This window comes from Notamacropus eugenii, chromosome X (assembly GCF_028372415.1).
Source record: "Notamacropus eugenii isolate mMacEug1 chromosome X, mMacEug1.pri_v2, whole genome shotgun sequence".
Lineage (NCBI taxonomy): Eukaryota > Metazoa > Chordata > Mammalia > Diprotodontia > Macropodidae > Notamacropus > Notamacropus eugenii.
Genome location: NC_092879.1, coordinates 67021666 through 67165844, shown reverse-complemented (window position 1 = coordinate 67165844; position 144179 = coordinate 67021666). Strand labels below are relative to the sequence as shown.

The window sequence follows — 144179 nt, the reverse complement described above, 5'->3', positions numbered from 1 at the left end:
AATGGCAGTGTTAAACAGGAGCCTGGCAGCATGACACTTGAAGTACTCCCCAGGTTAGAAGAACCAGATTAAAATGTAATTGGCAAATATTTAACAAAGTAAGTAAAACTCCAATAGAACATAGATAATGTTAGTATGATAATGTTAGATTTTCTAAGTCAATATGCAGTCCACAGGAATCCTTTTGTATAATTTAGTGGCCCCTCATTCTACTTGAGTTTGACACCACTACTCTAGAAGATGATTGCCAAGTTTCTCTGAAGTCAAGATCCTATTTCACATACACACACACACATATATGTATATACATGCACAGACATACATGTGTGTATCTATCTGTGTATGCATATATGTGTATATATGTATGTTGTATGTATGTATTTCTACTTTATGACCCTGACGTCTTAGTTAACACTGTGAAAGATGGTAAACTACATTCAGCTTTCAAGACTTTCTGTAGAGGATAAACATAGATATCAACTCACCATTTTTATGTGTAAGATGAACTTCCTTCTTCAATGCTTTAAGAATCTGTGATTTCATTAGCATGGACCTATCCTTGGGTGTGGCGTTTTGACTGAGTCTGAGTTTTATAGAAAAAATCCTTTTATGAAGGGGGGTTGTTCTGTGAAGTTTGGATTCAGTCAAAGGGCCACACTGGAGGACCTAGCGGGCCACATGTGGCCTTGAGGCCAAAGGTTCCCCACCCCTGCCTAGCCCAATGACAGACACGTGGTCAGCACTTAATACATGTTTGTAGAACTGAATCGAATTGGCAGCAGTTCAGAGCTTTAAATGTGTTGACAAATGAATGTTTGCAACCCCAGTCTCTTCTTCCTTCTTCTCTACAAACTCCCCATCCAAATGTGCACACACACATATGTATATATTATGGATATATACATATATGTATATCCATGTTTTTGTATACACACATGTATGTGTTTGTGTGCATAGGCTGATGGTACCAAAGAGAGAAAAGAATCCAATGGTATCTTCTCAGTGACAGGATCAAGGTCTTTCACACTTCTCCTGGCCAACTCCTAGTTTTCTACTTGTTTTGATATCTGTGACTAGTGCATTCATCACAAGTAACCTTAATCTTGGAAATTTTTAAAAGAACACATAAGAGGTGAGGATATAGTATTTTCTACAATTAGAAAATTTGTAAACAGGAAAATTTACTTATGGGTACTGTATTTGTAAAAATCTCTTCCCCCTCCTCCCCCCCGCCAATTTTGCAAGCCTGCAACTAGGGGTTATCCAGGAACTTCCTAAGTAAATGATGATAAATTATCAGTCACTTTCTTCCCAGGTGACTGCTTTGCCGGGGAGGCAAAGGAATGATCTCATTAGCATCAGGCAACAGGGATTTGGTGACACTTAATATAGCTCACTACCCTTCTTCCCACCACTTTGTTCCCTTCTCCCTCCTCCCTCACATATACACTCAGACCTGAGGTTGTTCTGCTGAAGGTCAAAGCCAAAACCTAGTAGAATACAGTGGAATTTTGTTAGTTATCAGTATTCATTACAGGGACTCACTCACATACATAAAGAATTGATTTCATTTACTCTGTGCAATGGTAATTCCCTCCCAATTTCTTCTCTGTTAGGTTTTTCGGACTTAAAGTGACATACAGGACAAAATCTTTGATGCAAATCTACATAAAAACAATGTTTGCACTAGCCAAAATATCTGGTATGTTTGGCCAATTATCCTGATGCTTTGTTAACAAGATACCAAAACAATTGTATTGCTTTTATAGAACTGACAACATTTTGCATCCTTGTTGACAAAATATACTCCCAGCTGTAATGTTTCATTATATGATGATATATCATTTCAGTGTCTTCAATCCAATGCTACTTTTGCAAACACATCTGTAAAATGGCATTTTTAAGATTATGACACACATAGCAATAATTCAGGTGGAAAGGGGAACAGTATGTTGGAATTTGGGGAATAAACAAAAATACCAACCCAAAGCAGTGGTCTATTTTTGGTCAGTTTCTGTTAGAGCAATTTTGTATGTAAAGAAGTACCTGTAATGTATTAGAATAAAATCAAATAAATATAAAATAGAGGAAGAAAAGTATAGCCCAATGTCATTAGTGAATAATCATGTGAATATTTTAAATAAAATACTTGAAATTATAGTAGTACAACTACCATTCTTTGTTTTGTTAGTTTTACATCAGAAAGGCAAGGACGATTTAATATTTGGAAAATATTTAACACACTAAACCATGCCAGTAATAAAAAACACTAAACCTTATGATTCTATTAATAGATGTAGAAAAAGTCTCTGATAAGATATATAATTCACATTAAAATACCAGTGGAAGAAATGGAAAGCTTATTTCTTAACAAAATGCAAAACATTTACCTGACTCTAAGAGTTAGCATTGTAATCTTTCTAAAGCAAAGATCTAAGGATATCACTCACTTGCTCAAGATTCTTCAGTGGCTCCCTATTGCCTCTGGGATAAACTACAAACTCCTGAATTTGGTATTTAATGCCCTGCATAATCTGGCTCCATCCTACCTTTACAAACCATACTTCTTTTCAAAGACCATCATTTATTAGTATAATGGAGATCATGTGTCTTGATTACAAGCTTTGATTGGTAAAAAGAAAAAAAAATCTGAGGCTTGGTCACTTCTACAAAATTAAAGACATAGAAAATTAAAATATGCTTGGGGAAATTCAAATAAATTGCCACTTACTTATGGGCATCGTTGATGGATGCTAACAAAAGGAGAAAGGTTTCGTTAAAATAATTGTTTTTGAAGTTGACCATAAAAGTCTATATAAGATTATAATTGGTGAATCTATCCATCTGTTCCTCCTAGATCTTTCATTATTAGCCTGACATGAGTTTTTAGTTATACTTTGCGAGCACAGTCTCAGTTGGCATATTTAAAGGTATTTGGAGGGAAACAAATAAAATGACATCTGTGTGGATTTAAAAGACCAGACTCATGCACATGTCTTGAGAACTTCAGACATTGTACAACAGCAGGACTAAAAATTTTTAGCTCAAGGGATTTGTCACAGAGAGAAAAAAAATGCCAGAAAAGTCAGGCATTCTACCTGAATGTTCATTATCTTCCGTGTATCCTAAACCCAAGTACCTGTTCTTAGTCTAGAAACAGATTTAAGATAGCTCTTTTCCTTCCTGCAAAATTTGCATTATTTCTACAACCTTGTTGCATTAAGTGCCTATCCGGTGCTGCTGCAGTTTAAGAGAACAGTCATGGATAACTTAAAAACTTTTGGACTATCAATCTGGATGCAAATGTGGCAACATGTTTTTTTCCACTTTCTTGGTATACCTCCAAGATGGGGCTTTATTGACGGAATGATAATAGAAGAACAAGAGATACTTTCTAGTTCTCTTTTCTTAACATCACAGTAAAAATATCACTTAATGTCTTGTCTTCATTGTAGATGGGATGACAATGGCCATGGTGGGAAAAGCTGATGACTTTAAAAGCTCCTTGGCTTATTCAATCATTTGCAGGTATGTTTAACATGGTGCTGTGGGCGTGACATTAGGTAAATAGAAAGGTTATTACAGTATATAGAACAATGGAAAAAATATATATCTCCCTACATGGGGGTGGGGTAAGAGTGCTACTTGATGGCATCTCAAAATAATTTCGTAGTAAGTAGATGAGAAGGTATCTCTGAATCCTTACTATTGATTTTTATTTCATGGACTCCTAAAAAGAAGCCACATGCATTCTGCTGAGATGGCCAGTTATTATACCTTTGCAAAGACTCTTTGAAGTCTATGGTATTTTGTGTGGAGAAGGGAATACTGAGCTACTCCTCTCAAGGCATACAAATAACTAATTAAAGTATTGTTATTTTATAGTATTATCCGTGCATAAAAATCATATGAATCTCACACTTAGGGTTATTTTTCATAGAGTTTAAGTGAAATTTGAGAAATCCCTTTACTTGATTCCATTTTTATAAAAGCATTATACCTTTCATTAAAGTGCAGAGTTCAGGTTAGTAAGATCCATAAGAGAAGAGTTTACAAAGAAGATGTCCCTTCTTTCATGAACCTTTAGTAGAACTTTCTAGTTTTTTTTGAAGGGAGTTTTATTGCACAGTAGTTTGCCTCTGAGACAGGAGATTTGGGCTCAAATCCTGCCTTTGGAACACATTCAATACATATTTGTTGAATCAACACAATCAAGTATAAGTTAGCTCTGATTTTTTCTATTCCTTGAATTTGTCTAGCCTAAAGGAAGGTTAAAATTCTTGGGCTTTGGATGAAAAACATCTTGCCAAGATACATGGAGCAACAAGTAGGCCTAGGCAATCTTTGAAAGAAGTTACAAAGTTGTAAGGAAAACCAAACTGATATGGGTTTCTGAGTGTAAACCTATGTCACATTTCAAAATTCATTTCACAAAAGAATGCCTAAGCATTATCCATTTAACTGATATAATTAACTATTTCTGATGTTCTATTGGAGTGGATACCAGTTAAATTATCCCTAAGCATCTTTTGGACTTCTTTCTGATACATGGGATACAATGAGATAATGATTGGGGGAAGTTCTCTTAAGCGTAGGCTCTCTGCGTATTAGGTAACAGGTGTGGAGAAAATTCAGATAGAGCTTTGCTGGCTAGGGGTATATAAATATTACTATCTACCTTCAGTCATGGCATGGAACATAGTTTGAAAACATGTTGTCAAAGACTTAGGTGAGCTTGAGAAGTTCCACCTAAGTGGTGCCAATAATAAGTTTTTAATCAAGACCCAGTAGAATCACAGAACCTCATTGTTAGAAGGAACTTCTGAAGACATCCAATGTATACCTGATCATGAATTGCCTCAATAAAATCCCTGACATGTGGTCAGCTATCCTTTATGTAATGACCCACAATGAGGTCTTCCAGGCATCTCATTTCAGCTAGAGACAGCTCCAATCATTAGAAAGGTTGTCCTTACATAGAACCAAAGTCTTTTATCTGGGGCCAAGAATAACATCTTTTATCCTTCTTCCACATGACAGGTTTTCAGAAACCAGAAGATGTTTATCATTTTGCACCCTACCCCCAATTCTCCTTTTTCTCAAGAATATATATTTTCTTTTTTTTCTCACTCTTTTTTAAAATTTATTTTTAGTTTTCAACATTCATTTCCACAAGATTTTGAGTTCCAAATTTTCTCCCCATCTCTCCCCTCCCCCACCTGAAGACATCATACCTTCTGATTACCCCTTCCCCCAATCTGCCCTCCCTTCTATCACATGCCTCCCTTCCCTTATCCCCATCTTCTCTCTTTCCTTGTAGGGCAAGACAGATTTCCATACCCCATTACCTATATTTCTTATTTCCCAGTTACATTCAAAAACAATTCTTGACATTTGTTCCTACAACTTTGAGTTGCAGATTCTCTCCCTTTCTCCCTCCACCCATCTCCACTGTGAAGGCAAGCAATTCAATATAGGTTATACATGTGTAGTTACGCAAAAGACTTCCATAATAATCATGTTGTGAAAGACTAACTACGTTTCCCTCCATCTTATCCTGCCACTCATTTATTTAATTTTCTCTTTTGACCTTGTCCCTCCCCAAAAGTGTTTACTTCTAATTACTTCCTCCTCCCATTTGCCCTCCCTTCAATCATCCTCCCCATACCCCACTTATACCTGTCTCCCCTACTTTTCTGTAGTGTAAGATAGATTTTCATATCAAATTGAGTGTGCGTGTTATTCCCTCCTGAAGTCAAATGTGATGAGAGTATGCTTCACTTTTTCCCTCTTACCTCCTCCCTTTTCCCCTCCTTTGAAAAAGCTTTTTCTTGCCTCATTCATGAGAGATAATTCGTCCCATTCCATTTCTCCCTTTCTTCTCCCAATATATTTCTCTCTCACCCCTTAATTTTATTTTTTTGGATATTATCCCTTCATATTCAACTCATCCTGTGCCCTCTGTCTACAAGTATATAATTCCTCTAACTACCCAAATACTGAGAAAAGTCTCAAGAGTTGCAAATATTTTCTTTCCATGTAGGAATATAAACAGTTCAACTTTAGAAAGTCCCTTATGATTTTTCTTTCCTGCTTCCCTTTTCATGCTTCTCTTGATTCTTATGTTTGGAAGTCAAATTTTCTATTCAGCTCTGGTTTTTTCCTCAAGAATGCTTGAAAGTCCTCTATTTTATTGAGCAACAATTTTTTCCCCTGAAGTATTATACTCAGTTTTTCTGGGTAGGTGATTCTTGGTTTTAATCCTAGTTCCTTTGACTTCTGGAATATCATATGCCAAGTCCTTCAATCCCTTAATGCAGAAGCTGCTAGATCTTGTGTTATCCTGCTTGTATTTCCACGATACTCAAATTGTTTCTTTCTGGGTGCTTGCAATATTTTCTCCTTGACCTGAGAACTCTGGAATTGGCTAAAATATTCCTAGGAGTTTTTCTTTTTGGATCTCTTTCAGCATGTGATAGGTGGATTCTTTCAATATTTATTTTACCCTCTTGTTCTAGAATATCAGGGCAGTTTTCCTTGACAATTTCGTGAAAGATGATGTCTAGGCTCTCCTTTTGATCATGGCTTTCCAGTAGTCCCATAATTTTTAAATTGTCTCTCCTGGATCTATTTTCCAAGTCAGTTGTTTTTCCAATGAGATATTTCACATTGTCTTCTATTTTTTTCATTCATTTGGTTTGGTTTTGTAATTTCTTGGTTTCTCATAAAGTCATTAACTTCCAAGTGCTCCATTCTGATTTTTAAAGAACTATTTCTTTCAGTGAACTTTTTTGAACCTCCTTTTCTATTTGGCTAATTCTGCTTTTTAAAGCATACTTCTCCTCATTGGCTTTTTGACCATCTTTTGTCATTTGGGTTATTCTATTTTTAAAAGTGTTATTTTTTTTCAGCATTTTTGGGGGTCTCCTTTAGCAAGCTGTTGACTCACTTTTCATGATTTTCTTGCATCACTCTCATTTCTCTTCCCAATTTTTCCTCCACCTCTCTTACTTGATTTCCAAAATCCTTTTTGAGTTCTTCCATGGCGTGAGACCATTGCATATTTTTGGAGGTTTTGGATGCAGAAGCCTTGACTTTTATGTCTTCCTCTGATGGTATGCATTGTTCTTCCTCATCTGAAAGGATGGAAGAAAACACCTGTTCACCAAGAAAGTAACCTTCTATAGTCTTATTTTTCCCCCTTTTTTGGGCATATTCCCAGCCCAAAAACTTGACTTTTGAATCTTTTGTCAAGTGGAGGGTATGCTCTGGGGACCTGTAAGTTCTCAGTTCCTCCAACATGGCACAATCAAGGGAGAGAAGTTTACTCCCCTCCTGGCCTGCGTTCTACTCTGGGAGCAACCACAAGCTTTTCTGCCCAGTATCTGCTAGTAGAATTCCCTCTCCAGAGCCTCTACCAGCTGCTGCCCATGATTCCATGCCCTGAAGCCTGCTCCACTCCTGTCTGAGCCACACTGTGTGGCCAAGGCTGGACTGCACTCCTTTCCAAGCCCAGTGTGATAGATCTTTCCTGTCATCCTTCCAGGCTTTCTTTGGCTGGAAATCTCTTTCACTGTTGTTTTGTAGCTTCTGCTGCTCTAGAATTTGTTTAGAGTCATTTTTACAGGTATTTTATGGGCTATGGGAGGAGAACTACAGCCAATGCATCCTTCTACTCTGCCATCTTGGCTCCACCCCCAAGAATATACATTTTCTTTTCCTCCAGCCAATTCTCATATGACTCAGATCCCTACACTTTGCTGATCACCAACAATTAGAACATGTTCTAATTTGCCAGCATCTTTCCTAAAATAGGGCACCCACAATTAAACACAATACTCCACATATGGTCTGACCAAGCCAGAGTATGGCATTATGATCACCTCCTCATTCTGAATACATCATCTCTATTAATGTTGCATAAAACCTCATTAGCTTTTTTGGTTATCTCATCACACTGTCAGTCATAGTGAACTTGCAGTTACTAAAACTTCCATATCTCTTTCACATGAACTGTTATCTAGCCACACTTCCCTCATTTTGTACTTATGCAATTGATTTTTTGAACCATGGTACAGCACTTTACATTTATTGCTATGACTTTGCATCTTATTTCATTCAGCCTGACTCTGTCATCCTAAGTTTTTGCCATCTTTCCCAATTTGATATTATTTCAAAACTTGATTAGTATGTCATCTCTGTCTGCATCCAAGCAGGAGCTGACATTTTCTTACTTTGTTTGATTTTATTTTACATAATCTGAGACTTTAATTGGGTTGGCAGATTTTATTTGTGTGGAGTACAAGTGATTTGAGGTGAAGATAAAATCTCTCCATCATACATTTAAATTCTTTGCCAGATTATTTGAATAATTTTCTCAGCTGCAAATATACATACATACACATGCACATTACACTGGTCATAACATGTTACATGGCACTTCATCAATAGCAGGGTATTTGGGTAATTGCTATTTATGTCACTGCTTATCCTTGTAAATCTTTAACTTTGAAATGAAACACACATCTCTTCAATAATGGCAGAAGTATGATAATGTTGATGTTAAAAGGCTTGATTTATCAAGAGGTTGTTTGTAATAGTATTTAGCAAGCGCAAATTAGCACCCCTGTTGCAATTGTAAACGCTAATTTGCAATTTGCTAAAGAATTAGTACTTTTGCTAGCAGGTGTTAATTTGTAACTAAAATGAAAATTCATGAGGCCCCTGTGTTCACCAGAGTCAGTGTAATTTCTTTATCTTGTAGTATGGTACCTTTAATGAAATTGGTGTTCATATAGGCAAGCGGGTCAGTCTTGGAGATGGAGTTCCTCTACTTCTAAAACTTTGAGACTGTCATCTTCTGCCACCTTCTTAACTCATTACCACAACGCCAATGTACATGGTGAGGAAGGAACATGTAACAGAAAGTGAGAGGAGAGATTAGTATAAGCTGTATGGAGGAGCTGTTGCTTGGTACCAATGGATGCCATCAGTGATGGTGACTGTCCTTCCCAGTCTACTTGTCCATTTGCTATTAATATTAATTCATGCTAATTAATATTTGCATATTAACAATATTGTCTTATATGAGATTTGTTACCTCCAGTCGTAGATTATTCCCAACATCTGCCAGCTTTTCTCTCCTATCTAATGTGCTGCTGTTCAGAGCACCAGGTCTCCTGCTACCCAGACTGATACTCTTCTACTATATTGTACTACCTTTTAAGAATGCTGGGTGGAGGGGGATTAAGGAAAGAGTGAAAGATTGGTTTCCCATCCTAGACCTTTGAAGTCTTTTGAATATCTTGAGAGGACACGTCAATTTGTAGAAGCTTTAGAAAGCTATTTTGAGTTGACCAATGTGGTAGAAAACCACCTTAAGAGTTTAATAGCTAAACTTACTTTAAGTATAGGAAGTTCTCTTTTAATTCTCCTCCTTCATTTCACCTGTGCCTATATGTTAACTGGTCATGAAAGGGTTCAAGTGAGTACAGATAGAAAGATGTCTTTATTTTCAGTAAAGGAAAAAGTATTTTCTCAGCTTGTTTTAGTTGTTGAGATATACATCATAAAGAGACTGCAGTTAATAAAACCAAGCTATATTGTGTATCCCCCATGGCTGATCAGTGGTACGTGAACACTGTCTGATATGCTTATCCAAGAGGTTATGGATGGGGTAAATCAAACATTGGAATCCTAGAGAGTTACCTCATAAACACAGAATGACTTATACTTTTGTGCCTAAATCCAAGAAATAAAAGCAACAACCCTGCACCAGTCTGAAGAAATTTGGGTACATAACATTGGATACAAATGGAAGACAAGTTGGAAATTCTACTAGAGAAAACTGAGGTACTTATTAAGGTAATTGAGACTCAGGACTTTTGCAATGGTGGAACTTTCTTTTAGACCTGATTTAAGCACTTTCTTTTTTTTTCTTTTTGAGTTATATTGATTTCTTTTGTTTTTGTATCACAGTATCACAGTATATGGGGTATTCAGGGGGGACTAGCACCCCTGGAGTGAGGGCTTGCCAAGTCCTTTCCAAGGCTACTCACTGACCTTTGGTGTCCACCTTTTCACTCAACTATCCCCTGTGATTCCAAGAAGCTGTAGCATATGCAGTGGCCATACCCTGGTAAAATATCTTGGCAGATGGGCTAAACCAGGTTGGGGATAACCACTAGGCCTCAAATCCATTGGTGAGTTATGGGAATATCTACCCTAAGTGTGTGAAGACATCCCCCAGTGGAGTGGATGGATGAGAACAAGTTGTTACAACAGCCATGAAGGAGGCTGAAGCAGGAGCTGTGACCTACTTAGAGTTTGATCAGACATTGAAGATGCCAAGGTTATCCACTGCATCCCAGACCATCCCTAGCCATCTTGACTTTTTTTTGCCACTAACTTTGTACAGATCTGACTCACTGAAATCTAATTCGTGGTGAGTCAAGACATCATCTTGTGATGTCATTGGTTCCCTTCAAAACAAAGGACAAACACCATCATAGTTATTTTTATATACTCTTCTGTAGCCCACTCCCTCACTGTACCAATGATGAGCATTCGATTTTTAACAAAGAGAATATGCAACATTTTGCACCCATAGTCCCATCCGTACCCATCTGATGGAAAGTTGGTACATTTCCTCTTCGGAGTCAAGACTGTTCACTATCCTGTTGAGGCATGCACAGTGATGAGTTGGCCATCTTTCTATTTTCATCTTGCTTTCATGACCCACGTGAAACTGAATCTTATAAAATATTGTCAACATCACACCTTCCAAAACTTAGAAAAACTTCTTTTGCCTGATTATTCGTAATTTGCTGCAGAGGTTTTCTTTTCTTTTTTTCCTCCAGTGCGGGGCAGCTGGGAGAGAGAGAAAATAAATTTTTGTTCATTAAATGTATAATCAAAAATTTAAAATAATTAAATATCATCTTTCTTCAAAGGAACTTGTAGTTAAAATTCTTTTCCAGCCTTTTTGCCATTGGTTAGGAATCTGTACATAAGCAATGCATTTAAGGGAGCTACTATAGAATTTTAGTGAGATTCAGGTACAATTTCTACTACTAGAGAGATTTTGTCAAATAAAGGAGGCATTGTCTTTGATCAGCCAATATGGACGGAAGAGTATTGTTGTGGGAAAAATCCCAGATTTGAGATGACTCTTTGAGACCAGTAAGGCTCACTGTGACAGATTCCAGATCTACATCATTCTCCTGTTCTCCTACTCAGTCACAGCCCACAGCACCCTCTGTCAGAGACTCATATTTTTCTTCTGACTGAAGCATCCCGTGTTTGATAATTGACATCACAGGGTTATCTCTTGCTCTTTGCCCAGTGGTTTCCTGAGAAGCTAATCAGAAAGGCCTGAGGGCAGCCCTGTAACTTCCTCCATGAACTGGGAGCTCCTTGTAAAACCAGCAGCCCTCTTTTGCATTGCTGAAGTGCCCTGATGTATCTAATTTGAAACACCCCAGTGTTCCCACTCTGCACTAGGGGGAATATTATAGCCAGACTAGTCCAGGCATAGAAGGCAACGTCTTTCAGGGGTACCATGGCCTTCTTCCTTCTGTCATGGACTTCAGATTCTTGCAGGGAAGGCCCAGTAAATCCAGCCTGTCAACTGAGAAGTAGCTGGATACTTATTTCTCTGAGTCTTGTCCCACTGACCCACTGAAAACCATCTCCCTGCTGACTGTGGTTTAAAAGCCTGCTTTGACTTCATCTCTTTTAGCCTTTGCCCATCCTTTCACCATGACTCTGGGTGTGGCTGATTTGGCCTTATGACTTTATTTGTTAGACCACTAATAATGGTCTGTTGCTTGAGCATCACTGGATAGTCTGCTTCTTCCATCCAGAGTCTCCAAACTAGCTAGAATAGCCCACTCCAGTGAGTGGTGCTAGGAAGTCTGTGGGTGTGGGTCAAACTCCACTCCACTTTTCCACAACCCCCTGGCTGAGTTCCGTAGCTGTGCTAATGGTGGAAGGGGGAGGACATTGGGAGATTCCAACATCAAGGGCTGTTTCAGTCCCTACTATTCACCGAAATCACAAAGCAGTGAAGAGCTTAAAGTTTAGGAGAGGTCTTTTCCTAGCTGTTTTTTTTCCAAAGAGAAACTAGGTTCTTGAAACTGTGTATGATTATTCAGATGTAATTTATAAAGTCTGTCACTATACTGTACAGTAGTGGCTATGGGGGAAACTGAAAGAGGGTCTGCCCTGACATTTTCTGGGACATCTAGTTTCCAAATATCAGGACTGGCCAAGGCAAAACAGCATATATTTGGTCATTTTAATCATACAAAGGGATTAACATAATGACAATTGGAATTGGTTTATTTTGCAGGACAGGGGGGTAGGGAATGAGGGGGGTTCCATTTCTATTCACAAACATTTATTCAAGAGTTTTCTTACAGTGGTTCTAAACGCTAGAGAAAGGAAGTTAAAAATTCATAAAAATGTAGTCCAAGTTTCCATAGATACCCTCATAAGAAGCCCAGTGGACCAGGTCTTATTGTGTATTCTCAGCCTTGACATTCATATATAAATTCCTTTTTGATTTGGCTAACTTGAAAATGAAAATTCTGCGGCAGATGTTGGTTGGTACCTAAACAGTGTTATGTAGGATTAAAAATATGTATTATTTGATTCTTTTTAAAAATGGTCCATTCACAGGATCACACTTAGTTCTAGAGGGACCTCAGGAGGTAACAGATCCAGAGAGTTTGAGTGACCTGTAATTAAGTGGTAGTGCTGGGATTTGAGAACCAGGTGTTCTGACTCTAAATCCAAGGCTCTTTGTACAGCACCATGGCCATTGGATAAGAATTACTTCTGATTAGAGACAGTATGCAGAGGTCACAGTCCTCACTGATAAGCACCTGAGAATCTCACAGGTAAGAAGAATCCAAAATAGTAAATATTTTTGTCATTGAAAAAAAATCATTACAGTAACAAATCACTGAAATCATAATGGTGACCTAATATGTGTTTTTGTCTTAGTGAGGGAAAGGGAAGCTGAGGTTCCTTTCTTTTGTTAAGATTACTCAAAGAAAAGCATAACTGCAGTCTTTCTGAAAGTTCATACAATATAGGGTGGGATGTCCTGTTAGGATTTTTCAGTCAGTACTGCTTTATCTTAGGGCAGCTAGGTGGTACAATAGATAGAGTGCTGGACCAGGAGTCAGGAAGATCTGAGTTCAAATCTGCCCACAGACACTAAGTAGCTGTGTGACCCTGGGCAAGTCACTCTACCCTGTTTGCCTCAGTTTCCTTATCTGTTTAATGAGCTGGAGAAGGAAATAGCAAACCACTCCAGGATATTTGCCAAGGAAACCCCAAATGGGGTCATGGAGAGTTAGACATTACTTAACAACAACTGCTTTCTCTTGAGCTTTTCTCTATGCCAAAGGCTCTTTTTCACTCTTTCAAAAGGAACATAAAAAGGAAAGAATCCCAAAAAATTTGGACCCTAAATGGTTATGAAAATAATGACATATTTGGTATAAGTGGAAAGAGGAAGCACACTCCAGATTGACCTTCATTACTCATAATCATCCATTCAATGAATAGTATAGTGTTTGCGTATTTGTGCACATTTTCATATTGTGTCTGAAATGGCATTATCGATTACCACAACGTTGATTCTCCAGAACACACATACAACGTGTGATGATGTTATGTATGCCTTTCCAATATTGGCAGAGTTCATGGAGTACCTGCACTTTCTGGTCCAATGCTTTGCTGCTCTCTACATCTTGAAGTCAAGGGATATCTTAAAGGAATGTTAGTGCTGAAACTTAGACCCAAATCCTTTTTGATTGGTCACCAAGTGTTAAGCTCCTTTTCGTACGTGGCAATCTTCGTGAAACAGGTCTGACAATTATATTAGGTCCACCAGTTATTTTTATTGCTAAAAAAAAATTGTTTTTAATTCAATTTTATTTTCAGTTTCAAATTCTCCTCCTTCCCTACTGGCAGAGAAAGGTAGGAAACAGAGGACAAATACATGTAGTCAGAAAAAATCCAGTTATTTTTATAGAGGATGGCCCCAGGGAAACACCTTGCCCAGAGCGATACCTACTATGTAAAAAGTTGAAAAGGCAGTTGAATAGAGAGGAGGTATTTGAATCCAGATCTTCCCGCCTCCTGGGCTGCATAATAAAGGCGGGAAGTAACAGTTGATGGGATTGGACCTAAAAGCCCAGCCTAGAAGCTCATCTTTTGATTCTAACCAATAGCCTCCTTGTGACAGTGACCCAAGCAGCCAATCACAGCCCAGATTCTCTTTAGCCGCCCAACGAGGTGGTATGAACCCACACCAGGGGGTTCATCTTGTCCATCCACCTCTAATTACTGAGAGGAAGACAGGCGAAGATAATGAGCAAACTCAGAGGACCCTAGGGGCAGAGGACAGAGAGAGGCTCGTGAAGCTGAGGACTTCTCTTAGGGCAAGCATTTTCCAGGGGAAAAATGGAGCCCTGAAACAGTTGTGAATCTGAACTGTCCTTCCCTCCCACCAGCCCCACATCTGGACCTCATGCAGAAAGGCTCTCAGAGGACAACGCCCCAGAAGCAGCGTAGTTTACTCATTTAGTGGATTCATTTGCCTTTTAAATACTTAAATACTAATTAAGGTATTATTAATAACTAATACGGAAAGAAGCTTAATACTTAATTTAAAATAAATAATAAATGTTTTTAAAATAAAAAATTAAAATTAAAAAACAAATTTGTACTTGATTTTATGTTATATGTATATGTCTGTCATATTCCTGCCTGAACATAAATATGACTACTTGGTGACTAAAATATGCCCTCTCCTTCATGTGACTAATAATGGTCTAGGATCCTCACCTTTTCCTTATTCAGCCTATTGATCCCATAGAATGGGTTCCATAGAAAACTACATACTCAGTCCTGGAATTTGATGTTCTTCCTTAACATCCAAGATTGTAGCAAAACTTAAAATGTCATTGATCAGTTTTTCAGCTTCCTCTTAAAAGTACTTTATGGTATCTCAGATAGGAAAATACAGTGAGACAAGTGACTTAGGGCTTATGTAAATGGAGGCAGAGGAATTAGAAGGTTCCAGGCAACAATCTTAACCAAATTTCAAGCAGTAACAGTAAAAATTTGCATCTTGTGAGTTTAATACCTCATGTAGTTCAAAATTCAAAGTTCAAAATATTATGCATGTTCTAAGTCAGCTTGAGTTTTGATTGCATAAATTGTGCTTTGGAATTTGTTTCACCCACAAATTGTGTAATATTGAGCAGGCCAAATACTTGCAATAAAGGGAGAAATCATGAAGTCTAACTGACTTCAAGATGGGAGAGGCTGGGTAACTGCCAGATGGGTTCCAGCAATGCCTTAGAAGTGTTCTTAGTTGTGGTGCATTTAAAACCAGTGTTTGGTCCAGACCAATTTTGGGTCTCACCCTACATGTTATCATCATTTTCATCCATCTTTTTTCTCAAAATGTTAAAATTTTGTCATACTCTTGGCAGCTGTTTTTTTTCAATAAATTTTTGTATTTCTGATTCATTGTAATGAAGAAGAAAGCATTCTCAGCTTTTTTTAAAAAAGTCAAATAAAAGACATCATTGATTAAATGTATGCTAGAAAAAGATAACGTGCTAACAATGCAATGAGCACAGGGGATGAGGATGGGATGAACAATGTTAGTCCAGGATTGATTTCCAAAGAATGCTTCAAGATCTAGAAGAAGGCCTCCAGCACAGTGGGTTGGAGACCATAGTGGAGGATTGATAGGCAAGAGTGGGCAAGAATCTCCAGGCTAACAAAGTGTAGCTAGGTTGAGATCTATGTGGATAGAGGGAGTGTTCACATTGACACATACTGCATCTATCCAAATGCTGAAATAAGTTGTTGAAGTAAAGGACACACCCATCAGTGACTGAACTGCCATTTTCATTGGAGTATTTTTGGTGAATATTTGTATTCTGGGTATCCTCTTAAGTTGTTTGTATAAGCTCTACTTGGGGGGATAGCAGCAGCTCCTTCTAGTTATAAAGACAATTAGTGTAAAGGGAAGTTCCCTCCTAGGGAAAATGGGATAGAATTCAAAATGTGCTGTGTCACAAACCTTAGTTTCTGAGGAGTGCTGAAATAAGGAGGCTAAGATGGGAAGCTAGAAACCAGAGAGCCTCAGGGTTATAAACCAAGGTGATCCATCTGGACATCAGTAATCCTACTTAACCTAAAGTATTGACAAACTGACTGAGGCAATCTGCCTTCTCACAGTTCCACCTTTTTAAATCACCAAACATGGTGATGAATATACTAGGACCTTTGTTTGCCACTGTTCATAAACTAGGAATGTTATATCATCCTTACCACCAGAATGCCTCCATGGACTTTCAATAACGTTAATAAAGGTCTATACTAACTCTGGGACATATACAATATGTATTTTCTCCTGTGTCCCTTCCTTATACCCATACACCTACCAAAACACTTCATTGTTTTTGTGCGTCTGGGGGTTCCTAACCTTTTTAAGTTATGGACCTCTTCTCAGAATAATGCTTTTAATGCAGAAGATTTTGAAATAAATAGATCCTGTTTAAATGAGGTTTTCAAATTATTTTTGATAATCAAGTTCTCAAACCACACTTTAAGAATGTCTGGACTACGTGAAATGGTGTTCTTGCCCCTCTCTCCATAGGCAATAGTGACAAGCAAGATGTTGGGGGGAGGGGTTAAAGTGCATTGATATGAGCCTGTCTTTGCAAGGAACGTTGGAATATGAAATAAATCTTTGCTGGTAGCATGGAGGACAAAAGCAGTCTCTTCTTTGCCATTTTGGTTAAAGAATTTTGTTGAAAACCATTCTGTACTTGTTTTTAAGACTTACTTACTTTATCCTCATCCCATGTAGTTTAAATTTTCAACCAACCAAATATATTCATAAAACCTTAACCTCAGGTCTCGTGAGAAAAGTTAAGAAAGGATCTTTCCCTTATACCATGAACTCTTTGAGATAACAGACTGTCTTTTTTTGTCTCTGTGTCCTTAGTGTTTAGCACAGTACATGACATGTAATAATAAATGCTTATTGGTAGATCTAACTTGAGAATACTGCCAACCCTGAACAAACTATTTCTTTGATGACGATATTTTTTTTCTTCAGCAAACTCCAGTATTGGAGCATAGCAATGTAAGAGGCATGCAGGAACTTCCTCTGAAAGGGGCAGCAAGGGTTTGTGGGATGCCCTCAGTGTCTACCTCAGGGAAAGATGAACTCTGTTGTCCCTTCACTGTACACAAACTGGGATTGAGCTTTGCCACACTGAGTCTGAACAGAGCAAATGTTTAACCACTGCCAAGTAATCCAGAGAAAGTTGAGATAGGCCTAAATGTCTTGTTTTGGGTTACGGGTTCCTTCCCTGAGAAGAAAGATCTCCGTAAGAGAACAAGGCAGTTTTCTCCTTGAATATGTGCTGTGAAGGTTCCAACTTCAACTCTCTAGTAAAGGTGCTGATATAAGTATCCCTCCATTTTGTTGTTCAGATGAGAGCTAGCCATATACCTTAATCAAATGCCTTTATTAGCATTTTCATGAATTTACCTATTTTTGGAAATTCATGTCTTGTAATTTCACAAAATTGTGTAATACATTTGCCACCAGAGGTTAATCTGAGAATTGGAAGGTGGTTTAGTAAACCCTGAGATGATCAGCTTTTCTTTGATGTAGTTTGTATGGTAGCATTAGTTGAAGCATGTACTGTAATTGACTAAGTATATCTGATATTGATTAGTTGAGGCATGTACTGTAATTGACTAAGTATATCTGATATTGATTAGTTGAAGCATGTACTGTAATTGACTAAGTATATCTGATATTGAAATGTGTTAGGAGGAGAACTGACTTATCTTTGAGTGAATTGTGACATGGTCACAACATGGTTACTTGAATCCTCCACCCCACATTAACAATTGGTTTTCCTGAGTCCTTAATGGATGCCACACAGTTATGGTGCTGAAAATTACCATATCATCCCATCAGTGTACACAACTAATTTCCATTGTGTTGGGGGAAAAATGAAGTTTGTGGAAACACATATTGAACATTTGATGAGAATTGCTTATGGTTTATACTAATAGCTTTTTAAAAAAAACTTCTCTGTGCCTGGTCCTCAGGCCCTACTTTTTTATTCTGTTGTGAGTGAATAAGACAAACTGGATTTTAGTTTGGAGAATCATGGTGAGAGTGGAGGAAAAAAATCAGAATTCCAGGTTGAGAACCTAACTAATCTTTTCTATTTATGTCACTATGGAACTCAGTAAGACACTTTCAGGTTCTGTTTCTGTGAAAGTAAAAAGGGAGTTTGGACTAAATGAGTTAGCTCAAAGCTTTTTTTTCTTCCTTTTTTTCTCCCCCTTTTCTTTTTTCTTCCCTTCTTTCCTTCCATCTTTTGTTTCTTCTTCTTTATAAGCAAATATTTATTATTTCTCCTCACTGTCCCCCCAAATGATCAACAAGAAAGAAAGAAAAAAGAAACCTTCGTAATAAACAGATAACAAATTCCAGCAAAACCAAATCCTTCGTTGTCTGTATGCAAAAATGAATGTCATTATTTTCATTTTAAGTCAATTAACTTTCTAGCTAGACCTAGCTGATGTATTTTATCTTTAGCCCTCTGGACCATTGACTTACCCCTGCATTGATAAGAGCTCTGAACTCTTAAAGTTCTTTTATCTATAATGTAACAGAATGTCGTCCTCCCAGTTTTGCTCATTCAGCTGTATATCAGTCCATAGAGCCCTTGCCAGTTTCCACATAAACTCTTGTGTTCATCATTTCTTATAGTACAGTGGTTTGCCATCTAATACGTATGCCATTATTTTTTTAGCCATTCCCCAATAGGTGGGCGTGCCCTTAATTTGGAAGCCAGGAAAATGGTTGCTATAAGTGTTTTTGCATACATGGGTCCCTTTTCTCTTTATTTTTTTTAAAGTATAAACTCAGTAACTAGTATTTACATAGCACTTAGGTAGTAGTACAGCTGGGTCCAAGAGCATGTACAGCTTAGTAACTTTGGAGCACAGTTCCAAATTGCTTTCCAGAATGCCTGAACTAGTTCATAGTTCCACCATAATTTGTCATTTCCCTCTTTTGTCGTCTTTACCAGTCTGATAGGTGTGGTGGGCAACCTCACATTTGATTGAATTTACGTTTCTCTAATTACTAGTGATTTGGAGAATTTTTTCCTATGGTTGTTGATAGCTCAGATTATTTTTCCTTTGAAAAACTACCTGTTCATATCCTTTGACCATGTTTCTGTGGGGGAATGGCTCTTAGTTTTGTAATTATTTTGAATTATTTTAAAACTATTTCCTTATATATCTTGAATATGAGACCTTTATCAAAGGATTTTGGTGTAAAAATTTTTCCCCAGTTCCCTGTTTCCTGATTTTAACTACATTAGATTTGTTTGTGTAAAACTTTAAATTTTTTTCTTGTGTTATTCTGCTTATTTAGTCATGAACTCTTCCTTTATCCGTGGACCTGAAAGATAATTTCATTCTTGTTCTAATTTTTTATGATGTGATATTTTATATCTTGATCATATATTCCTTTGATGTTTATCTTGATAAACAGTGTGATTTACTGATATGTACCTAAATTTTTTTAAACTGTTTTTTGAGTTTTCTTAGCGGTCAAGTCCACTTATATTAAAATTGTCTCTCCTCAGCCTTTTTTCTAGATCAATTGTTTTTTTAAATCAAATATCTTACAGTTATTTTTTCTATTTCTATTTTTAAATTTTCTTTTACTTTTCTTCTAATGTTTCTTGTTATCTTTTAGAAACATTGATTTCTGTTTCGTGTTCTGTGCTAGTTTTCCACTTGGTCTTCTGATCTATTTTCCTTCCAATTCTTTCCTCCAGAGCTTTTATTTATTTATTTATTTTTGTTTCTTGCTTTATTTCTTTTAGGTATTCATATAGTCCTTGTGGAATTTTTTTCTTCATGTTATTGTTTGCATTTGTAACAGAGCTATCCCTTCTTTTGAGGGATCTCTAGATTTACAGTAATTTTTGATATTTGTTTTTGTTTTCCCTGATTTATTCAACTCTCCAGTTTGAGTTCCTGAATTAGGGCTTTATTTGTCAGGCTCTGCCCTCACAATATTCTTTTGGGCTTGAGTAGTAAGCCCCACTTGTTCTTGCTAGCTTCCTTCACTTTTCATGCTGAATACCTCCTTCTAGGGCTAGATACCCCTGAATTTTTGAGATTCAGAGTTCTGGCTCTTCAGGACCCTCTCCTGCCATCTCAGGACTTCAGAAGCCTTATTTTTCAGGGATATTCCTACATTTCCCTGTCTGAGTTTTGCCATGCTGCTTTGGTCAGTGCTGTTTCCTAGATCCTCAATATGGGGCTGTATGACCTCCCTGAGGTTCCCTTTGGGGGGCCTCTGCCCTTTCTAACCATGGGTACAGAACTTCAAAAGCTACATGTGTGTCTCACCTATTACTGGCTGTACTGACTTGTTTGCCTAAACTAGTTCTGGCTTTCCTGGTCAATCTTCTTTTCCATTACCTGTGGGCATTCTGTTTGACTTTTTTACAATTCTGGAAGAAAAAAAATATCACTTATTATAGTTTCTCATTGGATATCCTGATCATGTTTGATCTGGTGTGAATTTCAGGTCTGTGCTGGAATAGATACGTGGGAAATGGTTGGTCCATATGGAAACTTACAGCCTATCTAGCCACTTCTATGAAGCCTCATCCACCACTTTGGTTGTCTCTGGGATCTTTCTCTGGGAACGTGAGTGAGAAAGATCAAGGCTGTTAAAAAACCAACCAACCAACCAAAAGACTCTAGGAACAGTTTTTCAAAGGAACAAAAAGAATTTAGGAATGAAACCCAGAGCATAAATTATAAAAAAAGAAAATAAGTTATCCTCTAAACACCCTCATGGAAGTATGTTACATTGGATAAGACATTGAGCTGGACTTCCCATCCTTGATGTCTACCTCTACTTCCTGGTCAAGTCACTTCAGCTTCTGAAGCTCTAAGATGAGACAATAACATTGGATGACTTTTATACAGTCCTTGAAGGATGTAGGTGAAAGGCTCTGGAAATATTAAAGTGTAACTGTTATTAGTTATTATTATTTTATTATTTTTATCTTTATGCTCATCGTCCTGAGACAAGTTGCTCTTCTGCCTAGTCTTGCATGTTTAGTGGCTAGTAGTAGAGTTAGGCTGATGGGAGGAAGACGCTATCATAGACATCCTCAGGACAAATCCATAGATGACATGATGGGGATCATGTTCCCACATAGTTTTCTTAAATATATATATATATAACTTTTGTTTTTTTAGTCATTTCTTTTTTCATTTTATTTTATTATGTAGCCTATATGTCTTAGAAACAGTAATTTAAAAATACAAATTATATCTTCTTTAAACCCTGTGCATTTAATACATTACTTTTTTTCAGGTAGTATTCCTCATTTATTCCCCATAACAATCATATCAATAGCAGTCCTATCCCTTTGCTCTTTTAGTGGTAAAAAGATGCGATGTGTTTCCACCATTCCTTTTCAGCAGTGTGGCTCAGTTTCTGTTTCAGAGCAACTGCACTGAACAGTAATAACTCATATTGAAAATAATGAGGTATATTGTAACATAAATATATTTTGTTGTATTTTTCTTTCTCTTTCTGTTTATTAATCTGTTCCTCCCACTACCACCTGACCCCCACTGAGCAAATAAAACCCTCACTATATAGCTACATAGTCAGACAAAATAAATTCTTATGTCATTGATGGCCAAAAATAGTCTCTTTCTGCCTCTTTAAGTTCATCACCTTCATCTCAGGTGGTGAGTGACATATCTCATTATCCTTCATTTGGGCTCATGGTTTGTGATGTCATCAATCAGAGTTCTAAGTCTTTCAAAGTTGTTGTTCTCTGTGGTGTTGTTATCTTTGTTTATATTTGTCTCCTAGTTCTTCTCACCTGGTTCTGCGCCAGTTCATAGAGCTCTTCTGAGTGTCTTCATAACTGTACATTTCATCATTCCATGACTCTATTACATTCATATTCTGAAATTTGTTTTGCCATTGCCCAAATGGAAGACGCATCCTCAGTGTTTAACTAATAACAATGAATGACAATGGTTAGCTACCACATAAAGGGCTGCTATAACTGTTTTGTATATATGGCTTCTTTTCTTCTCTCTTTGATCCCTTTGGGGTTTAAGCCTAGTAGTGGTATAGCTGGGTCAAAAGGAATACATAGCTTAGTAACTTTGAGGGCATACTGTAGTTCCAAACTGCTTTATAGAATGGTTGGACCACTTGACAACTCCACCAAAAATATGTGTATCTGTTTTTCCTACAGTCCCTTCAGCATTCATCATTTTCTTCTTTTATCATCTTTGCTAGTCTGATGGGTGTGATGTAGAACCTCAGAGTCATTTGAATTTGCATTTCTCTTTAGTTATTTGGAAGATTTTTATCCTGTTATTGATAGCTTGGATTTCTTCTCCTGAAAACTCCCTTTTAGTATCCATTGATCTTGATCCTTTAGTATCCTTTGATCTTGAGATCTCTTAGTCTTACAAATTTGAATCAGTTCCTTATATGTCTTGAATATGAGTCATTTATCAGAGGTTTTCCTTCTAGCTACCTGTTTCTTTTTAAATTTTAACTACATACAGATTCCTTTCTTATCTGTCCTTCCCTCTATCCTCCCTGAACCTGGCTATAGTTGAGGAATGTAAAGGTAAAGGAAGAACCTTTTATTAAAACTTAATGACCTTTCCAAAGTGATTTACCTTCTTTTTTCCAGGAAAAGGTTAGTTAAGAAGATACGTGGTGATAGATTTGCTGGCAGAGTTTTCTTCTATGCTCTGTGCACACAATTGCAGACATACAAACTGTGAGAGACACACAAACACAGGCACAGAAAAACACACAAAGAGTGACCCAAATATTCCTTTACTAGTGACACTTTCAGTTACTAGTCTTTTGAATATTTACTCCATGCCTGATCATAGGCACAAGTCACAAACATGCTGCTATTCTGTTGGGTCCTTACTAGATGTCTCCAGAGGCCACATTATCTTATGTACACACCAATACACACAGCTCAAGGAATTAATTATTTCCTTTCCGATCTGCACCTGTCTTGTTTCCTCCATACCCAGATTCTAATACTTCCTTTACCAATCAGATTCAATTCTTGTATGAATGTTTTCTTTCTGCCTCTCTCCTCTCTGCCCTCTGACATGTCTGGAATGGGGGGAGAGAGAGACAGAGACAAAAAACACCAAAAGAAAACATTCCTAGTCACCTCTGTCTTTTACCTCAAGGTTATTCTTTATCCTGTGACAACAAGCACAACTGCCATTTCAAAATCCTTCTTAACAGCAACTGAAAGTCTCATGTTTGCCCAGGAGGCTATAAATTTTCCATCAAGTGGTACAAACCAATTGGTGTTTATCCAGGCATCCCTGAACTCACGCAGCTGGCCATGCCCAGAATTACCCCTGGCTGATGGACCACCCTTCCTCCTAGGATGAGGGTGACTGCCTTAAAGATTTTCCCCCATGGAAACCTGTCTGCTGGGCCCAGAGCAGACCTCTAGAATGTAGGCTACCCCTTCCTCCAGTGATGTGGGTGACCAGCCAAGAATTGCCCCCAAGGAAGGCCTCTTTCCCCAAGCCCATTTCCTTGTTATCCTGCTGACTATGCCAATTGTAAGGATAAAAGCCATGCAAAGGAAGAGTCCAAAGGTAATGGGAAGGTACTGAGATACCAAAGAAAAAAGCAGACCATGTTAGCATGGTTATGAATGTATAGATTTATTGGGGTTGATTGGGCTAATTGGGGGAGTTTACTCATAATATTCATCCTTGGCAGCAGCAGGACAGTGAGAGATATTTGTACCACCCTTAGGCCAGGTTAGATATTATATAGATACAGATCAAAAAAGGCATAGTACCAGGGATGGCCCGTGGGATAGTTAGGGCTTCATTTGCAGTTTACATTAAAGGTAGTTTGCATTATCTGTAGAATCACTCTCACATCATTTCCAGCAGGCAGGACAGGAGAATGTTGTATGGCCTGCCACAACGTTGTGACCGCAGTGGGGGGATATACATTGCCAGTTGAGGTAGGGTAGATTGTGATTATGCCCAGCTGAACTGATTCATCATTCATCATTTCACCCCTATGAAACTGATGTTGAAATTGATCCACACCAGAAGGAGTAATCCAAATCCTGATTTACGTTGCAGTCAAGGGGGGTTCATGCATGCACTGAACAAGAGTTTGAATTAAGATGATATCTAAGATCTCTTCCAGATTCTAAGATTCTAGCCTAATTAGTTCAGTATTTGTTTATAAATTAAAAGTCTTTGGTCTTTGATTTGGATTTTTCTCTGTGTGTCTAATCATTCCTACATCTTGGATTTGCTGTTGCTCAGACACAAGTACCCAAACACTTGGGGCAGCTTTCAGCACAGTAAATCTTAGGGCTGAAGAAAAATCTCAATCCACTATAGTTCCAAAGTCTCTCTCTATAAGTCAACTCCAGTTTAAACTCCAGCCCGATAAAGCTTCTGTTTACTTCATTGCTTTCTTCTCATGATACCTACAGTGACTTTTCTGAATCTTTGCCATGCTTGTCAAACCCCTTAGTACTTTACTTTGCTTGGTCTCCTACCTTATTGACTTAGGCTCCTATTTAACAAGGAGACTGAGGCCATTTGTAGCACAAATGACCTCTCAAGTTCCATTTGTTCCTATTCAGAAATATTTGGTTGTCACATCCACCCCTGTTCTGGCACACCTCTACTAAGAAGTCACTGTGTGAGCTCAGCTTCCTCATCTGTACAATGGTTTGGGGGAGGACGGGGACGAGGAGACCATACCGGATCATATTTTAAATTTCTTCCTGTTCTAAAGTTTTACAAAAATTTGATTCTATAATCTTCGTCCATTCACTCCCCTTTTTCTTTCTTTTTTAATTAGATCTCCATTTATTCACCCAAATGCTGGACTTCATTAACAAAAATGTTCTCACTCATTTGCCTTCCTTCACAGTGACGCTCTTGCCTAGAAAATATTTGCATTGGGAGTAATATTTTTTTTCTTACATTTCTTTTTTTGTAGTGATCCTAAATTTTTTTTATTTATTTTAAGTTTTCAACATTCATTTCCACACAATTTTGAGTTCCAAATTTTCTCCCCATCTCTCCCCTGCCCCCCACCCCAAAACATCTTGCATTCTGATTGCCCCTTCCACCAGTCCAGCCTCCCTTCTAACACTCCTCCCTTCCCTTATCCCCATCTTCTCTCTTGTCCTATAGGCAAGATAGATTTCTATACCCCTTTACCTGTATTTCTTCTCTCCCTTTTTCTATATCAAAATGATATATATCTTCCCTTTTCAAAGCAAACCTTCCACCTGTGCTTTTGGTACCTTCCCAAATGTTAAGTGCCATTTATGACTCTCTCAATGAGTGAAAATGATTTCAAGGCATTAGATCGTTTGGGTTTCACTCAATTCACCAGTATATGGATAATCAGTACCTTTCACTTTTCCAAATCCCAAGCCTTTATCTCTAAATGCAATACCTATTGTGGCATTTCACATGCTTTAACATCCTGTTGCCTCTTTGACATGCACACCCAATGAAACTGGTATATCATGTTGCCATAAAATCATTTCCCAGCAGCTTGTGGCATTGTGGCTGTGGCAGTGACTAAAACTGTCACTTTTCCTCCAGATGTTTTGGTATCATATAGACCACCCTGAAGAAATGATCCAGCAGCTCTGGGAAAATTGGCTCACTAGATTTGCACTCTGCTTTTGCCATGTGAAATCTGCATCATCCTTACCCTACTTTTTATCTGTCCTTCCCTTTTATCACTCTTCATGTGAGATATTTCTAAAGCACATAGCACAGTGCCTGGCACATAGGAGGCCCTTAACAAAAACTTGTTCCCTTTCTTCCTTATGACACTAGTCTATTAGGATCTAGCCCTCTGTCTGTCGTAGGTATGTTCTGCTATGTATACAGATTCAAAGGGAGATCTCAGATTTCTTGGGGGAATCTTATCCCCTCTTCAATCTAAGCAGATACTCATCTAACATATCAGATGCTGTATATCCACTGTAGGGAAATTGCTATTTGCCTATCTCAAAGGTCCTTTGTTGGATCATAAATATAGAGCTAGAAGGGACCTCTAAAGCCAATCCACTCATTTTACAATGAAGAAAGTGAGGCCTGAAGATATTCAATGACTTGCTCAGGAGTCATGCAGGCAGTAAGCCTCAGAGGCCAGATTTGAACCCAGCACCTCTGACCTCAGAGACAGTGCCCATTCCATCATACCATGCTGCCTCCATTCTGTGCCTTTATTTAAAAGAAAAAAAATTCGAATAAGTTTGACCTTTTTAAAGAGCAAGTTCATTCATCAAGAGAAGCTATGGTGGGATTCAATGGGAAAGCTGTCCCCATTTTCCTGTACTTATCTTTCAGGGGTGGGAGGAACAGGAAAAAGAAGGGACAAGGGGATCAGCTACTAATGGAATTTAGGGGAGTCACTTGGATCAGAAACAGGAGCTTCTAAATGTACGAAAAACTCAAAGAGAGAGGAAGCTGTATCCTCCAGATGGTGACAAAATAAAGAAAGGAGACTTCGTGCTTCTTTGAATTTCAAGTGTATTTCAGTAAACCAACATTTATTAAGTATTTGTCATCTATACGTCTTCACATACAGAGGCAAATTTCAGAAACAATCTTTTCCACCAAAGGGTTCACAATCCCTTGGCGAAATCGCATGTAAACACAGAAGTTATAACAAGGTAACTTGAACAAACAGCAAACACTAATATCTTTTGGGTTTGGAAGAGTTAAAACTTGGGAGATTGGGAAAAGAATCTGACAAGTTGAGGTTAAGGAGGGAGGACCTCTCAGGCATAAGCGATAGTCTGGGTTGAAAGGAAGGAGAGACCTGAAGCAAGAAACTCAATTAAGACACTGTTGCAACATCTGTAGAGAGATGAAGCCATGAACTAGGATGGTATTCTTCTGATTGGAGAGAAAAGGGCCCATATAAGGGGTTGGAGGCCCACCAAAGTTGACAAATAATTACATATGGGGTGGGAGGTGGGGAGCTGGAAGGAAGAGTGAGCTTGAACTACTACAACAGTAGTGGGGCACTTAGTAGAGATTGAGGATTTGGAGGTGGAAGACAAAGTAGAAATCAGAGCGAAAGACAATGATTTCTCTTGGATAAGGTGAACCTACAGAACCATGTGGATGGGAGTTGATTTAGAAAAATTCTTTTCTATAAATGTTACAATAAAGAGAACCTGTGTTTCTTTCTGATCTTATGCTTATGAACAAAAGCACCTTCTTTCTTTATCGTTTTACTTCTTTTTTTTTGACTTCCCATGGGTCAGGATATGAGATTTCAGGTTGGTTGACTGGGCAAACATCTTGGTGCAGCCATCAAAGGAGCACGCATAGGGGCGATCGCCAGTGTGGATCCTCATGTGGGTGCGTAAGTTGAAGTCCAGTGAAAAGCGCTTCCCACAACCTTTGTATGTGCACTGAAAGGGCTTCTCTCCAGTATGGACTAATTTATGGCGCTTCAGTTTGGAACTCTCGACGAAGGCCTTTCCACATTCTGAACAGATGTGACCCTTCGGACCGTGGGTATGCATATGCTTCCGCAGGGCAGCGTTATCTCTGAACAGCTTGAGGCATTTTTCATTAGGGCAAGGCAGCTTCTTATCAACTTCTTTTGCTGGTTTCTTCTGACTGGTGGATTCAGTCAGTTTTTTGGGATCAGACAGATTGACCAGAGGCGGTCCTCCAGGAGAGTGCTTCTTTTTGGCTGACTTCTTAGGCACCTCCACAGTTAGAACTTCTTCTGGGAGCTCTTGGCTTTTTATCTCGGACTCAGACATCATCTTGTTTTCCTCATCTGGGGCCCACATTGGGATGTCAAATTCTCTCTCCAGGACGCTGAGTTCTTCGTGCTTCTGCTCCCAGTTCTGAGAGCTTCCCATTGAACCCTCATCAGAGCTTTGATTTCCACCTCCTCCATTGTTGCCACTCCCTTCATCTACAGTGGGTTCACATAAGGAAAAGGAAGCAAGGATATAGATTAGAGATCCAAATAACCATATGATTCTCGGCCTAACTTAGACCAGATTCTTGACTTAAAGGTTGATGGGAATTTTGTCTTACCTACAATAGTGGTTTCTGAAGAAGAAAGCCACTCTGAGCTCTGCAGATAGGGATGCACATTACTACCCTAAATTAACCCAATTCAATAGGCATTTATTAGGCACTACAGTGTGCCCAGGGACTGGAGATTGGCACACAGGCAGCAAGTTGAGAGGATATATTTGGGACCTCCTCCCTGTCCCCATAGTGACTGTACCCCAGTGATGCTTTCTTCTGATTTAGCCAGTTACAGATCTGGGGCTAGGCACTGTGCTGGGGGCTGGGATAAAAAAAAAACCCAAAATGAAAACAGTCCTTACCCTCAAGCACAATGTAAATCAAAGGAAAACAAACAAAAACAATCCTCAGTTGTTTGGAAAGTTTTTAAGTCTCCTTTCTGGTGGCAGCAGAATAAGCCAAATATGGTGGACAGAAAGCCTTGGAGATAGGCCTGGGTTTCAACTTTGCCCTACTAGCTGGGAAGTCACTCATTCTAATAAGCTACTGAAAAGTACCAGATATTTGGTTTTGGACATGTTGAGTTTGAAACGTCTACTAGACATTTAGTTTGAAATGTGAGCCTGGAGGTCAGCAGAGAGTTTGAGGCAGAAAAGTTTGATTTGAGAATCATCAGTATAAAGGAGATGGGAGCTGATAAGATCACCAAGTGAAGAATCCAGCAAGGAGACAGAGAATATATTGACTTCTCTGGTTTCCTTTACTTCCCACCTTCTACAAGAAGCCCTTCCTACTCTTCTTATTCTAGTGTCTTCCTTTTGTTAATTACTTCCTATTTAGTTTCCTGTCTATAGTTTCTTTATAAATATTTGTTTGCTTGTTGTAAGCTCCCTGAAGGCAGGTACCATTTTTTCCCTCTTTTTGTACCCCCAACACTTGGCACAGTGCCCAGCTCACAAAAGACACCTAATACACCCTTATTATCCTTACCAGCAAATACTTAATGCTTTATCTTTTTGAGAATAAAATATAAGATTACAAAGGAAACCATTTATATTAATATAGTTGTCAAAATATTAAAAAAGCAAGTTCACAAACCCTAGGTTAAGAACTGCTGTTCTAGGACATATCTCTCATCATCCTCAGAAGAAGCTTTAGGTTTGGAAGGAACTTTAGAAAACCTTTAGTCCACCCCTCCTCCCATTTTACAGATCAAGCAACTGAGGTCCAGAGGGAAAGCAAGGTCCAATGGACAGGAAGTAGCAGGTTCTAATACAGGTCCTCTGACTCTAAATCCAGAGCTAATTCATTACAAAAGAAAGTGAACAATGATCAATGTCACTTTGGAAGAAAGTTTCCAATGGAGCATCAGAGGGCTAGATTGAATTAAATATTGATATACATGTGTGTATACATATATGTTATATATGGGATGGATGTGGGTGTGTATGTATATTTGTGTGGTATGTGTATATAATGTATGTATATGTATGTATTTGCATGCATATATGTGTGTATACATGAGAGAGAGAAACATTCTAGGTGTAGCATAATGGAAAGAGCTCTGGGTCTAGAATTATGAAGACCCAGGTTAAAATTCAGCCTCAGGTACTCATTAGCTATGTGACCCTGGGCAAATCATTTAACCTCTGGTTGTCTCAGTTTCCTCACCTGTAAAATACTGCTGATACTTCCTAGGCATGTGAATATGGGCAAGTACCTTCACTACTCTGAGCCTCAGCCTTATCTCCCTTAAAATGGGGACAATAGCTATGGTGAGATTCAAATGAGATCCTGTCTGTAAAGTGTCTTGTAAACTTTTAACACATTCTATAAATGAGCTATAATTAAGGATATAGGGAATCATAACAAGGGAAACGAAAAAAAGAGCAAAATTCAGCTTTTGAGATTTCTCATGCCTCAGAGTGACTGACATAATTATAATTCCTGCTTTGTTGATCAGGAAGAACTGTTGTTTGGAATAATCGCTTTCCTTTGTATCCCCAGTACTTAATGCAGTTCCTGGCACCTAACAAGTCCTTAATAACTGCTTCTTAACTGTTGCTGACCTACAAAACAAATCTTGCAGTGAGGCTTTCTAGAAATCTGTTATTTCACCTTCAGGAGAAGATGCCCAGCCAGCACAAGAGGTCAGCTGCTCCACAAACCTACTCAGCATGGGCCCCAGGCCCTTCTGACAAAGCATTAGTTGGTACCTTGGAGAGTTCTAAGCACAATTGAGGTGAACTGCGTGCACAGCGTGCTGGGCTGGAACAGTATCCTGGGCTTGTGGTTAAGTGAATAAGGAAAGCCAAACTGATAAAACATAAGGGTGAGAGGAAATTCATATCTTTTGGTTTTAAGTAAATGGTGCTTTTTCCCCTTTAATTATATAAATCAGGCCCATCATGCCAATGTGAAAATTAATTAAGAAAAAAACACATTAGGTCAGGGAATGGAAGGGAAATCAATTCATGTGTATCCCTGCTTCCTTGTTACTTAAAACACTAAAAATTAAAAGGGATATTATGTTCATTCCAGGCAGCACTCAGAATTCACCTCAGGAACTAAAGGCAGAGAGGTCAGACATTTGTCTTTTCTGAAGCATCAAATTGCTACTGGTTTCATACCAAGTAACTATAACATGAGGAAAAAAAACAGTTTAGAAGTGGGCAATTCCTCCCAAAAGCCTAAATGAGGGAAAAACAGTCCCTATCTTCTACAAAACTATTGGGATTCAAATAAGTGTCACATAATTGTAGACACGTATGAAATGGATCTTGGCAAACCAATCAATTCAGTAAACATTTACTAATTGCCTACCATGTGCTAGGCACTGTGCTAAGTGCTGGGGATACGAAAAAGGCAAGACAGTCCCTGCCTTCAAAGAGCTTGTCATCTAATGGGCAAGATAGCATGCAAACTAATATAAACAAAGCATGCTCCATACGGATAAATAGGAAATAATTAAAAGAGGGAAAACATTGAATTAAGAGGGGTTAGACAAGGTTTCCTGTACTTCCTTGTTTTGTAGGTGAGGAAAAACTGACACCCAGGGACAGTGACTTGCTCAAGGTCATATGGATAGTAAGTGGCAGTGGTAAGAGTCAAACCCAAGTCACTTGACTCCAAATCCAGGGTGTTCACCATTGTACTATGCTGCCTCCATTGTAATACAATGGGTCAGAGAAATTCACAAACTGCCCCCATTTTAGCTGTGAACCTCTCCCAGCCTCAGTTTCTTCATCTGTATAATGGAGATATCAATAGAAATAACAATATTTTCCTCTCTGGGTTATTATGAGGCTCTGAGTGAATGGATGGAAATTACTCAGCTAAGATGTCAGCTAATACCGAAGATTGAGAGCTGGAAGGGACCATTTAGTCCAGCCGCTCCATTTGCTATAGATGAGGGCACTGAAGCCCAGCAAGAGTGACTCCCCCAGGGTCACCTAGTCAGTAATGGTCCAATTAGAATTCTAATCCAGGTCTTCCGATTCCAGATTCAGCGTTCTATCCACTCTATCCTGAAGTCAGGAGGAGCCAAGTTCCAATTTGGCAATTACAGGGTGCATGAAGATGAGCAAGTTATTTAATCTCTGTTTGCCTCAGATTTCCCAACTGTAAAATAGGGCAGCTGGGTGATACAGTGGATAAAGTGCTGGACCTGAAATCAGCAAGACTCCTCTTCTTGAGTTCCAATCCAACCTCAGACACTTCCTAGCTGTGTGACCCTGGGCAAGTCACTTCACCCTCTATGCCTCAGTTTCCTCATCTGTAAAATGGGCTGAAGAAGGAAATGGCAAACCACTCCAGGATCTCTGCCAAGAAAACTCCAAAAGGGGTCATGAAGAGCTGGATATGGCTGAAAAACAACTCAACACAATAACAAACGACAATGACAGCCCCAAAATACAGATAACAATAGAACCTTCTTCTCAGGGTGATTGTGAAAATCAATAATATTTGGACAGCACCTGGCTTGTAGTAGGCAGATACTGCCTCTTCCTTCTTCTCTTCTGTGCGTTTCCCTCCATAGGCGTCCATATGACTACTCAGGTATACTGTAGGGAAAATTCATTTTGGGTATGCGTCAGACTCAAATTCTGTGATTCATCACACCTGCTGGGCCAATCGGCAGCTTTGCCCCTGGTGTGTGCTACAGTAGGCGTTGTAGTAAATGATAATCACGATCCACAATATGTATACACACACACATATACATATACATGCACATGTGTGAGTGTGTGCACGGGTTGAAGCGTCACCCACTGCTTTCCATACATTATCTCATTTTAGCCTCAGGGGAGTAAGCAGAGGCCTCAACAACCATTTTTACCTGCATTGTTTTCAGGGTAATCTGAAAGTTAGATTACTTCCAGATGCTTTGGCGAAGCTATCACCTGGGGGTGAGGAAGTAAACTTGTTTTTCCTAGCCAGCACAAAGGACCAGAAGAGCCTGGGGTGGGGAAGCAGAGAACTGGCCCAGAAGTCCACACAGTTAGTTACTTACTACCCATAAGACTGTCGGCAAGTCATGTCCTTCCCTGTTCAAATAAAGGATTAGACAAGATGGTGGTGAAAACCAAGCCAGAGGCCCAAAAGACCAAGTCATGAGGGCAGGTAAGAAGTGAGTTCACTGGAAATGAAGGATCCAAGATGGCCTTTAACTTCTGTCATTTGTAGTGGCTTGGCCTGACTGGGTCCTGGCTTGTAACCTTGGGTTTTTCTTGGACTCTTCTTCCTCACCTCTCATGTCTATTTAGGTACCAGATCCTTCTGGGTTCACTTCTCAGCCCCTCTCACGTCAGCTGTAACTCCTCTGCAACTACTCTCATTCATTTGAGCCTCATTTTCACCAATCCAGGATGTTAATAATACATGAACAGTTGTCCCTGACTCTTTCACCAATCCAGCCTTAAGAGACACACTTTCCAGACATGTCTCCTTTATATATTATAGATCGGGTCGTGTCACCCCTGCGCTCAAAAATCTTCAGTGGCTTCCTGTTGCCTAATCAGTAAAATTCCAATGACTTTGGCTTATATTGAAGACCATCTGGCACCATTCTACTGTTCTAATCTGGTATCTCTCTAATCAGTTTAGGTATACTGTACATTATAGCTACTTACAAATTTGTCTTGTCCCTATACTATATCCTACTGGCTATATGAAATCAGAGTTTGTCTAAGCTAAACTTTTTATCTCTTCCAAAGTCTAACACAGTACCTCTGTACACAGTAGTTGTTTAATAAAGGTAAGAGGACATATGTTTATAGCTGGAAGGGACCTTTGAGACACCAAGTCTGGCCCGTTCATTTTTCACATGAGGTAACCAGGATTACTGGGGCATAGGGAGGTGGGATGATTTGCCCAAGGTCACACAGGTGAGAATTGGCAAAATAGGGATTTGAACTTGGGGGGTGGGGAAGGCTAATCTAGTGCTCCTCATGCTTGCTGTCCAACTGGAAAATAAGAAATGGACTGGGAGTGAAAACCTCTTTGATTTGGTCATTGATTATTAGACCCAAACAAATCTTTTCTTTCCCTACTTGTGAAGTGGGAGGAGCCCATATCCCACCAACCCATCCTCACTTATACAACCCATGGCTGTGGATTGCTTTCAAAGGTGATTTTGAAAATAAAAAAAAAGAATTATTACGTAACTGATCGTAGTGCATGTCTAGATCATGTCTCATTGGGGGCCGTTTTTCTGCATGGGTTGGCAGATCGATATTCTAAGTGTCTGGCTCATTTTTATTCACTATTTTATTCTCTACAATACATTTTTTATCAGGGCATTTACTTAAAAGGAACTGACTGCCCTGGAGAGAAAGTTGCAGTTCTGAAGCAGGAGAACTCCCAGGAGGAGACATGCAGCCAGAACTCTCCTTCTAGAGGCACATGGGGGAAAAGAGGGCCAATCAAGAAATAATTGGCCCCAATTAGCACTCCCATGAACTGCTTAATTTCTTTACCTGCAATTGAGTGACACTGGGGAAAGGTGGAAGAAAAATTTTTGCTGTTATTAAAAACACCAAAGGAAACCAGATAAATCGTTCCCTGCCCTGGCAGAATAAGTATCACCCCCCCCCCCCCCCCCCCCGCGGTCTACTGGAAGTCAGAATAAACATAGTGGCCCCAGTGGCATGGGGCGTTTGAAAATCACTGACTTAGGAGATCAGAAGACTTGGCTTTGGGAGGCCACAGAAGGCAGGGAGGTGCATCTTAATTCACTTTTGTTGGCAAGGTTGCAAGTTTGGCTTTCAGACAGGATTGGTGATAATTTGATCAAAAGTTTTCCTCTATTTCCAGCATATGTTTTAAGGTTAGCTCCCAAGTAGTGAGGCAGGTTTTTTCCCCTGACACAACAATACATAAAGACTGTCAGATTATTCAAAATGACCAGAAAGATGTGTCCAACCTCTGGGCTTTCTAGGAACAGATGTAGCAGTGCTAAGCGGAGAAAGAGGGCTTTGGAGTCAGCTCCAGCAGGCTCCTGAGAGCCACGTTTCAGTGTGAGCATTTTCATGTCAGGAACTGGTAAATGCCACAGATCAGGGCTTGATTGATTATTTTGTGGATTATCACTCCGAGACTTAAAAAGTAACGGAGAAGATGTTAATGGAAAGTTAGCTTAGAAATGTGCTGTGTGGGATAGCTGGGTAGCAATGCCACCTACATAGAGCACCAGTCCTGGAGTCAGGAGCATCTGAATTCAAATCCAGCCTCAGAAACTTGGCATTTACCAGGTATGTGATGTGGGCCAAGTCACTTAATCCTGATTGCCTCAAAAAGAAAAAAAAAAGTGTTGTATGTAACAAGCCCCTCCCTCCAACACACACACACACACACACACACACACACACACACACACACACACACACAGACCTTCACTCAGGTAAGGTTGTCAAAATTTTACCAGCACACCCCTGGAAGTATGCCTGCTAATGACAGTATCAGATTACTGATCAAGGCCCTAAAGTGAGTGCTCAATTTTCTTCCCTTATTTGCTTCCAGGATCCTCATTTGTTTCCCACACTAATGACTGTACTCTCCTCCAGGCCCCAGATCCTGCTCATTCACTCCCATTTTCAGAAGACCTTACCTCTTATTTGTTCTGTAAAGATCAAAGCTATTTGGTGTTGTTTACTTTTATCTAGTTTTGTCTTGAGCTCTACATGTCCCTGTTCATCTTTCATACTGGCTTGATTTGGTAAGCTCCCTCTTTCTTGTCAAAGCCTCGGCTTTGACATCCATAACCTCCCTTCCTGCCTTGACTCCCAAAACACAGCTCTTCCATTTATCTCATCTCCCATTCCTATCAAGCCTTCAGTGTCCTCTTATTAAAAGGGATTAGGAAGGTGGGGTTTCAGTTAAGATCTAAAGCCAGGAGGTGAGAGTGAGGAGGAAGAAGATTCCAGGCATGAGGGATGGCCATTGAAAATTCCCAGAGTTGGGAGATGGAGTGTCTTGGTTGAGCAACATCTAGGAGGCCAGTGTCACTGGATCATAGAAGACATGAAAGGGAGAAAAGGAAGTAGAAGGAAACTGGAAAGGGAGGAAGGTTCCAGGTTTTGAGGGGATTTTGAAGCCAAACAGATTTGATTCTGGAAATAACAGGGAGTCCCTTTAATTTGAAGAATGGCAGGGAGATGTGGGACATGATCAGATAGATCTGAATTTTGGGAAGAGCACTTTGATAAGCAAGTGGATGATGGACTGGAATGGAGAGAGACATTAGACAAGGAGACCAACCAGCAGGCTACTGCAAGAGTCCAGGTGTGAGGACTCGTATCGGGATGGTGGCAGTGTCAGAGGAAATAAGGGGGCATTGATGACAGATGTTAGGACTCAACAACAGATTGGATATGGGGGTGAGAGAGAGAAAGGAGTTGAGGATGACATTGAGTTTGTGAGCCCCTGGCTCTGGGAGAAAGAGGGGAAGGTGGGGGAAAATAATGAGTTCAGTTTGGGTATGTTGACTTTAAGATAATAATCACAATTCCAGCTAATATTTATGTAGTGCTTTCTATGTGCCTGGAACTGTGTGAAACATTTTATTATCTCATTTGATCCTCACAATAGCCCTAGGAGGTAGGTGCTATTATTATCATCCCCATTTTACAGATGAGGAAACTGAAGCGCAGTGACTTGCCCAGGGTCACACAGCTGGTATCTGAGATGGGATTTCAACTAAGGTCTTCCTGACTCCAGGCCAGGAGCTCTGTCTAGTATGTCTACAGAATATTCATTGTGAGATGTTCAGGAGGCACCTGGAGATGTGATACTAGAGTATTGGAGAGGGATTAAGGCTACGTATTTAGATCAGAGAATCATTTCCCTAGAGATGCTAATTGAATCCATGGGAGCTTTTAGGACCAGCAAGTGAAACAATATGAAGGGAGAAGAAAAGAAGACCCAGGGTGGAGCCTGGGGGACTTAGAGACTTTCACTGAGCATTCTTTTCTTTTTTTGGGAGGGGGGAGGCAAACAGAGGTGAAGTGAGTTACTCAGGGTCACACAACTAGTAAATGCCTGAGGTTGGATTTGAACTCAGGTCCTGTGCTCTATCCACTGTACCCCAAGCTGCACATTCTTACAATGCTACATTTAGAGAGTTGCCTGTATTTATGGTTACTAAATAATCCCGAACAAGAGTTTCCAGTGTGCACTGGGGAAAGGAGTTTGCTCTCTGAATGTTCACTACATAAAGGAAATCATGGATCTGGACAGAAAGAAACTTATGCAAGAAGGCTTTCAAAATGATTGGTTTTTTCATTATTATAGTAAACATTGCTTTCTGGAATAACTAAGGCTTGTTATCCAGGCTAATGAAAATCCGGCTATAGTGACAAAGACTGGGGATATGTTACGATCTACTTAGCAAGCCCTTTCTCCTCCCTGCCCCATTCCTCTCCTCTTTCCTGTATTCCCACTGCCCAGCCCTACTGTCACAGTCTCTATGCCCTCTATTTCATTCTCTCATAGAGACAATGTTATTCTCTAGCGAAGAATTTAAAAAAAAAAAATCAGACACCTCGAAATTGAGCTTAAAATCTTTCATTGTACTCGGATGTTCACATGCCCTGAGGCCAAATAGCACAGAATGTAATTATGAAAACTTATTAAATAAAACTAATGTCATCTCTATTAGTAATTGGGAACCAGAGGGCCCTAGTCCCTGGAGGACTTTACCAAAAAAAATACTCTAGAGCCCACAGACCTTTATTTTTAGGTTAAGTAAAAAATGACGGGAGCAGCTGGCCTAGATGGGTTTCTAGGAGCCTTACAAATCCCTATTATTAATCTATGCCTGTCTTTCCTCCTTACAAAAAGAAACACTTTTTAATAAGTGAGATGGCATTTGAAAGAAAAAAGACATAGATTAAGTATTTCTTTGTAAGGGACAATGAATATGTTTCTCAGAATGTCATGTCACAGAGCAATCCCAGCCTTGCTCAGCTACTACAATTTCTTGGTGTTAATTGGTGTCTGTAGAGCTAGACTGGTAATCTCATTTTCATTAATGACACTAATGCCATCTGTCAGGACCCCAATAACTGTAACTCTGGGTAATGGATATGGATCATGGTAACTGGTAAAGACTTTGCATGAACTAATTAAATGGCGCTTATTGCACTTTCCTTTATATGCAATTTTCCCCTTTTGACCCAAATACTGTAAGGGGACTTTCTGAACTAGAAACATGAACTGAGAATGAAGAGTGACTAGTTTACTTATTTTCACGACAGTAGGGTATGGGAGAAGGTGTTTGTCCATTTGGCATCACCTCAACCATCATTTACAATTGGTCCTTCACTATTCAGACTCTGACTGAGAACTGAGGATCTCACATAATTAGGAAGAAAGCAGAACCCGTTTCCTGTGCCCAGGTCTCAGGCAGGGCACTTGCATTTCCTATAGGGACAGGGCACAGGGGGCCAAAATTTAGAGAGTCTTGGAAGTCCTTGAGAAGCACTGTAGTACAGAGGAAAGAATACTAGCTTTGGGCCTGCATTCAAAGCCCATCTCTACTGCTCACTACTTGTGTGACCTTGGGCATATCACTTAACCTCTCTTGGCCTCAGTTTTCTCATCTGTAAAATGAGAGGTCCTTTCAACTGTAAGGCTATGTATGATATTGTACTGGTATTTTGCTTTGATTGTATGAACTGACCATAGCACTCAGTTAACAAGACGAATTAGATATAAAGATGCCCCCAAATGGCTCCTTTCCCTAGCCAGATTTCAGTTGATCTCTTTCCCTGTCTGACTCTTCATTGATCCCTCTTCTACCTTGAAGTACCTTGGGATCAATTTCTACACCTCTCCCTTTCCCCAGGTCAGGTCATTGTCCCAAGTTCTTTGCACATTCCCCTCAACTGTCTTTGTCTCAAAGTTGATTTCAGGTCTGCTTTATGCTACTTACTTCAGGCATGCCTTGTGCTACCCAACCACCCAAGTTCCTAGGTATGGCTTTGCTTCTGTGTCTCTAAGTACCACAAAGAGTGAAGAGGCAGTGGCTCCCCTTAGAGTTATATAGCCTGAAGTATGGCAAAAGCCAGGGGCTGGAGTTTGTCCCTCGAGAAGCTTTGTAGGGATTAGGAAATTGTCAGTCAAAGTACAAAACCACTTTGGAACCGGAACCAAAGGGCCCATTGGAGCCAAGAGCTCAAACCATTGGGAGGTACAAAGGGGACACTATTTGTCCAAGATCCTTTAGAGGCATTATGAACTAATTAGTACCTTATTTCCATCTTATTCAGTTTACATTTGCATTATGACCCCTGAGGCTTTACTCTAAGTAAAGACTGTAACTCACAGTGGGCAGTTGATAGATTTGTAGATGCTTTGGTCTAGAGAATGGAAAGAGATTTGCCAAAGGACAGGGGATGAGGGAACACAGAATATTCAAACCGGAAAGACCCTGAGAAGTCATCTACAAATTAAGTCTCCTCTCTACTAGGTGGGCTTATTGACTTTCATAACAATGCTAATAAGAAAAGATGTTTATATAAAGAATACTTAGCCTTAAAGCTGGACATTTTAAAGAGCAAGAGTCATCAGTTGTCTGTTCAGGCAGGTTCAATTCAGTTTACATGGAAGCTAGGTGGCTCAGTGGATAGAACTGTAGACTTAGAATCAAGAAGACTTGACTGCAGACGTTCGGACACTTCCTAGCTATGTGACTCTGGGCAAGTCACTTCACTTGTCTGCCTAGGTTTCATCCTGCAAAATGGGGATAATAGTAGTACCTATCCCCCAGGATTGATGTGAGGAAAAAATGAGATAATATCCATAAAGTGCTTAACACAGTGCCTTTGGCTTAGTCTCTGCCAGTTTTTTAGTACTGAGAAATAATGGGAGGTGAGAGGGAAGGAAACAGGAAGGGGGAAGAGGAAAGAAGTATGGAGGAAAGCAGAAGAGGAGAGATAAGAAGAATAGAGGAAGGAGGAGGGGAGAGTGAAGGATGAAGGAAGAAGAAAGATGGAAGGAGGGGAGGGGGAAGAGGCAAGAAGAAAAATGGAGGCAGGGAGGAGAGAAGAGGACAGATAGAGAGGAATGAGAGGGATTGAGGAGAATATGGAGGGAGAGTTAGGGAAGCTAGGTGGCACAGTGAATAGAGCACTGGGCTTGGAACCAGGAAGACTAATTGTCAGGAGTTTAAATCCAGCCTCAGACACTTCCTAGCTGTGTGACCCTGGGCAAATCACTTCCCCATTTGCCTCAGTTTCCTCATCTATAAAATAAGCTGGAGAAGGAAATGGCAAACCATTCCAGGATCTTTGCCAAGAAAACCCCACATGGGGTCACAAAGAATTGGACACAGTTGAAATGACTCAACAGCAATAAAGAAAGAAAAAGAAAGAAAGAAAGAAAGAAAGAAAGAAAGAAAGAAAGAAAGAAAGAAAGAAAGAAAGAAAGAAAGAAAGAAAGAAAGAAAGAAAGAAGAGAGGAAGAGAAAGAGGTGAGAGAAGAAGAGGTAGGACAAAGACTGGGTAAAGGATTAAGGGGGAGGGCAAAGAGGGAGGGGGAAAAGAGAGAGGGAAGGCAGAGAAGGGGATGGGGGGAGAGCTAAACTAGAATGCATGCTTTTGAGTGGTGTTCTCTGTGCCTTGCCCACCCCCTTTCTCTTTCCCTTTCGCTAGGTGAGTTGGCCTTATCAGTGGGAACATCCCCAGGAGCCCTCCTATGGGTCCCATTATTTTTACTGCAAGTGATTAGCCCTGGACGAAGGAATTTTGTGATCCACAGCAAAAATAGCAAGTCTAATTCTCTTTTTGTGGTTGACAAACTTGTCCTCAAACTCACAGGCTCACTTTTTGTTTTTTTCGGAGCTAAAGCCAAAATTCAACTTTAACCTTCTCCCCAGAGACTGTTCTCAAATCTGGCTTATCTTGGATGTACTTGGTACTGGAAACTTATTAGCACCATCCTTTCCAGACTCTTCTCTCTTTTCCAGCTTATGAACCTTTAGCATATATAATTGGAGGAAAAATACTGTTCAGTTCTACCAATGGAGAGCAAAGTTGCTGTCTACTTCATTTGTTTTAGCCCCATTTTGTTTGGGGATTACCACTTATTACAAAGAAATTGTCCTTTTTTTCTTGTCTCCTATTTCTTTTCTCTTTTTTCCTTTTCTTTTTCTTTTTTTTTGTGAGCTTTTTTTTGTCATCTTGGCTGGGCTAAGTGGAGCAGCTTGCTTCGGCAGGCAGCCTGGGTCCCTGGAGAAATCCCGAAAAGTGGCCTGCCTTGAATATATTCTGTCTCTCAGGTAGTAAGGGAAATCTTGGAGAATGGTTCTCATGCTTTTTTCTGCTAGGAAATTTTCAGCTGTTTTTGTTTCACATAGTAGGCAAGCACGTGATTTAGTAAATCTGTAAAGTAACTAATGAGAGGAATGATGATGATCAGGTTTTAGGAAAGAAAATACTTTCCCCTTAAGGATTTTGCAAGAAGTCTTAATATCATTTTGATACAGAAACTCTGAACATCATGGTCAACCTAAGCCATTCACCAACATCCCCACTTCACACCTGAGATTTTACTAACGTGTTGTTTGTGTGTCAACAGGGCAGAATTAAAGCATTTGTTTGGACTGTGATGGGGGATTGCTGTACATTTATGGGCAGTACTAGATTGGTGGTGCCTATCTTCGAATTTTTTTGATCATGCAACCCTGTGAGTAAAATATTTTAAGCATGCATCCCATATATATATATATATATATATATACATATATACATATATATAAATTATATTCATATGCAATTATGCACATCCTTAGAATGTACAAAAATAGAAAAATTAAAAAGGATGGCATGAAAAAATAAGATTTTTAATCTTATTAGCAATATGAAAACCTTGTTCTCACAAAAGCATAATGAATAACTTTTTATGCTAACAGTGCACCTGAATCAGCTTCATTATTTTTGAAAATCTTGGCTGAATGCCTTCTGATAGAATCATTCAAAGGTCTGGTTCTAGCTTCACTTGATTACAATTATTTGATTTTAATATGGGTCATAGTTTATAAAGATAAATCAACAGAGATGTGGAGATTCCAAAGGAAAAAGTGCATCCTGGTATATGGTTACTAAATCACGATGTTTATTTTTCAGTTCCATCTACCAAGTATGCAAAGGTCATGTTGAAATTCAGCTAGCAAAAAAGAAAAAAAAAGAAATTTGGCCAGCAATATTTTCATCTGGCAGTTGTTCTTGCAAACTGATCAGAAATTTTGATATTTTTGACATATTGGTCTGAAACTCACTAAGCTTCTGGGTTGGAAAAAAACTGCTTTCAAGTTTGTCTGCAAGTATGAGAGTTTTTGTAGGAGACTCATATTGCTTGATCAACAATCATTCAGTTTTTTGAAGGCTTACTAATAGCTTTATTGGCCAATCAACAAGTGTTAATTAATTAACTAATACTATTTAAGTGTTTAGTATTTAAGTATTTAAGAGATTCAAAGAAAAAGTGAAAACCATTCCTGTCCTCCTGTCCTTAAGTGGTTTATATTCTAATGGAAGAGACAACATTTACATAAATAAGCATATACAAGATAGATATGGAACAGGTAGTCAACTGTAGAGGGGAAGGCAGATGGAGAGTTTGTGATAGACCTCATTCAGAACTTGTGTTTGAGTAAATCCTGGGAGGACGTTAAGGGTCAAAGGTGAGGAAGGAGAGGAGAGTATCCCAGGGAATGAGTGACAGTCAATGCAAAAATGGGGAGATGGGAGATGAAATATCATGTGTGAGGAATGGCAAGCAGATCATAGAGAATATGGAGGGAAGGAGTGAATAAGAAGATTGGAGAGATAAGAAGGGGGCCAGGTTGTAAAGATCTCTAGAGGACAGATGCTGAAGTTTGAACATGGTTAGACTTGCATGTTGGTAAACTCACTTTGGCAGCTGAATGAGAAAATGGATTATAGAGAGGAGAGACTTGGAAGGAGGAAAATAGGAAGCTAGTGCAGTAACCTAGGCAGGAGTTGATAAGGTTATGAACTAAGATGATGGATCTGTGAGTAGAGAGAAATGGAAGATGTTGTAGAGATAGAAATGACAAGATCTGGCAACTATCAATCATCATTGTTTTAATCTCACAATATGGCCAATGAGTGGTTTATACTAGGCGTAGAAAGGTCAACTCTGATTTTTTTTTCTTTTTGCACATCTTATTATTAGTATTGTATTATTGGAATTATCTTCAATCTATGTCTTCTATGCAGGCACATATGGAATGAGAGAGTGAAGATCTGAGGATGAAGCTGACGTTGGGAAGCTGTGGGGATGGAGGAATGTCGGTACCCTTGACAGTAACTGAAAGGTATGGAAGAGGGGTGAGCCTGAGGAGAAAGTTAGTATTTTCTGTTTGGAACCTTTGACATTTGAGATACCTATGGGATATCCAAGTTAAAATATCTAATAGGTATTATAGGACTGGAGTTCAAGATGAGAGACTAGAGGTGTATAGTCTACATATACATCTGAGATACATCTCCATGAGCAGCTCACCAAGTGCTGTCTACCTCATTTGTTTTAGCTGTAGTACAGAGGAAAGAATACTAGCTTTGGGCCTGCATTCACCAAGTGAGAGACTATAGCATGTAGAAGAACAAGGATGGAGCATTGGGGGTACAAGCACAGTTAGTGGTTAGCTAACATTGATAAAGATTCCGCAAATGGGACTGAGATGGAGCAGACAGGGAGGAGGAGAACAAGGAAAGAGAGGGGTCATGAAATCTCAGGATTGAGAGTGACCAGGAGGAGAAGGTGATTAGCTGTTTCAGATGTTGCAAATGGATCAAGGATGAGGAATGAGAAAAGGCCATTAGATCCTGTAATCAAGAGATTGTTGGTAACGTTGGAGAGAACAGTTTCAATTGAACGATGACACAGAAAATCAGTCTGCAAAAGGGTTTATAGAAGAGAGTGAGAGAAAAAATGGATACTATCAATTAGCTAAGCTCTCCAAATACAATGTGCCAATAAGACAAGGTTCACTGTAACCAAGAGTGGAAGTCAGTCCCATCTTGATAATTTGGAGTATTTTTTTGCCAACTTCTTGCTGAATCTTTTTATCATCATCGTTTTAATCTCACAATGTAGCCAATGAATGGCTTTGTTTCTTAGACTGTGGGAGGCAACCCCATATGGGGTCATGAGCCACAGTTCACGAAGTGCTGAAGAGGTTCTAAGTGTTAGAGAAGGGTCAACTCTGATTTAGTCTTTTTGCCAGTATTACCTTCAATCTATGGTTTCTTTACAGGAATATTTTAAAGGTACTTGTCCCTTTTGTGATGGTTAATTTAGGATTATTTTTAGAATACATTTTTACTGATATCTTTTGTTTTTACATCACCTATGTCCCCCACTGTATCTCTGTCAGAGAGTCATCCCTAATAACAAAGGCTAAAAAAGAGAGAAAACGAGATTTCAACAAAATTAGCCAACACCTTGACTAAGTCTCGGCATTGTGAGTAGTGTTTCAAGTCCGTACTCTCCCACCTCTCTGAAGGATGCCTTTTATATTTCTTTTCTGGGGTCAAGACTGGTGATTATAATATAACAGCATGCAGTTAAAATTTGTATTTCCATTGACATTGGTGTAGTCATTGTTTATATGGTGTCCCTGGTTCTGTCTTTTTCACTTTCTATAAGTTCATATAGGTCTTCCCATGCTTCTCTCTACTCATCTTGTCAGGAACTTTCTTGGGGTACATGCCTAGCAAAGGAATTTTTGATAATAATGGCAACGTGAGAATAATGTTGAATAATGTCTTTCTACAGCCTCCTCAATATTGATTATTTTCAATTTTTTGTTCCCTTCGCTGACTTGCTGGGTGTGAGGTGAAACCTCATAGTTGTTTTGATTTGCAGTTCTGTCATTTTTAGTGATTTGGAACATTCTTTCTTATGGTTGGTAATGGCTTGTAATTCTTTTGAAAAAAATGATTTTTTACATTCAGGTACCATTTGGCTCCTGGTGATAGTTGAGCTAAAACTACCTACTCTTGTCCATAGATCCACTGTCAATCCCTGGCATTGTGGAATGTCCATTCTTCCCCCTGTGACATGTGACAGACACTACCACTTTTTGGTAGTGAAAACGTCAATGTCAATTTGGTAAATACCAAAGTGTAATTTTACTTATTTTTAAGAAAAATAGAAATAAAAGTTCTAGTATTTTCTTCCCACACTCCCTGATATGTAATATATCCACCTTAGAGTCCATTAGATCAAGTGACTTGCAGAGTTCCTTCCAACTCTCTGATTTTTGTGGCTTCTGACCATAACACTAGGAAGAGTTGAAAATGACAAACGCTCCCAACAAATGATTTATAAAAGGACAAAACAACCTCATTACTCTTCCCTGGAGTCTTAATTCCTGACTGTTGTTTTGACATTTGGGAGACATTGGCAAGTTTAGCATATCCATTGATGAGACTGATGTTGGTAGCTAGGTTAGGTCATCTGTTGTTCAGAACATAGCAGATGTGGCATTATCAAAAGCATAAAGTACACTAAACATTGAATTTAATCATTCCTTAAGCACCTACTCTACACAAGACACCATGCTAGGCACCAGGCATACAAAGACAAAAATAAACCTCTCTCTTCAAGGCACTTATTCTATTGGGCAATCCAAGATTTAGAGAAATAAGTAAATGAAAGGTAATTCAAGGATGGAGAGTGCTAACTGGGGGTAGGAGGTGGGGAAAGGTCACTGAAGTCTTATGGAGGAAGTAGCATGTGTATTATTGGAGTACTGGAGGGAATGAGGAGCTGAGGATATTTCACCAAAGAAAGAAAATTCTTAGGAGGCAAATAAAAGTAATTGCTGTTAAGTATTTGAAGAGGGAATAGGTTTGTCTGTATGGCCTTGAAGGGTAGAATTAGGCACAGTGGTAGCAGTTGTAGAGAGGCAAACAGACTCACTTTAAAGTAAAACATCCTGATCGTTAGAGCCAAGTGTACCAGCTGACTGAGGAGGCCTTGGGTTCCCCATCACTAGAGAGTTCCAAGCAAAGACTAGATGCCCACTGGTTAGGATTGTTGTAGAGAGGATGCCCCCTCATGTATGGGTCAATTAGCTGCCCTCTGACATCCCTTTTCCAACTCTAAGATTCTATTGTGTTGGATTGAAATACGGAGTACCCATGGCCCAAAATGCTCTCTGCTACTGGCTTACATAAACTGAGGACATTATAAGAAAAATAGCAGCAAAAAATGTATTTTGCAATGACTCTCATTCTTTGCAATGTGTGCTTGGAGTTTATAAATTAATTATTCCACACCTGAACTTTTGCTCTGGAGCTTCTGTTAGGAAAGATAAGGAGCCCACTTTTCCTTCCTTTCTCTCTTCCCCCCTCCCTCCCACCACTCCTAGACCTAGACTGAGGACAGCATCACAGCATAGGAGAATACTCAATGCATACTTGAACTAGGGGTCAGAAAGTATATTACAGCCACATTGCATGTGAAAAGGCTAGAGAATGTTCTGTACCTAGTCTTGAACATAAGACCCATGTCCAGCCATGCTAATACATAGCTCTTTGAGTAACTAGCTCATTCTTCCTACCTCAGTAGTAGAGGAGAATGCAAAAGGAAGAAGAGTAGGAGGGAGATAAAATTATCATCCATCATCATCACCATCACCACCACCACCACCACCGCCCTCACCCTCATCCTCATCCTCATCATCCTCATCATCACCTTCATCATTATCACCATCATCATCACCAGTTGTTTCTATAGCACTTTAAGGTTTCCAGTGTTTTATAAGTATTATCTCATCTCAGCTTCACAATCCTATCAGAGAGGGACCCCCAGGTAGTGGTTTCAATGATGTGGAAATTGAGGCTTGGAGATTTTGTGACTTTGCTTATAGTCCCATAGCTAGGATGTGTCTCGGTGGCACTGGAAGCTAGATCTTCCTAACTGCTACCATGTCATAGTGATCTCTCCCTTAAAGGGATGAGCATTCGGTCATACTTCCCAGGGAGTGGCTGCCCAAATAATTTGGATGACTTCCACAAGGTACTAGACTGAATCAAAACACTCAAAAATTCCAGGGGCTTAATGAAGAAATACTCACTTGCACACAGGTTCTCAGCATCTTGTTCATCAAGTAATTGTAATGGTTCAGTAGAGAAGGGACTGAAGTCAACTGGAGAAAGAAAAAGCATAAGAGAACATCAGTGGATGAAATGGTGTTCCTTGTCTCAAATCTCGCCCCACTCCACCACATCTTCCTCCATGCAGCTGCCCAAGTGATGGTCCTATAGTGCAGGTCTGCTCATGTTCCTCCTCAGTAAACTCCTGGGCTTCCCTATTGCTTCTAGGAATAAATATAAAGTCTACAATTTGGCATTTCAAATCTTTTACCATCTCCTGACCTACCTATCTAGCTTTTACTATGTACTACTGCCCCTCACATATTATGTGGTCCAGGCAATCTAACCTTCTTATTCTGCCTCACACGTGGCCTTCAGTTTCGTCTCTCTGTGCCTTTGTATCAGCTGGCCTCCATGCCTGAAAACACACCCTTCCTCTCATCTCTAGCTGTTAGATTCAGCCTGAGCACCAAGGAGCCTTTCTTGATCCTGCTGGCTGCTAGCTCTGCCCTCCCCCCCTGCCCCTCCTCTCTATCACTTGGTATCCATTTTGTATGTATTTGTATATCACCATTTGGGGCGTGTTTTTTCCCCCAGTTACAATTTAAGCTCCTTGAGGGCAAAGACTGCCTTACTTTTTGTCTCTGTGTCTCCTGCACCTGGCATAGTACCTGGCACAGAGGAGGTGCCTTATTACATTCTTATTGATTGACTAATAGATCACTGGAAGTGCCCGTACTGAGCTACTTGCGCTTTGTATTTGGCAACAAATATATGTTTCTTCCTCGTAGAACTAGGAAAAGTGTGGGGTTGTAGGCTCAGTATAGTTAGGAGGGAAGGGGAAGATAAGGAGGAGAGTTACTGGAAAAATTGTAGCAGACAAGAGTACAAACTCTGACTGCTGAGGGTAGGGATTCAGAAGATATGAGTTCAAGGCCTTGGGCTTTGGGTCAAGTGCTTCTGTGTATACTCCAGGGGCTAGAAGGGCTTTTAAGTTAGCAATGAATATCAAGTATGGCACCTCGTTTGAGTCTTACAGCATGCTCAGGCAATAGCTACTTGCACACTTTATCCCCATTTTACAGATGAGGAAACTGAAATGGAGAGAGGGAAGGTAATTTTTGTTATCACATGGCTGGTAAGTGTCAAAGGCCTCATTTCACCCCAGAGAAACGTCTCCTTGCCTTCTAAATCTGGGCTGATAGTCACCCTATCTCCCTCCAAAACTTTTCTCCCTCTATGGTAAAACTTGTTCAGTGGACTCATTCTTCTGGGCAGATGTAGTCATGTCTCCCATCTACATGGTTTGTCTCATAGTAACTGAGGATGGCAAGTGCCAACCTTGACCCATGACATAAAAGTTAGAAATCTGGGCTTCATAGGCTGTCTGCTTTAAGAATAATAATATTGTATGTCATCTGAGCTTGACAGCATGCTCAGCAAGGTGCTTCAAATACTATCTGCATTTTATAGATGAGGAAACTGGGGCTCGGGTTATGACTTGCTCATGGTCACAAAGCTAGAGAATGTCAGAGGTCCACTTTGTACCCAAGTCTTTCCAACTCCATCCCAAGTATTCTGTCCATTTTAGACTAGGAAAAGGGAACCTTTGGCCTTGAGGTCCCATGTGACCTAGATCCTTAAGTATGGTCTTTTGGATTTGAATTCAGGTTCCCCACCCCTGATTTAGGCTATCTTGCTACCATGTTTGGGTCACTTCACATGCAGTGATCACGGATGCCATTCAGATGACTCCCACATACAATGAGGTTATGAAGCAAAACCAAGAGAGAGAGAAAGTCAAAAGACTCAATGAAAAAATGTTCACATACTGTCTTGGTAGTCGTTACTGGCTTCCAAAGATTGTACTGGTTCAAGAGCGTATAATGGTGTGCAGGTTTCTGCCAGAAGAAGAGAAAAAAAGGGGATCATCACATATGGACCACTGACACAGTCTTAAACAATAGCTTTGTCTCCTGGCAGGAGCAGTGGTCATGTGGGGGTCATACCTTCTGCGTAGTTTTCAGTGGTATAATCTTGACACTCATGCAATGCGATTTCAGAAACAGACTGGCTTACTGAATCGAGCGGGGCTGGGGTATCAGAAGACAGAGAAAAAGAACCTTAGACAAATACAAACACTCTGCCTACTCAAATAAAAGCTAATGAAAGGCATTCATTGCTTTCCATGAGATGGCATGAGAACAGTGGAAAGTAAGTGAGCTACCCTCGAGATGTCTAGAGCTAAAGGAGCATCAGTGAATGAGAGATTAGAATGGACTTCTGTCAGAGGTCATCGAGCCAACATTAGAAAGGGCCTCATCCTTCTCACCTGAATGATTGCAGTGGCCTCTCCACCTACTCACTCCCCTTTCCAAGCCATCTTCTTCACAGCTGCCAAACTGACATTTTGAAAACCTAAATCTGACCTTTGGAGTTGTTTCCAACTCAAGAACTTTTAGTGGTTCCCTACTAGGTGCCTCCAGGATAAAATATTTGGCATTAGCCCTCCAAGATCTGCTTGGAGCAGCTAACTGGCACTGTAAGGGATAGAGCGCTGGACCTGAGTCAAGAAGACCTGAATTCAAATCCAGCCTCAGACACTTTACTGGCTGTGACCCTGGGCAAGGCACTTCACTCTGTTTGCCTCAGTTTCCTCATCTGTCAAATGAGCCAGAGAAGGAAATGGCAAACCTCTCCACTATCTTTGCCAAGAAAACTCTAGATGGGGTCATGAAGAGTTGGACATGACTTAATGACAACATCAACAATCAGAGCCACAACAACAACATTCTGGTTCCAACCTACATTTCTTGTCTCATTTTTTTTCTCCTTCATGTCTTATATTCCTTCCCACAGTCCAAGCGACCTGCCAGCTATTCCCTGACATATCACGTACTGTCTCAGTACCTGTGTACCTCAGGAACACTTTTGCCATGCATTCTAACACCTGATCCAATCCCTAGTTTCCTTTCAAGGATAGCTTGGGTACATTAAATAATATTATTATGGATATTGAGTTGGAAATGGACTTCAGAAACCATCTAGTTCAACTCCTTTATTTTACAAAGGAGGAAACTGAGACCCAGGGAAGTGAAGTGGCTTGCCCAACGTCACACATAGGATCCTAGACCTATTACTTGGAAGGGACTTGAGGGTCCAACTAGTCCAACCCCCTCAACTTTCCCCTGTTTGCAAAAAACACTGGATTCTTTTCACTACTATCTTCTAATAATAGTCAATATTTTTACTGATGATTTTTCAGAAACCATTGTTCCCATCCTCTCCCATCCCATCTGCCTCTTTCCCCCTCCCCAGTTAAATAAGGCAGATAGTGAGACTCCGCTGGATGAAGTTACTTGCCCAAGGACCCACAGCACATAACGATTAGAGGTAGAAGTTGAACCCAGGTTCTGGGATTGCATTTGGTGCTCTTTCCATTGCATCATGCTGCCCTCCACACTCTTTTGCAAATCTCTTTAAGTCCCTCTCCAGTTTCAGCCCATGAGCCTACTTTTTATGATGGTTTCATACATGTACAACAATTCCTTTCTTGCATCAAACACCCAGGAGAGAAACATCTGGGAGACTTAGGAGTAAAATGCTCACCTTGAGGAAGTTCTTGCAAGAAATGTGCTTGCACTGTGCCAAGAGAATATATGGGTATATATGAGGCTGTCAGAAGACAAGGGACAAGAAGCGTGAGCAGCGAAACAAAGAGCATTTGTTAAAGCCCCTACTATGTGCCAGGCATCACGTGTGAAAAAAGAGGCCCTAAATGAGGAACTTTGTCATACAGGAGGCATCACAAACGTTGGAGCTCATGACCTTGACATCAATTTTTATTGATACCTTTTGTTTCCTGCAGCACTTGCCAAAAGTCTTAGTGCAGTTTTAGGCTTCAATGGCTTAAAACTACCCTAAGATTTGGGTAACATCCTGTTTTACTTGGTTCCAGATATTTCCTTTACCTCCTACCTTGGCCTGGAAATTGGACCCTGTTGTAACAAAGAAATGCAGAGAAGTGAAGAGTCCTAGAGTTCAAGCACTGTTGGGTTTGTTTGGGTTTTTTTTTTTTTGTCTTAATGGTCCCAGAGCATAATACATGGTTGTCAATTAAGCAAAAAAAAAAAAAAACAACAACAACAACAACAACAAAGCCCCAACAGATAAAGTTAACCACATACAGCACTGGTCCCTCCCTCTCTGCGAAGAGGGGAGAGAGGGGATTTTTCATTATCTGTTCTTTAGACCATTACTGCTGTTGGAAATACTTAGAATCCAGTGCGTGTCATTCAGGGATATTTTCATGTATCTTACTGTAGTTTTTTTTTTTTTTTAAACCACCCTAAATTCCTATGCTTCTTTCACTGTGTCTCTTTCAGTTCCTAGAAATGTTCCTATGCTGATCTACATGTAATTTCTACAAGCTGCTTTCTCCTTTTCCCAGTAGTTCTTGTCAAAAAGAGAGGCCTTGCCCGAGGAATTTTCTGGTTTTGGCTTTATCAGACACTAAGCTGCCATTTTCACTTGGTTCTGCTTTGTGAAGGTCTGTGATCTACTTAGGTGTTTTGTTTAAATAATTACCAAATGGTTTTGATTTCATGAATTCATAAGATAGTCTGATGTCTGTTAATGCCACACCCCCTTTATTCCCCTACCTTTTTTTTTCTGATTTCTAGATTCTAGAGCTTTTGCTTCTCTGAAAATATTGTTGTTATTTTGTCCAGTTCTAAAAAGTATTTCCTTGGTCATTTGATCACTATGTTATTAAATGTATAAATTAATTTGAATGGTATTTTTATTATGTTTGCATAGTCTAACCATGGTCACTAGTTGTTCATCTGCCTTTATTTCGGTAGCGTTTTGTAGCTACTAATGGAGAATGTGTGTGTCCTTAAATAGAGCTTTAAGTTCCTTGAGGGTAGAGACTTTCCTATTTGTGTTGGTATCTCTGGTGTCTGGTATACAGTAGATACTTCATAAATGCTTGTTAATTTATGCTTGTAGGAGGTTAACTCTCAGATAATTTATACACTCTGTAGTCACTCTGAACGTGATTTCTTTCATTGTTTGCTCTTTGGTTTCGTTAGCACTACATCAAAATGTTCATGATTTTTACAGATTTAAGTTAAATTTTGCAACCATACTAAGGCTATTAACTGACTCAATTAGTTCCCTTTTTTTGATTCTCTGAGATTTTCTAAGTACATTCTCATCCTCAAATACTGATACTTTTGTCTCTTGGCCAACATTCATGCCTTTGTTTTCATTTCTAGAATTAGGACATAGGAGTGAAGATGAGGATATTTTCTTGTTTTTCTGCAGTACAAATTAATGCCACCTCTGGGTTTTAGAGATGCTTTAGATTGCATTAAAGAAGGTTTATCCATTTTGCAGTTTTGTGAATTTATGTTCCCTTGTTGGGAGACCAGGATCATTTGTCCTTAGTGCGTTTCTGGGACAGGGGAAGAAGTGAATTTAGAGAAGGAAGGTGAGAATGGAGAAGCAGTCATTGTTAAACTTATTAACAAAAATATAAAATTTCCTCCTGAGGTAGATAAGGGTATCAACCCAATGATGGTCACCGTGGGTCAACATCCTAAGCAAGTAGTTAGTCACATAGAAGGGGAAGAGATTAAGAAGAATGCTTGGAAGTCCATAAAGAGCCTTGGACACAACATTTCACCAGGAAGATAAATATTATAGACATTATTGTCTTCATTTTACAAATGAGGAAACTGAGGTTTAGTGAATGTTACTGGTGAGATTTGAAACCACATCTTCCTAACTTTGCCTGTCCCCCATTACCTTCCCACTTCAAACATGATTGAACCATCTTCCACATGCAATTCAGACAATTTCCATACACTTTGAGGTCATGAATCAAAACTCTTTGAGAGCAGATCTAGTGAGTGAATAAAATACTCACCAACAAGCTGATTCTCCTTATCTTGAAAAGGATTTGTTTCCATCGTCTCAAATGAGTAAAAGGGTGTGTAGGAGTCTGTTAGAGAAAGAAGAAGAATCGCTTTGGATACATAGATAGATCTTGGCTCAACCTCCCTCTGTCTTTGCTTGAATCAAGAGCTTTGGCCTACAGCAAGAGATGCAGGCATTTGTGCCCATCCTTTTTGGAGGACTTGGAAGACTTGGTATTTTTGCATAAGGTTTAGGTTCAGTCATGAACCCAGAAACATTTGGGCTTCTTGTACCGTGGGATATGTAAAGTGAGTGTAATGACAGTGTAAGATGGGAGAGCCATATCAGCAAACACAGTCATAGTAATGAACAGAGACTACAACCACCAGGGTAGAGAATGAAGATGATGCAATATCAGTGCTTATAATCATTGGTAACATCTTCTGCTTGTACTCCATGGGTTGTCATGGTAGGACGATAATAACTGGCATTCACAGAGGACTTTAAAATCTGCAAATTAAGCAGCTTTATATACATTGTCTCATTTGAGCTTCATAATAGCCCTATGAGGTAGGGTCATATGGGTCATATTATCCCCATTCCAAAGATGGGATAGCAACCTGCTCATGGTCATAGCTAGAAAGTGTCAGAGACAGACCCTTACCCAGGTCTTTCTACTCCACGCCCAGCATTTTATCTAAAATATGTTTCCAATTAGGACACCTTTCAAAAATGATTGGAGAATGTTGAGAATGGTCGACATGCAGTGGTCATACTGTGCTTCAATGATTTCTATGCACTGAGAGTCCATTAAACCATAGTGAAGGGAATCCTTACCTTCTTGCAGAATTTCTTTATCCGGCAAACTATATGTTTGTATTGGTTCAGTGGTATATACAGGGACATATGTGGCTGTAAACAAAGAAAGAAAAGCACATGGAAAAGAGGTTTACATTGCACAGGGGCCTGGCCCAGTCTTTCTTCTTGGACTAGTAGCTTTATCACCCAGAAGAAGGTGAGGCTGCATCAGCCTTTAGTTTTTCATCAACTTGATAGTCACTCATTTGGGGCACAAGAGCAAATCTGCCTCCCTGCATCGTGGGGAGGAGGAGTTGGAGAATGCACTACAGGACCACACTAGAGGAGAAAGTTAGAAGATAGAGTCTGCAAAGTCTAACTCAGAAGCTTGACTTTGATTGCCAGAAAGCTCTAAACCATGTCATTAAAGAGATGGTTAGTGAATCTCTAGAAAAGAAAGCAGTGATCACTAAAAACAAACCATTAAGACTTCAAGGACAGGTCATGGCTGACTAAACTTATTTACTAGACATTATTACTAAGATGGTAAACTAAGGGGAAAGTTCCATAACATCGTTTGTCTAGATTTGAGCAAAGTGTCTGAAACTATATATCATGTTATTCTGGTGGAGAAGATGGTGAGATGTGGGCTTGTCTAGCACAGTTAGATTCAGACTGATTGCCTGGAGTAGTCATTAATGTTTCAATGTCAACGTGGAAGAACTTCAGTAGTGTGTCCCAGTGATCAGTGCTCAGCCCTATGGTATTATGTATTTTTATGAGTGACTTATTTAAAGGTACATCTTCAGATGACCCAAAGCTAAAAGGCATATGTCTAGCATAATGGATGGCAGACTCAGGACATAGCCTGTCAAAATTTGTCTGTGGGCTAGCAGAGTGAATGAATCATAGTAACTGACAGTTCAGTGGTACTTGAGAGCCTGTGAAAAGCTGTCATTCATCTGAAGATCCTAGTTTGATGGTGGTCCTATGGATCATTACTATCCTCATTTACATATGAGGACACTAAGGTGACCTGTCCATGGTCAAAGCTAGGAAGTATCAGAGGACAGATTGGTACCCAGGTATCCCTGGCTCAGGATCCAGCATTCTCTTTGCCACCTCCCCTTTTGGGACATCTTCCTATCATGATTGAACCACCATGTACATGTAATGGCCACAGATATAATTCATGTCTTCCACACATTGCTAAGATTTGAATCAAAATGCTTAGAGCTTAGGATTTTCACTTAGTTTCTATGAACTTGCTTTTAAAAAGCATTTCAAAAACATTTTAATACACTTGGTTTCCTTTGTGATTACATAGACTTTATTTTATGCAGTTAACATAATTCTGAGAAAGGGTCCCTAAGCTTCAAAGGTGAAGACCCCTTGCCTCAGATAGAAAAATTTTAGTCAATCGATGAAATCCTTACCTGTTTCTAGATCTTCCTTGTCTTGAATAGTAAGTGCTTGTAATGAGTCAGTAGTAAATAAAGGTGCGTATATGGCTATAAAAAGAGATAGAGAAGGAAAAGCACATGAGAAAGACAGTCACACTGTAGGGGGTTGAAACAGTCTCTTGTTTTACATGGAACAAAGGCTTCAGCCCCCAGTAGAAATGGGGAGCTGTAGCCTTTGGATTTGGTACCACTTCAGTGGTCACTCGGAGCAGTCTGGCTCATTATTCTGTGGGGTAGAGGCCTCAGAGGAGAAAGATGGGCTGGCAGAAACATCTGCTCTGAAACAGGACTCCCCAGACAAAAACAGAAACTCCAACTTCCAGGTTTGAGATTCAGATGATGCAAACACTTGGATGCCGGGGACCAGGAAGATAAACCCTGATAGTTCTCATTCACCTGGTGCTTGAAAGGTTGCCAAGGCTTTGCCCATGGTCACAATTTCCGACCCATGAGTTCTTGGGTATAAAGCTTCCACACTTTGTGTGTGGTGCCTTCCTACCACCAAGTAAGGTAAGCAGCACAGGTTTTATCACCTCCATTACAGAGTGAGGGAACTGAGACTCAGAGCTGAAGTGACTTGTCCAGGGTCACACCCCAGGCTATGTTCCAAAACATAGTCCTTCTGACTCCAATCCCAGTAGTCCATCTATTGTATTTGACTCCTCCAATCAGCCCTGGCCAGCACAGGGAAATCTGGCCAGTGAATACCTTGTTCTTGGTCAGGTCCTCTGTACAGTGAAGTGCATCTTTCTGTTTCACTTAGATAAGGCCTTTCTGGCTCCATGGCACTGCTGTCCATAACAGGTACTTTGTGTGCTAGAAGGGGGTGAGAATAAGTGATAATGACTGTGCTTTCTCAGGGATAAAGAGCTTGCCTTAGGGTTACATCCTCCCTCTGACCCATCCTGGCACTGTTAGCTGGGGCAAGTCACTAAAACTCTCAGCACTCTAGGCAACCCTGAATGAGTTTAAAGGTGACTAGTGAGGTCACAGGTTCCATTTCTCTCCCTCATAACTCTGAGGTCCCCTATTTTCCCAAAGAGGAAAGTAGGGTCCAGAGAAGCCCAGTGATCACTTTCTTGGGGGTTTTAGATCTCATGCATTCCACAAGCATCTCAGATGGCTCCCAGGAGCTGGCATATCTGGCATTCATCTCTATCACCAGTGTCTGCTGGATCCTTTCACCTAGCTATTTTACAAATACGAAATGCAGCAGGTTCAAATCAGAACTCGTCTTGTCTCCTAAACTTCACCCACCCTTCTCCTAACTTTCCTTTATGTTTTTCAAAGAAACCACCACCCTTTTGGTCATACAGGCTTCTCACATTGAAGACATCCTCAGCTCTCAGTCCTCCACTCCCCGGTTCCAGTCAGCTGGCATCAGTTCTACCTCCACAGCTTTTCTCTTATTTGTTACATCTTTATGCAAATGGACAGCCCCTCCCTGCATCCAAGCTGTCATCACCTCTCTCCAGATCTATTGCAATAACTTCCTACCAGGTCTCTCTGTCTGTAGCCTCTTCCCCTCTCCAAACCACCCTTTACACACCTGCCCAACTGATATTTGTAAAGTATGCATCTATCCATTTCTCAAGGAACTTCAGGATCTCTTTACTGCCTTGTGGAAAAAATACAAATTCCTCAGTTTGGCATCAGAAGCTCTTCCAAATCTGGCTCTAGAGTCTCTTTCCACACAGATTTCACATTATGGTCAGTTCTCGCTTAACATCAATGGACAATTCTTGCACATCACCCCTTCCCGTCCAAGGCCTCCTTCCTGGAGGCCCAATCCCTCCATGATTTTAGTGCTTCTGGGAACCAGAGCAGAAGTCAAATTTGCATAATCCATACTCTCCATCCTGCACTCTGTTTTAGCCAAAGCAGCCTGCTTGGTGCTTACCATACATAGCCTTCTGTCTTTCATCTCCATGCCTTTGCATAGGCTGGCCGTCATGGCTGAAATAAATGATGCTGCTTATAAAAGGCCTTCCCTGATCGCATCCTGAAATTTCTTTGCGTTTATTTTGCATATGCTCTGTATGTTTCTATGTTTCCATTTATGCACATGGGGCATAGTACATAGCAGGCACTAAAACCATTACAGAACTGAATGTGACTATTTTCCCTGGGGTTACACAGCTAATAAATGGTAGAGCTGCGACTGGAAGCCAAGTTTCCCAGAATCCAGGTCCAGTTCTCTAGCCATGACAACATTTTGCCTCCCCACTAAGAAGGGGGAATCTGGTGAACAGCCTCTGTGGTCACTGGGCTGTATGGTACAGGCAGTGGCTGCCAGTGTGATGCAGATGAGTCCCAGATGCTGCTGGACCATGAAGCAAAAACCCTTAGAGAGCAGAAAACAAACAGTTGCATTCTAAAGATAAACTCACCTGTATTCTGATTGTCTTTGCCTTGATAAGGTTGCTTTTCCATTGTGCGCTGAAGGAATTTACAGGCACTTCCTTACCTGTGCCTAGGGAAAAGAGAGAGACTCGTAAGCCAAAGAACATCTGGATGGATCACTGGCAGACTCTCCTCCTCTCACCCATCAGGAGTGATAGACATTTAGGGGCAAGTCCTTTCGCAGATGATAGGAACTTGGAACTTTTCACCGTGGGTCTACTTCTAAGCATATTTTCCAGGGGCTCGAAGGGTCTGGCAATAACAGCTGGTTTTTCTATACATAGTACTTTAAAGATTACACGGGTCAGGAAGTTGAATACTTGAACAACCTCATCTCAGAAAAAGAAATTGAACAAGCCATCAATGAACTCCCTAAGAAAAAATCTCCAGGGCCAGATGGATTTACAAGTGAATTCTATCAAACACTTAGAGAACAGTTAATTCCAATACTACATACACTATTTTTGAAAATTGGGGAAGGAGTCCTCCCAAATTCTTTCAATGATATAAATATGGTTTTGATACCCAAACCAGGAAGAGACAAAACAGAGAAAGAAAATTATAGACCAATTTCCCTAATGAATATAGATGCAAAAATTTTAAATAAACTTTTAGCAAAACGAATACAGCATCTTATCACGAGATTAATACATTATGATCAGGTAGGATTCATACCAGGACTACAGGGCTGGTTCAATATTAGGAAAACTATTAGCATTATCGATCACATCAACAACAACGCTAACAAAAACCACATGATTATCTCAATAGATGCAGAAAAAGCTTTTGACAAAATACAACATCCATTCCTACTAAAAACATTGGAGAACGTAGGAATAAAGGGAACTTTCCATAAAATAATAAGCAGTATCTATCTAAAACTTTCAGCAAGCATTATATGCAGTGGGGATAAGCTAGATGCATTCCCAATAAGATCAGGGGTGAAACAAGGATGTCCATTATCACCACTATTATTCAATATGGTACTAGAAATGTTAGCTGTAGCAATTAGACAAGATAAAGATATTGAAGGAATAAGAATAGCCAAAGAAGAAACTAAGTTATCACTCTTTGTAGATGATATGATGACATACTTAGAGAATCCCAGAGAGTCAAGTAAAAAATTACTTGAAATAATAAACAACTTTGTGAAAGTTGCAGGTTACAAAATAAACCCACGCAAATGTTCCACATTCTTATATATTAGCAACAAAGTCCAACAGCAAGAGATAGAAAGAGAAATCCCATTTAAAGCTAGGGTAGACACTACAAAATACTTAGGAGTTTACTTGCCAAAACAAACCCAGGGGTCATATGAACACAACTACAAGACACGTTTTGCACAAATAAAGTCAGATTTAAGTAAGTGGAAAAACATCACTTGTTCATGGGTAGGCCGTGCTAATATAATAAAAATGACAGTTCTACCTAAATTAATTTACTTATTTAGTGCCATACCAATTAAACTATCAGATAATTATTTTCTAGAGCTGGATAAAATAATATCAAAATTCATTTGGAAGAACAAAAGGTCCAGAATATCAAAGGGACTAATGAAAAGAAACGCTTGGGAAGGTGGCCTAGTGCTACAAGACCTCAAATTGTACTACAAAGCAGCAATTATCAAAACCACTTGGTATTGGCTAAGAAACAGAGAGGTAGCCAAGTGGAATAGACTTGGCACTCAAGACACAGTAGGCAAGGAATATAGCAACCTCCTGTTTGATAAACCCAAGGACCCAGCTTCTGGGATAAGAACTCACTGTTTGACAAAAATTGCTGGGAAAACTGGATAACAGTGTGGTGGAAATTAGGCATAGACCCATACCTGACACCGTACACAAGAATAAAGTCCAAAAGGGTACATGATTTAGGTATAAAGATTGATACCATGAATAAACTGGAGAAGCAAGGAATAGTGTATTTATCAGATTTATGGAGAAGGGAAGAATTTTTTACTAAAGAAGAGATAGAAAGCATTATGAAATGCAAGATGGATAATTTTGATTACATTAAACTGAGAAGTTTTTGCACAACCAAACCCAATGCAACCAAAATTCAGAGGGATGTAGTAAATTGGGAAATAATTTTTACAGCTAAGCTCAGGGATAAAGGCCTCTTTTGTAGAATATATAGAGAACTGACTCAAATGTATAACCATACAAGTCTTTCCCCAGTTGATAAATGGTCAAAGGATATGAACAGGCAATTTTCAGAGGAAGAAATTAAAGATATCTATAATCATATGAAAAAATGCTCTAAATCACTTTTGATTAGAGAGATGGAAATCAAAACAACTCTGAGGTACCACATCACAGCTATCAGACTGGCTAACATGACAGAACAAGAAAGTGATAAATGCTGGAGAAGATGGGAAATAAGACGTACAGGAATTGGGGTATAGAAATCTATCTAGCCCTACAAGAAAAGAGGGAAAAGGGATGAGAGAAGGGAGGGATGTATTAGAAGGGAGGGCAGATTATGGGAAGGGATAATGGGAATGCACAATCTCTTGGGGTGGGTGGAGGGGAGAGATGGGGAGAAAATTTGGAACTCCAAATCTTGTGGAAGCAACTTTTGAAAACTAAAAATAAATGACCCTGGGCAAAAATCCCCTCTGAAAAATAGGGATAATCATAATTTTAGTATTACATGTGGCTTGGCATAAAGCTTTCAAAGCAAATGACAGGGGGACTGGGGCAAGGCCTAGCCTTGGTACATTCTCTGTGCCTCATGGGCCTCCTGGAGACTCCGAGGTGAGGTGTGTAACAAGTACTCATCAGCATTGGTGCATTAAGGTTCCTCACAAGGACTTTATTATATCCATTACATTAGCAAAAAAAAAAAGAAAAAGAGCAACCTGATATCCAAAGGACATCACAAGGCTCAGGCTTGCAAACTCTAAAACATTTTACACAATTCATATATTGTATATGTATATATGTATACTTATGTGTTATATACAAATTTATGTGTGTATAGATGTGCATTTATGTGTGTTACATATTTATATGTATATTTATATGTGTACATATATATTTATGTGTTATATGTGTATGTATGCATATTTGTGTGTATATATTTATATGCATATACATATTTGGCTGTATAGGTATGTATATATTTGTGTGTATAGCTATGTGTATGTACACATATTTATGTGTACAGATGTTATATATACATATTTATGAGTATGCACATGTATATGTTTATGTAAAGATTTATACATGTGCACACATGTTTGTGTGTGTGGATACACATGTTACACATGTTTATATGCGTGTATATGCACTCGTGTTTTTGCATGCATGTATATGTGTGTGTACATATACCTGTTTGTGTGTGTGTGTTTACATACCCATGGCCACACTTACACTGAATGTCAGGTATGGCATCTCCCTGCTTTCTTAGGGGGGCTCAGCCAATAGGGCAGGCTTGAGGGAGGGGGATGCTAGAACCAGCTCAAACAGTAAGAGAGAAGACTGTTAACCTTTCACTGTGAGCATTTACATCTGGAAAACTGGCAAACATTATAGATCAAGGCTTGATTTCTTGTTTTGTTGATTGTCTAGACAAGAAAGTGATGGAGAAAATGCCCATAATGCAGACTGCTGTTCCCCCCCTTCCTCTTAGAGCCCTTTGTTAGCCATTTTCCAGCATGCCCCTGTTTAGAGGGATGTGGGGGTGGGGTGTGGGAAAATCCAGGCATAGTATCCCAGTTAGCCCCACTACACTAATATGAAAATAACAGAGGGAAAGTGACAGAGGGAGCCTTGGAAGTGACCTAGCTCAACCCTTTAATTTTATAGGGGAGAAAACTGAAAACCAGAGCAAAAGTGACTTGCCCAAGGTCACACAGCTAGTCCTAAATTTGGGAGCTGTGATTCCAGGCCACTCTCCATCCTATTACACTGTGCCACCTCCCTCCTAGGAACTTAGGAGCTGCAGTCAGGGTGGGGCAGCCAGCTGGAAGCCTGGGCACTTTAGGAGGAGTGTTTACTTCCCACTTGGTGAGCTCTTCCCTGAGTCAGGCCCAGTGATGGTTCAAATCCTGAGGCCCCAAAACAGCTTTACCTCATTCAAGGGACAGTGGCCTTGTTGTGCCAGATTAAAGAACAGGGCTTGACTTGGTTTTCTGTTTAACTCTCCTGTGTTCCTAGTAATTGTTCAGAAATGCTTTGTTTAAAGAAAAAAAACCAAACCAAGGCCTGGGCTGCAGTAATCACAGCTGTATTTCACTCTAAGCAGTCTACCAGGATCCCACATCCAGACCGGAAAGGGATCTTAGATGCTCTCTAATCCAAGCCTCTCACTTTTTGGAAGCCCAGAGAGATTAAGGGTCTTGCCAGGGTCACATAGCAAGTTAAGGACAGAACTGGAATTTGAACCCAGGTTCTTCAAATTTACCATACCATACTTTGTCTTTTATGGAAGGGGAATAACAAAACAGTGATCAACTCCTACAACCATGGAAGGGATTAATCCAAAATGGAAGACTGGTTTGACAAGCCCAAAAGATGTCTTATAAAGAGACCCTGTTACAGAGGAGGATCTCCCTTCAACATATGGACTTTATTGGGGCAAAGAAATACAGAAGGTGTTGCAAAGGGATCAACAGGCTCAGCCTGGTCCTATTGGCCACTCCCAAACCCTCACTTCACTCAGCAGCAGTTTGTGTAGGGTTTTTCCAGGTTTCCCTGAAATTTGCCTACTCATTGTTTCTTATAGCACAATAGTATTCCATTATATTCATATACCACAACTTTTCAGCCATTCCCCAATGGATTGGTATCCCCTCAATTTCCAATTCTTTGCCATCACAAAAAGAGCTGCTAGAAATATTTTTGTACATTTGGGTCCTTTTCCCTTTTTATGATCTCTTTGGGATACAGACATAGTAGTGGCATTGCTGGATCAAAGGGTATGCACAGTTTTATAGCTCTTTGGGCAAAGTTCCAAATTGCTCTCCAGAATTGTTGAATCAGTTCACAATTCCACCAACAATGCATTAGTGTTCCAATTTTCTCATATCTTCTCCAACTTCATTTTTCTTTTCCTTTCCTAATCTGCCAGGTGTAAGGTGGTACCTCAGAGTTGTTTTAATTTGCATTTCTCTAACAGATACTGATTTTGAGCATTTTTTTATATACCTATAGATAGCTTTAATTTCTTCATTTGAAAACTGCCTATTCATATCCTTTGACTATTTATCAATTGGGGAATGACTCATATTCTTATACATTTGATTCAGTTCTCTATGTATTTGAGAAATGAGGCTTTTACTAGAAACACTAAAAATAAAAAAATTGTTTCCCAGCTTTCTGATTTCCTTCTGATCTTGGTTGCATTGGCTTTGTGCAAAACCTTTTTTTTATCTAATGTAATCAAAACTACCTATTTTGCATTTAATAATGTTCTCTCTCTCTCTCTCTCTTTCTCTCTCTCTCTCTCTCTCTCTCTCTCTCTCTCTCTCTCTCTCTCTCTCTCTCTCTCTCTTGTTTAATCATAAACTCTTCCATTCTCCAAGGATCTGACAGGTAAACTATTCCTTGCTCTCCTAATTTGCTTATGGAATCAGCCTTTATGTCTAAATCATGAACTCATTTTGACTTTATGTTGGTATACAGTGTAAGATGCTGGCCTATGCTTAGTTTCTGCCATACTATTTTCCAGTGTTCCCAGCAGTTTTTGTGAAACTGTGAGTTCTTATCCCAAAAACTGGAGTCTTTGGGTTTATCAAACAGTGGATTATTATAGTTATTGACTACTGTGTCTTGTGTATCTAACATATTCCATTAATCTACCCCTGTTTCTTAGCCAATATCAATTGGTTTTTTTGACTGTTGCTTTACAATATAGTTTCAGTTCTGGTAAAGCTAGGTCACCTTCCTCTGTATTTTTTTTATTAATTTATTTGATATCCATGACCTTCTGTTCTTTCAGATAATTTTGTTAATACTTTTTCTAGCTCTGTAAAATAATTTTTGGTAGTTTGGCTTGGCACTGAATAAGTAAATTAACTTGGATAGAATTGTCACTTTTTTTGTATTAGCTTGTCCTACCCATGAGCAATTGATATTTTTCCATTTGTTTAGATATGACTTTGTGTGAAAAGTGTTTTCACATCATCATAATATTGAGTGCCAGGGTTCTATCCCTATCAGGCTCCCAAAGTTTTTGTGCCAAATAACTTTTCTAGCAAAGGTGTAAGTCTTCTGAGGCCTCAAAGGCTGTTCAATCTAGATTCAGAGATAGGATTTGCATTGCTACAATGTCAGGTTTAGTATGAGGAATGGGTCAGGTGCATACATCAGCATTAAGGTTTGCAGCTGCTGACTTGAACTCACAGAAGACGTTTAGGCAACTTTGTGAAGCCTCAAAATTTCTCTGGTTTCTAATATTGACCCTGAGCAGGGATGGGGGAGGAAGGGAAAAGAAAAAGCCACAGGATAGGCCAGAAACTATCTGTGATCTTTGAAAATGCTCACTTTAGCCAATGTAACATATTTTTGTCAGGTTTTTTTTTTCCCCACACCCACATGGAAATTGGTAAGCCTCTTCTCATGTAAAAGTATACACTGTGGTTTTTGAAAATCACAGCATGGTGGATACTTTTATAGGCATGGTCAGACAGAATGGCTGTTAAATTAAGAGAGGGGGTTAACACCAACATGGCAACTAACCACAATATGGAAAGCATTAGACAAAGATCCAAGATGTCCAAGTCCTTGACCTAGCTGGACTCTGGCTCTGTCCTTTGGCCCCTGCACCTCAGTTTTCTAATCTCTGAAATGGCTAAATCATCTTTAAGAGACCAAAGGTGTTAAACACACTGCCTGCAAAACACACTCCCAAGTATGGAAGAATCAGATTAAAAGGTAATTGGGAAATATTTAACAAAATTAAAATACAAGATTTTCTAAGTAAATATGTAGGCTTCTGGGATTTTTCTGTATCATTTTGACCCACCTTTCTGTTTAAATGCAATGCCATTGTGTAGACTAGACCTCCAGAGACCATGCTCCCCTTTTAGAATACTGCCCTGGAGCTGAGCTCTCCTGACCCACCTCCTGTGGCTATCCCCAGACCTTGAATCCCATCTCTCCACCCCAGGCATGTTGTTAGGCACCCTGTTGTTAGGATGGAGCAGACAGCCTTACTCTGGCCTTCTTTTCCCACCCCCCCTCCCATTCCAACATAAATCCTTCTTATGTGATAGGGAACCCTGCAAGCACTTACCTGAAAAGTAAGCCAGCTCAGGGAGTTTTCTTCCTAGCTGCTCCTTCAGACGGCTGTGGGCTCTGAAAAGATTAAGGCAGAGGGCAGAGAATATGAGCCTCGAAGGAAACATAGTAACAAATATTGCACTACCCCCCGCCCCCACGCCTGGCCAAGTTGTTCCAGGTGAGGAAACTGTTTTCACCAGTGCCAATTACACACTTTCTCTCCAGGTCACACAAGGACTAAGTAGCAGAACTGGCACTTGAACCCTGGCCTTCTGATGCCAAGCTCATAGTGCTACACTAATTCCTGATAATTCCTGCAAAGGGAACTCTTATGGGGAGCACATTATCACAGATGGAAGGTTAGAAGGTACTCCCTCATTTTAGAAATAAAGAAACTGAAGCCTAGAGACATTAAAGGACTTAAATAAGTCAGAGAAGTATTAAGTAATAGACCTGGGAATCAAACTTAGGGCTTCTGGTTCCAAGCAAACTTTCTGCTGTACCAGAAGTCTTTCCCACCAAAGCAATAAAAAAGCAGATAGTGGTAGAGAGTCAGGGGATAGACCTAAGATGGGGAAGGGAAGGCAGATTCAAAAAAAACTCCTCAAAAAAACTGAGTTTCCTGGCACTAGGTCTGAAGGCAGAGGGTGCCCTAGAGTTTACCTTCCACAGCAGGAAAAGTTCAACTGAAAAGGGATCTCAGGCCTGGGAGCCCCCAACCACACTGAGGGTAAGAGACTGCAGAATTACACAGCATTTCTCTACACGTTTTTTTTTTTGTTTGTTTGTTTTGGTTTTTGTTGTTTTTTTTTTTCCCCACACAGTGCAGAGGACACCCTGTCAGTTATGGAGAGCTTGGCCCCCACACGGCTCTGGAGAGGCTGGCTTTGTAGGGGGAGGGAATTAAGCAGTTATTTATCACTGATTATGTAGCAGGCACTGTGTTAAGTGTTTTTTGTTTTGTTTTGTTTTGTTTTTTAACAAATATCATGTCATTTAACCCTTCCAACAACCCTGGGAAGTAGGTGCTATTGTTATTCTCATTTTACAGTTGAGGAAACTGAGACAAATGGAAATTACGTGACTTGTCTAGGGTCATACAGCTATAAAGTGTTTGAAGTGAGATTTGAATTCAAATTGTCCTGACTTTAGGCCCAGAGTTCTTCCCACTTCCTCCAAGTTGCTTCCTTATGACCCAAGACAAATTATTTAACCTCTTAATATACCCAGACAATTCTGAGATAGAAATCACTGTAGAAGACCCTCAGTCACCTACCCACATTCGTGGAGTGGGTTTGCTGGAGTTTGCTAGATGGATGAAATCACAGCTTTGTTTTTTTTTTTTTTAATAGATTCTACATATACTTTCCTATTGAGTATATTTTCACTATAGTCATGCTATGTAGTCAGACTAAGATAAATGAAAGAAATCATATAACAAATCAGAACATGATACACAAACAGATACACATACACAAACATGATCTGCTACATTATGTGAGTGACTTCCATATTTCTCTCTCTGAGTGTGGAAGGCATTTTGCCTTGAGGTCCACCATTGGGATTTTTTTTTTTTCAGAAGTTCTTGTGTTATTACAAAAATCTAAGTCTACCAGAAAAAACTCTCACACACTGTGGTTGTTGCTGTGCATAAAGTTCTCCTGGTTCTGCTCCTTTCACTCAGCATCAGGTCATGTAAGTCCTTCCAGGCCTCTCTGAAGTCTTCTTGTTCATCATTTCTTATGGCACAATAGTACTCCATTACATTCATATACCATAATTTATTCAGCCATTCCCCAATTGATGGACATCCCCTTGACTTCCAGTTTTTGGCAACTACATAGAGTGCTGCTATAAATATTTTTGTACATGTGGGACCCTTTCCCATTTTTATGATCTCTTGGGGATATAGTCCTAGTAGCGATATTGCTGGGTCAAAGGGTATGCACATTTTTGTAGCCCTTTGGGCATAGTTCCAAATTGCTCTCCAGAATGGTTGGATGCGCTCATAGCTCGAAATCACAGCTTTGGATAAAATTAAAAAAAAAAAAAGGAACAAGCTCTCCTGGGTCTTGACACCAAGGGGGCCATATACTGTCTGGACTAGTTTAATGGATATGTCTTGAAATATGGAGTAGGTGGAGACTTGTGAAATTAATCAATTGAAAGCAGTTGGAGCATCTTCCCCTGATGACCTTTTAGCAGGTTATAATTCAGACTTTCAGGTAGACGAACTGTGGAAAACCCTTTCCAAGACCCCTTATATCTTGGTTAAATGATGACAAAACATAAGCACGGCAGCCATTGCAATGAGGGGCTTTGCTTTGCTTTTTTTTTTTATCTAGATCCCAGGCATCTTAATTTAGTGCCTATGAACTTTCTAAAAATTTTGCAAAAAAAAATTATATTTTTCAGTATAGTTGGTTTCTTTTATAATACCATATATTTTATTTTATGCCCTTAAAAGCATTGTTCTGAGAAGGAATTCACAGGTTTTACTAGAAAGCAAAGCAGGGCTAGGGGTGCAAGACACACAAAAATGGTTCAGAAGACCTGAGCTAAACAAGTCACATCCTCTCCAACTAGTGAGCTATGATTCTCTAACACTCTTTTAAAAGTAAAAATTCTTTGTGTTGGCATTCAAGGCCCTTCACAATTTAGCTCCAAAGTACTGACCTGTCCTATGTAAGTACTCGCCCGTCCTATGTAAGTACTCACTTGTCCTGTGTGTTCTACCAATGTTCTCAATCACCTAAACTGCAATTCTGGCTGGGCTGGAGTATTCATTCCTCATTCTTGTCTGGCTGTCTCCCAGCTATACTTTGACTCATTCATTTGCTTATTTACTCAGCCCAGCAGTGGCATAGTCCCAGAGCCCCCTCTTTGTGCCAGGCAACAAGCTAGATGCTTAGTCTTTGCTTTCTAGGAGCTTACCTTCTGCTGAGGGGGAGAAAGGGATAGATATGTGAATGGATGAGTAGATCCAAGCTAATTTTAGAAGACAGGGAATGCTAGCTAGGGGCAATCAGGGAAGGCTTCCTGTAGGAGGTGTCACCTGAGCTGAAACTTAAAGGAAGCTAAGGATTCTAAGAAGCTGAAGTGGAAATATGTGGTGGGGGTGGGAGACCGGATGTCCTGATGTGGATATGGCAAGTGGGCCAACTAACTGGAATATGAAGTGGGTTGGGGGAAGGAATTTCATTCTTTTGCCTGGAATATATTTCTTCACTCCCTGTGTTTGTCTGTTAGAATCTCTCTCTCAGTCTCTCTCTGTTTCTCTCTTTGTCTCTCTCTGTGTGTCTGTCTGTCTCTGCCTCTCTGTCTCTGTGTATCTGTCTCTGTCTCAGTCTCTCAGTTTTTCTCTCAGTCTCTGAGTCTCTCTCTCTCTCTCTCTCTCTCTGTCTCTCTCTCTGCCTCTGTCACTCTGTCTCTCTTCTGTATCTCTTTCTCTCTATCTCTCTTTCTTTCTGTCTCTGTCTCTCTCTCTGTCTCTGGATCTCACTTTCTGTCTCTCTGTCTCTCTCTTTGTCTCTCTGCCTCTCTGTCACTTTGTCTTTCTGTCTCTCTGTCTCTGTCTCTGCCTCTCTCTCTCTTTCTCTGTCTCTCTCTGTCACTCTCTTTCTCTATGTCTGCCTCTCTCTCTGTCTCTCTCTCTCTCTCTTTCTGTCTCTGTGTAAAAAAAATCAAAACCAAATCACCCCCTACCTGCAAGAGAGTTTCTGACTTCTACATGAAGGTTTTCTTATCCCTATCCCTATAGGAACTATTTTCCAGTCAAATTTTTCCTATGTCATTTGGCCTGGACATCTTTATCACATTTGTGTTTCTGTCTTTCATCAAAGTTGTTCGCGCACTCATCTCTCCCACCTGCCCATCCCCCAATCAGATTGTAAGGCAATTTGTTTTTGCCTGGATCATTTCTGTGCCAACATTTATCCTCAACATCTATGAGCAAGTGTTGGCTCCATGGGCCACCCTTTAAGATGAAAAACTGACCTCCAATGGCAGAGGAATTTTTCCTTTTGAGGAAATTCCTTCCAGTTTTTGTTCCCAGCCCTCAACTGAAGTAAAAATGACATTTGCTGAGTCTTGGTAACAGGGACTCTGTGGCCTTGTAAGCAGTTAGAGCCCCTTAAAATGAAGAAACATTCAAACCTAAACCAAGAATTAATGAAGGAAGAAGGCCGCAAGAGAGAAAGCACTTACCTAAGCAGTCTCCACAGTGTCTCCTTCAGCTGCAAAATGGTTCCTTCTGGCTCCAGACGTGTGCCCTGTGAAAAGTTCACTTCAGAGAAACCAATACAAGGTAACAATCTTGGAAAGAGACAAGGTCTTCTTGTGGTGAAGAACAGCTGATGCAAACGCTCCAATGATTGTTGAGGAAGGGAAGAGCAGGACAGGGCGGGGGAGGGGAAGAGATGGAAAGGCCAACAGTAAAGTCAAAGGGTTTTCAGAGGTCAAGTGTGGAACCACCTTCACTTCCTTATTCTTGGGGGTGGGGATGGGGCCTGAGGGACCATGTCATACCATTCCCTGCCTCTAGGAGGGGCTGCTTGGTTTTCTGGCCCTTCCCTGACTGGAGCAACCAGGGAGAGCGGTGCTGCTGCCTGGGACCCATCTCCCCCTCTCCTTCCCCCTGCAGTACCTGGGTTCCATCTGGAGTTCTATGGAAAGGACCTGAGGTAATCTGAAGTGTATCAGAATTATTAACGATTATAACTAACACCTACTGTGGGCCTGGAGCCGTAGGAGTAGGTATTTTAGAAATATTATGTCAATTTTATCCTCAGAGTAACTCAGGGAGGCGGGCAATATAGTTCAGTGATTGGTCCTATTCCCCTCTGTAATCTGGATGCAGGAAAACAAAGCCAAAGAGAAGGGGCTTCTATAAAACCACCAGCTAATGGCCCAGCCAGGATTAGAAACCAAGGCCTCCTGAAATCCGATCCAGCACACTACCATGCTGTCCCTGATAAGAATTTACAAAGTTTGCAAAGCATATTTCCTCATCTCATCCTTGCCATAAGTCTGCAAAATAAGCACCATTCTCTCCCCATTTTACAAATAAAGAGACTGAGACCCAGGAAGGGGTAAATGAGTTGCAAAGGCAGACATCAAATGACTGGCAAATCACAAAACCTTTCAGCCTCAGTTTCTTCATCTCTGAAATGAGAATTAAAAGTACTGCCTAGTTTGCACAGTTACTGCAAGGACAAAATGACCAAATAAACGCAATGTGCTTTTGAAACTTGAAAACACCATATTATGAGCTTCCATTATCCCTTAAGGTTGCCCAGAACCAAGATTTGAACCGAAGTCCACCAAATTCAAATTCAACACACTTATCATTTATGTGTTATTAGCATGAAATAATCAAGAGCTATCTCCTTAACAAGGATACAATGGGCTACCCATTCTCTCTTTGGCCAACTCCCCCCTTGCCCATGAAAACACATGGATCTGTGCAAAGACTGTGTATGCTCATTTACATTCTTGTATACCATTTTATCACCTTGCCTTCACACCTGGCTGTATTGTTTCATGAATTCCAGTAAGACAAAACATGGTAGTGCATTGGACTGAATTTCAAGACTCCCTTTATTCAAATCCTAGTTCTGCCCTTAGCAAATGATCTTCTAGAAATGCCCCCTTTCTGTGAATTAAGGAAGTCGAGCTTCCAGACTGCACAAAGGATGGGATCAAGCATGTGTCATCATCATTTCTTTGCACACCTCACCAAAATATGAGATACCAGAGCTTGACCCAAACAAAGAATCCCAATCCAGAAAGTGAGGCTGGAAATAGAATTAGACAGAAGAAAACACCAAATACAAGAAAGAAATACTATGCCTGGGAAGTAAATCCAGAAGAAGTTTGTAACTCCCCAACACATTCAAGTATAACTTCACATAAAAAAATGGCTTGGCCCCAAGGGATTCCAAGAGTATCTAGAAAAAAATGAAGCAAGATATTTAAAAAATAAAATGTGTTCTTGAAGGAAAAAATGAAAAGAAAATGACAGAATAAAAGATGGAAAACCTTATAAAATACTGAACACCCTGAAAAATTAGATAGAATCAATTAGAATTCAATAACTCCATTAAACCACAAAAATACTAAAATGATGTCAAAAGGTCAAAAAATTTTAAAGAAAATTATAAGGTGCTTTCTGTCAAAAACAACTGACCTAGAAAACAAATCCAGGAGACATCATCTAAGCATCCCTGCTTACCTAAAACACATGACAAAAAAGATCTTTTCCATATTTCAAAGAATCATAGATTAAAAACTGCCCAGGCCTATTAGAACCAGAGGGCAAAGTGAAAACATATAGCGTGCACTGCTTACCTCCTGGAAGAACCCAAATTGAAAAGAATCAGGAATTTTATAGCCCAAAAGCCAGAGGTTCCACTTTAAAACAAAGCAAAACAAAACAAAGAATTCAATATCATAAGCAGCCAGGAAGACAGAGTTCAGGTACCATAGTCACAATCAGAAAGACTATGCAACAACTACCATGAATGAAGGTGAAGGCGTAAAGCCAAGAGGAACTTGGCTTGCAAAGCTGAGTTTAATCCAACAGAGAAAGAAAAATAGATCACTAACAGAAGGGAGGACTTTCAAGCATTTCTGATGAGAATATCAGGGGTGGATAGGCTTCATAAATGTAAACCCAGGAGGCAATAGAAACCTGGAAAGTAAATTGGTTTGGCTTAATTATACTAATCTGATACAAGGGTTACCTTTTATTGGAAGAGGAGGGAATTGGGGAGCTGAGAATAAGAAATAGTGATAATGATGCAAAAAAAAGAAATGAAAGAAAAGTGTCCACGAAACAGAAAAAAATCACACAGAAGAAAGCCAAAAGATATTTAGAAGAGGACACAGAGAAGATTAGCATTGGCACTATCTTGTTAAAGTTGATGTTTATTCAAAACAAGTTATCTATAATAAATTCGTGATTTCATATGCAATTCCATTTTTTCTGTCCTACTTTGTATATGGAAATGTTCCTGTTTGTGAATGATTGTCAAGTTCATAATAAAAAATATAAAATTGCAGGGTTGGACATAAGATTCCCTGAAGTCTCTGCGAGCTCCAGAAATTCAGCGCTATCACATACAGACAAAAATTATTCATGTGGCTCCCTAGATATCTCAGAGGTCTAAACAGGATTGTCCATTCTACCTATAACCACAGAGGCAAAAATTACCTCAAAATCATCTAAAATTAAAAAGGAAAAACATAACTGGGAAAATTGTTTACAGCAAGTTTCTCAGCAAAGGGTCTTACAACCAATATGTATAAGAAAGTGATTCAAATTTATAAAACTAATAGCTACTGCTCGGTAGAAATTTGGATAAAGGACATGAACAATTTTTAAATGAAGAGATCTAAGCTATCCACACTGAGAAAAAAGTTCCAAATCAGTAATAATCAGGGAAATGCAAGTTCAAACAACTCAAGTTCCACCTCACATCCATCAGATTGGCAAAGATGACCAAAAAAGGAAAATGACTAATATTGGAGAGATTTTTGATAATGGGTAAATTCATGCACTGTTGGTAGATCTAGAAATTGGTCCAGACATTCTGGAAAGCAGTTTGGAATTATGCCCCCAAATGTTATGCCCCATACTTTTGGACTGAGCAATATCACTTGTTGTCCTATACTCTAAAGAGAGCAAAGAAATAACAGAACTCATATATACAAAAAAAAAATTATAGCAGTTCATTTCCAGTGGTAACTGGAAACTGAGGACATGCCTTTCAATTGGAGAATGTCTGAACAAATGGTTTATGTGCATTTACCAGAGTACTACTGTGCTATATGAAATGATGAAGGGGGCAGTTTCAGAGAAAACTGGGAAAACTTGCATGAACTGATATGGAGTGAAGCAAACAGAACAACGAGGGTCATTTATGTAATAACTATTGTAAAGACAAACAGTTTTGAAACACTTAAGAACGTTAAGGCTTTGTGTTTTTTCTTTTTTTTTTCCAATGGGAGGAGGTGAGAGGGAAAGGAGGTAGATAACAAAAATATGATATGAAAGGACAGGAAATTGCTGAGTTTTCCTTGGTTTGGGGTGGCCTTTTGTACTTATTGCCAACTAATCAACTCCTTCACTGGTATGAGGCTTCCCTCCATTCATACTGATGCCAGCCAAGCTCTGAAAGCTCTTACACCTGTAAAAGGCATCACCAGTGGCTCAGCTGGGTTGTTTGTAGACCAGGAGCAATCAACCTTCAGTGACTCTATATCAGGGGTGGGGAACCCCTGTGGCCCCAAGACCACATATGGTCCTCTAGGTCCTGGGGTGTGGCCTTTTGGCTGAGTCCAAGTTATACAAAACAAATCCTTTTATTAAGGGGATTTGTTCTGTGAAGTTTAGATTCAGTCAAAGGGCTGCACTTGAGGGCCTAGAGGGCCATGTGTGGCCTCAAGGCCACAGGTTCCCCACCTGTGCTCTAGACAATGCTCTTCCAGCTTAATAGAACCTGCCACAGTTTGCATGCCATTGACATAGCCTTTGGGATAAACTCCATGTCCTTATGGGGCATCAGAGGAGGATATAAGTAACTCATAGACTTTTCAGTCATCCTCAATTTGCTAGGACAAATAATACTTAAGTGACTCCTCATAATGGGACAAATTGCTTCTATGGGCATCAGGAGGAATTTCTCACTCTCTACAGGGAGATAATTCCCAGTTCACAAGGGGAGGTCTTCAGGGGGAAAAAGGGCTCTCAGGAACTTTTCACATAACCAGTTCAATTTTCTCATTGACTAACTGACAGATTAACTAAGATTAAAGGATCTAGGAATGAGAAAATATGGAGGGGTCCCTAGTTTAATTTAAAAGACTAGTTATTAGATATATTGCCCTGAACTTTCCTCACAGAACCTTCATCTGCCCCTAGGAAATAGCGAGATTACCCAATATTCTCGATCTTTTATCTGTAAAAAAAAAAAAAAAAAAAAAAAAAAAGAATATTCAAGAAAGGGAGTGCCCTCCTTTTTTTCTCCAGAAAGTATCTCAATGAAAATGAGAAAGCACATAGACTTTGGGGAAGAAAACCTATTAAAGACAGAAGGGTGGATATTTAATAAATTCTATACCTGTACTTAGGCTGTTACCACAACAGACCCTAACACCATGAACCTGCTAAAATGCCAGAACCCTCTCCAATGAGGGACCAATTGGTGCACATCCTGTTTAATGGATTGCATATGTTGCCTTTAAGCATGGTATACTTCTGTTTATCTTATACTGTGCCTTTTCATCTTTTTATAGCATGATTATATCTCTTGCTTTTTGGAATAATCTGTTGTTGAGTAAATTTTGCTCCAGCTTCTCATTTGTCTTATGTGCATTTCTTTTTGTTTTTAAAATAAAATTGGATTAATATCATTTGTTTTTTACACCTTCTACATTTTCCTCCAAACACCCCAACCCTTGCTAGGGAGCCATCCTTATATAAATAATAATTATTATAAAATAATAATGATATTATAATTATAATAAATGTATATTTATTATATTATGATAAATATATATTTATTGTATTATAATAAATATGATACATATATGACATTTATTATAATAAATATGATAAATATATATTTATTATATTATGATAAATGTAATGATAAATACATGATATTTATTATATTATGATAAATATAATAATAATTACAAATAATAAATATATAATTGTAATAAAATCATATTGTAATAAAAAATACAAAAGGGAACAAAGTTCAGCAAAACTGATCAACATATCAAAAAAGTTGAATGTTATATAGTGTGCCATACCCTTCTTCTCATCTCTCTCTCCTGACTTCCTTCAAGTTCTAGCTAAAAGGCTGCCTTCCATAGGAAGCCTTTTCTGATTCCCCCTTAATTGTAATACCTTCCCTTCTCCTGATTATCTCCACCATACCCTATATTTATATTGTTTTACATAATTGTTTGCATGTTGTCTCCAATATTAGACCGTGAGATCTTTCAGAGGAGGGACTGTATCCCCAGTACCTAGCACAGGTTCTTGACACTCAGGCACTTACTGGTGCAGTAGGAGCTTAATAAATGTTTATTGTCTAAATTGGAGAGAGGTATCTTTTCATACCTCTTCTCTGGGGGTCAAGCGTAGTCACGATCTTTTTTTGCAGCTTCTACTCTCTATTATTTCTATTTTTTTGCTCTTTCCCCTTCTGTTATAATGATCTTGTATGTAATTTTCCCGCTTCTGCTTACTTTCCTTTGCATCAGATAAGTCTTTCCATGTATCTCTGTATTCATCTCATTTACCATAGGAGGCACTTAATACGTATTCTCTTCTTTTCATCACTACATACAGTAATGTTTAATATATAATATTAATATATATTATATGTATTACACATAATATATAATACTCCATTTTATCTGTGTGCCACAATTTGCTTAGTCATTCCCCCATCGCTGGTCATCTACTTTGTTTCCAGTTCTCGGTTACTACAAAAAGTGCTGCTATAAATATTTTGATGCATATGAACTATGAGATCAGATGCTTTGACCACTTCTCTCTTAGGAAAGGTTTTTTGTCTTTGTATATTTTGAATATCGAGCTGTTATCAGAGATGCTTAATACAAAAATTATTTTCCTAGTTAACCCTTTCCCCTCTTATCCTAATTCGATTACTCTGGAAGATTTTTCATTTTGTGAAATTATAATTGGCTCTTGCAATCACTCCTATTCCCTGTTTAGTTAAGAAGTCACCCCCGACTAATATATATGAGACACATAGAGTCTGAGTCCCTTCTGATTTTTAATGGTCCATTTTGAATTTATTCTGCTATATGATCTAAAATGTTAGTCTAAATCTAATTAATCTCGGATTGCTTCTCACTCTTTCCTTAAAGAGCTTGTCAAATCTGGAATCCTTTCCTGGGTAATTTATGTATTTGGATGCATTGAACATTGTGTTATTGAATTAATTTATTACTAGCTCATCCTTGTGTAATCAGTCCCATTGATCTATTTTATCAACCATTACCAAATGGTGTTATTGACTAATGCTTTATAATATAAACTCAGTTTTGAAAGTGTCATTTCCTCTTCATTCCTACTGTTTTTTCATTATTTCCTTTGCTAATATAGATCTTTTTTCCAAATGAATTTTGGTATTATTTTATTTAGCTGTGTCTTATTTTTATCTAGCTCTTTGGTACTGTGATTGGTGCAGAACTACGCAAGTAAAATTAGTTTTGGTAGTATTATTACATTTATGATATTTTAATTGCCCAGCCATGATCAGGGAATATTTTTCCTATTATTTGTTTTGTTATTTCTTTAAGGAGAGTTTTATAATTGTATCTCATACAGGTATTGAGTATGATTTCATAGATTGACTCCCAGATATTTTATGCATTTTTTCATTATTTTGAATGGGACTAGCCTTTCTGTTACTGGCTCCTGTGTTTTGTTACTGCTATCTCAACATGCTGTGCATGGTTTGGGGAGAGGGACTATTTTATAGCCTGGGATCTTACTTCAATTAGCTTCATTGCTGATTCCCTGAAATTTTCTAAGTAAGCTGTCATAACAGCAACAGGTAGGGATAGCTCTGTCTATTCTTTGCCTAACTTTACACATTGAATTTTTCTTTTTCTTTTTCTAGAACTATGTCAGAGAAAGAGGGCATTTTTGCTTTACTCTTGTATTTAGTGGAAAAGCTTCTGGTGTTTCCCTATTGATCTTGGATTCTTTTAACATACCAAAAAGAGATTCCTTTCTGTCTATATCTTTTTTTTTCCATATGCATAAGGGTAATACTTTCCAAAGACTTTTTTTCTGTACCAGGGTTGCAACTATTGGCAGCTAAGTAGTGCAATGCATAGAATGCTGGACCTGGAGTCAAGAAGACCTGATTTCAAATGTGACCTCAGACACTGTGTGTGTCTCTCTGGGCAAGTCACTTAACCTTTCTCAGCCTTAGTTTCCTCATCTGTAAAATGTGGATAATTATAGAACCTACTTCCAGGGTTATCGCGAGGATCAAATGAGAACTTATACAAAGCATTTTGTAAACCTTACAATAGTCATATAAATTCTAAATATTATTATTTCCTATTGATAATAGATAATAACATTCTAGAGTTAGAGCTGGAAGGAATCTTAGAAATTATTAAATGCAACCTCATCTTTTTTTGAGTAAAGTTCAGGCACAGAAGGATTAAGGATCCCACAGCAGCTAACAAGTGCCTGCAGTGGGATTTGAACCCAGGTCTTTGAATCACGTCCACTGCCTTAACCTCTAATGCTATGTGGTTTGGGATATTCTCTGTTAAAATATGGTTATATTCCTTTTCTTAATGTTGAAACATCCTTATGTTCAAATTTATTATAGTGAATGATTTTTGTATCATTTGCCATCACTTCTTTGTCAGAATTTTATGTAAAATTCTTGAATGAGTATTCATTAATGATTTTGTTCTATAATTCTCATTCTTTGCTTTATCCTTGCTTGGTTTAGGTAACAGGACCATATTTATTTCATAAAAAAGGAACTTCGCAAGGATCTTTCCTTTTCCATTTTGAGAATAATTTGAATAGTGTATTAATTGTTTCTTTAAAAGTCTGATGGAATTTTTCTGTAAATCAATCTGTACCTGAGATTTTTTTCCTCCTCCTTTTATTCTCCCCTTATGATTGGTAACTTTTCTTTTCTAAGACTGGATTTTTTAAGATTCCTTTCTAATATTGTTAATTTGGGTATTTTATATTTTTGTAAACTATTATCTCTTTTGCATTCTTAGTTTTGTAGGCATATGACTGTAGATCATAGGTTCTAATAATTGTTTTTAGTTTTACTGGATTTGTGGGAATTTCACTGCCTTCAGTTTTTATGTTATTAATTGTATTTTATTATTTTAATCAGGTTTGCTAAAGGTTTATATCAATTCCCTTAATAATTTCAAAAAAGCTTTGTTTTGTTTTTTAGTTTTATAGTCCACTTGAATACCAATTTATCTTTTTAATTATTCAAGATTTCCTCTTTTATGCCTATCTTAGTTTTCCTGATTTAATATGTATTTTTACTATTAATTTTTTCTGTGCTTTTTTTCTCAGGAGCATTTCTTTCTTGTGTTCTCTTCATTTTCTGTCTTTTCTCAAATTTTATTTTCTGAGTCACAGTCTATATAGCTTTAGTCTGTCTTTAATCTCTGTGTTCCTCATGGACTCCTAACCAGTTTCAGTTCAGGTTTTCATCGATCCTGTCCCATTGCCCCCTTAATTACCCTTACATGTATTATTGCATAAGAGAATTTGGACAGGAAAAATTCCCTGTGATCAAGTCACGTAATCCAATTCTCCCCACCCTGCCAGCCTCAATGGTGTTTTTTTCCTCTAATGAATCAACTCCCTCCATGTTAAACCCATGATGTGATCCCCATCTCCCATTGTAGGTACATACCTATCCCCTGCTGAGAGGGACAGGCCCCTGCATTGGGTTGAAATCTCTTTTTTGGTTCTCTCATTTGAAACTTCTCCTGCCTTCTGCTACTTCTCCCATTCTCCTGCATATTCTATCTTTTTGCTGAAATTAATCTTGAATCATCACAATTTTTATGATATTCTGTGAGACCTCTGATTTTCATTTTTTCCTGCATATCCTGCCTTTGATGTCAATCACTTTGGCTCATATAGAGATCATATCATCTTTTAACCTCGTTACCTTTTGATTTTCTTGTGCCAACTCTCCTTCCACTTCGCTATTTACATGTTCTACATCTGTTAATCTTTCTTTCACCTTTTTGGAGAAACTCTCTACTGGGTATTTAATTTTTTTTTTAAGTCTGTCAAGTGGCTTTTTAAATTGCTGCACTGAGGGCTATTATTTAACACATATATTCATTCGTAATTTCTTCTCTTATGGATTTTGTTTCTCTTCTGAACCATTTTAATGTTTCTCTATGTTTTGTTCCATGTTCGATTCTACAGGATTCTGTGTTTCACCAGGCATTCCTTTTCTACTTTCCTTTGCTTTGTAATCTCTTCAAGAGCCTAACAGTCAATCTTTTCCCTAGTTTTAGGAGCCTTACTCTTGATTTATCTGAGTTTTTTTTTGTTGTTTTCTTCTAGAATTTTTTTTTGTTTTAGCCTTTTTCCCTTAATGTTCCCCCATCACTCACTTTTTGGCTCCTATCTTGGTGCTGATGTGTGTGCATGCCCTTGTTTCCTCAGCCTTTTCTCCTACTAGAGGACTACATTCTCACTGGCCTTGGTCATGACAGTATTATCCTCTGCAAAGACAGGATGAGCCCCAGCTGGGGTTCATTCCTCTTTCCTCGAGGTCTAGTAGAGCCGCTAATGCTTGCTCTCTGCTCCAGGTGTCCCTCTGGCTCTCCTATTTTCCCCATCTGGCTGGATTGAACCTCCATCTCTTATGTTTCCAGGTCTTTCCTTCCATGAGTGTATGCCACCTTGTCTCATTTCACTCCTGGATTTGTCCCTAGCTGCCTTTCTCCCTTCTTCAATCTGTCGTTCCTTCTTTCCCTTGATCTGACCATCCGTGAATGCGTGTAACCTTGCCTTTCTCTGGGTCTGTCCATTTGTGCCTATTTCCGTCCCTTTGTCCTTTGGATTGTTTGCTTGTCCTTTTCTCCATTTACCTGTAGCACCTTCTTTGACAGACTTCCTTAACTTGCAAAATTAGGGTTAGGGTCCAACAGTGTGCCTACTACCTCAGATCAGGGAGTAACACTGTACATGGCTGCTCTTATTACTATAGCTGAGTCCCCACTAGTGTAATTCTCATTAACTGTGAGCTAATAGATTGATTTATTTCTTACCCCAGGCATTCACTGTGATGGAGAGTAAGAACAGTAGGTTTTAAAAAATATCCAAAAATACCAAATAAACCTTGGGCATACTCTCCTACAATACTTACAATATCTATTAGGATGAGAACTTATAAAATACTATGTGATACTCACAAGTACTTACAATATCCATCGGGTTAGTGGATTTAAACAGAGACACACATGGAGAATCTGTGTGGCAAACATAACTCACAATTCCTCCACAAGGCCTTAGAATTCTTTCCCCACTTCAAGGAGTACTTACAAAGATCTACTTGAGTACAGAATCTCTACTGTTCAACTGTGTCTCTAGATTATATCTCTGTAGACTATCTCTCTAGATCGTGTCTCTGCTTTCCCCTGGATTCAGATCTCCCTCTAGTCCCATAGTTAGAATGATATGCACCTTCTGGTACAAGCATAAGGGATTTCCTTCCATAACTGCCTCCAACATTCAAACTTTGAACTGTGCAGCTGCTGGGTGGCTTGTTTTTTAAATTTTTATTGATTTAACTAATCATAACTAGTCTTGAGGTGTTTCCTATATGATTTCACCTGCCCTCATTACATGACCCAGCTTTTATAATCCCCTTAGGTTCATTAGAAAACTTATTCACCCATCATTGTAGGTTGGTGGGAAAACTCCCTAACAATTCTTTTATACCTTCTAGTTACATTCTACTGGGGCAGCTAGGTGGCACAGCAGATAGAGCAACGGGCCTGGAGTTAGGAAGACTTAAGTTCAAATCAGGCCTCAGACATGTACTAGCTGTGTGACCCTGGACAAGTCATTTCACCTTGTTTGCCTCAGTTTCCTCATCTGTAGACTCAACAACAACACAAGTTACATTCTAGGACTTTTGTGACTATACCAACTGAGAGAGAGAAGGGAATTAACCTCCTAATAAATCCCTTACCTTCCTCATTTCTCTCCCAAGGCTGCCCTCTGATTCTGCACCACATTTACTCTCATTGTGTTTGTTCACTCCCACATAGCTGAGTTTTGGCCACATTCACAGGAGCAATGACCTTCCAGCCTCCTCTTGTCCCCACCCTGACCTAAGACATGAGGCAACATTCCATATTCATGCTTTGCTATTTCTCTGCCCCTTCCATCCCTAGACCTGTCTGTGGGCCTCTCACTGCCTCTATCTCTGGATCCAGCTGACCCTTCTTAGACCTTTTTATAAGGTGTTAATGCTCCCCCCTTTCACTGAGGTGTTATGTTTTGTTCAGTCATCTCAGTTGTATCTGCCTCTTTGTGACCCCATTTGAGATTTCCTTGGTAGAGATACTGGAGGGATTTGTCATTTCTTTCTCCAGCTCCCTGTAAAGATGGGGAAACTGAGGCAAACAGGGTTCAGTGACTTGCTCTGGGCCATCTAACTAGTAAGCATCTGAGGTCAGTTTTGAACTCAGGAAGATGAATGAGTCTTCCTGATTTCAGGCCCTGCACTCCGTCCACTGCAGCACTACCCAGCTGACCCTTGGTATTATGGCACTAGAACAATACAGCTCTGTGCAGCTCTCACCAACCAGAGAAGTTGTTGTCCTTCCTCATTATCCCTTCCTTCCCTGCTTCTGTGTATCCCTTACCCCCTCCTTCTATCTCTGGAATTGTCTTCTATCCTTTTTTCCTGGTTCCGTACATCTGTCTATCCATTCCACGGTTTAAACTTTGCTTCTTCCTTCCCTTCATCTATCCCTGGGCCTGTCTATATATCTCTCCTTCCCTCCCATCCTTTCTTCCTTGCATCTCTCTTTACTTCCTAGTTATTGTCTATCAGTCTCTCTCTCCTTGTGCCTCTCTGTCCTGCCCTTCATTCCTTCCACCATGACCCTCTTTCTCTCTCTCTATTTCCTAGTTCTGTCCATACTTAGATTTTTATATCTCTCCTTTCTTTTTTCCCCTTGACCTGGCTGGATATCACATCTTCCAACCCTGGATGAAAAATCTGACAGTGCTCCCCTCCTTCCTTCCTTCTGTACATCTTTCAGTCTTTTCTTCTGTCCTTATTTTAGTCTGTTCATGGATCTCTGACACCTTTCCTCTATTTCTGGCCTTGGCTGACCATCTCTGTGTATGTGTCTGTCTTTTTTTTCCTTCTAGTCCTGCCTGTGTTGGTCTCTCCCTTTCCACAGTTGTCCATCTTTGACTCTTCCACTTTGTCTCTCTGAGAATCATTCTGTCACTACTGCCTTCCCTGAGCCTTTTCATCCATCTCTTTGTCTTTCCATGGGTCTAAATTTTTTTTCCCTTTCTTCTTTTTAACCCTTCTTGGCTATGTCTGTCAATCTGACTTTTTCTCCTCCCCTGGGGTTGTCTATCTGTTTAGTGCCTAGTATCTACTAGGTGTTCCTCTGTCTTTCAGCTGTTCTGATATTTCCCCATCTATCTCTCTTGACTAACTTCCCCGGAGCTGTTTCTCAGTCCTTCCATCTAGCCTTTCTCCTCTCAGTGAGTGCCAATTTACTTAGTTCCCTCAGTGTAACTATTCCCTCCCAGCCCTCCTATCTATCCTCTTCCCTATATTTTTGGCCATTTTAACTGTCCCACTTTATTCTTGGGTTTGCCTATCTTTTAGTTGTCCATTTTGTGGACTTGTCTCTTCCTTCTCATCTCCCTCCGTTTGTCAGTTGTGAATCTATCCCTGAATCCCTTCTTGGGTCCATCTTCCTTGTTATCTCCTTGCCTGCTATGCTGGTCCTTAGTAAACTGACAGTTTGCCCCTGGGCTCCTACTCTACGCTGTTTCCACTTGATAGGAACTGTCCAAGCTTGTATTCTATTAGCATAGCCATCGAAAGCCTGCCTGGACGACATGGTGAGGAGTCACAAGACCTGGAAGGAAGCAGAGACTGTAAATGATTAATTCTTTAGGAGGAAATTGATACGGTAGAAGAGATGGGTCTAGGAACCATGAAATGTTCAAGTCAGAAAGTGGCCTAGTCCAACACAGCCATTGTATAGATGGAGCAACTGAGGCCCAGAGAAGGGAAAATGTCTCACCCAAAGCCATTTAACTTATCGGCAGCTTACTATTCATGTGACGCATCTCCATGTTTGAAATTCAGAGTTGCTACTCTCTTACAGGCAAAGATCATGACAAATTGCTAATTAGTATGCATTCTTTAGTCAGAATGTTCAGTTCCAGAGAAATCGAATTAGAGACTGACATTTGGCCAAGATTTGGGGGCACAAATTCTGCTCATTATTCGTATAGTAAGGGGCTGTTTTGTGGCTTCTGGATTGTGACCTGCTCTTTCCATTTTATTAAATACTCTCTATGTGCCAGGTACTGTGCTTGGTGCTGGGAATCCAAGGCCAAAACTGCTTCCTGCCATCTTGTTCTGGATACTTGGGTGAGGAGGAGTGGACATCAGGAAAGGCCTAGGGTGGCATCTGAATTGAAGCCTGACCCAAGGTTTGACAAAAGGGAAAAGATAGCACATGACAGCCTATGTAAAGACAGAAAGGTAAAAAGCAGAAAGTGGTCTGGGAGGATAACAGGTAAGGCAGTGTGGCTGGAATGCCACTCATGAAGGTGAGTAATGTGAGGTCAGTCTGGACCCCGGACTGTGTAGGACTTGGAATGTCTGGTATGGGCCAGATTCTCTCCGAGATGCAATATCGAGCTATGACAGATCCCTGAGAACATTCGGCTTAAGTAGATGCTTTGGAAAGCTGTGTAGACTACAGGGCCTCTTAAACTTTATCCACTTCAGACCCCTTCAGCGCTTCTTAAACTGTGGGACACCACCCCATCAGTTTAAGAAGCCCTGAGAGGATGCACTGGAGAGGGTAAGAGACAAGAAGCAAGAAGACCAACTAGGAGACTGTTGGTATTGTCCAGGTGAGATAGGAGGCCAGAGGGGAGAGAAGGTGATGGATCCAAGAGATATTCTGAAGGTAGCATTGATATGACTTGGCAGCTGCTTGGCTCTTGGGAATTTCTTCATCATTAATCTGAACTCTCACACCTTGCCTGCAGGATCCAATCACTGCCTATCCCCAGGAACAATCAGTCAAATCATGGTGCTTTGGAAGTTCATATCCCACTTGTCACTTTAGAACCAATAGACTTTTGCAATCAGTCTCTTCCTACCCTACACCTTTATGGGTACTTATCTCTTCACTTAGTTGCCATCAAGGAATCCTAATAAAAAGCTTTTTACTGTAGGACTGATTCTTGCATCAGAGTTCTCTTCAGAGGGAAATCAACAGACCATTTTAAATGGTCAAATTTTTCAGTAATGTTACTATTCTTTGAACATCTAAAATCAGGATTTGAATTTTTTAAAATGCTGAGTCATCCAACCCTCCCCCCCGCCACGCACACTTAAGTGGTCATCAAGTCTACTTTTTGGGGAAGGGCAGTGCTGGCATCTTCCTGGGGAAAAGGCATACCACTTGTGTTGATGTGTGTGTTTAGTTGGGAAGGGCCTCCAGTCCAAGCAGGATCTGAAAATGCATCTGACCTATTTGTTTCTTGTACCACCCCCTCAGTGACATCCAGTTTGCATGATGTCCTTTCAGAAGCTGTACCTTAGTGCTGAACTGGCTTGGCTTGAGCAGAAGAGGTGACCCAGAACAACAGGGCCAGGATGGGAGCATACCAGTGATTTAGGTCAGTCAAAAGTTTTTAGCATGTAACCCCAACAAAATGTGTATTTATTTACTTGAACAAAATTTAATTTACTGTATGAGAATATTTAATATTATTGAATATTTAATTTAAATATTTAATATTTAAATATTAATATTTAATATTTAAGTGAGAATATTTTTAAAGCATTGCATAAACGCACACTGTTATTACAGCGGCAGTGGTGTGGCTAAATGAATAAAGCTCTGGAATTGGAGTGAGGAAGACCCACGCTTAAATCCAGCTTCCAATGCTTACTAGGTCTGTGACCCTGGGCAAATCACTTAACCTTGGTTTTCCCATCCATAAGATGGAGATGATAGCACCTACTTCCCCAGGTTGTTAAGAGGATAAGAAGTGATAACATTTTTAAAACACTTTGTAAGGCTTAAAGTGTTATTATATAAATGCTGGTTATTATTCTTACTTACCACAAATGTGTATTATAGTACTAATAATTACATGTATTGTAAAGTACACAAAACATAAAAATTAAAAAAGGGTTAGATGAAGATAAAATAATGACATTTGCCCCTATTGTCAATAGGGAGCCACTGGAGTTTATTGAGTATGGGAGTGACATGGTCAGACCTATGTTTTAGGGAAATCACTTCGGCAGCTGTGTAGAAAATGAAGGGGACAGATGTTACAAATGCTGTGGAGATAGAAATGACAAGGTTTGGCAACTGATTAGATATTCAAGATGAGGAAGAATGAGGACTAATAGATAATACTAAGGTTGGGAACCCCTAGTGGCATGGCAGGAAGAACGATGAGGGTGGGTTGAGGGGGAGGGCAGGGATAATGTGATGAGACCTGCAGTGCATAGCCCATCCAGGCCTTATTATTTTGTCTAAGTCGTTCTGTTCTACCCCAAGGCAAAAAGGGTGGGGATAGGCTGGCTTATGGCTCATTGGGTCACTGCCCTAGAACACAGAACCCACACTCTGAGAGGCACCTGCTGTATCTGTGAGGTGATCTGAGGGCAGGTATGCTGGAGGGGGGGATGCTGGATTTTCTCATTGATCCCTACGCAGCTGCTGCTGTGGTGGCACTGAGGCCAAGAGCTTCTAGGCTAGGTTGGGAGCTGGTATAGATGAAAAAGGGGAGTATTAGAGGACATGCCTCATGCTTGGTCAGTATGTGAGAACCTTCTGATTGGTTGAGTACATAGTACCCCTCCTCCCTATCTCCTTGGGGTCAAGCCACAGCCCTTACTTGATCACTGTTTCCAAAATTCCTCACCAATTTTCTCCTATGTTTGTCTGAAATATGGTATTTACTGCTTGAATTTCATTGCTTTACTGGGAGACATAGGATTCTTAGATTATTTTTCCTTGTTTTCTCTTTAGGCTCAATTGTCTTGGTTCATAGAGGTCTAAAGTGCTTAAAATGTATTGTTCAATTTTGTTCTTGCAATATTATTTTCTATCTATGCTTTTTATTTTTCAAATCTGCCTTTCTCTTTCATATAATGTACTGTTTTGGAGAGAGTCTCTATGGTTGCTTCTATTTGTCCTATCATCTTGTCCTAATTTGAAACAAAATAAGATAGATTAACCATAGAGAGTACCTGTTAGAGGGCAAAGACCAGCTATATATGAATTTCTGATGATAATAAAGAATATGGTTACAGAAATGTTTTAGTCTTATGTATTTTAGACCAATCAATACAATGTACCTCAATGTGAACATAATTTAAAATAGTTTGAAGTAAAACTTAGCCATACTCTCATGCCAGAAATAAATTAAAAAGCATATGTTGTACATAGTGAAAACGATAGTTATTTTCAAGGTTTTAGGTAAGAAAATGCCAATTCTGTGGCATTTTTATTCAAAGATGAATTTCGTTTTAGCTAAATGTTTTCATTTAACATCGACCTCGATATTGACAAGATAACTTAGATTTAATGTGGAAATGTCAAGCTTCATAATTTGATACTATTTCCTTACTGTTTCAGGGATTTGATACCCAAATGGGGGGCAGCTAGATGGTGCAGTGGATAGAGCACCAGTGCAGGAGGCAGGAGGACCTGAGTTCAAATCTCACCTCAGACACTTGACACTCATTAGCTGTATGACCTTGGGCAAGTCACTTAACCCCAGTTGCCTCATCCTGGGTCATCTCCAGTCATCCTGATGAATATCTGGTCACTGGATTCAGATGGCTCTGGAGGAGAAGTGAGGCTGGTGACCTGCACACCCCTCCCTCACTCAAAACAAAGTCAAGTGCAAGTCATGTCATTATTTCTCTGATGGCTTGGTCTTCTTTGGCAACGAAGGATGAACACATACACCCAAATGGGGTTAAAAGAAAATTCCTTTTAAAAACTGGACTTTTTTTGATATCTTCTATTTTAACATCACCTAGATTACTCCTGTACAGCCCCTCTTCCTTTTTCCCAGAGAGCCAACATTTATGACATTTTTAACATAAAAAAGAAAAAGATGAAAAACAGTAACATTGATCAGTACATAAATCTGACATTATATTCATATACATTTCTCTCCCTTCCCCCACCCTCAACTCTACGTAGAACTTATGGAAAGGTCTTTTCTTGAGGGCCAAGATTTTTCTTTGCAAATCTGCAAAATTCATTTTTATTCTTTTAGTCATTGTGTGAACTATTTTTTGTGCTCTGATTACTTCACTTTGCATCAGCTCCTTCTGTGCTTCTCCATAATATTAATTATTTCTTATAACTCCATAGTATTCCATTAAATTCATGTTTCACAATTTGTTTGGATGTTCCCCAACTGATAGGCACCTACCTTCTTTCTAGTTTTTTGCTACCATAAAAAGTATGGCTATAAATATTTTGCATATGTAGAACTTCTCTTTTGCTCTCTGTGGGGTGCATGGCTAGTAGTGAACTCTGTAGGCAAAAGAATATGACACTATAGCTATATGATTTTTATAATTACAAATTACTTTCCAACTTGTACACATTCTATCAACAATGCATAGGCATGCTTGTCTTAATCATCTTTTGTCATATTTACCAATTTACTGAGTGTCAGGTAAAACCAAAAGGTTGTTTTGATTGGCATTTTCTTATAATTAGAAATTTGGAATATTCTTTAATGTGATTGTTAATAGTTGTTAATTCTTTTGAAAACTTGATTTATATCCTTTGACCACATATCCATTGGAGAATGACTTTTCATCTCACATCTTACTGTTAGCTGTAATATAATAATAGTTAATATTTACATGTAGTACTTGAAAGTTGTAAAAGACTTTACAGACATTCTCATTTGGTCCCTCAACAGCCCTGGAACCTAGGTGATGGTATTGTCTTCACTTTATAGATAAGAAAACTGAAGCAGAGACAGAGGTGAAGTGACTTGCCCAGGGTCATACAACTAGCAAGTATCTGAGGCAGAATTTGAACTTAAGTCTTCCTGACTCCAGGTCCAGCACTCTAGTCACTGTGCTGCCTATGTGCTCCTTGGTTGTCTATATATCTTGAATACCAAACCGCTATGCAAGAAATCTGATACAAAGATTTCCCCCCTAGTCATCTGTTTTCCTTCTTATCCTCGATGCATTGACTAGTTTTTGCAAGAGCTTTTCAATTTTATGTAATCACAATTATCTATTGTATCTTTTGTAATCTCCTCTTTTACTTGTCTGGTTAAGAATACACCTCCCACCTATAATTGTGAAAGGTTGTGGAATGTGGTATAAGATAATGGCCTAAATCATTATTTCTGCTACAATGCAGTACATTTTTTGCAGCAGTTCTTGTAAAATAGGGAATTCTTTTCTAAGTTATTTATGTTTTGAGTTTATCAAACATTATGTCATTGAGTTCCATTATTTATAATTCTCCCTTGTCTAGCCTGACCCACTGATTAACTTCTCTATTTATTCACCAAATAGTTTCAGTGTTTGCTGCTATACAATACAGTCTGAGCTCTGCAAATGCTGTTCTTCCACCATTCCTACCTTTTGCCATCATTTCCCAAGATATTGTATTTTGCAAATGAATTTTGTTACTATTTTATCTATCTCTGTAAAGTATTCTTTGATACCGAGCCACTAGACGGTGCAATGGATAGAGTATTGGGCTCGAGTCAAAAAAACTTCTCTTCCTAAGTTTGGATCTGGCCTCAGACACTGACTAGTGGTGTGACCCTGGGCAAGTCACTTAATCCTATTTGCCTCAGTTTCCTCATCTGTAAAATGAGCCGGAGAAGGAAATGGCAAATGACTCCAGTATCTTTGCCAAGAAAACCCCAAATGAGGTCATGAAGAGCCAGGCACAAGTGAAATGACTGACCAGTAACATCCTTTGATACTTTGATTGGCACTGAAATTTATTTCATTGACAGCTCAACTATGAGCACTAAATGTTCCTGCAACTCTTTAAATCCTTATTGTTCCTGAGTGTATCTTGGTAGCTACACTCCCAAATAGTTTATGCTTTCTGTAGTTATTTTGAATAGAACTTTTCTTCCTAACTTCTGCTGGGTTTTGTTGGCATCATACCAAGGATTCTGATGATTCATATCAATTTATATCGATTTATTTTTATATGCTGTAAATCTGCTGAATTTACCAGCTGTTTAAGGGTTTTTTGGTTATCTCTTTAGGATTTTCTACATAAATCATCATATCATCTATCATCTATCATCCATAAAGTTGCTAATTTTGTTTATCCTTTGCCTATGCTTATTTCTTTGCTTTCTCTTTCTTGTCATTGCTAACACTAGAATTTCTAGGACTAAATTAAAAAGTGGTAGTGAGAATGGACATGCTTTCTTTAGCCTTGGTCTTATTTTTAAAAGCCTCTTTCTCAGGATTTCTCCTTGGTGCTTTATTTGGAGTTTTAAATTTCATAAATATTTATTAATATTTATTTATATTATTATAATTTATTATAAATTTATTTATTTTATGGATCTCTTTTCTTTTTTTATTGATGAAAGTTTTATATAAAAGTTCTCATAAGGACTGCTTTAGGTACACATAAGTTTTGGTACATTATCTTGCTGTTCTAATTTCCTTTGAATTTTTTATTGTTTCTTTGATTTTCCTTTGACCTAGAGACTCTTTTGGATTAATTTATTTAGTCACCATTTAGTTTTTAATGCATTCTTTACAGCCTCTTACTGAATATCCTTTTTTGGATTATAACATGTACATGATTAGTGTTTGTGCTTTTCTGAACCTGTTTGTTCATGGTCACGTTTGGCAAAGCTGCCACGTATATGTGTACTGATGACTGCATGAACTCCTTTCTGTTCCCATTCAGAAATCTCCAGGCTTATGCCATCTCTATTTTCCCAAAGTTCTTTTGGGGTCCTCCTCTTGTTTTATTTGCTTAAGTCTGAAAGATATATGCTGAGGTTCTCCAAAGAGTGATTTTGTCTAATTCCCCCTGTAATTTGATTGTTTTCCCTTAAGTATTTAGGTGCTGTGCTGTTAGATGCATATGTATGTGTATTTGTATCAGGTATTGTTGTTGATTCGTTATCTCTAATCCTTTTAATCATAATGCAATCTCCCTAGTTATCTCTTTTTCTTGTCTGAAATAACTTTTTTGGTTAATAATGGTTTTCATGTTACACTTTAAGATTTGTGAAACATTTTACATACGGTAAATCATTTGATTCTCACAATGTCTTTGTGATGAAAGTGCTACAATTTGTTCCATTTTACAGATGCACAAATTGAGACTGAGAAATGTTAAGTAACTTGCTCAGGGTTTCACAGTTTGTAAGTGACTAAAGCAGGATTTGAACTTAGGTCTTCTTGATTCTAAGTCTACTACACCACCTAGTTTACCTGAAGCATAATATGTTCTGTTCTAGTTCATTATTCAAACTCAATCAGTCTTTGTGTTTCAAGTGTGTTTGTTTAAAAAAAAAAAGTTGGATTTGGCTTTCTTCTTCCATTTTATGTGCAAGGTCATATCACTCACATTCATGCTTACAACTTGTTAATTATATATTTCCCTCCATCTTGTACATTTTCCTCTTATATCAGCCTCTCCCCTTACAAAGAAGTTTATGTGAGTGGGGGGAGAATTATTTGACCAACATATGTAATCTATAATTGAAGCATTCTATTATTTCTCTTCTCCTGTCCCTGATCCCAGGTTTTGGTTTTTTTTTAACTTTTTTTCCCCTCTTTTAATCCTCCCTTTGTGTTCCCCTCTCTTTTTACTTCTTCCTTAGGTTAAATTTATTTCTACAGGGTGGTCTTCATGTGTGTGGGTATTGAACCTTCCTTTGTCCAGGTCAGACGGAAGTGAGTCACTGTGGTCAGGTCAGATGATTTTCTCTCTTTGACATGATCTAGTTTGATTTTTTTATGATGGTATATACTTTACATCTTCAGGGTTTTAAGAAACTTTTGGTTTTTAATATTCTTTGTTGTCTCATGGAGTTGGTGTTTTCCTTGTACCCATTCTAAATTTAAGGGAGTTCATTTCTTGGGTAAGATGATTAAATAGTAAGAGTTTTTCATTCTTCTTCCCCCACTACCCTCATAACTGTTGTTTCCTTTAGTATTTTATTTTGTATCTTATTTCACTTTTTTTCAAAATACTCTGGTCATTACAATAGACAGGGAATGTTTTTTTCGGAGATTTTATTTGTTGTGGTGTTTCTTATTCTATGGCTACTACTTGGGATACTCAGTTCAAAATAATTCTATGATTTTTCTTGTTTATTTATATCTCCAGCCTCAATTTCTTGATTGAAAATTTGTGCTTAGAGGTAGACAGCTTTCCCACCTTAAGCTCCACTTTCCATAGGAATTATTTGACTTTGTATTTCTGCTGACTCTAGGAGTGTTCACAGAGACCCCTGTGTCTTGTCCACCCCCTCCTCTGAGTCTATTAAGTGATTTTTTTTTTAAAAGAAAGCTGACCGGGATTCTTGTCTTCTTCCCAATATAAGGTAACCCTACATTCTTTCACAGTTGTTCTCAGGATAGACCTGGCCTGCGCCAGCTGTCTACCTTGAGATATCAGTGACCCCAAGGTTAATGAATGTATGATGAGGTCAAGCTAACCAAAAGAACAAGGGCAACCATAGAAAAACACTCTTCTTAAGGGCAGCTCCACTTAGCCTGATCTGTCTGCCTGTATTCCCAAAGCTAGTCCAGACTGTGAGGTCCAAGGCAGTTACATTCTGGCTCCTTTATCCTTCATTTTGGGACCACCCACTTGGATGAGTTACGTGATGAACTTTCCTTCCATTGCCTTTTTTAAGGATGTGGCACCTCCCACCTAAACCACCTATTTGCTCAGAAGCACTGGGGATAAGAATACAAAAGTGAGACAGTCTCTGCTCTCAAGCAGGTCACATTCTAATGGGGGAAAAAGCATCTATGGAAAGCCCTTATAGTGCTCAGAGCCTGCAGGAATAAAGCAGATGCTACCACCCTCTAACGTCATTTTTAGTGATAAAATGACACCTATTTCTGAGGTTGACACATTAGACAGCAACAAAAACTTTGGGGGCAAGAATTTGCTTTGCTGAGGTTGTAGGCCCTGCAGGGGGCAGGCTGCATCTCCACAGGGGTTCCTTCCCAAAGCTCTGGGGCTAAGAGTCCTGGGCTCTCTCCATTAGTATGAGGGAAAATGGTGGTAGTTGGAATTAGCTGGAAGCATTACTGGTGGGAGTCATTCCTAGGGCTCCTGTACTTATCTGCATGTTGCTGGGAATTGGTCAGCAGTTGTTGGTAGTAATGATGAAGGAGGTGGGCTCTAGGCTAGAAGCAGGTTTTATAGTTTGGGGGACACTTGGATTCAGGGTCCTGGGCTGCCTCCATCAGGATTCAAGGGGGAAGAGTGTGATCAAGGTGGTTTGACTTGCTTCTCCTTCCCTTAAATAGAGGGAAAATAACTGAGGACAGGATGACTTTGGAGTAATTTATCGCCCACAGTCTCTTCATCTGAGTGCAAGTCTAAATTGTTGTCTATCTCCATCTCTTGACTAAACGCTACCTTGCTATTTCTAGAGCCATCTTTATCACTGCAGACTACTCTTGACTTTTAGGTTTTACTCTCTCATTGTCTGGGATTATTTGACTGCTGAGACCCAGAACATGGTCCAAGATGCCAGTGTTGTACACATTTCCCCCCTTCTCCCTCACCCTGGGAATACTGCAAAGAAATTCTGCAGAGATGCTTTCATTACCATGTCCATGTAGTTTCCCCAGATAGAAGGGGAAGGTCCCTGAGGCCAGAGATTTTTATTTCTATCGTAGTATCTAGAAGTATGTCTGATAAATACTTGACACATATTAAATGTTGACTGACAGACAAAGTCCCCCACGTAGGATTGGATCTCTGGAGGTCACATTTTGACTTTGAAAACCATAGATTATCTATGTTGTATTGCATGTTTATTTTGTAAAGCATTGCCAAATTCCATTTTAATCTGGTTCTTGTGCCTGTCTGAGGTGGTCTGCTGACTTTGACCCCCTGTGCCTTAAGGTCTACAGAAATCTCACTTGCAGCTCCGCTTTTGACAGGTGTGTATTCTTTTGCTGCAATAATTTTTGTTGCCATGTTAAGAATGAATTTATTTCTTTGAAGTGTAGCGGCTTATAACTTTAGCTGTGGCAACAGATTTGTGTTCCTTTCTCCCCACCCCAAGCAGTAGCTTTTGCAAGAAGCTCAACCAAGTTCCTTTCTCCCCTGTAATTCAGAGACACTACTAGCTTCTTTCCAGGATGTTCTCAGGCTAGTGAGTCAAGGAATTAGAAAAAGAAAAAAAAACCTCAAGCTATGAGATCAAGGTCCTCAGGGTTGCTTTTCCAAAGAGAAACATTTACCATTGAAATTCACTCTAAGCCAGGAATGCCCAAAATGCAGCCATGAAGTGGAGCTTCGGCAGGGACTTATTGTGGTGCAATCCATGAGCTTCAGAGTGAACTGGGTTGAAGGTTTTGTAGAAAAAAGAAAAGATGGAAAGAATCTAGCCAGTAAACCCCAAGTTAACTGGGCAGCTTCTGGCCATCAAAATTCAACTTCCTTTGGAGAGGAGAAAGAACAAGCTGAGTTATCCAGCTGGCTGGGTCCTGACTCAGGCAGCTTGGTATACTCATAGGTTGTGTTTGTCCTTCGTTTTCCAAGAGAACCATGACATCAGGTAAATGATGACATGACTTGCAGTTGACTTTGGTTTGAAGGAAGAAGGGTTGTGCAAGATTACCAGTCTCACTTTCTCCTCCAGAGCCATCTAGGTTCGGTGACCGGAGACGAACCAGGATGCAATGGGAGACCCTGGCTCTTTTAGGCTAAGGCCTGATGTTCAGGTTCTTACTATTAGTGAGTGAGCCCATTCAGCTAACAGGTCTCTTTAAGAAGTGAGCCAAGGGACCACCAGTTAATTAGAAATAAAGAAAAATCAATCAAACTGGGAGGGGAAGATCCTCAGGGTTGCTGGTCAAAAGAGAAAAAGTTATTGAAATTTGCTGAGAATCCAGGAGGGCCCAAAATATAGGCATTCATTGCAGTTTGGGCAGAGGCTACTGTGATCCAATGTATGAGCTTCAGAGTGAAAGAAGAAAGGATGGGAAGGGAGAGAGTAGAGGAGAAGAGTATGTGTCTCCTCGCCCTTCTCCCTTCCCTCTTTTCTCCTAGAGGGAAGAGAGGAGAAAAGAGAGAGAGAGATACACATACTCTTTTATTCCCTCCCTTACACTGAGGTGTAAGGGAAAGAGAAAGATAGAGGGAGGGAAGGGGAAAGGGAAAGAAATAGAAAGAAAGACAAGAGACTCCTGGCAGAGAAGGTCTCTTAGAGCTTAGGGTTTAGAGATCTTGTCATCTTCCTCTCATTGTCTCCCCTCTTCTTCTCCTCTCAGGAGACCAGAGAGGAAAGAGAGCAAAGGGTTTCAAAGGACCAGTGAGAGGAAATGGGAGAGGAGACAGAAAAGAAAAGAGAGTAAATTGGAAAGGAAAGGGGAAAGATGAGAGGATAGACTAGACAAAAGGCAAGGTGACAGACGAGAGGAAAGATGGGAGCTGAGAGCAAAGAACAAAGAAAAAAGGAGAGAAAAAAGGAGGAAAACCACAGAGAAGAGGAATGAGGAGAGAGAAGAGAGGAAATGGGAGAGAAAAGGGGAGAGAGAAGAGGAGCATAAAGATGAGAGGAAATACAACAGGGAAAACAGAAGAGAGGAAAGACAAAAGAGGAGAAGACAGTTAAGTTGAAATGAAAGGGGAGAGGAAAGACAAGGGGAGAAAAAAGAGAGGAAAGAGTAAATAGGAAAAAGGAAAGGGAACAGTAAAGATGAGAGGAAAGACATGAAATGAGAACAGAGAAGTAAGGGAAAACAGGAGAAAAGGGGAGATGAAAGAGAAGAGGAACAAGAAAAGAGAAGAGAGGAAAGGAAGAAGAAGAGGTGAGATGAGAGAAAAGAGGAGAAGAGAGTAAAGGGGAATGGAAAGGGGAGAAAAGACAGGAGAAGAGTAGATGAAAGGTGAGATGACAGATGAGAGCAAATACAAGCAGAAAGAGGAGAGAAAAGTACAGAGAGGAAAGAGGAGAGGAAAAGGAAAAGGGATGGGAAAGATGAGTACAGAAAGTAAAGGACAGAGGAGAGGAAAGGGAAGAGGAAATGGAGAGAAGAGAGGAAAGATGAGTGAAAAGGGAAGAGGAAATATGAGAGATGAGTACAGAAGAGAAAGGGCAAAGGAGAGTAGAGAGGGACAGGGGAGAGGAAAGAAAAGAGGAGAAGATAGTAAAGTTGAAAGGAAAGGGGAGAAGAAAGACAAAAGGAAGGATAAGAGATGAGAACAGAGAGGAAGGAAAAAGGAGAGGATAGAGAAGGGAAAGCAGTAGAGAGGAGGAAAAAGGAGAGGAAATGAGAGGGAAGATGAGAGGAAAGAATTGGAAAGCAAATAGGAGAGAGAAAAGAGGAGAAAGGAGTAAAGGGGAAAGGAAAGGGGAGAGGAAAGATGAGAGGAAAGACAGATGAAAGACTAGCGAAAAGACGAGTAAAAATTCAAGAGATGAGAACAGAGAGAAAAGGACAAATGAGAGGAAAGATGAGACAAAAGACAGCAAAAAGACAAGAAGAAATATGAGATAAATATACAGAGGAAAGGACAAAAGAGAGGAAAGAGGAGAGGACAGGAAAAGAGGAGAAGATAGAGGAGAGGAAAAACAAGAGAAATGATGAGATGAAAGAAAAGTGAAAAGAGGAGAGGAAATATGAGAGATGATCTAGACAGGAAAGGACAAAGGAGAGGAAAGAGGAGACAGAAGAGAGTAAATGAGAAAGGAAGGGACAAAAGACGAGATGAACAACAAGGGGACAGACCGAGGAAAGATGAGAGAGAGATGACAACAGAGAAGAAAGGGAAAAGGAGAGAAAAGAGAAGAGAGAAAAGAGGTAAGGTTGCTGTTGCAAAGACAGGCCTATTCGCTGAATGGGTATCACCTCATTCTAAGTGAGTACCTGAAAAGGTCTTAACCTAAAAGGGCCAGGGTCTCCCATTGCATCCTGGGCCAACTCCAGTCATCCTGATGAATATCAGGCCACTGGACCCAGATGGCTCAGGAGAAGAAAGTGAGGTTGGTGACCTTGCACAGTCCTCCCTCACTCAAATCAAAGTCAACTGCAAGTCATGTCATCATCTTGATGTCATGGTCCTCTTCGAGAACCAAGGACAAACGCAACCACAACAACCACAGCTGAGAGCACTGAATGTGCGGCAAGGCTAGATTCTGAATGGAGAATTAGCTAAGTGACAACAGAAGTTTTTTTTCTCTCTTTCTTCTGAGGATCCAGCATAACTTGTCCACAGCCATAGGAAGGCATGGGACATGATCAATTCCTAGAAAGAGAAGAATTCAGCTATGCTTCAATAAACCCACATCAACAGGAAAGTTTTGTGCAGGCAAGTGTATGTCTTAAGTTTTCTAACCTAGGTTTTTAAGTGTCTAGGACTCTGTGTCTCCAGGCCTTAAGTTTTCTAGGAAAGCAAGTTAAGTTATAGATGTGGAGAGTATATCTGTCTGAAGATTTCCAAAACTGTAAAGCCAAGTCTTTAGACAGCTTGAGACCTCAGCCCCTCTAAATTCAAGATCATAATCCAAGAGGCCTAGACCAGTTGTGTCAAACTAAATTGTTCATAAGGATCCCTGTGGGAGCATGTTGATTTAGAAACCCACCTGTTAACCTATGTCTTATTGTATTTCTATGTATTTCTTTAACAATTTCCCAATTACATTTTCATCTGGGCTGTACTGTTGATCTCTTTGGCCTAGCCAAAAGGCAAGGTATCTCAGTGTCCTGGCCTTGAGGTTTCAAGCCTCGAACTGAAGGTCCTCTGTGTTTGTACTTACAGTCTGAAGCCCAGCCAGACCTAGATTCAGAGTCTTAGATACTTATGGAGAGCTTGGGATTGGCTCTCTAGGACTTGAGTCTTCTCCGCCTTAAGACCACTATTCTGGAAATTGAATTACCAGCACCCAGGGATCAGGGAATGGAAGTCTAGGGATCTAAATTCCAAAGCCTTGAAGGCTTCACGACCAGGAGCCTTCACAACTGAGACTTTAAATCTCAAAGGTTCAAGACTTGGAGTCATTTAGATCTAAATCTACATTTTTAGAGACCCCGAGACCCAGACTTTTCCATGTAGTCCTACCTGCTGATGGAGGCTTTATTGAAAAGTTGTTTCAGCATAGCAAGATGGCCCCCAAACTGTATCTGCCTCTGACATTCCTCACAGGCCAGCAATGGATCTTGAGAGAGACTTCCACTTATAAGCAAATGCTTGCTCTGTAATCTGGCACTTGAGGTTAGAGATTTGTGTTTGGTATACATGTGCATGAGCTTGTGGTAGGAGGGGATGTTATGGGGGGGGGGCAGTTTCTCATCACTGAACAAGAACACTTACTAAGTTTGAGAGACAGCCTCCGGACTATTCTGAGAATGGCCGTGGAAGAAGGAAGCTCCCTTTCTCTACAAATACAGAGTGGGTGGGATACAGAAAGTCCAGTCAAGTTTCTTGCACAAATTTCTCAGGAATAAATAACCAAAATCCTGTCTGAGTTACAGTTATCCAAACTAAGACTATAAAAGGTTTGATTTCATGAAAACTATTACCTTTGTACAAGCAAAAAAAAAAATCCCAGTTACCCCTATTTAATAGTTTTCTAATACTTAAAAGAAGGTCCTTCCCCAAAGGCTTTTGCACTAATAATGATTATTCCTACATAATTCTTATTTATTATAAGTGGAACCAGTCCATCAACAAGCATTATTAAGTGTTTAGCTCGTTTCAACCATTCTGCCAAGCACTTGAGATATAAAAACCAAAAAGCCTTTTTACCTTGAGGAGAATTTCAGAAGAAACAACCTCTTCACATGTGAGTGAAGACAGCTTTAACTAGGAGAGAGGCACAGAAGTGGCATCAGTAGCACCTCTAATCCTGAGCTGAAGTCCCTGGCCAGCCAGAATGCTGTGAGAGTGAGAGTTCCATACAGATAAGTACACAGGTTTCATAGGGGACAGATGCAGAGTTTAAAGAATGAAACAGAAACAAGTGTAGAGAAAACCACTTGGAAATGGAGAGAGAAATCCAAGAGTTAGATACGTGGAGACGGCTCTGATAAGAGAGTCAGAAGAGAAGGACAAAGAACTAGAGTTTGAATCATAGAGAGGTAAAGGCTGAAAGACCTAGATCCATGGGAGACTTACCCAACCAAATCAGGGGACTAAATCCCAAGACTCAGGTGCAGACTGACATCTGGAGTCCTAGATACCTACAGACTTAAGGAACTAAATTTCTAGATTTAGTGACATAGAAACCAAACAATTCTAAATGTAACCTTGTAGACTTAGAGAACAAAATCGGCAGACTTAGAAGGACAGATAAAACACGTACTAAGTGCTGAGGGAGGGCAGTAGACATGCAGTGGCAGGGATCGAAATGGAGGCCAGGAATGGGGCAAAGGCCTTGCTCCATGCAAGGTAAAGAGAAAGTTCATTTATTAGAGCCCAGTCTCTCTCAGAGAGTCCAAGTTTCTGTTAAGGTGGGGTGAGGGTGATGACAAGAGCACAGGCAGCCTACTTTGGAAATGGTGGTCTACACGTGACTAAAGACCCCAAGAATTAAATTCGAAGCCCTGGGCTCAAAGACTTGGAGACACTAGGACAATATGGACCCAGACTAAGTCAACTGAAACTTAATACTTAGAGCCAGTGAGAGCTAAGGAATCAAACCCCTTACACTTCCAGCAGGGGACTCCATGCATGATTCAGACTCGAGCTGCTGAGGTCTATAATAACACTCTGGAGTTCTGTGATTCCAATACAGAGCCAAGTCTCTAGGGTGCTTTCTCTAGTCATCTAAGACAGAAGGAAAGACCTAACGAGGGACTATGTGGTCAAAGTTACTGGCACAGTGTAAAAAGCAGATGACAGACCTTACCTGTGCCAAGGGGCTTTCGGAGGAGTTGCCGTCTTGTTGATGACAGAGAAGGGAGCCACAAGATGACTGCTGGCATTCCCCCCAGATCAGTGGCAAGTTTTGATATCCCATCAACTCCTTTGTTTTCAGTGAGCAAGAGGCACTGAATCTTCAGCCACAGAATTTGAGCCTAAGGAGAGAAGAAGAAACATTTTCATTCTTCTTGTAACTTGTCAGCAAATTATTGTTTCACAATCTAGCCTTGAAAGCTCAGGAATCCTACTTATTACATGTGCTTGAGCCGGCAGAGACAGTCTTTTGACACTCATGCTCATTGTTTTAGGCACCACAATCTTGGCACACTCAGCACCACCAAGAGGCAGCTGATACCCAAGGTTAGCCACTCTGCCCTGGGTGGGTATTATACTGACAACTGCCTTGCAAAAAGTTAGCATTATCACAGAATGGGGAAAAGGTGGTGAGGCTGGAAGAAACACACAGAAAGCTGGTTCGGGTTGCTTGCAAAAGTTACTTGGGAAAATAATAACTGTCAACAGACCAGGAAGATATGGAAGAAGCAGTATAGCCCAGTTGCCCAACAAAGATCTAGAAGGAGTGCCAGACTAAGTAGTGATTGTGAAATCAAAGGAAAAACCATAGTGAGTCATTTTTTCAGCCCAAGAGAACATATACAATCCACATTGGAATGCCTAGACCAGGCACTATGGCAGAGGGGTGACTGTTTCCCTGACTCCAGAGCTGGACTGCACAGGAAGTTCCTGGGCTCAGGCAAGGGCTAATATTGGCTGTCTATGGAGGCTCCACCTGTGAGGAGGTGAGCCCTTGTGTGTCGCCTAGACACAAACTGGGGGATGGCAGCCAGATGGCATCCAGTATGAGAGGCCATGGGGCTGACGTGTTCATTCACCAGTCTAAGCAGTCCCTTTCTGTTCCTTCAAAGAAAAGGTACAAAGCCTAGACAGTCCTTGAAAATTAAGGATTTCGTGACACGTGAAACATAATTACAAAGTCAAAGGAATGAAAAAAGTTTTTGAGGAAGATATCTCATGCAAAAATGACATGAGAACAGATCAAGGAGACATATCTTAAGGATTCTTAAAACCTTCAAGGCCAGATTGTGAAACAATCATTTGCTGATAAATGAGAACAGGAATGAAATATTTTCTCCTCTCTCAGGCTCAAATTGCACTCAGCTGAAGACCACTCTTCTGGAGGCTCAGTGCTATTTCTCCCTTGCAACCACAGGAACCAAATGGGACAAAGACTCATCGGCAACCTAGAAGGAATGTCAACAGTCATTTTGGGACACACTACTCTCATTTAGACACCTATTCAGTGGATTGACCCCCCAAAAGGAGCCTGGTATTTCCAAAAATCATTAACGAAATAACAAAAAATTCTCAGGAGCATTCTAGCCAAAACCCAGACCTTCAGATCAAAGGAAAAATGCTGCAAGCACCCAGAAAGAATTAAAATACCAAGGAGCCACTGTCAGGATCACACAAGATCTAGCAACTACCATGTAAAGCGGGGAATACAATATTCTACAAGGCAAAAGATCTAGGATTGCAACCCAAAAATATCTTATCCAGAAAAATTGAGCATGATCACACAGGTGAAAAACAGACCTTTTAATGAAATAGGTAATTTTCAGGCTTTTCTGATGCAAAGATCACAGCTCAGTCAAAACTGTAAATACAAATTAGGGAATGGAAGGGACCGCATAAGGATGGTATGTTTACAATCTAATAAGAAATAATGAGATGCGTCCCCCACAACTCTGTCATCAGGGGTCACAGAGGGAGTGAAGACAGAAGCCTTGTACTTTTGTTGACTTGATCATCTTGAAGAAGAGAGAGACCCCAGGGGAACAAGGTAAGGAAAGGTGGTGAAATTGGTCATTTAATCAGAGTATACAAGTCTAAGTCTATACAAAAAGAAAAAGGTAGACATCATGTGAACCTCACTTTTGTCTGAATTTGTCAAAGGAGAGGAGGTAGAACACATATAAAGACTTTGGTGTAGAAGTGCTTTTATCAGGAGGGAGAAAATGAAAAGGAAGGCAAGGTTCAGAAAGGGAGCAGTCACAAATAAAAGAAATTTAATCTAGGAGGATAGATTGTGAGAAGTGATTTAAAAGGAAAGAAAGAATAGAAAGCAAAAAAATCCACTTTGATTTAATAAAAAAATAAGAGCTGCATGTGAAAGGAAAACAAAATAAATAAAACCTTACAAAGTGATCAAATAAAAGAGGAAAACTGACAACAAATGAAGACATTAAGTAAATTCTTAGAGAATATTTTATCCAACATGCAAGTAAAATGGATGTATATTTACAAAAATGAAAAAAATACATCCAGATTAACAAAACAAGACAGAGACTTTGGACAACCTAATATCAGGGGAAAAAAGGAAAGGAAGGGTTTTCTACCAAATTCCTTCCATCATACAAATCTGTTCTTCACATCTAACTCAGAGAGAAAGTAGGAAAGGAAACTATACATAAATAGACTATAAAAAATGCTAGAGCAAAAAAAAAAATTAAATAAATGTTAGCAAAGAAACTACAGGAACATACCACAAAATGATACATTATAACTAAGTTGGTTCATGTCAAGCCCATTACAAATAAATAACAAAGAACAATAAAAACATGTTTGTCAACAGATATAGAAAAAAGCCCCTAATAAAAAATCAAAATCAAATTCAGCATTTAAAAAAACACTAGAAAACAGAGATAAATAGATCTTTCCTTAATATGGTAAGTACTATCAATCTAAAACCAAGAACGAGAATTGTGGATAATGGGGATAAACTAGGGGCCTTTCCAGTAAAACAAGGGTGTTCGTTAGCACTACTGGTATTTAATAAAGTGCTTGAAAGTCTAGCTAAGATAGCAAAAGGAAGTTAAAAGAATAAGCACAGGAGAAGAGGAAACAAGTATTGTTTGATGTTCTGGAGAACTCTAGAGAGCCAACTAAAAAACTAATTGAAGCAAAGTTGAAGGATATAAATCATCAGCATTTCTATTTAATTATCACTAAAAACCCAGCAAGGAGACAGGGAGAGAAATGACATTAAATATAGCTATACAATATTTCAGAGTCTACCTACCATGATACATATAAGAAATAGTATGCGTGTGTATATATGTATGTATATATATATATGTGTGTGTGTGTGTGTGTGTATACACACATATATATATATATATACACATAATATATACACATACAAGTTCTATGTACACATACTATTTATACTTGGATATACTATATATACATACATGTATATATAGTATATCCAAGTATAAATCACCCTTAGAGTAATATGCATTGTTCATTGATATGTTGAGCCAAAATAACTTAAAATGACATAACTACTTAAATTAACTTACTCAGAGCCAAAGTTCTATAGAGCTAGAGAATAACAGGGGAAAAGTGAGAAGAAAGAGGCCCAACAGTCATAGATCTCAAACTATACCACCAAGAAGTCATTAACAGTGCCATCAAAAGGTCAGAGGCAAACACCATAAGTGCATGGTGTCTGATAAATCCAAAGGCCTCAGCTACTAGAGAACGAGCTGTTTTGGCAATAAGGACTGGTAAAACTGGAAAGCACTCTGTCAGAAACTAGGCATAGACCAATATTTCACACTATATATATTAAGACATAGCAAAACTAGGTACATTACTTAGACCATAAAGTGTGAGTGACATCATAAATGAGAGGAGGAACGAAGAAATTACCCTACAAACTATGAATATGGGAAGAATTCGTAATCAAAGAAAGCATAATTTTGATATAAATTTTAAAAGCTTTTTCCACAAATAAAACTGATACAGTTAAGATTATAAAAAAAAACAATTACCTGGGAGATAATGTTTGCAGCAAATTTCTCTGGTAAAAGCTTTTTATCTAAATCAAATAAAAAACAAGTATACTAACCATTACTTGAACAATATAAATGATCAGTTCTCAAGGGAAGAAATTCAAGCTATTAATAGCCACATTTTAAAATGTTCCAATTCACTAATAATTAAATATAAATTAAAAACTACTCCAGCAAAGTTGCCACAAAAAAAAGGAAAAGGGTGGAGGGTGCTGCGGGAAAATAGAAATATTAATACACTATTGGTGTAGCTTCAAAATAGGCTGGCCATGATAGCAATTTAGATTGCTACCTAACAAAGCTGCAAAATTGTGCATACTCTTTTGACCCAGTCATACATCACTACTGGGTCTATACTCTAAGAAGGTCAAAGAAAGGGGATCCATATATACAAAAAAAATTTATAGCACTTCTTTTTTTGTGGTAGCAAACAACTGGAAATTAAGGGAGTGAGCGTCATTTGAGGAATAAATGAACAAATTATGGCACGTAAAGGGAATGGAATTCTACTGTGCTATAATAAAGGGATAATTTCAGAGAAAACTGGGAAGACTTAAGAACTCAGATCAATTGCAACAACCAACCATGATGCCAGAGGGCCAATGACAAGAATGCTGCCCACCTCCTATCAGAGACCAAGGGGTTTGATCATAGACTAAAAATGCAGAAAGTGACAAACATTTTTTGACAGGGCCAATATGGTCATCTTTTTTACTTGACTGTGTATTCCGAGATTTTGTCTTTCTTTTATAGATAAAATTTAATTAAAAAATAAAATTAATTTATAGCTTGCATACCAAAAGTTTGAGGTTAACAAGTGGTTCAAAGAAAACTATTAACTTAGCATGCAAGACAAAAAGGTAAATAAAATAAATAAACTATATTGGTAAAAAAGTATATATTACCTCTACTCAGAAAAACAATTCTCCCCAAGTGTGGACTGCACTTACAATTTCATAATATAATAAATGATACTTAGAGACTCTGATATTTAAGGAGCTCTAATCCCCAATTCTGAGACTAAATAAAGTCCAATCATATAAAGGAGCCCTGGAGAGATGCAAATTATCCTGAGAGTCCCTGGCTTCAAAGATATTTCCTTCTATCCAGAGAAATGATGCAACCACATCTGAATAAATACAAAGGATACACAAAATAAATAGAAAGTTATGACCTCTAGTGCTACATAGAATAAGCAGAGAAAGAGAGAGAGAGAAATGGAGTTAGGAAGACATAGAGGCAGCTAGATGGAGAGAGTTGAAGAGAATCATTAAGACAGGGAGGAAAATAAGAGACATAAGGAGAAAGATAGATAGGGATTTGGAATGTTAGATTCAGAAAGCTAGAGATGAAGGCCTAAAGCCCTACAGACTTGACAAGATGTAGACGCCAAGGCGGGGCTAAGTTAAGGCACAGCCATTCCACTTTGCTTTTCTAATCATGAGGAGGAAATACTCTCCATGGATGACTATTTGGTAAGTGTTCCTATCACACCAATAAATAAAAATTTAAGAGTAGGATAACACGTAACTTACCTATCCAAGTGGAATTTATTGAAGGATATAGCATGCCAAGCCAGGCCCCAAGATGATAAGGAAGGGCATGTGCACGTGACTAATTCCAACATTCCTCCCAGGTGAGGGATAATGGGTCTTTATGTCCTGGATGTCCCTATGGCTGTGGAGGACAAGCCGCAGGGAGACTTCAGAAGCATGGTCTTCAGCAGCATAGACCTTTGGCAAAGTACAATGAGCGTCTGAGAAAGAAAGAAAAGGAAATTACTTTTGGGGTCACTTATGAATTTCTGACTTTACAATCTGGCCTTATAGGAAACAAGACTCTCTTTTCTCTCCCTCCCCTTTCCCTCCAGAAAATTGTTTTAAAATTAATTAAAAAAAAAAAAGAAATTAGAATTGAATTTCAGTTAAAAAAGAATTCAAAGAAGAGATTTAGACAAACAAGAACATGGACCAACTTTTACCCTTTCAAGGGTCTAGGTGAGGTGGAAGAAGCAGGCTCTGAAATAGGGAAACCACAAGAACAACATTCCAGACAACAGAGATGATCCAGGGTTTACGGAGAGGTTTGGGATGATGTTTACCCCAGGAGGAAGGTGCCCTTCCCCCTCCCCCCACTAAAGAATCATGTTCCCTGGATGTCGGCACCCTGAAGCAAAATCCTGTTGGCCCCGTCTTGGTTATAGTAACATGGAATAATGTTCTTATTGACGACAACCTCAGAATAAATCCGTCCCTGGAGTGAGCAAAATTGCATTTGAAAGACTTTCATAGACAGAATAAACATAAGCGGCATGAACAACAAGATGGAGAATTAGATAGTTTTTCTGATCCCTTAAACTTCCCAAACCTCTCCAAAGCAGAATTATACACAAAAGCTACTTTAGCTAAATTGAAAAGAAGTTTGAAAACTTACATTTAAAAGACTAAGAAGACCCTGAACCATGAAGTGATGTTCACTGACCCAGGACTTATTCAATACCCCTCCCTACCTCCTATGCTACCAGCATCAAGGCGATGCTCGCAGAACCAAGAAATGGAGACAGGGAGCAGGGCTTGCAACAACCCCCTCCCCCCCCATGCCTGGTTCCCCCTCTCTCTTCCCAGGCTGACGAAATTTCCTCGAATTATGACAAACAGTATCGTGGCAGATAACCCTGTAGTACCAGTGTGGCAACCCTGCCCATGCTGGGGCAAATCATTACAAACACCAGCATGGCAGTTCTACTGGTGTAGAAGTGGACAGCCTTGTAGCTCTCTGAACTGCCTGTGATGGGCTATACAATTAAGGAATAGAGGAAATGGGTTAGGACACTATGTGCAGGGGAGTGCAAAGTGTGAAACACCTTACTAAACCTAAGGGAAAGCAGAGTGTCCAGCAGGGGACAGTATTCACCACCAGAAAGTCATTGGGGGCGGAGACTTAGGCTGCTGAACCTTGAGCTGTCCAGTGTGGAAGAAGGCTGAGACACTATGAGGTCCAGTCCCTGAGGAAGCCAGAAAATGAACAGGGAAAAATGGGGGGAGGAGAGAAAAAACTGAAATTACCAAAGATCTCAGGAAGAAAACTCAAAGACCTTAAACTAGGGGTGGGGAACCTACGGCTTCAAGGCCACATGTGGTCCTCTAGGTTCTCAAGTGTGGCCTACCTCTGCCTTAAACATAAGCAGATAACTCAACAATGAAAACATTAACAACGGAAGGAAATATGGCCCCCAGATCTAGTAAATGAGTTAAGGCATCTATGAATAAACATTTCAAAACAAAGGAAAATAATCCAACACTTGATGAGTAAGATGCTGCTGAAAGTGAGGAGAACATGGAACCAAAACACATTTTTTCTGAGCAATTCAGTGAAGATATGAGAATTATGAGAGCAGAACTTAAGTGGGAAGAACAGAAAGCCTGCAAAGAAACAAAAGAGAGAGCAGCAGGCTGGGAATGAAAATAGAAGTGAAGGGCAAGCTGTGTGTTCGTCCTTCGTTGCCAAAGAAGACTATACCATCAGAGAAATAATGACATGACTTGCATTTGACTTTGTTTTGAGTGAGGGAGGGCTGTGCAGGTCACCAGCCTCACTTCTCCTCCAGAGCCATCTGAATCCAGTGACCAGATATTCATCAGGATGACTGGAGATGACCCAGGATGAGGCAATTGGGGTTAAGTGACTTGCCCAAGGTCACACAGCTGGTGAGTGTTAAGTGTCTGAGGTGAGATTTGAACTCAGGTCGTCCTGACTCTTACAGGTGCTCTATCCACTGCACCACCTAGTTGGAAGGGCAATCTAGAAGAGAATAAAAAACCAATAACTTTAAAAGAAATATGTTCACTATGCAAGAAAAACATACTGATCTCCAAGACAGGTTGCATAGAGACATAAGGTCATGGGTTTCCCAGAAGAACATGACAGGACAAAAATCCTTAATTCCAATAATGTAGGAAATAACAGAAGGGAACTACTCAGAACTTCTGAAAGAAGAAAATGAAATACCAATTGAAAAAATTCACAGACTACCTCTAGGGGAAAAAAAACAAGCCCCAAAACTTCAAGACACGTAGAGGTTAAATTTAACAATTCAGTTCAGAAACAAGTTCTTCAAGTGAACATAAGAAAGACCTTCAAAGAGAAATGAAAAGGAATTCAAATAACACAAGACTATTCTGTATCCATCAGAAAATGTAGGAGAGAATGGAGTGATGTGTTCCAAAGTGCAATGGAGTTCATGATGTAGCCCAGGGTGATCTACCTTACAAATCTGAGCTTAAACATAAAAGAAAAAAAGGATACAGGAGGGATCTTTAGAGGGAGGGGTGAAGGAATAGGTCAAAGGGGTGTACAAAAGAGTGTTCTGATTTATGGGAAGGAGAGGATAAAGGAGGGATTGTTGTAGGAGGGTTAGGTTAAGTAATAGAAGGGCAAGGTAGCGGCTAAAAATAAAGTAGAGGGGTTAGGAGAGATAGGAATAAAGAGATATGCACAAACAAAAGCCAAAGATTAGAAATAGAATCTTTTAGGGAAAGTATGTGTTTATCTATCTATCTATCTATCTATCTATCTATCTATATGTATGTGTGAATATGTAAACATCAATATATACATATGTATATATAATATATTATATATAACTATTTGTAAATTATATAATTATATATTACATTATTATAATTATTTTATGTTATATTATTGTAATATTATTTATAAATTATATATAAATATTATATATACAAATATGTCCATGCTTAATTATTATGGGGGGGAAGAAAGGGGAGAAAACAAAGTAAAAATGGTACAGCAGAGAGTAAACGAAAACCTACAAGGAAACAAAGAAAAGATGGACAGATTTCAACATGACGTGATAGTTGATATATAGGTTTTTTTGAAATGGAAAGTTATTGCTATATATTCTGAATCATCTATGCACAATACTTTTTTTCCTTTTCTTATTTTATATTTAAATTTATAATATGTTTCTTTTTCATTTCTTATTATGTATTTAAAAATTAAAAAAAATAATTTAAAAAAAATCAGTAAAGAGGCATTTGAACCATTGGTAGAAATAAAACCTAAAACAAGGAGATTGTTTGCTTCATGGACACCCCAGACAATACGACACTGAATTCAGCAGAGATGGGGTGAAAGTGGAAGCCTGTGGAAGTCACAGTAAAGAGAGGGGCCTGGGGCATTATAGACTGAATCTGGCAACACTCTGCCTGTAGATGAATTGTGTGCGTGTGTGTGTGTGTGTGTGTGTGTGTGTGTGTGTGAGAGAGAGAGAGAGAGAGAGAGAGAGAGAGAGAGACAGAGAGAGAGAGAGAGACAGAGAGAGAGAGAGACAGAGAGAGAGAGAGAGACAGAGAGACAGAGAGACAGAGAGAGACAGAGACAGAGACAGAGACAGAAAGAGAGACAGAGAGAGAGAGAGAGAGAGAGAGAGAGAGAGAGAGAGAGAGAGAGAGAGATTACAAGATGGGAGGGTACATAGAAAAAGGTAGAAGAGATAATGTGTGATGTGCTGTGGTCAAATCAAGAGCTAGCAAAGGGGGGAAGTAACCCTTACATCTCAGAAAGAGAAGAACCTACAGGGGAGTGAGTGAGGAGGGCAGAGGGGAGGATGGAAAAAGGGAGTAACTGCACCAATTGCATTGCTGGTAGGAGGCGGTTCCACTGATGAATGCTTCTATGGGTGAGGAATGATGATTTGTGAAGGGTGATGGAGGCCTTCAACTGGGTGTAGTCTGTGTGACTTGGTGCTTGAAAAGTCTGCTTTTCCTATCTGAGTGGGAGGTGAGGTAGGAGTTGGAAGTCCTGGAGATATCTGGTACTCCCCCCCCCCCCTCCATCTGGGAGAGTGGGAGAACATGCATTTAGGAAGGAGACTTTAAGGCAAATAAGAAAATGAAAAGTAACCAAAGGAAGGCATAGGTAAGTGATAGGTTACATAATCAAGGATATGACAAGGGAGGAACCCTAGCATGGTGCAGCCTCCTCTCTGACACCTGTAATAATTAGTATTGTTCTGGGAGTGAGACACAAAGGATAAGAAAAAAACGACTGGATGAGCTCTGTTAAGGCAATGGCAGAAACCACCTGGAAGGGAGAAGGGACACCTTGGAAGTTTTGATTGCATGAGAAAAAAGCAACCATATAAATAATAGAAGTTATGAATCAGAGAATAAGGGTCTAGAATAGAAAGAAATAGAGGGTGGATTATGAAGTGAGTGATAGAAATCTTTTTTTTTTTAAATGGACCCAAGAAAAAAATGGAACTAAAAAAACTAATGAATAGGATTATTTGAAGGGGAAGAGAGAAAGAGGGAAACGACTAGCAGGGAGGAAAAGACAAAGGAAGAATTATATAACCAGATAAAAAGAGGAGAGAAAAAGGAATATACAAAACCCCAAAGAGAAAAGAATACAAGAGAAATGGATCAGGGGTGAGGGAAAAAGGTCACCTTAAAAAAAGGTAAAGGTAAAGTCATTGAAAGAACATAGTTTACAGCAGAAGAGGGGAAAAAAAATCGTATCTTGGTTAAAAGCCCTAATATTAGAGGCAAATGGAGTAAAATATAAACCTCAGCCTCATAACGCTAAATGTGAATGAATTAAATAATCCAATAAAACAAACAAAAGACAGAGTGACATTGCATAAGAAAGCAAAACCCCACAATCCTTTGCTTACAAAATACACATTTAAAAAAAACAAAGGCATGCACAAAATAAAAATCAAGGTATGGAATTTTTTTTTTATCATTTACTGAGTGAATCCAAAAAAAAGGAGTTTCAATCAGGCTGCCTGACAAAACAAAAATGAACACTCAAAAAATAAAAATGTATAAACAAAGCAACTGAAAATTTATGCTGAAAGGAATCAGAAACCGCTAAATAATATCAGTAATAAAGTTATATGCTCCAACTGCCTTAGCATCGAATTCATTAAGGAAATACTAGCTGACCCAGAAACAGACATAGACAGTAACACAATTGTGACTTCAATATCCCTCTATCAGCTTTGAATAAGTCTAACAGAAAAGTAAACAAAAGGGAAAATGTGAAACTGAACCAATTCCTAAAGACACTTGAGTTGAAAAACTTATGGCATCTTCTAAAAAGGAGAGCAAAAGAATATACATATTTCTAAGTACCACATGGAAATTTTACAAAAATTGACCATGTACTAGGGCACAGAGATATTGCTAACCAATATAATAAAGCAAAATACCTAATACATCCTTTATAAGTCATAACACATTAAAAATAATAATTGCTTCTGGAATTACAAGCAAAAGCTAGATACTGAATAATGAAATCAATAAATATGTAAAAGAAAATAATAATGATGAAACAATATAAGAAAGATGGGATGCAGCTAAAGCAGTCCTCAGGAAAAATTATAACCTTACAATCATACATTAACAAAATAGAAAAAGAGCTTAATAAACTAAATATGTATTTTAAAAATCAGAAAGCCAACAAACAAACCCAAAATAAGCACAAAAGAGGAGAAACTTAAAATTAGAAAGGAATAAATAAACTGGAAACAAAAGACAACATAGAAATGATAACCTAATCTCAGAAAGGGAAATATATCTAGCTATATGGGTATTGTCCAAGAAAACACTCGTAGTCCTGATGGAACTATGAAGGAACAGTTAGCACCCACACTTCACAAAATATTCTCAGATATTGAGAAAGAAAGCATGCCATTAAACTCCTTTTTAATAAGACAAATATAGTCCTGATACCTAAAGGAAGGAAAGATAAAACACAGAAAAAAAGGTACAGGCTAACATCATTAATGAACATTAACTCAAAAATGTTAAACAAAATCTTGTCAGAGTATATAGATTTATCAAAGAAATAATTCATCATGATCAAATGGTATTTAGATAAGCATGCAAGCATGGTTCAACATTAGGAAAACAATCAGAATAATTACAAATCCTAACATCTAAATCCACATGATTATCTGAACAGATTCAGAAAAAACCTCTGATGAAACACAACACACTTTTAATGCTAAAAACCATACAATGTACAGGCATAGAACCTGTAATAACAAATTCAATAACATAAAAATCATCTATCTTCAATAACATAGAAATCACCTATCTAAAACCAAAGACAAGCACCATATGTAAGGGAATACACTAAACCTTTTGCAATAATGGGAGGGGTGGAACCAAGATAGAGGATTGGAGACAGCAATGTAGCCAAACTCTTCCAACATTTTGCTCCAAACAACTTTAAAACAACAGCTCAAATCAAATGTTGCAGAGCCAACAAAAGGTCAGGGCAAAACATTTTTCCAGCCAAAAACAACTTAGGAGGTTGGCAAGAGAGATCTGTGACACTGGAGTGGCAACCAATTTGGAACTATACCCAAAGGGCAATCAAACTGCACATATCTTTTGATCCAGCAATATCACTAATAGGTTTGTATTCCGAAGAGATCACAAAAAAGGGAAAGGACAGAACTGTTGAACTCTGGGTGCAAACTGAAGTATAGTTTTCTCATTTTCTTTATTTTTCTCACTTTTTTGCAGTATGGCTAATACGGAAATATGTTTTGAATGATTTCACATGTATAACTGATATATTACATGCCTTCTTCATGGATGGAGGAGGGAGAGAATTTGGAACTCAAATTTTTCTATAAATGTCAAAAATAAATAATAGTTTCAAAACATCCAATAAATATGGGAGTAAAGCAAAGATGCCCACTAATATTTGATATAGTTCTGGAAATGTTAGTAATAGCAACAAGACAAGAGAAAGAAGTTAAAGGCACAGAGACAGGTTAAGAAGAGATCAAACTATCTCGATCGCTTGCTGACATAATGGTTTACTTGCAAAATACTAGGGAATCAGCAGATGCTAGTTGAGACAATTAATAGCTTAATCAAAGTTGCAGGCTACAAAATAAATCCTCAGAAACAAACAGTATTTCTATTAACAAAACAAAAGAAGCAATAATAGAAACTGAAATCTCATTCCAAACAAGTACAAAATGCATAAAATATCTGGGGACCAACCTACCAAAGCACCTGAATAGTTTCGATTGCACAAGGTGCCTTAAATAAAAGAAGAAAATTTAAATAGCTGCAATGCTTGTGAATAAATACAGTCATTTAATAAAAACAACAATACTGCCAGAGTTAATTTACACTTTTAAAGCCATGCCAGTCAAATTACCAAGGGGATACTTTATAAATAAAATAAATAATAAATAAATATAAAACGATATAATAATAACAAAATTAATTTGGAAAAAACAAAAAAAATCTAGAACATCAAGGAAAATGATGAAAAGAAGTAGAGGCAAAGGGAGAACAGCACTTCCAGACCTGAAACTAAAGCAGCAATCAACACAATCATCTGATATTCGTAGAGACAGACAGACAGACACAGAGAGAGAAAAATCAATGAAATAGTTTAGAAAAAGGAGGATCAGAACCTATATAACTCAATAAATAAGTGCTATTAGAGAACAAAATACCTAGGAAAAAACTTATTTGATAAAAAAAACTGCAGGGAAAACTGGATAACATTTTGGAAAAAAATTAGACTTAGACCAATATCTTACACCATATCTGACAATACATTCTATATGTATATATCACCTTAATATTAAAGGTTACACCACAAAAAATTAGAAGGCAAACAGATCATATACCCCTCACAGACACAATAGGAAATATATTCTTAACAAACAAAATATAGAGGCAATTCAAGAGATAAAATTACATGATTACCTGATTACATGAAATTTATACATGAAAAATAATTTTCTGCACAGACAAAATTAATGCACCTAAGATATAAAGGGAAGTAGTCAAATGGGGAAAAAAAATCTTTGTAACAAATTTCTCTGATAAGCATTTAGCATCCACGATATGTGAAAAAAACTAATAAATATATACAAAAATAATAGCCATTCGCTGGCAGATAAGTTATCAAACGACATATACGAAGAATTCTCAAAAGGATTACAAAAAATTCTCAATCACAAGAAAGAATGCTCTAAATCACTAACAAGAAATTCAAGTCAAAACAACTCTGAGGTTTCACCTCACACTCTGCAAACTGGCAAAAATGACCCCAAAATGGAAATAATGTTGGGGGGTTGTATATTGTTAGTGGATCTGTGACACAGTACAACCAATTGGGAAAAGCAATTCAGAATTATGCAGATAAAGTGACTAAAATGTCCATACCCTTTGAATCAGAGACTCCATTACTACACCCCAAGGAAGCCATCAATAAGAAGAAAGTCCCCATACACTCCAAAATATTTATAGCAGCACTTTTTATGATATGGAGGAATTGAAAAACTTTGATGCTCATGAATTAAGGAAAGGCTAAATAAACTGTAGTACATGAATGTAATGGAATATTAGTGTGCTGTAAGAAGTGATATGTATGATGAATATAGAGAAATATAGAAAGATATAAACTGATGCAAAGTGAAGTAAGCAAAGAAATAAGCCAAGAAAATTATATACACAGTAATTAGAACAATATAAATTGAAAGAACTACACAACAAAAATACAAAATAAATACAAGGAAATTAAAAGAAATGAGAAGACACTTCAACATACTACTTTCATGTAAGCTGGAGGCTCATAGGTGTTATACATTGCACATTTTTAGACTTTTTCTAACATTTTAATCACTTGTGCTGATTTTTTTCCTTTCTGAAAAGATACTACTTGTTCTATAGCAGGTCATCTTAAACTTTTTCCACTAGTGACCCCTTCAGTGCTTCTTAAACTGTGGGTTGTGACCCCATATAAGATGGGTATCTGGAAGGGGAAGGGGAGGGATACTTGAGATAACTCTGATGATGAAGGATTTGGAGTCTAAAGTCCTAAGTTTAAATCCCATCTCTGCTACTTAACTACCCATAAGTAATTTGGGCAAGTCACTCTCTATCACTGTGTCTCAGTTTCTTCATCTGTAAAATAAGAAATTTGGAAGAAGAGTGAGCTTCTACAAAAGGAAATAGTGAGCACCAAGAATTAACATGACTTCATCAAGGAAAAATCATCCAATGATTGCTTTACTTCCTTTTTTTGATGAGGCAACCAAAGTTACAGATTAGGGGAATATTCTATTTATAGTTTACCTAGATTTTAGCAAATAATTTTAAAGTTTCTTTCTATTCTTGGAAAGATGTGGATTTGATTTCAGTTCAATAACATGAATGGCTAGGCCCAAATTGTTGTATGCCATCCTGGAAGGAGGTTTCCAGTAGAATAAGCCAAAGATCTGTGCTTGACCCCTGTGCTCTTTACTGTGATAAATAATAACTGGGTTGAGTTAACTAAGATGAAATTTAATAGGGACTAATGCATGGTCTCTAACTGGGTTAAAAATACAACCACCTCAGATGCACACACAAATGGAGGTATGGCCAAATAGCAGTATGTCTGCACAAGAGTTGGAGGTTTTTTTGTAACCTCCCAACTCACTACAACCCAACATTATGGTATAGAAGCAATACTAGGTTGTATAGTGGCCAGAAATAAGGAGGTAATCATCTTGTCACACTCTGCTCAGGTCAGACCATGTACTGTGCTGCTTTATAGGTCACATTTTATGAACAATATTGAATATAAAGAGGAGAGTAACCAACTTGGTGAAACTCCTCTAGCATGTGTGTATGTGTGTATGTGTGTGTGTGTGTGTGTGTGTGTGTGCATTAGCATGTATATATATGTATATATATCAAGATCAGCTAGAAAATTTGAGGACATTAAGATTAATGGTTAAAAGACATCAACAGTGCTCAAAAGAAAAATTGCCTAGTATTAACAGCCACATGAAAGAGTGCTCTAAATTGCCGATTATAAGGGAAATGCAAATCAAAACACTCCTGAGCTCTCACCGTACACCCTGCACGTTGGCAAAAATGACAAATATGGCAATAGTCAATAGTTGAGGAGCTGGGAGATGATAGGTATACCAATGTATTGTTGGTTGAGCCATGAAATGCTACGACCATTTTAGAAAGCCATTTGGAATGATGCAAATAAAGTGACTATAGCATCCATACCCTTTGACCTACAGACTATTGTGGGCTCATACACCTAAGAGGCCATTGATAACAATCAAGTACCCATGGTTAACAAAAGATTCATAGCAGCATTTTTTTTTTATGATGGCTAAGAATTGGAAACAAAGCAGATGCCCTCCAACTGGAAAATAGCTAAATAAACTGTATTACATGAATGTAATAGAATATTAGTGTGCAATAAAACATGATGAATACAATGAACAGAGAGAAACATAAAAAGATTTACATGAACTGATACAGAGTAAAGTAAGCAGAGCCAAAACACCAAAAACCATAATGTAAATGGAAAAAACAATCACACAGCAAAAAAAAAAATCAAAATTGAATTTTATAAAATATGAGTCAATCATACCTTGAAGAGAGATGAGATGACATTCGCAAGCCACCCCTTCCTTCATTCAGGTATGAAGTTTACAGTTATTACATACTGCATATATTTTTGGATTTTTTCAACATATGGATTAGTTCTGCTGATTTTCTCTCCTTTTTGTCTTTAAAAAATACTATTTGTTACATGGGATGGTTCTCTAGGGATGGTAGGGGGAGGGATTCTGAGGGAAAATAGTCGTATAAAAACAGAAGATATCAATAAAAACTTATTTTAAAAGAAAAAATATTTGTTTTCTCCACAAATTTTTCTCAAGATGATCACAGAATCATAGATATAGAATGGCCATTAGAGGTCCATTAGAGGTCACCTAGTCTGACTCCTTTTTATAGATGAGGGAATTAAGGCCCACAGAGGTTTAGTGTGTTGCTCAGACCCATTAGGCAATAAGCAGAAAAGACTGGATTTGAACCCCAATCCAGAGCTCTCTCTACTACACCACACACTTAAAAACAAAAAAAAGTACCTTTTCCATATCCTGTGAATTGAGCACATTTGAGCCATCTCTCCACAAAAGAGAGATTTCCTGTTTGTTGGTAAATGTAAAATATTTATTTGAGTGAGAAGTCCTAGGGCTGATAATGGCATCTATTAAGAAAATTAATATAATGTATGTTTTTTTTCCTATTTTATACTTGTTTTATCTTGCTGTATAAACAAATAGAAATTGTCTAATTCAGCTACCTTTTCAATCTTTTCCTAAGTTCATGATGTTGTCTATAAAATGTCAAAGTAATGCCTGATTTGATTAGTTCTGTGAAGTCTCAGTTGAAATGTTGGTCTCTTGTTTTCCTTACAACATTAATGATCTATCTATTTGAATGAATGGCCTGAGACAGCCCATTGACACGCTGGTCCCTACCACGTAGAAATGGATGCATTGCCTCAGTCCACGTACCCAAAGCCCAGAGAACTATGGCATAAGAACTGTGGTATACTCAGAACAACTTTTACCAAATTATCCTCAATAAAAGTGCTTGGATTTTATTTTATGTAAAAATTTGAATAGGTTCACCAGAAACAATCTAGACCAAGCCTCTCATTTATTCAGATAAGGAAATTGAGGTCTCTTGACTTGTCATGCATATATTAAGTGGCTGAGCCAGATTTTGAATCCAGGCCTTCTGACTCCAGATCCAGCTGGTTCTTTCTACAGTTAAAATTGGATTCATTTGAATTCCCAGGATGCCTATTGTACACTTCAACTTCTCATGTTGCCCCCCCCCCACCTCGGATTTACTAGTATCCTGCCTAATAGAGAATTCTCTACTTGTCACAAGAGCTCAGAGATAACAACTTGTTGTGGGAGAATTTTCTAAAGCCTAGCCTTCAAGAGAAAAGAGGGAGAAAGCCAACAGGCCACTTTGGTAGGCATGCGTGGGGGGGAGGGGCATTTCAGTGATAATATTTGCCACTGTGTGCAGACCACAAAACCAGTGTTATTTGAACCGTACAAGTCTTTGCCACACTTAGATTTATTAATATTTAGTAAAAGAAGCAAATTCAGGGAAATAACTGCCTTTCCTCTTTGGTCAGCAACATTATCCTTTTTTAGTTATCATATTAATAAATTTAGGGGGAATTCAAAAGAAAATACAAATTAGTAAAGCTATTTTGCTAATACAATTTGCTAATCTAAGTAAGGAGAAATGGAGCGCAGCAGAATGTGGAACACTCTGCTGAGATCCAGGACATCTGAATTTTAATCCCAGATCCATCCTCAACTAGCTGTAAGATCTCAGGTAATTAATTTGCTCACCCTGTCTGGGCCCCCAAGGCCTCTGCAAAATGAGAGGGTGGGTCTAGACAATCTCTAAGGTCTCTTCCAGCTCTGACGTTCTCTGATTCCATTTTAATGGAAAATGTGAAAACAGTTTTATGACCTGTTTTATCTGACCCCCCCTGAGGATAACTGAGGTAGGATATTCTAAAAAGACAAAATATGGCCAGGGCTTCACCTCCAAAGTGAGAGATCTATACCAGCCGGATGTTTTTTTTTAACGAGCTGTACCAAAATGTCAGTTTCAGACAGATTAAGTTGACTTGGCAGAGGACAAGACTGTTGTATCTATTCTCTTCAAACAAAGCACCAGAAATCCCTTTCCATGCAATCTGGAAGAAATAACACTATAAATGAGAACTTTGCAGGAAGATTCCGTGGCAATCTACAAAGCCATCTTTTATCTTCCCAGAAATCCAGTCTGCTGGAAAAGTAGCAAGAAACACAATTTGAATGGAAGCACAGGACCTTGAAATAAAAATAAACTATTTGCACACATAAAAAGACACTCAGATACCTGAAAGAATTAGCTGCACTTCCTTAAATTATCATGAAATTCAGAAAATGCCAGTCTTATAAGAGGAGTATAGTCTAAATCATTCCATAAGAAGTCCCCAGCTGGGGAGAAAAAGTAGCCCCCTAGCTACAGCCAATGTGCTGGGCTCATTTCAGCTCCTGAACACAAAGCAGCCTCAGAAAAAATGTCATTCAAATCAGAGATTTCGATTTTAATCAGCGGTACCATGACTACAGCTTTCATGTTCACTCAACTGATAACCATGGGAACCGTGGTTATTCCTACCACATCTGGGAGACTGGGCTGCCAGATAAAATCAGGAGAGGTTTTCATCCAACATGGTCACAGGTTGTTTCTGGGGCTTTGGATTTATCTGTGGACCTTGAAAGTTGCCTCTCCTCCCTATGAAAGCTCTATTGTCTAAGGCAATAGTCTCCAAATTTCTTTGATCATCCATATGTATACATTTCATATTTATAAAGTCTATATATGTACCTGAACTATACTACTTAGGGAGCTACTGGAGCTTATGGGGTAGGGAAAAGATGTAAGTAGACTGGTGCTTTAGGTAGATCATTTTCAAGCTATGTGGAAGATGGATTGAAAAGGGGAGAGACTTGAGGCAAGCTGATCAATTTGAAGATTACTGTAACAGTCCAGGAGAGAGGTAATAAGGACCTGTGTCAAGGTAGCGGCTATGGGTGTTGAGAGAAGAGAACACATGCAAGAGATGCTGTGGAGACAGTTTCTACTAGATTTGGTGACTGACTGGATATGTGGAGTCAAAGATGAAGTTAAGGTTACTAACTTGGGAGATTAGAAGGCTGATGGTGAGTGTTGGTGCCCTCAACAGAAATATGGAAATTTGAAAAGAGATGTGAGTTTGAGAAGGGGGAAGATAGAAAATTACAAGCCATCCATACCTGCACATCCTGTGTCACATTCAAAAGGGAAGGCTCAGGAGCTCACCTGAGGGGTGGCTGATATAGCCAGGAAATGATATGCAAGGCAGGGGGAGGAGGAGAGGCCGTATTCCCAATGGCATCTGCCTAGTTATTGCTGTGGGTGCCTAGATAATGGGTAGGTCCTAACTGCCCAGAGGGGCCCACCACCAGCTCCTAATAGTGGAGAATCTGGCAGTGTTGGGAAGTAACAATAGGATTGGTTAGAGATGAGACAAGCCTCACAACTGGCTATCACAGAGAGGGTGACATATGACCCATATATTCCTTGGGGTTATGTCACAACCACCAATCTGACAGCCCCAGATCTAGAAGAGATCCTCAAACTCATCCTTTCCCCCTTGTTTCATTAGCAAAGCATGCAATTTTGGAGCTGCAAACATCCTTAGATGCCATCTGGGACAAACTTCCTGATTCTGTAGATGACGAAACTGTGGCTTACAGAGATGGCATGGGGTTATGTGACCCAGCATTTATATTAGTGCTTTAAATTCTGCCAAGTGTTATCTATACATGTTGTCTCCTTTGATCCTCACAACAACCCTTTGAAGTGGGTATTATTATTATTTGTTTTGCAGATGAGGAAACTGAGGCAGACAGAAGTTGAGTGATTTACTCAGGGTCACCCATCTAATAAGTGTCCGAGGCAGGATTGAAACAGGTCTTCCTGATATCAAGTCCAGCACTCTTATCCGCTGTGCCACGTAGATTACACCCAAGTGTTCTCTGACTCCCCAAGGATCCTAGATTGCCTATCAGTTCTTCCAAAGGGGTCCCTGGCTGAGTATAAAGCATTACAATTGGCAAAGATCTGTACATGCTTTCTCTACAATGATACATACGTATGGACAAGACATGACTAAAACCTTGAATCTTACCTAGGGACTTTTCTTTTCTACTGACTGATAGGAAAAAAAATCAATGAAGAAATACACATGAATGCAAAAAAAAAAAAAAACTCCCATCAATTTAACTTTAAAAAAACCAAATCTAGAAATTAGATAAAATTTACCTGATTTGTAAAGAAGAAGACACATAAAACCTTTGGGTTTTGAAGGAGAGGTTTTAGGGCTAGGTACAGAGATTTAGATCATTGGCAGAGAAATAAAATCAAATCCGTAGGACCTAATAAGGTTGGGGTGAGGAGGGAGGAGGGCTGTGGACAGAGCTTATAGACACTCCAATACTTAACAAACACAGTAGATAGTTTAAAATGTTTTAATTTTACATTAGGTCAATTGAAAAGGCAGAAAAGAAGCAAAAAAAGGTGGGTTAGAAAGAAATGGAAGGGCATAGGGCCTTCCTTGTTGCCTATAAACACTCTTGAGTCTCTCCCATCTGTTAAAACCATCAACAAAAACATTCTTCCTATACCTCTCCTCCTTTTCTCAGCCCAAATCCTATGAAAAACTGCTACTCTTATTGTTTCACTTCCCTCTTATCCCTCTTCTCACTGAACTTTGTAGTCTGGATTCCACCTCATCATTCAACTGAAACTGTTCTATCCAGAGTTAACAACCATCTCTTAACTGCCAAAGTCAATGGGCTTTTCTCATTACTCATCCTTCTCAACCTCTCTGAAGCCCATGACACTGCTGAGCACTCTTTCCCTATGGTTACATATTCCTCTCTGCCTCTTATATGACCCAGCTCTCTCTTGATACTCCAGACCCAAGTTCTGACTGCTCCTTCTTAGTTTTCTTGGCTGGATCATCATATATATTACATCCATTCATTTCCAGTGTTTCCCAAAGCTATATCCAGGGCCTTTCTTTTATATTCTCCCAGGGGGTTTAATTATCATCTCAATTCAAACGATTCCCAGATCCCCAGAAATCCATTCCTGAATCACCCACTGCCTAGTGGACATTTCTTAGTGGTTGTCTCATACATCTTAAACTCAACATATCCAAAATGAAACTCCTTATCTTTACCTCCAAATGCTGCTTTCAAACTCCTTCCCTTCCTTTCCTTCCTTCCTTCCTTTCCTTCCTTCCTTCCTTCCTTCCTTCCTTCCTTCCTTCCTTCCTTCCTTCCTTCCTTCCTTCTTTCTTGCAATCGGGGTTAAGTAACTTGCCCAGAGTCACATACTTCCTAAAGCATCTGGGGTCAGATTTGTCGGTTTACTTATTTCTCAGTCTCTTTTTTAAAAAAAGATTTATTTTCAGTTCCAAATTCTCTCCCTCCCTTCAGCCTCTTCCTCTCCCATTGAGAAGGTGAGGAATACAATACTCATTATACAGAGGAAGTCATGCAAAACATTTCCACATTTAGCCATGTTTTGGAAAAAAACACAAAGAAAGAGGGAAAAAATATTGTTTCAACTTGTACCCTGAGCCTATCAGATCTCATCTGGAGGTGGATAACTGGTGGAATCATTCTACTGAGGAGAGATACTAAGTCTTTCACAGTTGATTATCTTTACAAAATTGTTGTTAACGGTATAAATTGCTCTCCGGTTCTGCTCATTTCGCTTGCATCAGTTCCCAGATTTTTCTGAAACCACCCCCTTCATGGTAAACAGTATATTAAACTCAGAGAGCAGTTAATTCCCTACACAACCAGTTGCAGTATCTCAGAGCTGGCAAATCCAGGATCCTTGTTTTTCGAATCTTCTTTGCACTGAGAAAATTCATTATAGATTTTGACAATGACTGAAAAATTTCCTTCTAAAGGAGGGTCATTTTTCCTTTTTTTCACCCCTTGTTGGTGTGAAATTAAAATAATAATTATTCAAGAACTATCACTGTATTAGGCACAACGGTTTACAAAACACTCCGTTCATGACCAAACAAGAGATCGAGAAAATCACAAAAGTTAAGCCAGACAATTTTGATTACTGTACAGCACATATGACATAAAAGATTTTGCACAAACAGAATGAATGCAGTTAAAATTAGAAAGGAATCTATTAACTGGGAGAAAAAATATCTCGCACTAAGTTTCCCTGATAAAGGTCTCATTTCCAAAACATATAATGAGCTGATTTTCAAATGGATAAGAGGAAGCACCATTCCCTAACTGAGATATGGTCAAAGGATATGAATAGGTAGTTCTCAAGGGAAGGAATCCATGCTGTCAACAGGCATATGAAAAAAAATGTTCCCAGTAACTAAAAGTTACAAAAATACAAATTAAAGCACCTTTGAAGTTTTACTTTATACCTACCAATTTGGCAAAGATGACAAAAGAGGGAAATGATGATTGTTGGAGGAAATATGGGAAAACAGGGACATTAATGCATTGTTAATGCCACTGTGAATTGATCCAGCCATTTGGGAAAGCAATTTCAAACGATTACCGCCCCTCCCAAATCACTAAACCATGCATACTCTTTACCCCAGAGATTGCTGTAGTAGGTCTGAATCCCCAAAAGATCAAAGAAAGCATGAGAGAACCCATATGTTTAAAAAAAAGTACTTATAGCAGTTCTTTTTGTGGTGACAGATCTGGAAATTAAGTGGGTACCCATCAATTGCAGAATGCCTGAACAAATTATGGTATATGAATGCAATAGAATACTATTGTGCCACATGAAAATGATGAAAGGGACAGTTCCAGAAAAACCTGGAAAGACTAGAATGAACTGATACAGAGTAAAGTGAGTGGAACCAAGAAAAAATGTATACTATAACACTCAACACTGTAAAAATGAACAAACTTTGTAAGATTTAAGAACAAACAAACCATGATTCCCCAGTAAACAACATTACTCATCTCCTGACAGAGAGGGAATCGATTCCAAATGCAGAATGACACAGACGTTTTTGAACATGGCCAATATAAGAAGTGGTTTTTTGTTTGACTATGCATATTTATAATAAAGGTTTAGTGGAGTTTTTTTCTTTTTTCCTTATGGGGAGAATTAGAAAGAAGAAAAACAAATGCTTGTTAATTGAAAAAAATTCTTTAAAAATATTCTGCTTACATTTTGAAGACCTGGAAATCACCTTAGAGGCTGTCTAGTCCAATACCCTCATTTCATAAAGAAGGTAACTTAGGCCCAGAGAAGTTAAGAGAGTTCCCAAATTACACAGCTAGTAGGTAGCTGACTCCAGGTTTGAATCTAGATTCTTTGACTCCAAATCCAACATAAGGTTGCATTCCATTCCTGGCTCTTCGTTAACTAATTGTGTGACCTTTGGAAAATCTCTTTCTTTCTCTGATGCTTAACTTCCTCATCTGTAAAATGGGTCTTTTTCACTTCCAAAACTGGATGAGGATTTGTTTCATACAAGGCTCCTTGACAAGTGCCTAATGTGGAAAAAAAAAAGCCACGAAACAATCATTTTGGTCATCTTTAGGTTTTCTAGTTAGTTTCCTTCTCTTTAACTTATGTTTTTCTGGCACATAGGCAGCCATCAACCATGAGGACTGTTTGCCATGAAGAATGCTCAAGAGTATTAAAGACAGCCTTTTTGCCAGACTGACAAAAGCCACAAGTCCTATATTAGCTTGCTTTGTGTTGTCTGCCTCTCTCCCTAGTGCCCTTTGAGAAAACAGCGATGCTACTCTGAACTTCAGTTCCAGCACTGGGCATTCAGAGGGGCTCCGTGAACTAACCAAGCTCCCTTCTACTTCCTGTAGGCCTCCCTTCCCTCACTATTTTCTTGGCCCTCAAATGAAGGCAATAGTCAATAGTCCCTGGCATGCCTACCACGCTAGCTTGGTGGAGTGTCAAATGACATCATATATATAAAATTCTTGGCAAAATAGTATTGAGTCATAGGACTAAGACCTTTGAGATCATCTAGTCCAACCCCCTGAGGCCCTGGAAGTGATTATGAAGGCAGCATGTAGCAGAGCTGAAATGTGCACCCATTTTCTCTTACTTTATATCCACTGGCCTTTCTACTACATTAGTTTGCCCCGGGGTGGAAATCAAGTCCTTAAGAGTAGGGGTGGTTTTCTTTTCATCTCTGTTTCCCTAGGGCCTCCCAAAGAACCTGCTAATGATCACTTAATAAATTTTTATGGAATTGAATCAAGTGGAACAGAATTGTCTAGATTATTGTCTTAATTAGACTGTAAGCTTCAAGGGCAGGGCCTGGCACTGTGTTATTCATGTACAAGTCACTTAGAGGTTGAATGAATGAAGAGCAAACAATTCCGTGGCTCAGTCCTATGAGATCAGGAGGGGCATCTGGGTTCTTACGTGGGCACTGCACCAGCCCAACATCTTGACTAAGCTTTCCTCTGGCCAGCTATGTTTATCCCAGTGTTTGAGAGGAGTAGTGGTTAGCCACAGACCTGAAAACCTCTGTCAATAGCAGAGCAAATTATCCATTAACAGGCTTCCAAAAGGAATGCACTCTATCACCCATTGGCTTAACAACCATTTACAAGTTTTTCTAAGTAAAATTGCTTCAGATGGGATGCAATACTATGTGTGAAAAATATCAAATTACATACAATACCTCTGAGGCTGCCATGAGATAACTAACTTCAGTGTAATGAAGGGAAGAATTTGGACTGAGGATGGGTGGGGTATGAAATCTATTTGGTGAAAGGATCATTTTAGGTCATTTCAGTACATACTAAACCATTATTTTAGGCTGGTAATAAGTAAGAACAAGATTGAAAAGTATTTATCCTGGCTTTTTCCTATTGTATAACTAGGTGTGAGGAAAAGATGGGAATGGTAACCTCAGCTTGGACTCATTGAAGAGCAAAGAAAGGCAGGTGCATTCTAGATTTCCTTTTTTCCTTTCTTAATTTCATAAATTTGTTCCAATTCTTTGTCATCATTCAACTTAGATCACAGGATTAAGATGTTAGAGATAATGTAGCCCAAAGCCCACCCTTTACAGAGGAAAGGTATGTAAAGTGCTGGACTTGAGGTCCAGAAGACTGGAGTTCAAAATCTACCAAGAAGACTAGATGGGGATCTCGGGATAAGTCATTTCCCTTCTGAGCCACAGCTTCCTCATCTATAAAGCAGAGAGACTAAAGCAGGGCTGGGGAACCTCAGGGCCACATGTGGCCCTCTAGGTCCTCAAGTACAGCCCTGTAACAATCCAAACTTCACAGAACAAATCCCTTAATAAAAGGATTTGTTCTGTAAAACTTGGACTCAGTCAAAAGGCTGCACAAGGACCTACAGGGCCACATGTGGTCTCCAGACTGAGGCCGCAGTTTGCCTACCCCTGGCTAAACATTCACAGCACCTACCTCATAGATTTGCTCTGAGGTTGAAATATGACTGTATGCAATGAACTTTGTAAACCTAAAGTCACTAAGTCAGCTGTTATTGTTTCAAGTGAGCAAAGGAGGCCCAGAGAAGCAGGTGACTTGCCCAAGGTCCCATAGCTATTTAGTGACTCTACTGGATCATTTATTCTACACTTGTTAAGACAGTACCCATGCAGGGGAAAAATGTTCAAATAGCTAAAATAAGTGAAATACAAATTGAACACGTGTTAGATTCCACCTCACATTCATCAGCTTGGTGAAGAGGAACATGCCAATGGTTGGAGAGGCTGTGGAGGATATCCATGCACATAGATGTTGGTGGAGTTGTGAATTGGCCCAACCATTCTGGAAAGTCATTTAGAACTATGGCCCCAAAATGACTAAACTGTCCAGATCCTGTGACCCAGCAGTACCACAACTAGGCATTCCCTAAAGAGGAAAAGGACTCATATATTTAATAATATTTATAGTAGCGCTTTTTATGGTAGGAAAAACTGGAAATAAATTAGATGCCCTTCAGTGGCTGAACAATCTAGGGTTTATGAATATAACAGTAGAAAAAAACTGCATCATAAGAAATTACAAGCATGACAGATTCAGAGAAACCTGGGAAAACTTGCATGAAATGATGCAGAATGAAATGAGGAGAACCACGAAAACACAGTGACCATAGTAACAAAAATGAAAACCTCTCTGAAAGACTTCTGGAACTCTGGTCAAAGCAGTGACTAATCTCTGAGCTCAGATAAGTGATGATGACTCAGGATTCCGGCTTCCTGGCAGAGAGGTAATTCATTAAAGGTGCAGATGAGAAATAACGTTTGCAGGCAGAGCCAACGTGCTGCTGTGGCTTGCTTGATTGTACTGTTAGAAGGAAGGGCTTCTATTGGGGGGTGGGGAACAGGGAAGAATGAGTTAAATGGTCACTATAGATGCAAGGGGAAAAAGCAACAAGAAAGCATTTTAAAGACACAGAAAAAAAAATACAAGGAAATTAGGAAGGGGACCCAAATAGGACAATTTTGTTCAATTTAATTTATACTTAAAAAACCCATCGTGTACCATACAAGTGTATAGGCTCAAATAAAATCCTCATTTTTTTTGCTCTCTGTAAAATAAACTGTTTGTTTTTGTTGATGACTGATAAGTTCACAACTGGAAAAAGAAAGAACAAGAATATTCCTGGCTTAATCTAATGGACCAGTTGTTTCTCTGAATCCTAGAATCTTTGTCTTAAAGCTGGAAGGGTTTCACTTTACAGATGAGGAAACTGAGACCCAGAAAAGTTCAATGATTTATCGAAGAACACAAAGTATTCATTCAGTGCCAGAGCCAGGATTCAAACTCAGGGCCTCTGACTCCAAGGCCAACATTTTTTCCAACTCACCACACACCAATTCTGGCCCCTTGGGAAGAGAAACCCTTCATGATAATTTACAACAATTTAAAAATCAGCAAATTATTTTTCAGTTTCTTATCCTACTCTCTCAAACTGAGGGGTCCACAACAAATTTGTATTCTATTTGCTCCTTCTCTTTTTCTTATATCTCATCTCTTCTTTCCAAGCTTCCCATCTTAGTGGCTTCTGTACCAACCCTTTATATGTCCATCAGTCTGTTCTCATTATTTTCCACTCCCTTTCTGGCCTCTAATTATTCTACTTTGTTTTAGGAGCTGGCCCCCATTATCGTCCCAGCACTTCAAACGAGCTGGCTTTGAATGTCTGCCTCCCTGTTTCCTTCAGCACCAATTCTTAAGTCACAGACATATATGAGAGACACCTCTAGAGAAAAAGCATTGTGATTCTGGTTTGTCTTCCTCCCCATATTTCTTGAGTTTTAGAAAGCTCTCCTCTTCCCCCAGGATGTCCCGTTATTTCACCTGCTTACTATCAGAGCCCTTTGCCTTCCTCTTGCTGTGTGCCTTTATTAGACAATCTCTTTTTGTGCCTGAGGCCTTTGGTAATATAAATTATCCAATTTGCTACATTCTCCTGGCCAAGAACACCGAAGTATCAAAGATGGGGTCCTTGGCGCACGTACCACACCAAGACCCCTCAGGCCATTTTCCTTTAGAGATTCCCAAGTAGGGAGGTTAATGAGCTTGCAGCCACAGCCCTCTGAGAGCTCAGACACTATACTCCTGGCATTTGCTGCTTTTGAAGGTTCAGCTCCCCTGGTTTCCATGACAATCACTCCAGCTCTTTTAGACCCTTAGTTAAAGACTGACTCCCACCATCCAAATCGCCCCCACATTCTACTCACCTACTACTGCTTTGGTCGAATATCAGGCAAAGATAACTCCCTTTTTGTGGGCTGGACAAATTCAAAATAGGAAGAGTCTCCCAGGGCAACCTGGACACTGTTCTTTATTCCCACCCCCCAAATGGGGATTCTGTGCAAATGTTTCATTGCCTTCTGGGATAGCCCAACCTTCCGGGTTTTCAGGAGACTTGAATCAGCTGGGTCATCAGCTGCAAGGTCATGATTGGAAGATAAACAACACCCTTGCTTGCTGGCTCTTAAGGGCTGAGGAGGAAAGGTAGATACCCTTTTGGAAATGCAGACTGACGGGCTGAATTCACCCATGTGGGAACAAAGAAGGTTAGCAAGGTCCTATAGTGCCAAACCACTTGACAGAGTTTCCAGGGATGCCAGTGGCTTCTTCTGCTACCTTCTCCTGCACCCTCCAAAAGTGGGAAAGGAATAAGAGGAGCCATTGCCCTGGGGAAAGACGGGCCAAAGCGAAATGTCCTTCAGACCTCTAGGCTCAAACAGAAATGGAGAAAAGGACCTCCTAGGCAAGCTTTTGTCCTTCTTTTCTTCTTTGTAATCAGACAGAAAAAGAAAACGATTCCTAGCTATAGGTGGTTTTCTGGGGGTAGGGACCCATACACAAAACTACAAAAGATCACTGGTTAGAACTGGAAGTGACCTTAAGGGATGAACTGGTCCAGGGGTTCTTAACCCGGGGTCTCTGAACTTGTTTTTGTAAAGAGATTTTGTTAACTGTATTTCAATACAATTGATTTCCTTCGATAATCGCACACACATTTTATTTTATGCATTTAAAACCATTATTATGAGAATGGATCCATAGATTTCACCAGATGGAAGGAATCCAAGACACACGCAAGTCAGGTACCCCTGATCTAATGTGATCTCCATTTGATAGAGGAGGAAACTGAGAACCAGAGAGGGGAAGAGGTATACTCAAGGTCACGCAAGCAGTACTCACTTACCAGCTGGGACTCGAATTCAGGTCCTTGGACTTGAAATCCTGGAAATTCTTTCTAATGTACCCTCCCCTGCTTCCATCTCCTATCCCTTGCTCTTGTTTTCAGTACCTGGCTCACAGTCTTTCTCTGTACTTATTCTAGGGGATTTAAATATAGATTTTGATGCTCCTTCAAATGTTCTACCTTTTCAGTTTTTCAATCTACTCATTGCCCATGACCTATCCCTCTAATCCACCTAGGCTGCACAGAGGGATGGTCACAACTATGATCTTGCATCATCCACAAGTGTTCCATTTCCACACTCAAGAATTCCAAAATTCTTTCATAAAACATGATAATTTCTCTTTCCTTGTCTCCTCATCATCCTGAACTCCTAAACCTGTACTTCCTTGTCCTCTAACTTTTCCAGCTCCCCCTCACCTCTGCTCTGGCTACAAGGGCGCCCCTACTGAGCCCATACAACTCTACACTGATCTCTCCTCTGGAATTCCTCTTACCTCTGTCCTAAGCCTTGCCAAACCTCAACCTGGAGGAGATTGCAAAATCATGCTGACTGGGGTCCCTACAAATTTATGCCAGCTAATCTCAACAGTCAGACAATCACAGTCCTCCAGAACTGATACCCTTGCCTACTCACCATGGCAGCCATTCTAAACCTTCTCTTCTCCCACTAGCTCAGCTGAGTGATTCACCTCATACTTCACGGAAAAAAAAATTACTGAAGCTCTTTCACATCTCTATGACATTATCCTCACCCATTTCACCCTGCTCTGGTCTCTGAATCCCCAACCTATACTCTCAATCCTATTCCTTCCACTCCCAGCAGACTGCCCGGGCCACTAGCCCTACTTGTTGTTCAGTAGCGTCTGACTCTTCATGACCCCATTTGGGGTTTTCTTGGTAGAGATACTGGAGTAGTTTGTCATTTCCTCCTCCAGTTCATTTTACAGATGAGGAAACTGAGGTAAACAGGGGGAAGTGACTTGCCCAGAGTCACACAGCTAGGAAGTGTCCTAGGCCAGATTCGAACTCACAAAGATGAGTCTTCCTGACTCCAGGCCTGGTGCTCCATGCCCTGTAGCACCACCGAGCTGCCCCACACTTGCTGAACTGCAAATTCTCTACCTTTTGATTCTTTTCTTGGTGCCTCCAAACATGACCAGTTCCTCCATCCTTAAAAACCAACCCTATGCAGATGTTAACAGTTACTTCCTGTATCTCTCTTTTCCTCAGGTGAACTCCTTGAAAACAAGCTGTCTGCATTTGGTGCTTCAGTGTCCTCTCTTCTCACTTTTAAATCTTCTGTAGTCTAGCTTCCAAATGCAACTGTGCTCTCCCAGGTTACTGATGGACTCTCATTTTCCCAAGCTAATGACCTTTCCTCAGTCCTCATCCTTCTTGTGCTATCTCTAGCATTTAAGTGTAGAATGCCTTCTCCACGTGGATACTTTAGTCTCTGTGTTTTGGGGACACTGTTCTCTCTTGGTTATTCTACATTTCCGACAACTCCACAGTCATCCATATTGCACCCCTGAACCATGGGTATCTCCTAAGGCTCTGACCTAGGGCCTCTTGTCTTTTCTCTCTCTGCTCTCTTGCTTATCAACCCATTAACTCTCTCATGGCTTCAATTATCTCTACATAAATGATCCTCTGGTCTGTTTATCCAGCCCTAGTGACTCGGACATTTCCAAACAGATGTTCTGTAGAAATGTCCAATTTAGTACGTCCCAAACTATACTCATCATCTTTGCCCCCAAATCTACCCTTCTTCCAAACTTCTCTGTGACTACGAAGGGCAACTTCATCCTTCCTATTGCCTAAGTTCACACACTCAGTGTCATCCTCAACTCTTTTTTGTCCCACAAATCAGTTTCCAAATGTCACCTGGGCTATTTTTATAGTTTTCTAATTGGATTCCCTGCTTGAAGTCTCTTCTCACTCAAATCCATCTTCAACAGAGCTTACCAAATGATCTTCCTAAAACACAAGTCTGATCTGATCATATCACTCCCTCCCAAACTCAATCAATTCTAATGATTTCCTATTACCTCTTGAATCACATATAAACTCTTCTGTTTGTAATTTAAATTTTTTATAATCTGGTCCCTCCTTATCCCCTCCAAAATTTCCTGTCTTTGCACTAACTGTCCGCCATTGACCAGAATGCTCTCCCTCCTAACATCAGAATCTTAGAATCTCTATCTTCCCTTAAGATCCAGCTCAACAGGCAGGTTCAGAAAACCCTGGAAAGACTTACATAAACTGAGGCTCAGTGAAGTGAATGGAACCAGGAGAGCATTGTGCACAGCAACTGCAACATTGTGTGATGATCAGCTACTACAGACTTAGCTCTTCTCAGCAGCACAATGATCCCAGACAATTCCAAAAAACTCATGATGGAAAATGCTAACCATATCCAGAGCATATTATTTTTACCTCTTTTTGTTTTTTTCTTTCTTGTGATTTTTCTCTTTTGTCCTGATTTTTCATTCACGACATAACTAATGTGGAAATACGTTTTACATGATTGTACGTGTATAACCTATATCAGATTGCCTGCTATCTTGGAGAGAGGGGCAAGGAAAGAGGGAGAAAAATATGGAACTCAAAATCTTACAGAAATGAATGTTGAAAACTATCTTTACATGGAATTGGAAAAAAAGAAAAAAAGAAAAGAAAAGAAAAAAAACTCAAGTACCACCTTGAGAATGAAGGACCACCACCACCAACAACAAAGTCCCACCTCCTCCAGGTGGCCTTTCTCAGTCCTGTAACTGCTAGTGCCTTCCCCTGTAAATCTGTCTTCTATATACTCTGTATTTTATTTGTATTGATAAATTGATATGCATCAATTTGTGTATACGCTGTCTCATTTATTAGAATGTAAGGTACCTGAAGATGGGAAAAGAGTCTGCTTTTGCTTTGTATCTCCAGTGACCGGCACAGTGTCTGACACACAGTACTTAATAAATGCTTATTTTGGATTGATGGGTTGACTATTCTTCTACAAAGCCCTCTGGGGGAAAAGCAGACAAATTGAATCCCATTTAAACCTGATCCTCCTTCAACTGGGAGTCATCATAGTAGAATGGAGAGGAGGTTGACCTTGGAATCCCACCTGTAACACACAAGGCCTGTGACGTTGGACAAATCACTTAAACCAGGGATGGAGAATCTGTGGCCCCGTGGGCACATGGGACCTTTGAAGTCCTTGGGTGCAGCCTTTTGTTTACAGAACAAATCCTTTTATTAAGAGGATTTGTTCTGTGAAGTTTGGATTCAGTCACAGAGCCATACTTGAGGACCTAGAGGGCCACATGTGGCCTTGAGGTTCCCCACCCCTGCTTTAGTCTCTCCACTTTAAAGATGAGGAACCTGTGGCTCAGGAGAAGAGACCTATCCCGAGATCCCCAGCTAGTATCCCCGGTGGATTTTGAATTCGGGTCTTCTGGACCCAAAGTCCAGCACTTCACATACCCCTTCTCTGTAAAGGGCGGGCTTTGGGCTACATCATCTCTAATGTCTTAATCCTGTGATCTAATTTAAATGATCTAAGTGAAACTCTCAGTGCCCCAAACCATTCTCAAAGACCACAATTTACAGATCAAGTTGGTAGTTTGTACTGGTAGAGGGACTTTCCAAGCCAGGAGTTTTCTGCACTAATGAAAACAGGTCGTGAGCCAGAAAAAAAATCCTAAATCCTAAGAAATACAGGGACAGTTATCATGTTCTCCTTGAGCTTTCTCTTCTCCGGGTTAAGCATTCTCAGTTCCTTCAACTGATATTCATATGGTATGATCTTGAGATCTTCATCATCTCCCTCCTCTGGGTACTCTTCAGCTACTCATTGTCCCTTCGTGCCTTTTTCATGTAGGAGAAGGCAGGAGAAAAGGGTAGGGGGATGCAATTTTCCTAATGTAAAAGTATCCAGGATTTCCTAACAAAGATTTACAATCCTCCCTTCCCCTAATCATCCATTCAGTAGAATTTGTTGTTCATTATTCATTTTCAAAGAGATCCATGGACATCAGAGTGTGCAGTTGGATAGAGCGCTGGGCCTGGAGTTAGGAGGACCTGAGCTAAAAGCCAGCCTCAGACACTTACTAGCTCTGTGACCCTGGGAAAGTCACTTCACCCTGTTTGCCTCACTTTCTCATCTGTGAAATGAGTTAGAGAAGGAAATGGCAAACTACTCCAGTCTCTTTACCAAGAAAACCCCAAATGAAGTCATGACAAATCAGACATGACTGAAATGAATGTTTCAACAAGCGCCAGGGCTACAAATCGGGTCCCTTCAGGCCAAAATACTTCATTGGTGGAATAGGGCTATGATGAATAAGCACAAGGCTGGGGAGCCCCTATAGTCAGTCAACTAATCAGTCAACAAGCATTTATTAAGTGCTTACTATGTACGAAACACTGTGTTCATCAAAGGAAATACAAAAAAAGAAAATATAGTGACTACAGGATAAGGAAACATGACAAGAGGAAGGCCCCTTTTTCAAAGGATCAGATTTCTTGAAATTAACAAAGGGCAAGAAAGACTTTTGAGAAATGCATGTTGGGAGATCCAGAACTAACAATGATACTTGTTGATGAGTTTCCCACAGCCCTATGGCCTCATGCCAATGGGCATTCAGACATCCCCCATTTGCAAATGCCAAGGTAAAAACTTTACCTCTTGATGCTCTTTACACTTCTAAATGTCTAATATCTACCAGAAGCCAGAGTCACTCATTGGGACGATAAGAACAAGGTCTAGTCACACATTAAAAATATTAACTGTCTCAGAAAGTGCCTAAAAACAAGTAAAGATAAAGCCTTCAGTTGAACCATGACTCATGTGGGGGATTTTTTAAGCCCTGCTGCACTAGTATAATACCTGAAACAAAATTCATCTTCTGTTTTGTGTTGGCCAACCTCTGTCATCATCATTCCATAGGCCTCAGGGGATTCACTCCATCTAGATATGTCACCCTAGACAGATGCTGGTAGCAGTCACCTAACCAACCCCCAAGACATGCTTAAGGAGCTCAGTATGTGGCATATAGTCTTCTTCTCTATACCCCCTACCCCTGCACTTATACTTTGAGATTTCAACGTCTATATTGATGCCTCCTCACACCCTGGTCTTTCAGTCTATAATCTCATGAATTCCCATGACTTGTATTTTTAGGCCCTCTCAAGCCACATGAAGCCCTTGTCCAAGATGGCTCAGTGGCTAGAACACTGAACTTGGACTTATGAAGACCTGAATTCAAATCCTGCCTCTAACACTTACTAGCTGTGTGACCCTGGGCAAGTCACTTCACCTCTGTCTGCTTCAGTTTCCTCAACTGTAAAATAGGGATAATAATAGCACCTTCCTCACAAGGGTTGTTCTGAGGAACAAATAACATAATTTATAGGAAGCATATTGCAAACTTTAAAGCATCACATCATCATTATCCTTGACAAGTGGTACATTCTTATTATTACTATCATCCCCTAAAATTCGACGTCCCTGATCCAAAACTCTGATATTCCTTGATCTTGCCGCAACCTCATATCTTTTCATCTTTCTTTGTTCGCCCACAGTATACATGGCAAGCACTTAATAAGTGCTTACTGGATTTGATTATTTTAAGTCCATTAATAGTGTTGCTTGTGCATCTGCAATGTCATGTGTATGTACAGGAGGGGTACAAAAGAGGTTTATCCAGTCTCCATCACTCTGAGTAGCTTTCCTTGACCCCCACCTTTCCAAAGCACATCAGAAGCCCCATTATAGGCTCAGAGCATCTAGGATAGCAAGGAACCTTAGAGATTATCAGGTTCAACCCCCTATTTCACAGATGATGGAAGTAGGAGCCTGAGGAAGGTAAGTGACTTGCCCAAAGTCACACAGGTAAATAAGTAATAGGACTTCAATGGTAAGAATTTCAACCGAGGTCCTCCCCTGACCCCTGCCTCACAATCCAGTGAACTTTGTCACAGCACTGGAAAACTCCTGATTTTCATTCCCTCCATCATCTGCCATACTTGCACATTTCCCTTTCTCACATTTTTAAAAAATTTTTTACTCTTATTCATGATAAAGGAATAAGGATTTATATAACAGGCTACACCCATAAAATGGGATCCCTCAGTAGTGAATCAACATTTATTAAGTGCCTATTATATGTCAGGCACTGTGCTAAGCACTGGGAATTAAAATACAAACGAAAATAATTATATACTGTTGTGGTCTGTCCTGTTCTCAAAGCAGACCTTGAAATCAGGAAAGTGATGCAAATAAATTGGATTTAAATGAGCCTGGGTGGTCAGAGTCACCAGCATCACTTTCTCCTGTGGAATCATCTGAGTCCTATGGCAAGATATAGATTGGGATGACTGAAGATGGCCCCAAATGCAGTGGGAGGTCTCAGCCCTTTTAAGCTAAGATCTTTCCCAGATCTCAGTTTATCTGAGGCAAGGCCCATTCAGTGATTAAGGCTAGGTAAGAAATGAGGCAAACAATGGCCTCTTTAACCTAGTCAAAAAAAAATCAGTTTGGGATGGGAAGATCCTCAAGGTCTTCTTCCAGTATAAATATCTAAGTTTATACTGGAGGAAGACATTGATTCACAGGCCACTTTCAGGTATCATACAAGTTAAGTTTGCAGGAGAAGCATAGTCTATATTCACCCCAAAAAAGTATTTCCCTGGCATAGATTTCCCTACACCGATTTATCTACTGCCAAGATATTCTAAAAGGAACATAAGCTGTCCTTTCAGGGCAGAGTAAGGATCATTATAAAAGAAAGTCAGTTGCTTGCCACTGATAAAGTTACATTTATTCCTCTATCCTCACCAAAATGCCTCTTTCCTCCCTCCTTCCTTATCTCCACTGGGCTGGAAGGACAGAGTTATTATCTTCAACCCTTCTAACAGGCCTACATACCAAAGAGGAGATGCAAACAGTGAGGTGGGAATGATGAAACTGTCTGGTCCTTCTTCAGGAACAAAACACAAAAGTGTCCAAAGCCCAGATGGGAAAAGGACAGGAGTATGAACTGTGAATCATGTCTCTCCTCTTTTACCAAGACAGGAAAGCTTCACTAACTGATAAAGACCTACAATTTCACAGACCCCTTAGGCAGTCGGGCAAAGTGTACAGACCCCTTCTCAAAAGTCTCTTTTTAAATAATTGAAGGAAATGCTCAATTTCAGTGAGAGGTTACTAAAATATAAAAATGTCATTTTTCCCATCCAAGTTCACAGACCCCCTAAAATCTCTCCATAGACCATGAATTAAGAATCCCCACTTTAAGAGATCTTCAAAATGAGAGAAGAAACAAGAAGACATCTAGATTCCAATTAACTTTGCCACCAAATGCTATGTGACTCTAGGTAGGTCATGGCTCATTAATAAATAAGAATAAGGAATTCAAAGATGAATGGAGGTTACGCAGGGCACTGAAATTTTATCCTTTCTCCTATCTTTAGGAAAATCACTTTTGCATCTGAGTGAAGGATGGAGTTGAGAGAGATTTCGGGCAGGGATACCAATTAGCAAGTACTGAACTAGTCTAGTTGGGAGGTGACGAGGGCTGTACCAAGGTGGGAGCAGTGGCAGAGGAGAAAGAAGGGAGAAGAGAGAAGAGATGTTAAGGAAACAGAAACCACGGGACTCTGCAAGTGATTGGTTATAGGGACAAGAAAGAACAAGCAGCTGAGAACACCTAGCTTGCCTGCCCAGACTACAAGTCATTAATCTTCAAGAAAAGCCTTGAATACTTTCAGATGGTACTTTGGCATGCAATAAATCCAATTTCAATGGACTGGCTTACTTCTAGCTTCTTTCCTTCTAATCATTTTACAGTTTTATTTATTTATTTACATTTCTCACCTAAACCATGACATATATCAAAAATCCAGGTACTCAAAGGCAGTTAGCATTTAGGTATATTAGAGGGAAAAACTACTATGCTTAGTTTCCCTTCCTTTCCCTTCCTTCCTTCCTTCCTTCCTTCCTTCCTTCCTTCCTTCCTTCCTTCCTTCCTTTCTTCCTTCCTTCCTTCCTTCCTCTTTCTTTTTTTACTTTCTTCTCTCCCCTTTCTTCCTTCTGTCCTTCCCCTTTCTTTCTTTACTCTCCCTTCTCTCCCTCTCCTTCTCCCTCCCTCCCTTTCTTCCTCCTGTCTTTCCTCTTTCTCTTTTTTCTTTCTCCCTTTCTTCCTTCCTCTTTCTTTTTTTACCTTTCCTTCTCTCTCCCTTCCTCCCTTCTTTTTTCTTTCTTTACTCTTTCTTCCATCTTCCTCTCCCTTTCCTTCTCCCTCCCTCCCTCCCTTCTTTCTACCTTTATTGCATCCTTTATATCTCACCCAAACCTGTGATTTCATTGTTTTAAAGAGCTCCCAGTGAGGAAACTCTCCCTACCAAGGCACAAACATATGAAAGCCACTGATGCAATTTCTAATTGCATCTAATATGTTACCTCTGGGCACTGCAAGGTTTCATTTAGGGCCAAGTCCACACAGCTAGGATGTGGCAGAGGTAGGGCCTAGATTCTTTCTAACTGAGGCAGACTCATTATCCACAAGGTTATACTGCTTTTTATTTCATGAAAGCCTTCCATTTGGATATCTATCGAGATACTGTTGTTATTGGAGCACATGTGTAATTGATTTAAAGTGAAACTGGAAAACTTTCAAACTCTCACCACTAATGCCATCTGGCCCTTAAAACACCCTCCCTTATGCCAGTCAATTAACCCATGCCCCACCCAAGGCCAAAATGTCTGATTAAGGAACGTCAATTATTTAGCTATATGAAATAAAGACAGAAGCCCAGTTCATCTCTGAGCTATTTCAAAAGATCAAAAAAGAAACTAGTACTTCATCCGGGTAGAATATTATTTTGACCTCAATAGCGATTTTTTCTATATTGCCTGGAGACCTGATTCTATCAACTGAGGTTCAAGAACTAGAACAAGAAATACAAAGGGAGGGAAAACATAGTGGAATTCCTAGTCATTTGTCCAATAAATGTAGAGTAGTCTGAGGGGAGGAAAAAGGCCTGATCTATACAATGAGTTTGACTGGCCAACCCCACATTTCTCTTTTGTACAAAATGTCATTCATTTATGTCAAATGGCATAGCATCTAACAGCACCTAATAGTGGGATAATTGTTCACAATTTGGCATATTAAGAACATCAGCTAGCTAATATTAAACACTTGAAGGGACAGCCTGGTTTTGATCATTTTCCCAGGGTTTAATTAATTCGATTGAGAAACAAATCTTCTTAACTTCTAAAACTATATGAATCGGAAAGATGTAAAATGAGCTAATAAAATTTTAGCAATATGAAGATGTATGTGGTCATTGTATGGTGTCTTACCATACCAGAGATTCCATTCAAATGTTGGTCAAATCATGTCCTCTCTCTATATGGTGATGTATCTTGTCTCTCTGTGTCTTTCTGTCTCTCTCTGTTGGGATCCTGTGACTGACAGCCATGGACCAGGTACTGCTGGCACAAACAGACCTTGTGGACAGGAGAATGGCATATTCATTAAACCCAAACATCCTCCACTCTGGGGCCACAGACATGGGAAGAGACATATACACATCCCTTCAGGGAATACTCTTCACAACCTCCCCTTCCAAAATTCTTAAGGGCAAGATAATCAACAGAGCATAGGAGAGCCCTTACCCATTGCATCTGTGATCCCAAGTTCAGTCCACAAACCTTGCCTGCCTACACCTATACTCTGGTCTCACTTGTAACTCAACAGTCTGGAAGGTGGCCAGTTTTGTCTAAGATACATGCATGTTTTTTCACTCTGTCTTCTCTCCTTAAATACCCTGGGCTAGGACACCCAGACAAGGAAGGGCCAGCACAATCAGCTGGCTTTTGCTCCTGGGAGTCCTTGTTGTGGCGTCATCCGTCCAGGGCACTATCCAGATAGGGCAGCATGCGGTCCAATTTGCAATTGCTTCTAGAGATATTCTCTTCTCACCCACTCTCCACTATGCTGATGCTCTCTGGCTAGAACTACTGTATTGGGGAGCAAGCTGTAAGTTAAATGTATGACATTGAAGTCAGCAGGCAGTTTGGGCCTGAGAACATAATGCAGTACATAATGGAGATCCAAGGAATGACAGGAAAATCAAGTGTATACCACAGAGTGAAATAAATTGTAACCAACATCGAGACCATCTTATGACAACCTTATGGAAAGATATGAAAGTCCCACAGGACATGCAGGCATGGATGACATGTTATCTGCACCAGTGAAGAGAATGCCTACATCATGGAGGCCACAGATCTATTGGGGGTATGTGAAAATATGAGAGCTAAAGAAATAACCAAAAAAATGAATTTATTAGACAGTATGTGTAAGACATATGGACATTGAGGACTTTGTTGATAGGACTTAGAAAGCCAGAGGAAAGGTTAACCTCCATATAGGTGTCTCATGGTTAGGCCAACCATGATGAGAGCTCACATCTCCACCATAATTTATAATCACCAAATATTCTCCTATGCCACTAACTGAACACCATGACAGCCCCATGAACTAGCAGGTGCAGGCATTATCAAACCTTTTTTACATATGAGGAAACAGAGAAGTCAAGAAGTTTGTCTATGGCCCAAGTTCTCTTGGTAATGACATGACTAGGGAGAGATCTATCTTCTTTCAAAATATATTGAAGTGGGGGCAGGTGGGTGGTGCAGTGGATAGAGTGGTCCTAGAGTCAGGAGGACCTGAATTCAGATGGGAACTGTGTGACCTTGGACAAGTCACTTAACACTGATTGCCTCTCCCCCCCCCAAAAAAAAAACAACTAAAAACATACATACTGAAGTGACAGTTAGCTTGGAATGGCCCTATGAATTTGGAATCTTAACAATTTGTGAAGGAGGGAGTTTCTGCATGAAAGAACCCACATACTATGACAGGCCACATAAGATTCCAGAGTAAAGGAACTAGAGGTGAATTTGAATTCAAGGCTTTCCTCTGTCACTTCTTCCTGTATGACCTTGTGCAAATCACTTCAATTCTCTGGGTCCTGTTTTTCTCACATATAAAATGTGGTGGTTAAATCAGATGCCCTCTTGGGTTTCTTTCAGCTACAAGAGATACAAGACCACTCTGGTTTAAGCCCCTCAAATAACCGTTGTTTAGATGAGAAAGCTGATCTGTTCTGTTATCATCATAGAAATGAGGAGATCTGGGTTCTAGGTCAAGATCTGCCACTCACTAATCATGACTTTGAGCCAATCAACTCTCTAAACTACAGCTACCTCTTCGGCAAAACAGAAGTCATCTCTACAGTATGATTCTGTTAAAAAAATCCAAGAAAACTGCATGTATTTTTACCCCAAATCATTGGCATCTGCTCTTGCTCTGTAATTTGAGTTCCATCCAAACAGGACCACTCTGTTTCCTGACCTTACCCTGCACTCCCCTCCTCTTAAATCCACACATTAATGGGTCTAACCCAATTCCTCAAACATGCCCCTTTCTCTAACTCTTGAGATACTCTTTTTTTGAGGCCTAGTGAAACCTCTTCACCCTCCTCCACTTCCTATTGGTGGTGGGCTAGGCTCCCACTTCCACTCTATTAAGTAAGCATAATATGGACACACCATTTGGGTGATCAGGGAGTCACCAGCTATAATCCAGGTAAGATGGAAGATGACCACCTGCCCTGCCATTACCTCATAAGATTCTCTGGGCCTCCATAATCCCAGGTGCTGCTCTGTGACATTCCAATGCACTCAGAGCCATGGGGCTTGCTCTCTACCCTACCCATGAACTCTTAGGGCTTCTAGGCAGCGATCCTGGAGCTCTCATCTCCAATATTAAGGCCAGTGATTTGCACACAGTCGGCATTTCATTCAGCTTTGATTTCAATGTCTTCTCTTAAGGACATGTCATTTTCCCAATTAGACCATACTCTATTTCTGGAGATGGATCAGGTTCATCTCCTTTTTGGACTTCTGCAGTAACTAGTACAGAAGTACAAACTATGGTGTTTGGGATGGCTGATCTCAGAAAAACTTAAGAATGATAGCAAATAAAATACACCATTTGATTTGGGAGACTTCTCTAGACCCGTGTGGTCTTTGGGCACTGAACCTCTGAGATCAAAGTAAAAAAAAAATTGCATATTTGCCTTATCAGAGAGAGGCATTTTTATTAATATTCATTCTCATTTATTCCCTAAATCCTAGAAATAAAGCTTTGATCCTTTAATGCAAAAGATTCCAGTGGAATGTTTTTCTTATGAATTCTGACCTATGCTTTATCATTTGCTGTTCAGTCATTTCGGTCATTTGTGACTCTGTGTTACCCCATTTAGAGTTTTCTTGGTAAAAATACTGGAATGGTTTTCCATTTCCTTTTCTAATTCATTTTACAAATGAGGAAACTGAGGCAAACAGGGTTAAGTGACTTGCCACAGTCACACAGCTAGTAAGTGTCTGAGGCTGAATTTGAACTTAAGTTTTCCTGACTTCAGGCTCAGTGCTCTATTCACTGTGCCACCTAGTTGCCCTTTTATTACTGGGGGTGGGATTCACTTTTACACATTGTCTGAAGACTCCACCAACGGCATATGAACTCAATAGATGACTATGTTTTAGCTGGGCATATTGTTGTTCATTCTTTCTCAGAGGATCACTGACATCATGAGGGTAATGTCTTGACTTGCACATGAACAGGACTGAAGTGAGGCAGAGCTGCTGAGGTCACAATGATCAGCTGGCCTGACTCATCATTTTGTGACCAAATGGAACCAGTTACTTATTCATAGGTCATGGACATCAGGATGATTGTGGAATATAGACCAAAGACCACAGTGTGGTACAGGAGAAAGGCTGCTGGGATGGAAATCAGATGGCCTGGGTCTGAATACTGACTCAGCTACCTGTGTCACTTTGGAGCAATCACTTTACTTATCTGAGCTGTGGAATTCGTCATCTCCAAAATGAGGGGGCTGGATGCATTGATCATCAAGGTCTCACACATCTACAATTTCGTGACAGAGGTAGGTGGTAACTTTTCCATTTGGATGATCTTGCCACTGATTAGACATACCCTACACCTGCATTCACAAGGTAAAGTGGAAAATAGAGGACATTAAACAGATATTTCAAAGAAAGATTGGGAGAAGGGGTGATGATGGGGGAGGAGTAGAATTGCCTTTTTTCAATGGACCTAGAATTTCATTGGAATATAGAATTCTCAGGGAGGAAATTACCTCTACTAATACATATTAGCAACTACTCTGTGACTTAAAATCTTAGACAGTTTCTAATTTATACTCATTAAAATCCCAGAATCTTAATTCATATCACCCCCATCCATGTGCTCTGATTCAGTAAAACTATTCTACTCTCTCTCTTTTCCCTCTCCTCAAATGCTCTGTATCCTCCTACCTCTATGCTTTTGCTCACACTATTTCCTTTGCCTAGAATGCCTTCCTTCCTCCCCTTCGATGCTTGAATTCCTATCCATTCTTTGAACACCAACTGAAATGTCACTTCTTTTCTACTCCTTCCATCCTTCCTCAAGGGAAGAATGACCTTCCCACCTGGACCTCAAATAGAACTTTGTTTCATACCTCTTTAATACACTTATGTAATGGTGCCTATTCCAGGTATTATCCTTCCCAAGAGGACACATGGTAGAAAGAACACTAGATAGAGAATCAAGACAAATTGAGAATCATGGGATCTAGGTCCAGATCCTATCTCTGACACTTACTTGTACTGGGACCATGGGCAAACCACTTTCTCTAGGCCTCAGTTTCCTCATCTGTGAAATTAAATGAATGGACTAAATGACCTCTATGGCCTGTTCTAGCTCTAATCTATAACCTCTGAGTTCCTTACTAGACTGCGCTTCAAGAAGTCAGGAGTCAAGTCTCACCAGAAGTTTGTAACTCCCTCTAGCTGCCTACAGAGCAGGTTTTCCATTTGTGAGCCTCAATCTCTAGGTGATGGGTAACATGCAGTTCAGAGATTCAATACAGGTAGTCTTGTTGAGCCAGAACAATGGTACAAGATCCAAACATTACCTGGATGCTTAATGCACTCACACAGTGGAATGAGCATTTGATTTGGTCCCAGAGAACATAGATTCAGGTCCAGCCTCTACCACTTATAACCTCTGTGACCCTGGGCAAATTATTTAATGTCTCCATCTTTCAATTTCCTCATTTGGAAAAACAGGGAGTTAGAATGGCTGGCCACTATTTTTCCTTCCAGTTCTGAATCTACAGTCTTATAATCCCATAAAGTTTCTTGAATAAATGACTGGAAATCTTAGAGCTACAAAAGGATCTTAGAAACAATCTTGTCCAACTCTTGTTTTACAGAATATGAAACTAGAGCCATGTATGAGCTCACTTCACTGGGCCTGAGTTTTCCTATTTATAAGATTAGGGAGTCATACTCTCCACTTCTCAAATTCTATGAGGTCCAGATAAGGATAAGTGATGAGCCCTAGGTAATGCAGCTGTTCATTGAGGCAGGGGCGGGGGGAGACCCCCAGTGTCCTGATTCTTCATGTGACACTCTTCCTACTATATGATGACTGCCTAGCTCTATCTTTGATCCTTAAAATAGAGTTGAGCAGGGTGTACCCCTGTCAAGAATGTAATTTTAGTCTAACAAGGGGAATGAGACTGAATCAGAACTACCTTCCATATGATAGCACCTGAACCTTAACCAATATCAAGATTTTACCCATCAGGGTTCCCGAATGTAATAGATTGATACCAGCTCTGTAACTTTATTTGAAGGAAATGATCAAAGAGGCTTTTTGCAGGGAAATCATAGAACTGGCGATTTAGAGATGAAGGGGAAAGTAGATATTATCTTGTCAACTTTTCTTATTTTATACATGAGGAAAAGGAGGCCTGGAGAGGGTGACTGGCTCAATATCACACTATTATTAAGTAGCATGATTGGGCAGAGCCATAAGTAGGAATATTTTCAGCTGGGGCAAAGACAATTGTGTGAGGGGGAAAGGAATGTGGTCACAGCACACAGGATAATCTAGCCATAGAGGTAGTCACATAAAGGTGGTCCTACCTATGCCACTTTGGAGGCCCAGGGGAAAGAAAGTCCACTATGCTGCAGGGATCCTGGAGAGATGGCCCTAGGGAAAAGGGGGGTAGTCATACTTTAAAGTGATCCATGCCAGCAAGGCATAATACATAAAGCAAGGGAACAGAGCTTGGCACAGACAAGAAACTGCATACACCTCCCTCCCCAGAAAGAGTACATGCCCCATAGATGTTGGCATCCTAGAGCTAAGCCCCATTTGACCAATGCTGGCTACATCTCTGTAGCCAGGATGTAAATTCAGGACCTTGACTCCCCAAATAAGGAACCCATTTTGCCATGCAGGGTTCACAGATAGAGGACTACATATCCTCGGCAAAGGCCCACATAAAAAGGGCTGCTATAGCCGAGCTCAAAGCAAATCAGGCAGAAAAGCAAGAGCGACAGCTTTGGCCTCCAGGAAACACAGATAACATTCATTTAGTTGGAAATAGATTCCTTCAGAGCAACTCCTGCACCTTTAGGGAACAAGCTGCATTTCTCTCCTTTAGATAAATGCTAAATAATTAATGTGCTCATACAAGCTACCACACTGCTTTTTATGCAATAGAAATAAGCTAGCTCATTGCCATTTATAAACAAGATAAACAGGTGAAAAAAACAAGACCTTACAACATTTTGTCAATTTCAGCACTGACCAGACACAATGCATTAGTCCCAAATAAAAGAGAACAGAAAGATTTTTTCGAGGTCTAAGAAGAGGAACACTCGTGTGGAAATGACATGGTTTCAGCTTTAGGCTACCGATGAAATGGCTAGGGATGGCATGGGCACATGCCCCCAGCCATGCCTGTTGTTTCTCAAGTTAGAACAAGGCAGCCAAGAAACTGGTCTTGGAATTCTAGCCAAAGGCCCGATCCTGCTTCCCAAGAGAGACAAAGGTGAACAAATCAGTAGGGCGTTTGGATGGTTGGGATCTGCATTACTGAACAGGCTAAAGCTGCATGGAGGCAGGAGCACTGCCTAATGACCTAGGCCTTTCCCAGTTTCAAGGGCTCTTTTGTTTGGGACTTAAGGGAATCTTTTTTACCAATCATTTTAAAGAAAAAAAGTCATTTCACCTGCAAGGCTTCTACTAGGCAGAGCCCCAAAGTGGGCCGATTCTTGCTGAATGAGCTTGCTTTGGATGGTCACGTGCCAACACCATGCCTTCCCCTCCTAGCAATTCCTTTCTTCCCACTTCCTTCTTTCCTTCTACTTCCTCCATGAAGACACAAGGCTCTGCCTGCAAATGCCGTAAGCAGAGAACCACCCTCCCCCTCCAGATTCCCATGGAAACAGGAAGGAGCAGCAGAGACAAACACCCTTCGATCCTTCAGATGATCTGCTATACTTCCCTGATGTGGGCACCCCCTCCCTGGAAGTCAATCACCACTCCCTCCATGCTTTAGCTGACAGTTCTGTGAGTCGCAGGGTGGCCGACCTTCTGGTAATGAGCCCCTCTGAAGCTGATTCTCTCCATAACTCAGTCTG

At 39.5% G+C, this 144179-nt stretch overlaps 1 protein-coding gene across 1 annotated transcript; it reads right to left on the bottom strand.

Annotated features, from left to right (window-relative positions):
* Positions 1 to 26701: 26701 nt before the first annotated feature.
* On the bottom strand, positions 26702 to 98701 carry LOC140516177 (uncharacterized). The gene is made up of 13 exons (XM_072627204.1): positions 98537 to 98701; positions 68839 to 68903; positions 64646 to 64707; positions 57394 to 57476; positions 55712 to 55819; positions 54977 to 55051; positions 53580 to 53654; positions 52753 to 52827; positions 48830 to 48913; positions 48653 to 48721; positions 46802 to 46873; positions 32169 to 32255; positions 26702 to 28129 (listed from the first exon to the last, which is right to left on the bottom strand). The coding sequence occupies exons 4-13, from the start codon at positions 57434 to 57436 to the stop codon at positions 27429 to 27431; spliced, it is 1389 nt and encodes a 462-aa protein (XP_072483305.1). The 5' UTR covers positions 57437 to 57476; positions 64646 to 64707; positions 68839 to 68903; positions 98537 to 98701; the 3' UTR covers positions 26702 to 27428.
* Positions 98702 to 144179: the final 45478 nt, after the last annotated feature.

Excerpts from the sequence above, each read along its gene's own strand:
- LOC140516177 (XM_072627204.1), bottom strand. The coding sequence starts at position 57,436 with ATGGAAAAGCAACCTTATCAAGGCAAAGACAATCAGAATACAG. Across the intron at positions 48,722-48,829 it reads CACTGAAAACTACGCAGAAG|AAACCTGCACACCATTATAC; the intron begins GTATGACCCCCA and ends TTCTTCTGGCAG. Across the intron at positions 32,256-46,801 it reads TGCTGAGAACCTGTGTGCAA|TATACCTGAGTAGTCATATG; the intron begins GTGAGTATTTCT and ends TTTTCCCTACAG.